Source organism: Phyllostomus hastatus, unplaced genomic scaffold, assembly GCF_019186645.2.
Source record: "Phyllostomus hastatus isolate PE091 unplaced genomic scaffold, TTU_PhHast_1.1 phas_contig_118, whole genome shotgun sequence".
Classification (NCBI taxonomy): domain Eukaryota; kingdom Metazoa; phylum Chordata; class Mammalia; order Chiroptera; family Phyllostomidae; genus Phyllostomus; species Phyllostomus hastatus.
In genome coordinates, this window is record NW_025333543.1 from 9,344,185 (window position 1) to 9,488,363 (window position 144,179).

At 35.8% G+C, this 144,179-nt stretch overlaps 1 protein-coding gene across 4 annotated transcripts; it reads right to left on the reverse strand.

Moving 5' to 3' along the window:
• Nucleotides 1–8,998: 8,998 nt before the first annotated feature.
• MDFIC (MyoD family inhibitor domain containing) lies at nucleotides 8,999–117,306 on the reverse strand. 4 transcript variants are annotated; one of them, XM_045848051.1, is made up of 5 exons: nucleotides 117,154–117,306; nucleotides 116,671–116,846; nucleotides 97,551–97,673; nucleotides 54,786–55,061; nucleotides 8,999–11,686 (listed from the first exon to the last, which is right to left on the reverse strand). In XM_045848051.1, the coding sequence occupies exons 2-5, from the start codon at nucleotides 116,753–116,755 to the stop codon at nucleotides 11,439–11,441; spliced, it is 732 nt and encodes a 243-aa protein (XP_045704007.1). In that variant the 5' UTR covers nucleotides 116,756–116,846; nucleotides 117,154–117,306; the 3' UTR covers nucleotides 8,999–11,438. The 4 variants fall into 4 exon arrangements, with proteins under 4 accessions (XP_045704007.1, XP_045704016.1, XP_045704025.1 ...); XM_045848060.1 differs by lacking the exon at nucleotides 117,154–117,306 and adding an exon at nucleotides 116,975–117,129; XM_045848069.1 differs by lacking the exon at nucleotides 117,154–117,306 and adding an exon at nucleotides 103,562–103,668 and having other exon boundaries at nucleotides 116,671–116,793.
• Between the last annotated feature and the right edge of the window lie 26,873 nt (nucleotides 117,307–144,179).

Here is a 144,179-nt window from a genome sequence, read left to right on the forward strand (position 1 = left end):
CTCACTCTCACCTCTCTGTTCTCATAACAATTATACCTTTTTTAAAAATTATTTATTTATTTTTAGAGAGGGGAAGGGAAGGAGAGAAGTAGAGAAGCATCAATGTGTGGTTGTTTCTCAAGCACCCCCTACTGGGGACCTGGCCTGCAACCCAGGCATGTGCCCTGACTGGGAACTGAACCAGCTACCCTTTGGTTCGCAGTCCAGTGCTAAATGTACTGAAACACACCAGCAAGGGCTATACCTGTCGTTATTATAACTCTCTAATTCTATAAAATCAATGCTCATATTCTCTTTCTCTCTCTCAACTGAGAACTTGTCTATGGACACCTTGTTATCACTAGTCCCAGCACATAGTCTGGCACAAAAAGGTGACTAGTCAATATTCCTCAATTAATGGATTGGATATTTGAGATGTCCATTAAAATACTGTCAGTTTACTAACCTAGGGTTGAACTGGATGTCTAAGGATGATATCAGACCTAAGCTTAGAACTATTTAATTCTGAAGGCCTAGAGATGTCACAATAAACTGTTCTAATACTATTGGTTACATTCATATAGGATCACCAAATGAACATCTCTGGAGGGATTAATTTCCAGGCTCAAATTTCTATTATGTTTTTGCTTATGTTGATAATCATGGTTAAATAATTTCATGTTGTCAGAACTAAGAAAAACATCATCATCTACTAGGGATCCTAAGGCTTTGTAAACTCAGTCATAAAATTTGAATACCCTCTTTCCTTACCTCTCCCATCCCCATCTTGTTAGTAGTGTTAAATTTTAGCATGGGAATATGTGAGCATTGAACGTGGAATGACTAAGCAAATTTCTGCAGTGTCTAGTGTAGTTCTTGTGATATTAGATTTGACTAACTGTCCATGTCATAGACACAAACATCTAAGAGACTACCAGGATTTATGTTATTTTGATAGATCTTAGAAGTACATAGTAACAAGATGGGATTCAGACATGTATATTTGTGTACACACAAGCTCACTTTTCCTTACCACCTCAGTAGACAGTACTGGCAGGGAACGGATGGTTCATTCAAAAGGCTTAATTAAAGAGCATTTGATGAAAGTGACTGTTTACAGAGAAACAATCAGTTGTAAGGTAACCAAAAAGGGAATTTCAAGTACCAGGAACAAGCAGCAGTGCAGGAAACATTACTTCTCTAAGTCTGAAGGGGCAACAGCAGGGAGCTGTAGCTGTGGTAGAGCAGTTATTGGACAAGAGCCATTTGTCTGGAGAATGGCTTGTGGAAAATCACTGCACAACAGTGAGTGAGGTGGAAATCAGTACTTTGTCCTCTCTATCCTCCTGCCTTCTAAATTCCTGTATGTCTCATCAAGCAGAGGCAACTGGGACTCAGAAAGCAAGGGAGCCTTGGGCAGAGTAGACAGAGGCACTGTACCCATCTGCAGGGACAAATGGAGAATGACTGACAAACAGTCATGGAAAGAATATCTAACTCCTGACTCCTCATTCATCTTGGAATAAAAAGATAATCATTGATAAGTAGTCACAGGGCAGTGAGAAATTTTAGGTCAATGCATGCAATAAGAGAGAAGTAGCACAGTAGCTATAAATTCAGTCTCCCTTACAGACACACCAAGATACCCAGTCAGGGTAGAAAAGATGACAGACAAGAGACAGAGCAGGCAAGACTTTAAATCTCCATGTCCCCACCTCAGCTTCAAGCTGGGCAGTGGTGATTAAATAATTTATTATATTGTTATATGTAAGATAACTTAAGAAATATACCATTTTAATGGAAATATCTGAGACTAAAAATCAGGTTTCATAGGTCCCTTAGGAATTGTGTTACTTAATAAAATAAACTTACAAAATCTGTCCTGATTTTTTCATCTGCAAAGTGAAAGTAAAAATATATATCCTAAATAAATCATAGGGTTCTGAAGATCAAATGAGAAAATGGATATGGTTTCCTCTTGAAAAGTTAAACAAGCTCAACAAATGTTAGGCACTATCACTTTGGGATATTATCTTACAAAGCTGGTCTCTGAGTATATATTTGCCAATCATAACATCCTCTCTTTTTGGCTATCTTTCCTCTACACATGGAACACTTTGCTCAACTCCAACTTAAACATCACATACAAAGAAGAGATAAGCAGTAAGAAAATCCTAATATGTCACAATACCATTGCATATTAAAAAGAAAGAACTATATTCTGCTGCACTCATTTTTGTGGTGCATACTCCCCTTTCCATAGGTCCTATTAACTTCAAAGAGAACTTTGCGCATGTAAATTATTATATTTATTGGATGCACCAACTCCTTTTTATCCTCTGGGCACAATTAGAAATATCATAGAAAAATGAATGCTAGAGACTTGGATCCATATTTGATATTCTATGGGAAATTTCCCATAGTTACAGATGTTAAAAATCCTGTCCAATAGTCCAGTTATGAATTTGTAGTATTTCTTCTATAACCCTTCAATTATTTTTTTCTTTGCTTTTAGAAAATTCCTTTTTACATTAAAGGAAAACATTATCTTTAGGTCCAGCTAAGCTAGTGATAAAGCATATACTTGTTATATGACTAGGTATAATAATAAAAATTTAGAATGCATAGCTCTCTTTTTAAAAAAATTGTTAGAGCTTCCCTGAGACTATATCATTAATACTATGGCGATCTTTTCCCCACCTTAAGTTAACCCTGGGAACTGGTGAAAGAGTGAGTTTCTGGGAACTAAATTTCTGATTGTCTAGTTTAACATTTTAAAAAAAAAATTTGTAACACTTTTTATTGGCACAATAATGAAACATACCACCCCTTCAAGTGGTAAGCTGTATGACAATGAAGATAGTCAAGATTAGATGACCACATCAGGGAAATGGAATAGAAGTGATTTCCAACCTTTTTTTTTAAATCAATATTGTATTTTTTCCACTACCATTTGGTTTCCTTATATCCCCCCACACCAGCAATCACCAGTCCCAGTTTAATATTATATGCACCAAACCACACTGTAATCTCAGTGTTCATTTCACATTCAGGACATTATCAATATTCTTGTTAGGGTGGCTATAAACTTAGGTTTTCTTTAGTTGAAATCACCACAATCAATGTAACAAATGGTAGATGTTTGGAGAGCTACAATTTTTACACTGATTTATTGTCTGTTCTTTTTACTTTTTAAAATGTATTTTTCAGTTACAGTTGACATATGATATTATATTTAGGTATACAACACAGTGATTAGACATTTATATATCCTATGAAGTGATTGCCCTGATAAGTCCAGATGTTTGTTCTTAAATTCAGTTGTCTTATGGCTCTTGGTATAAGTGCCTCTAGAACTAATTCTGGCAATAACCTTATCCCACTTTATCAGTGCATATAAAGACCTTGCAAGTACTATAGACATGGCTCCTCAACAATATTACTGTATATTTTTTATATGTCCAAAAGGCAGCTGTACCTTTTTTAAAGGGACAAAATTGGAGAAAAATGGGAGAAGTCTCTCAAATGCTATTTACAAGAAATGCATCCATGTGTGATGGGTGGTGTGAAATATAAAAAGCTTTCTTATAATATTTTGATAATATGACTTACAGAAAATTCATTCCAACTAGTCTTATAGATTAATAAATAAAACTATATCAAATTAATTTGGATCCACTTTGAATTATTTGAAAAAATAAACAGTCTAATTTTAGTAACTATTTAGAGAAAAAAAACAATCCAATGTATATATAACAACCAAATTTCTAGTGAAAATGTGTATGGGTAGGTTTATTTTGAAAGGAAAATTCTTACTCCCAGTGTCATAACCAATTAAATTCTCCAGGTAATGACCCCATTTGCATAGTGAGCGAAACCCACAAGTGGGAATTTTAATGGGCACACCACCTGAGTACAGTAATTGAGAGTGACACAATTTGAACTAGTTTTGTGCTTACCCCACTGAAAATTCTACTCATATTATTTTTAATGTCAACCTACAAGTCAAATTTCAAGATGATGGATTTGTTCTTTTTTAAGCACTGAGTTTGAATAAAAGAAATGCATATCTTTGCTTTAACTAATCTGTAGGTCTGATTCTCACCATCATTTCATTTTCTTTGGTGATTAGAATTTAATTTTATAAACTAATATGGGAATAATTAGGTAAAAAGTATCTTTGGCAGTCAAATTGCTTTGGATTGCAATTTACTTTTACTAGAATATGTATTATAGTTAATTTGGCACAATAGTTTACTGAAGTTTAATTGTGTAAATATGCCCAATTATTCTTTCTGTTTAACAAAATCTAATACAATATGTATTCATGTGTATTTTCCTCCTCCTTCACCTCAACGCCAATAAAACACAATTTCTGCAGAGATGATCACAGGTGCCTTGTCATGTGAAGGTGTTACTTTTGAAAGATATTCTCCTTATCTCACAGTCACTATTCATTCCTTGAAAGAACTATGCATTCTGATTGAGGCATCCACATTAAATTATATAATAAAGGTGATCTCAGGACTCTAAGAGTCAGACACACAGGATGAATTGCGCTTTCTAGGTTTTGAGATGACATTTTAAAACTTTTGTTTCACTGTAGATTGCTGGAAATCCTAAGTATTTGTAAGTGTTTGACACTACTCCACCGTATCTGTAATTGGCATAGCATCCAGCAGACAGGCTCTGTACCTCTTTACACAGCGACCTACCAAGTTAAGAAATGTATTGGTTCAATATAAAACAGCAGGCTGTTTTTAGACATAGTTACTAGTGCACAAGCTTTAATATGGCTTTGCTTCATCCTATAATGAGATCCTTTGGTTCCCTGTTCAACAGGCTTTTATTCTTTTGTGAAAGGCTATGAACTATGTCAAGTGAATCAACTGCTTTTGTACACTCTCTTTCTTGGCTTTGGAATGTAATTCCTTTGCTTCTATCCCTTTATGCATCACACAGAACTTAAGAACCTTTTCAATTTTTCAAGCTAAACTTAGAATTTGTTTGAATTTGCTTTTCACTATTTTCCTAAAAATTACATTCTCAACTGAAACTCACACAAAGAAAGATCTGCCTGGAAGTGAACACTTAATTGCAGAGCTATATTTTGTTTTTAACATATATATCTATATCCCATGTTGATAATGTGCTAAAGGATGGTTATCTAAAATTATTTCTTCATGGTCATTTCACAAAGAAATTCAGGAATCCTTTAGTGAGCACTGAGGTAAGGCATAGAAGGCATAAATAAAGGTCAAAAAGTAGAACTAGAACTACTAGCCAAGTCAGTTGGAAAACTACTCATGGAAACTACTCATGTTGACATCTGGCGGGTTGGAGGCATAGTTGTAGCCCCAGTGGGAAATGTTACACTATTGTTCAAATTCTATGAAGAATGGGGTGGTACAGATTTTTGCTTGCCTAGAGATCCTGCTTTCTAGGTGGGGCTTGGCTATCACTTTTCTTATAATTCTTTTTTACTTCCAGATTGAGTATTGACTTAATTAAAATTTGATTACTTATACAGCATTTTAATTTCCAGTCATTTAAAGTAGGGAAGTGGCCATTATTCATTGGGAATTTTGCAATGTGAATATAAATTTTGATTTATTTATTTGTCATCAAGTGTTAGTTTTTACAAAAACCACCCTCCACATTAGGGCTGTATAATAACGTCACCCCTTCTCCACAACCCCTTCCATTTTAACCAAAATTTCTACAAGCAATCTCAAATAAGCAAGTAAATATTAGTAGTGCCACTGTTGAAACTAAGATTTTTCTCATAGGAAGTGCTAACCTTCTTTCCTAGGTTGAAACTTCTTGAGTGTTATGTGACTCTCTTGAGTTACCTAGAGAAAAGTCACTAAAAAGTTACCAGTTATAGTGGGGCATGAAAATGGTTAAAAAGACTCTCTTTGTAGTACCTAGTCTTTGATTTAAAAATATTAAGTGTGGAATAAACCTATCAGTATCTTAACCACCTTTGAAAACAAACAAAAATGGTAAGCTTTATTATATTAGTGTAAAAGGGAAAAATGCTATTTTACTATTTGATGAAATTTCATCTTGCCTGTCAGATTAGATATAACAAAACTACAGGCCTGTAAGTCACAAGTAATTGGAAAGGGCATAAAGTCTTGAATAATTTGAAAAAATAACCTTATTAATAAATAAACTTATTCATTAGGTGGTTGGGTCAATCAAAGCATTTGAACTGGAATTCAAAAGGGTAAGCCACAAAGTCTCTGGACTTTAGTCTTATTTATGTTAGGAACTGACTTTGACATTTATAGCATTGGAATCTAGGGCACTGATAGTTTGTATAGATAAAGAATGGAATGTTACTACATAAGGTTACCTTGGTTACTCCTTAAACTGTTCAGAGAAACACTGACTAGGTGAGAAAATTGGATATACTGTAAGAAAACAAAAAATAAATTATATTTAAAAATCAAAAGACTTCTAAAGTGATAGAGTGGATTAAATACTAACTATAAAAATTTTCCTGCTACTTAAAAATTGTGCCAAATAAAAAGCCTAGATGAAAATACTAATGATGACTTGCTTTTGGGTGAAATTTATTAAATGTAATACCTAATTTTGTAGATCATTCATATTTAATGTATGATACATAAAAAATTACCTTGGACTTCTGGTTAAGATGAAGGCATAGGCAGACACAGTTTACCTCTTCATAAAACCACAGAGATTTAGAACTAAACATCAAAACAATGCCCAAAACTGTCAGAAAATTGAACTGTATAGAGGTCTGACAACCAAGTATTTAAAGAAGGATTCATCCAGGTGGGTAGGAGAAGTGGAAATGTGGAGGCAGGCAGAGAGGCAAGGGAATGTGGGGTGGCATGGTAAGGTGATGGCAGTAGCGAAGTGAGCAGTCCCACATTGACTGTAGTAGATAAAACCTGGGAGGGATGTCTTGGGAGCCATCGATCCTAGCCCCAGGCCAGACTGTACAGCCCAGGGTTCCAGGGCTGGGAAGATAAATGCCCATAACTTCTGGCTGTAAAAACCAGTGGGGATTGGGGTGGAAGAAGGAACTGCCAGATTTTCAGAAGACCCCTCTTAAAGGGCACTGAAAGGTCTTAGAACACACACAAACCCACCCACTCTTGGATTCAGCACCAGGGCAACCACTGGAAGGGCTCCAGTTGCATACATGCAATTGGTGAAGTGACTGGAAAGGGGGTGAGTGCTGAGCAAACCTCCAGAAGCCAGGCAGTGGCACTGTTCCCTATCTGAGCCCTATCTCCCACACAGAGCCACAAAGTGGTGAAGCGGGTTGCCCCATCCTGGTAATTACCTAATGCTCTACCCTACCCAATTTACAGGTGCTTTTTCTACAATAGGCCATGCTACTAAGACAGTCAAAGCAGCTCTACCTAAACCACAGAAACATACACAGGGAGGATGGCAAATTGAAAAGACAAAGATATATAGCCCAAACAAAAGAACAGAACACAACCCCAGAAAAAGACCTAAATTGAAATGGAGATAACCAACCTATCAGATGCAGAGTTCAAAACACTGATGATCAGGATGTTCAAGGAATATGGCAACAGATAAAAAAGACCCAGGAAGAAATGAAGGTTCCACTAAGTGAAATAAAGAAAAATCTACAGGGAACCAACAGTTGAAGGGTTGAAGCAAGGATTCAAATGAACAATTTGGAACATTGAAAAGACGAAATAAGCATTCAACCAGATAGCAAGAAGAAAAAAAAATTTTAAAAATGAGGATAGCATAAAGAGCCTCTGGGACATCTTCAAATATACAAACATCTGAATCATAGGGATGCCAGAAGGAGAAGAGGAATAGCAAGAAACTGAAAGTTTATTTGAAAAAAATAATGAAAGAAAACTTCCCTAGTTTGGTGAAAGAAATACACATACAAAAAAAGAAAAAGCACAGAGAGCACAGAGTCCCAAACAGGTTGGACCCAAAGAGGACCATACTAAGACACATCATAATTAAAATGCCAAAGGTTGAAGATAAAGAATCTTAAAAGCAGCAAGAGAAAAGAAAGTTACCTACAAAAGAGTTTCCATAAGACTGTGCCAGCTGATTTCTCAAAAGAAACTTTGCAAGGAAGAAGGGACTGGCAAAAATATTCAAAGTGATGAAAAGCAAGGACCCACAACCCAGATTACTCTATCCACCAAAGCTATCATTTAGAATGGGAGGGTAGATAAAGTGCTTCCAAGACAAGGTACAGCTAAAGGAGTTCATCACCACCAAGCTGTTATTACATAAAATGTAAAAGATGTATTTAAGAAAAAGATCAAAACTATGAACATTAAAATGGCAACCAATTCACAATTATCAACAACTGAATAAAAAAACAAAAAACAAACAAACAAACAAAAAACACAAAAAAACTGAGCAAACAACCAGAACTGGAACAGAATAATAGATATGGAAATCATTTGGAGGGTGAAAAGGGAGAATGGGAGAAAAGGTCCAGGCAATAAGAAGAATAATTAGTAGGTACAAAATAGACAGGGGTGGTGTTAAGAATAGTATAGGAAATAGAGAAGCTGAAGAACTTATATGCACAATCCATGGACATGAACTAAAGGAGGGTGGATTGATTGAGGGGAGGCTGATACTGGGTGGAGGGGGGCAAAATGGGAAACATTGGAACAACTGTAATAGCATAATCAAAAATGGTTTTTTTCTAAATTACCTTAATTTTTATAAGTTGGGAGATAATTCCAAAGCAAAGAAATGAAAACAAGTTACTAAAAAAGGTACAAACTTAAATTTTGACTTATTATAAACATTGAAAAAATATTTTGTTTTGAAATCATACGTCAACTGTAATTTGCAATATAAACTAGTCTGAATCCTTCAAGTTTATTATGGGTGTTGACTCATGTGATTTCTATAAGGAACCTACAAAAACTTTAAAAATGGAAGTAACAAGATAAAAGCCTCGGGTTTTAAAATTATAGTTGAATTTGTTTAAATATCAATGACATAGTACATGTCTAGAAAATATTCTGAAGCACAAGAGAGAGGTCATTTTTATTATTTCAAAATAATATATTCAGGATAATACAGGTTGAGTTTTAAAATATTTAAGATTAAGTTTCCATATTTAAAAAGAGACCAAATCTATAACTGTAAACTATAACACTTAGTCAAGATGGCCATATAATTGAACAAAACATTTTACATACAAAGTGCTAAAATATATTGTAACTATTTTCACATTTGCCTACTTTTAAAAAATAACACAAGGTTTTTTATGGAATAACTGCACAGTAGACAACAGAGGAAAAGTACTATGGGTACAAATATGAAAGTAAGAATTCTATTAGTGTTCTCTCTTACAGAGAAATATTATTTAAAAAGTGCTAATATTTTTTATTATGAATAGTAGCAGAATATATTTAAATATTAGACAAACCATTTAGTTGAAAATTTTTTCAGGATAAAAAGTGAAATAGTTTAACAAGTTCAGGTCCATTAAAAGGCTTTATATGTCAATACACAGATGACAGTTTTACTTCCTAATATATACGCCTAAGGTAATGCTGGGCATAGGTAAATACTCAGATTCTGGTTAGTAAGAAATAGTACAAAGATGTTCTTATATTTGATGTAACAACTGAAACACATTCTTTAGACACGGAAGAGAAAGACAGATGATGACTAGAATTCTATTTAAACCAGAACATTTAAAGTTGTGTGTATGTATGTGTGTAAACAGGGGATTCAAGAATTTGCTAACTTTGTTTTTAAGCCCTCTAAGTAAAGATATAAGTAGAAACTAGGTTTCCTCTTAAAGAAGAAAACATAGCTGGTATTGTCATGCTTTAGATTTAAAACCTCTCTTAAAAGGTTAGGTTTGCTGAAAGCTTCCTAAAAAAAATACATTTGTTTTTATAAGTAATTTGATTTTCAACCAGAAAAATTGAAAATAACTATTAATCTAAAGTATACTTTCAACATTTCCACAAGACATTACATTAAATCAAACCAAACTACAACTCTGGGAAGATCAAACTTAGGAGAGAGCATAGCGTGAAAATTTCCTCTTCCTTTTCTCTTTGCAACACAAAGTCTCTATCTCAATAACTGTATAGTTACTTGTATAACTGACTTATTTTTGTACATTTAAGATTTTATAACATATCATATCAGTTCAATTTATCATAAAATTGCAACACTAAAATTTGGTCACAGTAGTGGATGTCGAGAATCCCATTGTTTGCAATGACTTGTATTAAAGATTAACTGTGTTATGTACAGAACATAACATTGCTTCAGACACAAACCAAAACAAACATATAACTTCCCCCTTAAAAAACAATACACACAGCTCTCAAATAAAAAAGAAAACTTTTGAATAAAACAAAATCAAAATATTGGTATTGTAACATTAAAAATCTCCTAATTTAAATTTAATTTGTCAAAACTATTTCACATTCTTTATAAAATATAGCTTGTTTAATAAGGCCTTATGTTTTTATCCAAAACTTTATTATAACTTTTAAATTATGTGTAAAAATGCATATTCTAGTTAAATTTTATAGTTTTTTTAAAGCTATAGTCCTACAGCTATAAATACATAAAGAAAATACATACTTAAGGCACTTTTAACTTCATTTTCCCTTAAGGACACACATAGTTCAGGCTATTCACTTAAAACTTTGTTCTACATCTAAATAATCATTCAAGCAGCAGATGAATCAAGAGGCTTCCTCAAATGTCACATTCTGCTTGAAGCCTTCTGAATATTCCATAGATATTAGCTGTTCTTTTCTGTTTATTCCCATAGCTTTTTGAGTCTCTCTTTCATAATCCTCACTTTGGTATGCCTTGTGGTTCATTTTTTACAGGTCTCTCTCCTCTGCTAAAATGTATCCTCTTGTGGTTGAAAACTGAATGACATCCACCACTGCATCTCAGCAAGAGATGATATACCCTAGGCACTCAATGTCTGTTGAACAAATGGAGAAAGTGGAAAACAGAGCATGCAGATAAACACTGGGTGTCCAACTATTGTTTGGATTTGTTTCCCGAAGTTTAAAGTAAAAATGTTTACCGTTAACCATTAATAGATACACATAAAAAAAAAGTCTGGTTTAAGTACCCACTGAGAAATAATGCATTTGGAGAGAGAAATTTCTGCAAATGATTAAAAGAAACAGAAATGTGTATGAAAAGGGGCAGATATTTAGCTTTTTTTTTTTGGTCAAAATGTCTCTTAGTCATTGTTTTCTATTAAGAAGTTTACAAGTAGTTAAAATTTTACATATTAAACCATGTAGATTTGGTTAGAGGAAAAAAATGCTTTTAGAGATTACTTTAAATGCATTAACAGAGCAAATACTTGGTTGTTTGCTTCATAAGAATCTTACCATGTGCTTTTCTTCTTAACAATTTTTTTAAAACGCTCTCCAGTTTTAACACAAACAAAAGATAAATATTCATGAAGGAAAACAAATTCCACAGCATTCCATACAGATTTCCAAACAGTCTGACGATTCGCAACAGGCATCCATGATGCCACAATCCATGTCACAAGGGCAGTTACAATCATCTCCCATTTCATCTCCACAGCAACAGCAGCAGGCTTCTGAGGTGCAGATACCACATGAAGCTTGTCCCAGGACAATATTGCAGAGGGTCAGGAATTCACAGAACAAGCAGGCCAGGATACAGTGGACACAGCAATCTTCATTTTCCATCAGGAGACCACATAGTGAGAAAAAGAAACACAAAATATATACATCATCAATAAACTGAATAATGAGTTGATCAAAATAAAGTAATCCAGAACGCAATGACACACAGTCGTAGAAGTCTTTTGGAAGCTGGAAGCTCAAAAAAAAAAAACAAAACACACACACACAAAAAAAACAAAAACACCTTCAACTCCAGATGAGGGATATTTATAAGTAGATACTCCATCTGAAAAAAAAAGTGATTGCAATTGTGTATACATGTATATGAGCATGTGAGTTACATTATTACTCTCACACATTATTCCTTGGTCCTAGGTTCCACTTTCTCTAAATCCATCTTCCCTATATCCTATTGCTCTCTGTAACATAAGCTAAAATGATTCCATGACATTAAATCCCTTCAAAATAAAAATTTCCTTCAACTGCTCTAGTAACCTGCTCCAAAATTGGGAGAGAAAAAAATGACATATTTAGTGTGTTACTGAATAATTGAATCAATAATTAATTGGAATTTATTAACCTGAGATCAACATGTTCTACTTGTCAATAAAACTGACTCAATTACATGGTCTCAAATATTTTTAGTTTCATAAGAATTAAAGAAAAACCCAGACACTCTGGTTGGGTACAGCCATTGTTTCTGGAATCCATGATTTTCTGCCTATTTCTAACAAAAGGATTTGTACTGAAATAAATGTGAATGACACAGTAAGACTGCTTTTCCATTATCTGTGTGGCAAAGCACTTTATATTTTTATTATTTCCTGAGAAATTTCTAATAATCCCTTTCTAAATAATGTTTACCAAGCTTCATGAACTGATACAAAAAGGTGAGGAAACAAACAGATCACAATCTAACATTCTTTCCTTTAGAACACTGATTTTCAACCCTTTTCCTCTCATGGCATACGTAAACTAATTAATGAAATTCTGTGACACATCAAAAAATATATCTTTTTGCCCATCTGACAATAAAGTGTATAGTTTTGATTCATTCACACTGGATAGCTATTTTTGTGTTCGTTGTTGTTGTTTTTTTTTGTAATTTGACAATCTAAAGGAAAAGAGGTCAGTAGTACTACTGACTAAATAGTTAGGTATTGTATGTTTTAAAAATTCTTGTGGCATCCCTGGCTGGTGTAGCTCAGTGGATTGAGCAGAGGCTGCGAACCAAGGCATTGCAGGTTTGATTCCCAGTCAGGGCACATGCCTGGGTTGTGGGCCAGATCCCCAGTGGGTGCCACATGAGAGGCAACCACACATTGATGTTTCTCTCTCTCTTTCTCCTTCCCTTCTAGTCTCTAAAAATAAATAAAAAAACATTTTTAAAAATTCTTGTGGCATACCAGTTGAAAATTGCTGCCTTAGAATTTTGTGGCAAATAAGAGGATCAGATGAAGGAATCTATTTATAAAGGAATTTAACACGTGATATAAAATAATTTAAGAACAATGTTGTAAGGCATTTGTCCAATTTCAGAAATATTTGTGAATTTTTACCAGGGCAATTTCTGGGTTTGTTTTCTGTTTGTTTGTTTGTTTGTTTGTTTGTTTGTTTTGGTAGTTTATACATGCAAGCTTCAATGAGGGGATTCTGCTTACAACAACAGTAACGATACAGAACAATCACCATCCCCTTGTTGCAGTCATATACCCTGTGTTTCTGTAGTAGCTTTAAAACTGAGTGCCTATGATGAGTTTCAGTAGATTGTGTGATCATCCTATAATAAATTCCTCAACTGCTTGGATATGCCTGTTTCTTTGTAGTTTCTAACTTCATACAGAGTCTCTAACTGTGCAAAAGTGGGAAATATGGAAACACAAGGTGATATTCTAAATGCCACATTGCAAAAAGGAGGGAAGGTCAAAAAAGAACTCAAAAAGGGAACTCCGGAGCTGTTTGTAGAATTAAAGGCTAAAGAACACACCAATCTTATACTTCATTCTTCTCGGTGCCAAGCCTACTCTCATATGCAATAACCTATGGAACAATTGGAAAAATACCATAGAGTTGTAAGAGTCTGCAGGTTTCTTTACATATTCCCCTCATGTTTTAGTAGTTGCCAATCATATCAGGAGAATGCTGAAAGCAACCATATGAATCCACATTCAAAACCTTGGGAAGTCCAGGTTTCTAGAATGTGTCTGTGGTTTATCTCTTTCTACATTTTAAATAATTTTTTATCCTAATACCTGTTATACATATTTTTTGTATATTTGAGCTTTTTAAAGGATTATATTACCATTATTTCAAAAATATTCAACATGTTATAAACAGCTAGCTTTATCATCATCATCATTATTATTATTATTATTATTATTATGAAAATAGTGTTAAACTTGTAGCAAGCTAGTTCTAGTCAATATACTTTCAATCAAATACTCATATTAACTAATTCTAACAACACTGTTGACCTTACCCTTCTTTTCCTCTGTTGGATCATTGTATTTCAAGACCCCAGGTAGTGTTGCTCAATGGATTGAGTGCCTGCCTGTGAACCAAAGGGTCAGTGGTTCAATTCCCAGCCAGGACACATGCCTGGGGGAGGGGTCCCCAGCTGGGGGAGTACAAGAAGCAACAACACATTGATGTTTCTCTCCCTCTCTTTCTCCCTTCCTTCCCTTCTCTCTAAAAATACATAAATCTTTAAAAAAGACAAAAAAAAAAGACTGGATAGGGGGATCAAAAACTCACTTGAAAATGAATAATATTTAAATGAGTCATTTTAAAACCCTTAGAATAGCCCTGGCTGGTATGCCTCAGTGGGTTGAGTGCCAGCCTGAGAACCAAAGGGTCACCTGTTCGATTCCCAGTCAGGGCACATGCCTGGGTTGTGGGCCAGGTCTCCAGTAGGGGGACTGCCAGAGGCAAACACACATTGATGTTTCTCTCCCTTTCTCCTTCCCTTCTCTATAAAAATAAACAAATAAAATATTTTTTAAAAGATAAGAAAACCTAAGAATACTTATTGAGCATTATGGTATTTTGCCATATACAGTGTGCATTGTTTTGCCCAAAGTTTTGAGGGAAAAATAAGGATGTGCATTGTACATGGGTAGTACCAATTATGTATCTATATAAATGTTTTTAATTCTTTTATTTATGCTTTGCATTAAAAGTGTAACTCTAGAAAGCAATAATGATATCCATATGCAAAATAATACTCTGGAATATGATAATCCATTTTGTTTCTAAATATAAATAAATAATTGAGTTGAAAAATTAAAGCAAAATTTTTTTTCCTGCAAGCCTGAGCCAAAAATGTAGGTGTGCATTATACATGGCAAAATATAGTAAATTCTTTATGCACTTATCATAAAATATATCATACTTAGAACTATATGTATGGATGGATTAATTTCATTTTATTTTGTTTTTTTTTTTGTTAAAATCTAAATTTCATATTAATATTTTTCTTTTTGAATTTTTGAATTTATTCATTTTTTAATTTACCAGTTTTCCCCCCATAACATCTTCCACCTTCACCCATTCTCCTCACCTTCCATAATCACCTCACCATTGTCCATGCGTTGAGTTTTTTCTTTTTTGCTCGGTCCTTCTACCTCTCCCAAATCCACCCTCCCAGAGCTGTCAGCCTGCTCTCTATGAGCCTCTATTTTGCTTGTTAGTTTAGTTTGTTCAGTAGAGTCCACATCTTATGATATTTGTGTGAAATCTTATGATATGTGTCTTTCTCTAACTGGCTTATGTCACTTAGCATAATGTTCTCCAAATCCATCCACATTGTCACAAAGGGTAAAATTTTCTTCCTTTTTATGCCTAAGTAGTAGTCCATTGTGCAACTGTACCATAGCTATTTTATCCATTCATTTACCAATGGACACTAGGGCTGCTTCCAAATCTTGGCTACTGTAAATAACATTACAATGAACATAGGGTCACATGTATTATTTTGAAACACTTTTTGGGTTTCTTCGGATATATTCCCAGAAGTGGAATCTCTGGGTAAGGCAGTCCCATTTTTAATTTTTTGATATAACTCCATACAGCTTTCCACAGTGACTGCACCAATTTGCAGTCCTACCAACAATGCATGAGGAGTCCCCTTGCTCTACATCCTTGCCAATATTTGTTGTTTGTTGATTTATTGATGATAGCCATCCTGATAGATGTTATCTCATTGTGGTTTTAATTTGCATTTCTCTGATAAGTGACCTTGAGCAACTTTTCATATGTCTATTGACCATCTGTATGTCTCTTTGGAGAAATGTCTATTCAAGTCCTTTGCCTATTTTTAATTGATTTGGGGGGGGGGGGTTGGTGTTGAATTTTAAGTTATTTATAAATTTTGGATATTAACTCCTTATCCAATGTACTGGCAAATACGTTCTCCCATTAAGTGGACTGCTTTTTCATTTTGTTGATGGTTTCTTTTTCTGTGCAAATACTTTTTAGTTTGATGTAGTCCCATTTCTTATTTTGTTTTGTTTTTTTTTCTTTTTCTTGACTGAAGAGATATATCAGAAAAAGAGTTGCTACAAGGAATATTTGAGACTTTACTGCCTATGTTTTCTTCTAGGACTTTTATGGTTTTAACCTAACATTTAATCTTTAAATCATTTTGAGTTTATTCTTTTGTGTGGCATAAGATTTTCAATTACAGTTTCCACTCAATATTATTTTGTATTAGTTTTAGATGTACAGCATTGTGGTTAGAGAATCACATGCTTTACTAAGGATTCCATCCAATATCTATATTGTACCCACCTGGCAACATATATAGTTATTAAAATATTATTGACATATTCCCTATGCTGCACTTTACATCCTTGTGACTATTTGTATCAGTATTTCGTTTTTTTTTAAGATTTTAGTTATTTATTTTTAGAGAGGGAAGGGAGGGAGAAAGAGAGAGAGAAACATCAATGTACGGTTGCTGGGGGCCGTGGCCTGCAACCCAGGCATGTGCCCTGACTGGGAATCAAACCTGCGACACTTTGGTTCACAGCCCACGCTCAAACCACTGAACTATGCCAGCCAGGGCTTGTATCAGTATTTCTTAATGCCTTCACCTTTTTAAACAACCCCCAAACTCTGGCAACCAACAGTTTGTACTCTGTATTCATGAATGTGTTTCAGTCTTCTTTTTTTCTTTATATTGTTCCTTAGCTCCCACATATAAGTAAAATCATATGGTATTTGTCTTTGGTATAATTAACTTAGCATAATACCCTCAAGGTCACTAATTAACTTAGCATAATGCTCAAGGTCGCAAATGGTAAGATTCATTTTTATGGCTGTATAGTATTTTGTTGAATGAGTATTTTATTTATCTATCTATCTATATATACATAGATATATATATATATATATCACTTCTTTCTTATCCAGTCATCTACTAATGGGCACTTGGGTTCCTTCTCTATCTTGGCTGTTGTAAATAATGCTGCAATGGACATAAGGGTACACATATTCTTTCAAATTAGATTTTTGGGTTTACCCAGAAGTGGAATCACTGGGTCATTAAGGCATTCAATTTTTAATTATTTGAGGAACCTCCATACTGTTTTCCATAGTGGCTGCACCAATATTCATTCCTGGCAGTAGTGCATGAGGGTTTCCTTTTTTCTATAACCTTGCTAACACTTGTTTGTTGATTTATTGATGATAGATAGCCATTCTGACAAGTGGGAGGTAACATCTCATAGTGGTTTTGATTAGCATTGCTCTGTTATGTGGAACATCTTTTCATTTCTGTTGGCCATGTGTACAATACAAATTTCATTAAAATTTATATACATTTTTAAAAGTTGTGATCAAAACCAAACAGTTAAATGGTTAGATATAGATAGTTAGAAAAGGTGATTAATTGGGCATTGTTTACATTTAAAAAATATTTACAAAATGGATCCATTTTAAAGGGGAAAGAATGGTCATCTTATCCAGCCTTTGGGCTGAGGGCTATAATATCTTCAAAGCCTCCTTTGGTCCCTTCCTAAGTATATTTTCCTGTTCTGAGTTATAATCACTGTTATGAATGTTGAATAATTTTTCCTCTTGCTTTTCACTGTTTACCATGGTGAATATTGTAGAGAATCAGGAATTCACAGAACAAAGCAGGACAGAATACAGTAGACACAACAATCTTAATTTTCAATTGAAAAGAGAGCACATAATGGGAAAAAATGGAATACAAATCATACATAAACACCCATACATAATCAACCAGAAAGTAAAGTAAACCATATAAAGAGCATTTTTATTCAACATATGTTTCAAACTTATGCTTATTGACTCATATAAGTATAGTTCATCTATTTTGCAGGTGTATTATATTCCTTTCATTTAATGCACTATAATTTATTTATCCATCATACTACTTATAAATATTTTGTTCATTTCCAGTGTCATTTGGTATTCCAAATGTGACTGTTTGAAATAATTTTGTGTAAGTCTGGTAGAGCACATGTTAAATAATTATTAGAAGAATGGTTGGGTCACAGGATATGCATATGTGCATATCTTATCAGGTAATTCTAAATTTGTTTCCAAAATGATTGCTCCAAAATTTGCTCCACCAATCAAGTGTGAAAATTCTCATTATTTCACATACTTACCAATCTTTGAAACCGTCATACTTTTATATATGCCAATTAGTTGAGTGTGAAAAGGTGTCATTCCTACATGAAGATGGGTAGAAATGACATTCCAAACTAAACAACTCATTGCTACTCAGGATATATTTATTTGACAATTAAAATCTCTTCTAGATCATGGACAATAATGACACTTTTCATTTGGAAATCACAAGCCCTATGCCAAGAATAAACTTTCTCCACACTCGTACAGTTAGCCAAAAAGATCTACTAGATAATTTAAGTCTATTAAAATGTCATTGTATTTTTAGTAAACAAAGGAAGCGAAAACAAAAATTTCTTAGCTCTAAACAGATCAAACACTCTTTTCCTAGCCTGTCTTTAATAACACATGATTTCTATAATTAATGGGTATGAGTGGTGGTTTTACATAAAAGGGAAGCTTAGCATTAATGAAAAAGAAGTATTTATTTGCTGTTGTCAGAATTAGGACAGGTGTCATCTTAGGGCAGTGTTGTTTTTATCACTCTTTCATTTTTAGAAACACTATGTATTTAAGAAACTTGTTTTGTACTAAACTCTCTTTGCACTTTTTATAAATGTTAATTCATTCACTTCCTATAACATTCCTAAGGAGCAGTTCTGATATTATCTCCATTTTACCAATACAGAGACAGTCACAGAAAGTTTAGGAAATTGACACAAGTTATAGAAGCAATAAAGTAGCAGAGTCAGGGTCAGAGCCCACAGATAGACCATGCTCTAATACAGCATGCTGTGTGTTTTACCACTTCAGGGATGGGTCACTTCAAACAGTTGCTTCATCTTACTGGAGGGAAGATTAGCTATAAATACAAAAATTCCTGCTGATTTGTCTTGAGGATTTTTGGCCTAAAGTCAACTCCCTTTTCCTTTGTAAAGATAATTTAGAATTTCAGTATTAATGAATAGTTTACAGTAAATGTTAACCTTCAACAAGTAAGAACAAAGTTGATGAACTGCTGCTAGTCAATTGTTGAAATATAACAAAAAGATGGTGGCTCAGTCAAAAGAAAAAACTGTGAATTTAAAATACAAAAAACTAAAGTCTAAAGTTACATGAACAAGAACAATGTAGAGATTACGTAGGAACTCTAGTGGTAAAACTAGAATGGTAAAATGACAGAAGTCTCAAAAGAATAAGCTCTTTATGTAAATGTTAAAACTTATTTCAAGAATTTATATGGAACCATAAAGGACCCCAAATAGTTTCAGCTTTTTTGAGAAAGAAGAACAAAGTAGAATGGATCACAATACCTGATATCAAACTATACTACAAGGCCACTGTAATCAAAACAGCATGGTACTGATATAAGAACAGACACATAGGTCAATGGAAAAGAATAGAGAGTCCAGAAATAAACCCAAGGCTCTACAGTCAATTAATATTTGACAAAGAGAGCAGAAGCATAAAATGGAGTAAAAATAACCTCTTTAACAAATGGTGTTGGGAGATCTGGACAGCTCTTTGCAAAAAAAAAAAAAAAAAAGAAAGAAAGAAAGAAAGAAAGGAAGAAACGACCACCAACTTACACCATATACAAAAATAAACTCAAGATGGATAAAAGACATAAATATAAGTCATGGCACCATAAAAGTCCTAGAAGGGAACACAGGATGGAAAATCTCAGATATTCCACATAGCAATATTTTCACCTACATGTCCCTTAGAGCAAGGGCTATAAAGAAAAAATAAACAAGTGAGACTACATCAAATTAAAAAGTTTCTGGGTGGCTAAAAAAAGTATCAGCAAAATGAAAAGGGAACCAACTCTATGGGAAAACATTTTTGCCAAAGATATCTCAGACTAGGGTTTGATCTCTAAAATATATAAAGAACTCACATGACCCCACAGCAGGAAGACAAAAAAAAAAAAAACAATTAAAAAATGGGCAAAGGACCTGAATTGGCACTTCTCCAAAGAGGACCTACAGAAGGCCCATGGTCATATGAAAGGGTGCTCAGCATCATTAGCCATCAGAGAGATGCAAATTAAAGCCACAATGAGATACCACCTCACACCAGTCAGAATGACCATCATAAACAAATCAACAGACAAGTGTTGGAGAGGTTGTGGAGAAAAGGGAACCCTAGTACACTGTTGGTGGGAATGTAGACTAGTACAGCCACTATGGAAAACCATATGGGATTTCCTCAGAAAACTAAAAATGGAACTGCCTTTTGACCCAGCAATTCCACTGCTGGGATTATATACTAAGAACCCTGAAACACCAATTCAGGAAAACCTGGGCACCTCAATGATCATAACAGCACAATAAACAATAGCCAACTGATGGAAACAGCCTAAGTATCTATCAGTAAAAGAGTGGAGCAAAAAATTGTGGTACATTTACACAATGGGATACTACACAGCAGAAAGAAAGAAGGAATGCCTATCCTTTGATTCAGCATGGATGGAACTGGAGAGTATTATGCCACATGAAATGAGCCAGTGTGAAGGACAAATACCCTTTGACTTCACCTATAAATGGAACCTAATCAACAAAACAAACAAGCAAGTAAAATATAACCAGAGACATGGAAATAAAGAACAAATTGACAGTGACCTCTGGGGGTGGGAGAGGGGGAGGGTCAAGTCAAAGAACATGTATAAAAGACTCATGGACAAGGACAACAGTGGGGGAGTATTGAATGTGGGAGAGGGTGGTGGGCAGGGTAGAGGAGAGCAATGGGAAAACAATGGGGACAACTGTAATTGAACAATAATAAAAAGATTAAAAACAAATAAAAAATTAACAAAAATAAACATCTCTAAACATAGGTTCAATTTAATTTACTAGAAAAGCACTTTGGGCTATTCTGAAAAACCAAGTCTCTTAAGAAAAAGCCACAAACCAACATGCATTTTAGAGATTAAAGTGATATTAAGCAAGGTACATTTAAACAGACATCTACCAGAAAGTGGAGAAATACCTATATATATATAACAACCAAACACATAAACAAACAATAAAAGAATCCATAATACTATCAAATCAATTTAACAATCTGATTTTTATCCCTTGCCAGAAACATTTTTCTTTTTGGTTGTGTTCTAGAAATAGTAGTTTGTGACTTGGGGTAATAAAAAGGTTAAAATAAACTAAGAAAAAGTAATTGTTAATTGTTACCACTATCACTCCCATCATCCTCAGCAGAATCAAGAATCATAAAAGACCCTGGATGGTGTGGTTCAATGGATTAAGTGCCAGTCCACAAACCAAAGTGTTGCTGGTTCAATTCCCATCCAGGGCACATGCCTGGGTTGTGGGCTGGGTCCCCAGCAGGGGATGTGCAAGAGGTAACTAAACACTGATGTTTCTCTCACTCTTTCTCTCTCCCTCACCCTCTCTAAAAATAAATAAAATAAAATAAATCATAAAAAGCATTAAATATTGGTTTTATTTGAAGCACAGACAGGATTATAAGAATTATCAAAGTAAGAGTTAAAAGGAGAAACAAACAAACAAAAAAGATGAATCCTCCTCATCTATGTAGTTTACCATCAGGAACAAATCTTTTCATACCGTTCATGAGGTTTTTAGTTTTTATGGTTTTATTCAGTCATAGTTGCAGATTTTGTCCAAAGTATTAAGCTTTGACAAATCAACTAAGGTTTTGGGAAGGGTTTCCATCCCAAACTGGGCCCAGGAAGAACTGCACAATGCAGTGTATTACTGAAAAGAGAAAACAGCACAAGACTGACTACTATAAATTTAGGAAAACAAAGGAAACTACCAGCAGCCAAGTAGTTAAAAATCATGACAGGAAGTCTTCAGCAGAGCATTTGATTAAAAAAATAAAAGTTTATGAATTACTGCAGGCATAAACCGAATCAAAACTTTGTGTCTTATGAAAGATCATCAGTGTTAAACCCATGTAGCTGGTATCTCTGGAAATTGGCTAGCTTCCCAGTACCATGAAAACAACAACTGAAACTTACTAAAACATCAACTCAGAGGATGGTAAAAATATTTGTGACTGATCCAAGGGACTTTGTTGTGTTTAAAATGATTCATTTTTATAAGAACATGTTAGTTTAATAATAAAATAATCCCCAATTAATTTACTCAATCATATGTTGCCAAAAATACTAGCAAAATGTGAGGAAAACAGTTTTAATAGTAGAAGGATCCCTAAAGAGTCATCAGAAAACTATCTGCACAGTAAACTCAGCTCTATTCTAAGAAAGTTTTTTATTTCGTTAGTTTTCTTCTTTTAAGATGTGGTATGATTTGCTCTGAATTTCTTTGAAAAAAGACACCAAACAGTGGAGTACAGGGAAGTTAAAGAGCAGTGGTTTCTGAGAATAACCTACAGCCTCTTTTTGAGCAAATGCAGATTTCATGTGTCTTATCTTGACTAATTTCAAATAATGTTTCCTATGACTTAAAATGCTTGAAAATACTTTCTTAATCAGGTCCCTATCACATAAACTATATACTGAGAAACACAGGTACAAAAATATACCAAAAAACAACTGCAGATGAGAACATGAGCAGTCAGTTATGTGTAATTAGTAATTTAGGAAACTGCATTGAGAACAAACCTGACTTTGTAGTTCTACAACCAAAGCTACAGAGAACCCATAAGTTGTTTCCATGTCTTGCTGCTAAGGCTCACATCTCTCTGATAGGGGTACTCACTGTGCAGAGGAAGTCCAACTGGCTGGGGTCATTCCTACTCCCAGATATTGCTTTACTGTTATTTTTCAACACAAAAAAAAGCATGCTAGAGGTAGGTTTTCTCGGTTCTGAATCCCAGCCAGAATGCCTAAGTTAGTGTATGGCCTCTGTGAAAAGCCATCTGTGCAGGACAAGACACAGACATCTCCAGGCAATTCAGTTCCTCAAGTGTTCATGGGGGCAAGAAATATTTACTAATAAAGCACAGTAGCTCAGCTCTAAGTAGTTCTGTGTCTCTAAGTCAGAGGACTCACAGTATCTGGCCTACAGCATAGAATGACTGGCTGCCTGCATAAATTGAAAGTATGCCTCCTATACAGAAGAACCCTCTGGCACATTGCTGTCCTCATGAGGTCATGGGTCTTAGCCAGAACACAATTAACATTTTCCTGTTGAAGAAACTGAGTTAGGTCAGGAGTAAAATAAAGAGAATGATGTTTTACATTGCAAAACAAGGATGACCACACTTGGGAAGCAACAATAATCTTTATAATTTTTTATTCAACAAACTTAAAAGAACCTTGGGAAAAAATAGCACCATTTTCTAATACCTAATGAAAGAACTCCTCAGTAAATTTCCTATCACCTGTTCCAATTCTGGAATTCATCCTCCTCCTATGGAAGGTACATTTGCATTTTATTTTTTATTGTTATTTTTAAACATATTTGGATAGCTTTTATTTTTACTTTTTCATTTTTTTCCTTATTTTTGAATGCTTTTTTTAATTTCTACATCATTTAGTGAATTAATTAAGCCTGACTTAAAAAAAAATAATTTCCACTGTTGGTGGGACTGCAGACTGGTAGACTGGTATAACCACTATGGAAAAAAGTATCAAATTTTCTCAGAAAACTAAAAATGGATCTGCCTTTTGACCCAGCAATTCCACTGCTAGGATTACATCCTAAGAACCCTAAAACACCAATCCAAAAAAGAACCTATGCACCCCAATGTTCATAGCAGCACAATTTACAATAGCCAAGTGCTGAAAGCAACCTAAGTACCCATCAGTAAATGAATGGATCAAAAAACAATGGTACATTTACACAATGGAATTCTATGCAGCAGAAAGAAAGAAGGGGCTCCTACCCTTTGCAACAGCATGGATGGAGCTGGAAAGCATTATACTAAACAAAATAAGCCAGGTGGTGAAAGACATATACCATATGATCTCACCTTTAACAGTAACCTAGTCAACAAAACAAACAAACAAGCAAAATATAACCAAAGACACTGAAATAGAGAACAGGCTGACAGTGATCAAAGAGGAGAGGGGAGGGAATTTCAGAGGAAAAGGAGAAGGGTTTGCAGGAACAAGTATAAAAGGACACACGGACAAAAACTAGGTGTGGTGGGGGTGGAAATGGGAGGGAGGTCGGGAGCACTGCGGGGGGGTGGGCTGGGATGGGAGTAAAAGACAGAAAACTGTACTTGAACAACACAAAATAAAATTTTAAAAAAATAGCATGGTATGGGCATAAAAATAGATATACAGATGAACAGAAACAAATAGCCTAGTAATAAACCCATACCTATATGGTTAATTAATCTATGACAATGAAAGCAAGGACATTCACTTCAGTAAAAACAGTGTATTAAAAAATGGTATTGGAAATTTTGGATAGATAATCAAAAAATGAAACTAGATCACCTTCTTATATAATATATAAAAATAAATTCAAAATTAATGAAAGACTTAAATGTAAGAACTACAACTGTGAAACTCTAGAAGAAAACACAGGCAGTATTATCTCAGACATTTCTCTTAGCAATATTTTTTTCACTATCTTCTTGGGTAAGAGAAACACAAAATAATAATAAGCAAATGGGACTACATCAAACAAAGGTTTCTGCACAGCAAGGAAAAACATCAACAAAATGAAAAGACAACTTACTAAATGGGAGAAAATTATTCCCCAAAGATCTATCCTATAAGGAGTTAATATCCAGAATGCATAAAGAACTCTGACAACTAAATACCAGAAAACTAAATAACCCAATTAAAAAGTGAGCAGAAGTCCTAAATAAACACTTTTCCAAAGACATAAGATGGCCAATAGATATATGAAAAGTTGTTCAACATCATTAATCATCAAAGAAATACAAATCAAAACAACAATGAGATACTACCTCACATCTGTCAGGATGGCTATCATCAATAAATCAACAAACAAGCATTGGTAAAGATGTGCAGAAAAGGAAACCCTGGTGCAGTGTTGGTGGGACTGCAGATTTGTATAACCACTATGGAAAACAGTAAGCAGGTTCCTAAAAAAATTAAAAATGGAACTGCCTTATGACCCAGTGATATCATTTCCAAGAATATAACTGAAAAATATCAAACTACTAATTCAAAATTTATACGTACTCCTATACTCATTGCAGCTATTTGCAACAGCTAAGATATGGAAGCAACCCAAGTGCCTAACAATATACAAGTGGATAAAGAAGCTGTAGCACATATATACAATGGACTACTATTTGGACATTGAAAAAAACAAACCTTACCTTTCTGACAGCATGGATGAACCTAGATGGTATTGTGCTGAATGAAATAAATCAGAAAAATACTAATAGCTTATGGTTTCACTTTTATGTGGAATCCAAAGACCAAAATAAACAAACAAAATAGGAACAAACTCATGTGTACAGCAAACAGATGGGTAACTGACAGAGGAAGGGGTTTGTTGGGTTGGCCGAAAAAGTTTAAGGGATAAAAAGTACAAATGGGTAGTTAACAGCATGGGAAATATAGTCAATAATATCATAATAACTATGTATGTGGCTAGGTGGGTTCTTGAAATTTAGGGGCAGGAAAAGGCAGTTACAAAGCCTTCAATTCTCCGTTTCAGAAATGAAGAAATAAGGACAGCATTAGTGATAATATGGTGTCAGTTGGGTCGGGCATGATGACTTTGAGGAATAGAAGGAAGGTAGTGTTAGCAGGAGTTGACAAGACACTGGATGAAGCAGTGATGGGAAGAGTCAAGCGCAATGCCCTGGTTTCTGGAGACATTTACTACAACATTAATTGACTTTTCATTGTGCTTTGAATGTTGTATTAAGCCAAGTAATGGCTTTTTAAAGGTTAAACTCTACACAGACCCTATAATAGACCCTACATAGACTTCAAAATACATAGACTTACAGAAAACAGGTTATATCATCATAGAAACTTAGTGTTTGAAGTGAGCTTGGAGATCATTTTCTCCTTCATTATAAACATATGCACACTGAGGGAAATGACTTGTTCAAGGTTATTTAGCCAATTACTGACAGAGTCAAGACTAGAAGCAGTTTTTAATTTTCTATATTATAATAAATAGGATAAAACTTGGTGTCTGTTCGACTCATGAAGATGGCAAGGGTGATCATGAATTGAAACATCTTTGTTTTTGTGCCCCCAAGAAAGTTATTTCTCTGTTGCCAGAAACCTCACCAAAACCAAACATGCAAACAGCAAACACCACCACAGGCACTTAGGGGATTTCTTTTAGGGATTCTAGCATTTGCCTTCCTGGATTGTCTTAGAAGGTAATGAGCCTCAGTTGGGGATGGCCCGGATGAAGTACAGAGGACTGGGAAGCAGCTCAGTAGGAAGGTTTTTATTTTTACTTTCTTTTCCACAATTTAAAGTAATATAGTTAATCAATATAATTAGGCTAAAATTTTTTATTGTATGAGAAAACTCTGTTTATCCGCTTTTGTCAGTTTTAGAGTGCTTGCAAACAACATGTTCATAGATTTTCTTAGCTCTGGAATTTTTTGTACACTAAATTAAGGTGGAGGTATTCACATCTTATAATTTTAATGTCATGCTGTCCTGTTTATCAGAGGCTTATGACGGTGACCTACAAAACTCAAATGGTATTAATAGATAACATAGGTGGGGAGGAAGGGATGTGGAAATAGTTAAAAATTGCAACACTGATCCAAAAATTAATTACATAAATGACACTATTTGTCTTTTGTTCATTGCATTGAAATGTGCTTTAGTGTCTCATTTTGCTATAACATTTCACTTGGCTTGTTCTTCTTCACCTTGCCTGGCATATACATTGGACTGTTCTGGCTCTTTGGCCAGGCCAGGGAGTGCCTCTTGGGACTTCTTAAGGTGATGGTTCTGATGCCTTTATGAGGCATGTACCTCTTTCTGGGAATGCTACCCTGCCTCAGTGGGGGCCTGCAGAACAGTCATTGTTCAGCCTCACCCTTTTAGACTTTTGCTGAGGAATGTTCAAGTGCCTAGAGAGTTGTTATGCCTAATCCCAGGACTACAGATACTATCAGCTCCCTCTTAAAATGTTTACTTCCATGCTGCCATAAAAACCTTATGTTACAAGTGACCTGGCTGGCCCACCCTGTGGGTTTCTGTAATAGATTAATATCAGTAACTAAAAGATTTCTCTTTGAGGAGTTCAGGTTGAAGGCAGTGGCATAGGAAAATCCTGAACTCACCTTCTCCTATAGGCATATACAGATCTATAGCTACTTATGGAGCAATTTCCTCTGAAAAGTAATAACCTAATGCTGAATAAGAGATGACTTCAAGTTGGCTTAACCCCAGGAACTGATGATCAGATGGCATGTATTAGGAAAAAAGAAAACAAAGGAGGTTTCAAGCAGTGGGATGGCTATGAAAAAACCAGAGTTTTTGAGGTAAGAGTAGCTCAATGTTGCGGCAGGAAAAAACAGGTACAAAGTCTCAATTCTCCATTGCATAAATGAGGAGGCAGGGACAGCATTAGTGATAATATGGTGTCAGTGGGGTCAGGCAGGATGATTTTGAGGAGTATGAAGAAGATAGTGTTACCAGGAGTTGACAAGACACTGGATGAAGCAGTGATGGGAAGAGTCAAGTGCAATGCACTGGTTTTGGGAGCCATTTACCACAGAAGAAATGTAGAAAAAAATAGTTTGGTTTAAACATTTTGAACATTAAGGCATAATACTGAGGATACTCAAATGGAAATGTCCAAGCTGTGGCTGGATACAGAGGTCTGGAGCTTGAAAAATAAATTCTAGCAAGGAAGTTAGAGGTAGCTGAAACTCTTACATAGGATAAAATTTTTAAGTTGCCCTGAGAGAACATACCAAGTACAAAGAGAAGAGAGTGAAAGGTGACAACAGCATTTAAGGAAAGGGCTGAGGAAGAAGGCTAGGCATAGGAAACTCCAGGAAATGGAGGTACTACAGAAGTAATATAGACAAACAGTTCAGGAAAATTGTGTCAAACACTGTTTAGCCAGGTAAATTTTAGTGATGTGACAGCTAGGGAAATGGATAGCAGTGAGATGGGGAATGATTGAAAAATAAGGAAGTAGAGCATGCTAAGGCATATATATTGGGTTGGTTAAAAAAGTTCATCCCCCCCCCCATAAGATGGCTTTGGTAGCACTTAGTTGTATTCAACTTCATCCAAAACAATTTTGTTAGATTGCATTGTGACAGCTGTCATATTAGCATGCATCAAAAAAAAAAATCAAAATTGAGACTTCCGGCCAAGATGGAAGTGTACGTAGACATGCAATGCCTCCTCACACAACCAAAACAAGGTCAACAACAAATTTAAAAATAAAAGGCAACCATAACTGACAGAAAATCGAACTGTATGGAAGTCCGAGAATGAAGGAGTTAAAGAAGAAACATTCATCCAGACTAGTAGGAGGGGTGGAGACAGGCAGCTGGGTAGAGAGGACTCGAGGCAAGGTAGGAGCTATAGCTCCAAGGCGGGCAAGGCGGTGGCTGGCAGACTGGGTGAGGTGGTAGCTTGCAGACTGCAGGTCCCACATTCACATATAAACCCACAGATAAACTAAGAGGAACAACGAGGAGTGAGATAGACCACATAACCCAGGGTTCCAGTGCCAGGAAATAAAGCCTCAAAGCCTCTGACTGAAAACACCAGTGGGGGTTGAGGCAGCAGCAGGAGAAACTCCCAGCCTCATAGGAGAGTTTGTTGGAGAGACCCACGGGATCCTAGAATGTAAACAAACCCACCTACCAGGAATCAGCTCCAGAAATGATGAATTTGACTGTGGGTAGTGGAGGAAGTGACTGAAAACTGGCAGAGAGCAGAGCAAGTGGCATTGTTCCCTCTTGGACCCCTCCCCCACATACAGCATCAAAATGCAGCTACATAGGTTGCCCCTCCCTGGTGAATACCTAAGGTGCCGCCCCTTATATGTAACAGGCACACGGAGACAAAAAAATTGCCCAAATGAAAGAACAGTTCAAAGCTCCAAAAAAAATATAGCTAAGCAACAAAGAGATAGCCAAACTATCAGGTACACAGTTCAAAACCCTGGTTATCAGGATGCTCTAGGAACTCACTCGGTACTTCAACAGCATAAAAAGGACCCAGGCACAACGAAGGCCGCATTATGTGAAATAAAGAAAAATCTACAGGAACCAACAGTGAAACCTTGCAGGCAAGAAGGGCTGGAAAGAAGTATTCAAAGTCATGAAAGGCAAGGACCTACATCCAATATTACTCTATCCAGCAAAGCTTTCATTTATAATAGAAGGGCAGATAAAGTGTTTCCCAGAAAATGTCAAGTTAAAGGAGTTCATCATCACTCAGCCCTTATTATATGTAATGTTAAAGGGACTTATCTAAGAAACAGAAGATCAAAAATATGAACACCAAAATGACAACAAACTTACAGCTGTTAACAACCGAACCTAAATAAAAAAAAAAAAACTAAGCAAACAACTAAAACAGGAACAGAATCAGAGAAATAGAGATCACATGGAGGATTACCAGTGGGGGAATGGGAGGGGGAGAAGAGGGAAAAAGGTACAGAGAATAAGTAGCATAAATGGTAGGTAGAAAATAGACAGGGAGAGGTTAAGAACAGCACATGAAATGTAGAAGCCAAAGAACTTATAATTTAGTTCATGGGCATGAAGTAAAGGGGGGGAATGTGGGTGGGAGTGGGTATGCAGGGTGGAGGCAAATAAAGGGGGGGAATGAGACAACTGTAATAGCATAATCAATAAAATATATTTTAAAAATCAAAATTGATGAATTTTTGTGAGGCCACTTTAATATTGAAGGTGGAAGAAAATAAGGAACATTTCTGGCATACAAGGCATAATATGTTTATCGTTTCAACAAAACTACACAACTGAAACGCAAAACAAAAAGATTGTGCAATGTATAGAGAAGGTGCTGTGACTGCTGGAACGTGTCAAACATGGTTTATAGAAGGAGCTGACAGCTGAAAACTTGGGACAAATATTGGCAAAGTCTGGTCAGAATCTACATGAACTTCTAAACTGGAGGCTGCCAAATCTAATTAGAAAGGAACATGTGGCGATGCAGGCTCTGACACAAAAGGAGATCCTAGATGGTGGAGGAGTAAGTGGAAGCTATACTAACCTCCAAGAAAGAGTCTGGAATTACAACTGAAGTATAGAGAAATCATCTGGAATAACCAACTGAACAATACGTAGAGAGAAGCCTTACAACCATGGACAAGAAACCACTTCAACACAATGTGACTGATACTGAGTGTGGAGAAGATGCAAGAGGACTGGCTGGGCTCCCATGGGCAGCAGCTTAAGTTCCAGAGGGATATTTCAGTGACTGGAGTGTTCCACCTGAAAGTGGGGTGTCAAAATCCCAAGCTGGGCTCCCCAGCCTACAGCACCAGAACCAAAAAGAAACCCAAATAACATCCAGCTGAGAAAAACACCAGGGTTTCTGTTTACAGAGAGAAACAGCTAGACATACAAAGAGCCTTTTAAAGGGCCAACACACAAAATTTTGTTTGCAGTATCTTACCCTGGGATCCAGCAAAGGGTGGGCAGAGTGGACTAGTGAAACTTGAGGAGACTCTATGTTTGGTGGCTCTGGGGAGAAAACTGGTGGAACAGCCACCAGGATCCCTGTCTTGAGTCATTCCCCACACTGTAGGAACCATCACCCACAGGCAGAACAACTCTGAATGGCATCACCCTGAAGGGAAGCAATAGCTGAGCCCAAAGGAATTACTCTGTCCCATCCTGTGGTGCTTAAGCCTGACTGCTGATTAGTGGTTGATTAGATTAACAACTGAAGGAAACAGACACAGACTGTGGAACACTTGTAGTCATGAAAGGCTGCCAAGGGCCAGAATGAGACAGCATCTGACATCACCAGGGGCAGATCCAGAAAGAAAAGACAGTGGTAAACACTAGGTTCTACTAAAACAAATTCCACCACCATCTTCATCATGATTTGTGTTATTTTTTCTCCTGCATAGCTTTTTAACATTTATTTCTTGTCCTTCAAGTTTTTGCCTACTATGTCACTAGTTTTTATATCATACTTTATTTCAAATCTCATATCTTGCTCCTCCCTTCTCTTACTCCATTTTACCTTCTTCCCTCTTCTTAATTTCATTTTAAATTGTATTTTTTCTCTTGCTATGATTTGTTTCCATTCCATAACTTGCCATTTCTCTCTGCTCCAGTCTCTCAAAACCATTTTTCTTGTCATTAGTCATCTCACATTCATTTTCCTATTCTTAACACACCCTTTTTCTCTTTCCCCCTTTACCAATATATGCTCACTGGTTGTGGATATGGTGGTGGTTGTTGCATTTCATTAACTTTATTTCTAGATCTTCACTATTTTTGTATTTCAAATTTCAAATTTTACCATTTCCCTCCCCTGCTTCACTTTGCCTTCTTCCTGATCTCTTTTGTTTAATTTAAATTTTAATTTTTCCCTCTTAGACTGATTTTCATTCCTCACCCTTAGTGTGCCTTCTCCCTCTATCCTTTCAAAATCACTTCTTATTCTCTAGATATCTGTTAAGCTTCTCTTTCTTTCTTTTTCCCCTATTATTCTCACCCCACCTATATTAACCTTTGCTCATTTGTTGTAGATATTGTTATGGTGGATCTTTTTTTGCCAATTTGTTTCCTATTTTTTTCTCTCACTATATATTTTTTAATTTTCTGTTTAAACCTAATACTATACATGTCCCTTCTCTAACTCAACTCTGACTTCTTCCTTTTCTTTTTTATTTAAAATGTAAATTTCACTTTCTCTCTTTGCCTTGTATCTATTCCCTGCTCTTATTATTGCTTCTCCCTCTACCCTCTCAAAATCATTTTTCTTTCATACAGTCATCTCATAATTGCTTTTCCTTTTTTACAATAATATTAATCTTTTTACCACTTTTTAGTAATGGCTCATTTACTGTTGGTAGTAGGTGGGTATTATTTTTGTGGGATGGGTTTGTTCCCTAGCCTGTTCAATTTTGTTCTGGCAGCACCTGTACAGCAGCATATAAGATGTGATGGGCAGAGTGACTCAGTCAGCCAACCACAGGGAAAGACCCAACAAAAAATGATCCAACAACAATCAAAACCCAGTTACAACTCCAAAGAGCCCACATAAACAGCATTCAGGGTATCTCAAGAGCATCAGGTTCAGGAGATCAAGGACACTGCACCACTCACAGAGTCCCACAAGTCTCCTACCATGGGGGTTCACACCATGAAGACAGAGAGTCAAAGCAGATATATCTAGGGTGCAGAAACAAACAGTCACCTAAAATGGGGATATAAGAAACAACCCTCAATCGAAATGAAAAAAGGAATCTCCCGAAGAGTTTTAATTAAATAGAGGCAAGCAAACTATCAAACACTGAGTTCAAAATAATGGTTATAAGGCTACTCAAGGAGCTAGTGAGAATCACAAAGAACTCCAGGGAAGCTACAAGGAACTTACTGTGAACTATGCCAGCATGAAAAAGGACATAGAAAGGGTAAGTAAGAGTCAGGTGGAAATGAAGAACACAATATCTGGTGAAGAACATAGAAGAAGGAATTAGAAGCATGCTAGATGAGGCAGAGCGTTAAATCAATGACCTAGAGGACAGGGTAAAAAAAAAAAAATTCCCAGAGTACCGAAATGAAAAAGGACTCAAAAAGATTGAAGAGGGTTTAAGGGAACTGCAGAACAACATGAAACATAATAATATCCATCTCATAGGGATACCAGAAGGTGAAGAAGAGCCTGGGATAGAAAACCTATTTGAAAAAGTAATGACAGAAAATTTCCCTAACTTAATAAAAGGGAAAGTCACAAGTCTAGGAAGGTCCCAATCAAGAAGAACCCAAAGAAGCCCACCCCAAGATACATCATATTGAAAATGGCAAAATTAAAAAAAAAAGAAAGAATCTTAAAAGCAGAAAGGGAGAAACAGCTAGTAATACACAAGAGAGCTCTGATAAGGCTCTAAGTTGATAACTCAACAGAAATACTACAAGAAAGAAAAGAGAAATAGTCCAAGAAGTGAAAACCAAAGACCTGAAACTGAGACTACTCTACACAGCAAGGCTCTCATTTAAAAAGGAAGCCAAATAAGGAGCTTCCCAGACAAATAGGCAGTTAAAGAATACATCTCCAACAAACCAGCATTTCAAGAGATGCTAAAGGAACTACTTTAACATGATGAAGAAAAAGATAGAGAGAGGAACATAGGTGCAAAAGGAAAAATGACAATAAATATGTATCAATAATAGCATTAAATGTAAATGGATTATATGCTCCAATCAAAAGACACTGGGTAGCTGTATGGACAAGAAAACATGACCAACATATGTGGTATCTGCAAGAGACCCAGCTCAGAATAAAAGATCAACAGAGACAGAAAGTGAAGGGAAGAAAAAATATATTCCAAGCAAAAGGGACATGAAAAAAAAGCTGGGGTAGAAACAGTCATATCAGACAAAATAGATTTCAAAAAAAAAGGCCATGAAAAGACAAAGACACTACATAATACTTAAAGGAATAATCCATAAGGAAAATATAACCATTGTAAACATAAATGCACCCAACATAGTCCCAAATATATAAGGAAAATTCCATAGAACTTCAAGAAAGATATCGATAGTATCACACTCATAGTAGGGGATTTTAACACTCCATTGTAAAATGGATGGATCTTCCAAGCAAAGAATCAACAAGGATATTGTAGAACTGAACACACTTTAGATCAAATGGACTTAATTGATATATACAGAACCTTTCACTCCAAAGAAGCAAAATACATATTCTTTTCTAATGCACATGGAACATTTTCAAAGACAGATTACACAGTAGGACACATAACAAGCCTCAACAAAGACAACAAAACTGTAACCATAATAAGCATCTTCTCGTATCACAATGGCTTGAAACTAGAAACCAACCTCAAAGAAAAAAACTCAAAAACATTCAAATTCAGGGAGACTGAATAACATACTATTAAATAATGAATGGTTTAATAATGCTATCAAGGGAGAAATCAAACAGTTTATAGAAACAAATGAAAATGACCACACAACAACCCAAAACCTATGGAACACAGTGAAGGTGGTCCTGAGAGAGAAGTTCATAAGAACACATGCCTACCTAAAGAAAATAGAAAAATCTCAAACAACCTAACTTTATATCTACAAGAACTAGAGGAACAAAAACTAAGCCCAAAGAGAGTAGAAGAAAGGAAAAAATCAAGATCAGAGCACAATTAAATGACATAGAGACTAAAAGAACACTTCAAAGCATCAATATATCTAGGAGCTGTTTCTTTGAAAGAATATAATCAATAAGCCTTTAACTAGACTCATAAAGAAAAAAAAGAGAAATCAAACAAATAAAATAAAAAATGAAAGAGGAGAAATTAGAACCAATACCACAGAAATACAAAGGATTGTAATAAATTACTATGAACACAATAGGCCAAGAAATTTGGCAACCTAGGTGAAATGGACAAACTTTCAGAAACACATAATCTTCAAAAATTGTATCAAGAAGGAGAAAGCCTGATTAGATCAATAACAACTAGTGAAATCAAAGAATTCCTGGCACAAAAAAGCCCTGGGTTGGATGGCCTCACAGGTGAATTTTATCTAACTATTACGGAAGAGCTAACTCCTAACCTTTTCAATTATTCCAAAAAATTAAAGGAGAGGGATGACTCCCAAACTCGTTTTATGAGGCCACCATCATTCTAATTCCAAAACCAGGTAAATACACACTAGAGAAAGGAAACTATGGACCAATATCTCTGATCAACAGATTTGTTTGTTGAGGGTAAAATCCTCAACAAAATATTGGCAAACCAAATCCAGCAATACATTAAGAAGATCATACAGCATAATCAAATGGGATTCATCCCAGAGATGCAAGAATGTTATAATATTTGCAAATCAATAAATATAATATACCACATAAACAAAATGAAAGACAAAATCACATGATCCTACCGATAGAAAATGAAAAAGCATTTGATCAACTACAGCACTCATTTATGATAAAAAAAAACACACACAGCAAAGTGGAAATAGAGGGAGCACACCTTAACATAATAAAGGCCATATATGAGAAACCTACAGCCAACATAATACTCAAGGGGCAAAACTAAAAGCTTTCCCTAAGATCAGGAACCACAAAGGGATGACGGCTTTCACCACTTTAATTCACATAGTATTGGAAGTTCTAGCTGTAGCAATCAGATAAGATAAAGAAATAAAGGGCATCCAAATTGGAAAAGAAGAGTTAAAACTGTCATAATTTCCAGATGACATGACAGTGTGCATAGAAAACCCTATAGACTCTGCCGTGAAAAAAATACTTGACCTAGTAAGTCAATTTGACAACAACCAGGATACAAGTCAATATTCAGATATCAAAGGCATTTTTTGTACACTAACAATGAAATATCAGAAACAGAAACTAGTGAAAAAAAATACCATTTACTATAGCAACAAGAAAAATAAAGTACCTAGGAATAAACCTAGTAAAGGAGGTAAAACACCTGTACTCAGAAAACTAGGGAACACTGAAGAAAGAAATTAAGGAAGACAAAAATGAATGGAAACATACACCATGTTCATGGGTTGAAAGAATTAACATCATTAAAATGTACACACTACCAAAAGCAATCTATAGATTCAACATAATTCCTTTTGAAATACCTATGGCATATTTCACAGATCTAGAAAAAATATTTCAAAAAGTTATATGGAATGCAAAAAGACTCTGAATAGCCCCAGTCTTCTTGAGAAAGAAGAAGAAAGTAAGGGGGATCACAATACCTGAATATCAAACAATATTACAAGGCCACTGTAATCAAAACAGTCTGGTACTGGCATAAGAACAGAAACATAGATCAATGGTACAGAACAGAAAGCCCAGAAATAAACGCATGTCTCTACAGTCAATTAATATTTGACAAAGGAGGTAGGAGTATAAAAGGAAGTAAAAATAGCTCTTCAACAAATGATGTTGGTGATACAGGACTTGTACATAAAACAAAACAAAACAAAACAAAAAACTAGACCACAAACTTATACCATACACCAGAATAAACTCAAAATGGATAAAAGACTTAAACATAATCTGTGACACCGTAAAGTCCTAGAGAAAAACATAGACAGGAAAATTTCAGATATTCCATTCACCAATATTTTCACCAATATATCTCTCAGGCAAGGAAATAAAAAAAAAGAATAAGCAAATGAGACTACATCAAATTAACAACTTCTGCAGGGCTCCAGAAAACATCAGCAAAATGAAAAGGGAGCCAATCATATGGGAAAACATATTTGCCAATAACACTTCAGACAAGGGTTTGATATCTAAAATATGTGAACTACTCAAGTGACTCAACACCAAGAAGAAAAAAAATCCAATTAAAAAAATGGGCAAAGTACCTGAATAGACACTTCTCCAAGAGACACAGAGGGCCCATAAGTATATGAAAGAGAGATGCAAATTAAAACAACAATGAGATACTACCTCACACAGATCAGAATGGTCATCATTAACAATCAACAAACAAGTGCTGGAGAGGTTGTGGGGAAAAGGGAACCCTAGTACACTGTTGGTAGGAATGCAAACTGGTGTAGCCACTGTGGGAAACATTATGGAATTTCCACAAAAAAAAAAAAAAAAACTAAAAATGGAACTGCCTTTTGACCTGGCAATTCCACTGCTGGGATTACACTCTAAGAATCCTGAAACACCAATTCAAAACAATCTATGCACCCCAATATCCATAGCTGCATTGTTTACAATTGTCAAGTGCTGGAAACAGCCTTAAGTGCCCATCAGTAAATGAGTGGTTCAAAAACTGTGGTACATTTACACAATGGAATACTATGCAGCAGAAAGAAAGAAGTCCCACCTTTTGTGACAGCATGGATGGAACTGGAGTGTATCATGTTAAGTGAAATAAGCCAGAGCTGCCAAAGACAAATGCCATATTATCGCACCCATAAGAGTAACCTAATGAACAATGTAAACAAATGAGCAAAATAGAAGCAGATGCATGGAAACAAGGAACAGACTGAGAATGACTGGAGGGGAGGGTTGACAGGTTAAGGGGGTAAAGAAGGGGAAGAGTCTAGTCAAGGAACATTTACATATGATCCATGGATATAGACAACAGTGTGGAAATTGATTGTGGGAGCATGGGGGTGGGCAGGGCAGGGGAGCAACAGGGGGAAAAATGAGACAACTGTAATAGAACAAAAATAAAGTGAAAAGAAAAGTGGTTTGCGAATTTTGTACTGGTGATTTCTTGCTAGACGATGCGCCATGGTTAGATAGACCAGTGAAGTTGATAGCAATCAAATTGAGACATTAATCGAAAACAATCAACATTATACCACACAGGAGATAGCGACATACTCAAAATATCCAAATCAATAAAATTATCGGTCAAAACAAAAATGAATAAACTAAATGGACTATTTGGCCCATCAAACACTTCTAAGAAATACAAAAAGGGAAAGCGAACCCTGAGGAAAAACTCCAAGGAATGCACAATCAAGGAAGAGATATGTACAAACATACACTCTCAATATATACATCGTCAAATAGGAAAGACTTGCACATGTGTACTGTTCTCTGGAAGAGAGGTAAACAATATGAAAAGAGCTACTCAATAGAGTGAGTGGATGTAATATGATCTGCAATAACAGGATGCTGCTACAACAAGAAACGAGACATCTTTTTCTTTGAAATGGGGTGGGGGACAAGTTCAGATTTAGGTAAGTTTGTAAGTGGGGCCTGAGGTAGAGAGACCCTGAGGAATGGCTGGATGACCTCTTCTCCCCATGGAGAGTGAGAGACAGTTTTGGAGAGCTTTATTTTAAAGAGTAGCAGCAAAACAAAATAGCCATTATGGGAAATGGGATAGGATAGGTCTGCTATCTGCGTAGTTCAAAGCTATAGCCCAGTTCCCAAAAGAGTGCTTGCCACAGAGCCAGTTAAACAATGATTTGTTGAATGAATTAGGGACAGAGATGATTTCGTAAGGGAATCTGAGAATCCAGTTGAGACCCAAGACCACATGCAGGCAAGTAATAGTGATTTTCACAACATCAAGGTTTCTTCAGTGATACTCAGCTACTTGATATAGACAAAAGTTGAAAAGACAGAAAATCTAAATTTTGGTTCTGTAAGGCAGTATGCCAGGACAAGGTCTAAGGCAAGTCAGAAGTTTCATCAATAGATCCAAATCTGAATAAGGGAGAAAATGTATGGGAGGACAGATACATATATAAGCCATACATATTTGGTCAATTGGGGTTCAAGAGCCAGTATGTTCATACTTATTTCTAACTAAAAGTGTGTACGTATGTGTGTGTGTATGTCACAAAAAATAAAATGGAAGTGCTCTACAGAATCCAGTACACTGCTCTGGACACATGGCAAACTCTTAAGAAATATCTGTTGTGCTGATGTGATGAAAATCATTTGTATGGCCCGAAGCAAAGATTACTTTTGACTTTAACTTCTGCTATTACTCCACAGGACACATTTTTTTATGAGAAATCTACCACAGACATTGAAAAGTTCTTTCTAGAATAACTACTCTCCTGTCATTCCAAAATGTAATTTCTGCATCCCTCACTGAGCATAATTATAACAAATATAAATTTCAACTTCTAGCATCATCTTTAAATTATGTTATAGGCATATTATTACCCAGAGATCCAGTTCCTCCAGTTTGATTTACCAGGAAAAGTCAGGGCAGAAATTTAAGCAGATTTAATATGTCTTTGAAAAACATGTATTAACCTATTTTGCTATTTTCTTTCAATTATCTTTACATTTCTCACCAAAACCTGGATTTCTCATTCTTCTAGGAGACAACTGCTATTTATTTGTATCAATATGTTCCTCCAAAATTGGAAATATGATTACTTTTCCTGAGCAACTTATTTTATAATTATTCATTTTTATTCTTCTAATATCCTCCTACTGATATTCCTGAAGGAATGTCTACCACTTTCCTTTTTTGCTTCAGTCAAGAGTATGAGAAGTAGAAAAGCCAGTAAAAATTATCAGGGTCCTGTGCTGAGAAGGGGATTGGAGGCCATAGTATGTTGCACATCAATTTAAATCTCTTTGGAAGATTTGCCTGATAGTCCTGAAACAAATTTTTCACTAGGTTGACTTTTGATACATTTTCTCAGTTTTCTCCTTTACTTATTTATGAAGAGTTAAAAGATTACCCAAATTGTGGCAGATAAAACCATGAAATTAATTTTCTCCCTGCCTCTGTATCCATGCCTTGGTAAAAGTAAGTCATCAAAATATAAATATGGGAACAATAGTTAGAAACATTTATGATTTAATATACTCTTTAATGGAAATTTGGATATATTCTTTATTCTTATTTCAATTTCATATGAGGAAAAAATGCTATTAAAAAAGTAACTGTGTTCCCTGTGTTTTGAAAACCAATTAAGTTTATAAAACAAGTATATTACAAAAGATATTATTTATACTACAAAGGGGACTAGAACAGGTATTCTTGTTTTCTTTTGTGTGTGTGTACCATGCAAAGAGAATATTATTTTTAAATGCATAAAATAAAATAATTTCAAAGAAAACTGATTATGTTGAAATAGCTTTCATAATATTCAAAGCTGAGGTAGAATATATATGTGCTTTTTAAAAAACACATTAAAAACAAGATCTAGTGGTGATCAAAATTAACTATAATTTTAAGGCAGTAATTAGCATAAATGATATTTCATGATTTCTGCAATAACTGTAATATGATATGAAAGTATCAGTGACAAAGTCACAGGTGCTACTAATGCAACTGAAATTTATTGCTTACACTTATAATTTAGGGAAATGTCAAACTTCATTTAAAGTGTAGATGTTAACAAAATTAAGTTTGTTTGCTTTTTGTTTGTTTCATTTCTTTTTTCTCATCAAAGTCATCACCTCTCCCAAAATTAAGAATCACTGAGCTGGAGGATCGATCATATGTGAATCTTTCAAATAGATTCCCAGTGTCCTTGAACCTCCTATAAAAACATTCACTTTCCAAGAGTTTTTCAGAAATTGGCAACTTTATACTGTAAGCTCCCCTTATCCTATTTTATTCTATACTAATTGAGAGTTACACAAATTAACTATAAAAGATTCTCAAAAGTATAATTGTTTAACACTATATGTAAGGATTATATCTGGTAAAAATACATCTAACTGAAACTAGTATTTCTGTCACTTCCATCAGTTTTAAGAGTCAGGTTGGTTCATTTGAGAGTGTGATTTTTGAAAATCAAACATTGAAGAAACATGTGTTCTCCAAGAAATGAAATTGACTCAAATACCATGATGATCTAATTGAATCTAGGAGAAAAATAATTATTTTAAAAGTCTTGGGTCTTAGAGATTTGTGGAGCTATTTATTTTAAGCTGTGTACGCAAATTCACAGGCATGCAAGCTAAGACTAAAACTATCTGAAAAGAGTATTAAAACTATTACTGAAAATATCATGGATCACTGCCATTTAAGTTCTCCTAAACTGCAATAAATTGTTCATGAAATCAGGCAAAACTTCTAACTGAAATTAATCAAGAGAATGACAAAGTAAGAAAAAGAGAGAACTGAGTTGAGGGAGAACAAAGAGATGGGACAGTTGGGAGAGAGACATACAGATGGGACAGACATACCAAATATACACTTTTTGGAGTAACAACTAGGCTTGCAGGCCAGAGCTTCAAATGTGGAAGCTTTCTGATTAGTGCACAAAACAGATAGTCCTAGACATGAAGGGCAACTTTTTGTTCTTTCTCTTTTAGAATCTTCATTTTTTTTTTAAACTCCATGTTCAAAGTTACTTTCCCTAACATTATAATTCTCTATTCTTAAACATCATAGTGTCTGTGTAGCCAGATAGATCTTATGAGTATATAGAGATAATGGTGGGAGCACACACATACACACACGAAGGAATTGAAATAATGTACTAAGAAAACATTGGGGAAAAATAAAAAAAAAATATGAAAAGCTGCTGGGGTATCTCCATGCCATGCCTCTCTTCGAAAGTGAATTAAAACTTTATTCTTGACACTTTATTCTCTTTATGAACTCCTTCACAGGGGAAGGGAAAATGTACATATATTTTTTATATTATATGTACATATTTTATATAAAATATATGTTGTCTTTTGTTGGCACCAAAGATGACAATTAAAAAATATAAAACATAGTATTACTGAAGCAGTTTTAAGTACAAAGGAACATTACTATAACAAGTTAGGTGAATATTGAATTTTCTCTTTCCTCCACTGTCCATAAGCTGACCACATAGCATTTGGACATGAACTACAGTATAGATTACCCAACATATTTTCTCAGTTTATCAGCTGATGTAAACACTTCTACTCTCTTATCTTCAAAAATAGAACTATTTAAAAACTAAAAACACTTTACCTAAAGTTGTAAAAACTAGATAAAGGAAAACACAAACATAGAGAAAATGTTCTGATTTATTGTGAGCATCTGAGAAAAAGTTTTACTGTGCTTGTCATCTCAAATATTTAAACAAAAATTATATTCAGTCAATAATATTCTGATACTATTTTCCCTGTGTACACAGTTTATAAACTACAAGAAATTTATGAGTCATTAGCCAGTTTTCGTCAGAAGATTCGAACCATCCTGCACACTGTATATCTCTTCCCCGAAACTTCCTCCTTTGAGAATTATAGTATTAAGCAAAGTATAGTGCTATTATTGTAATTATAAAGTAACTTTTTAAAATTCTTCTAAAATGAATGGAAACTTGTAGTATATTTAACATCATTTCAAATGATAACATAGTTTTGTTTAGATAAAAGGTTTCCAAAACTGTAAGTCTACTATACCAAATTCTACTGGTCAATTGAAAAATCTACAGTTAACTAAATAGACAGTGCTTTATAGACAGTAAGTCACTTTACTAAAGCAGTTACTATAGAAGATAATCTCAAAGTAGGACTGCTTTCTCCTAATAATCTAAAACCTGAGAGAGATAAGATGTAGATATAGATATTTAGATACAGATATCAATTAAGAACTACAACATAGGGCACTTTGTAATGGATTTCCTCCCCTTCGTCTACTCAAGGATACCCTTCTGCATTATCAACATGTTCAATCCATGAGCTCATTACTAACAGCACTCAGCCTACAAAATCCCATTCCTAAAAGCATCCCCTTTTAGCTCACAGCACGTTTACTATTTGTCTTCAGGAAAACTTCATGAACAGAGTGGCCTAGATTTGCAATTTTTAATTGTTCTCTTTTCATTGTCTCTAGAACCCACTTCAATCAGACTTTTGTCCCCATCACAACACCAAAAGTATAAAAGGTCACCAGTGGTTTTCATAGGACAATGTCAGTAATCACTTCTCCTTCATCTTACTGGACTTCTCAGTTGCATTTGACACATGATCATTCCCTCCATCTTGAAACACTTCCTTCAGTTTCTTCTAAGCTGTCCCTTTTTGTTGGTTCCTTTTCCATTATGGGTTACTGATCCTCAGTTTTTTCACAGTTGTTCTTCACTTTCTGACTTCTACAGTTCTTGGAACTTAACTTTACCTACTGTGGATAGCTTCTAAAGAAGCTGATGCCTTGGCCCCATTCCATTGCATTCTGGGGACAAAGCCTAGAAGCTCTAATTACAAATATGCAGGATGCCAGGGTTGAGAACCCCAGTGCTAGGTGACCTCATCCACTGAACATTCTGAACTCTGATGACTCACACAACGTTCATACCTTTCTTCTGAACTTCACACTCCTCTATCCAACCAACTATCTCATATCATCACTTGGATAGATAACAATCATTTAAATACAACATGTTCAAAAATAAACTCCTGATCTTCCTCCCAGAACCAAACCGTGTTCTTCACTCAGTCTTCCTATCTCTGTTAATGGCAACTCCATGCTTTCAACTGCTAAGGCCAAATAAGTTGCAGTCATCTTTAACTACTGTCTTTATCTCACAGAGCAATCTTGTCCTTCAGTAGAATCTTGCTCTATATGTAACAACATTTCGACAATGCCATCTTGATCCAACCGTATTACCACCCATCTGAATTATGGCAAGAGTCACAGAGCAGGACTCCCTTCTTTGACCTTTGTGTACCTGTAGTCTACTCTCAGCACAAAAAGCAGGTAATGTTTAAAAATGGTAAGTCAGATCATGTAAGTTATCTGCTTAAATCCTGCCATGTGCTTGGTAGTTCACTCAGATCAAAATCAAAATCCTGGCCGATTATTCGATATCCTCTTCACTGTTCAAGTCTTAGAGACATTTGACTTTAAAATAAGATATCTGAAAGCACTCAATGTCTTTGGTTACTTCCCAGAACAAAAGAAGAGGAACAATATTCTGTTTCCATCTTTCTTAAAAACTTTTGTCAGATTCTCAAAGAAGCCCCAAAATGATCAGAATTATTATATAAGAGACTACAACAATTAATCAAAATTCCAATTTATTATAGGTTAAGTCTTAACCCTTTAAGCCTTTTAAGGTGGCCTACTCTTCATAAGCAAACATAAATTTACTTTAAATACATTTTTAAATTAAGCTACTGTTTTCTATTTACTTATCTTTCCTACACTTTTTTTCTAACTCTTTAACTGCTTGTTTACTTATTTATGTTTTATTTCCTTTGGGCCACTACTCTTTTGTGTAAAAGCTTTTATTAAATTCAATTAGGGGCCTTAACAATCTAAAGTATAAGAATCCATCTACTTCCATTAACTTGGAATGGAAGTTAACTTGGAATCTCTAACTTGGAAGTTAACTTGGAATCTCTAACTTAACAAAGTCAGAAATTTGGAACTCAGAATCATAAACGCCTGCCCTATCAATGCCTTACATCTATCCAAATGCAGTAACTACTTCTGGAATGAAGTGAGAGTAGGAGTTGAGATAGGCTTTTAAGTAGTTTTAAAGGTTACATTTCCTTATGCAAAGTGATTCCAAAGAATGACTCTCAGAATTACTCAAAGGCTTCTAAGATTAATCAACCACATAACCCATACAGGGTGGAGTTGTCTAGGTTAACCATTCAGTAAAGGTCCTTTGGTTGCTCAGTTCTCTTGCTTTAACAATAGATGTGAATTTGTAACAAGGTGCAGCCAAGGAGGGGGGGGCCCAAATGGGGATTTGTAATGGGGTCCAGAACTCAGGGTGTTCAGGGAATATTAAGAGAAAAATATATATACAATGTCCTCACCCCCACCAGTTTGAGCTGGGGGATGGGACATATGGAGCAGGGCCATTGAGAGCTGTTTTGCATAGCAACAGCTTTGCAGCTAACCTCTGGCATTGTCATTTAACTATCTATGGCCTTTAACTGGTTTCATAGATATGTTAAATAGTTATGGCCATGCTTTGAAATATGGGGAGGGGAGTGACTTCAACCTAGGATGCAACTGGAAAGCAACTCCCCTTGGTTACAGCACCTTTGTGGGAGCTTGGAGATGATTGGCTCCAAGCCATGGGGCCATGCCTACCCAGACTTATTATGGCAGCCCAGTAAAGCTGGAAGAATACAGGTATGCTGGCAGGTGTAACTGATTGTGAGAGGAGTCAGAAATGGGGCTGCAGAGGAAGATCTGCTCGGGAATTTAAACCCAGGCAAGGCAGCCATACCAAGACAGGACCACACAGCTTTGGAGGAGCTGGAATTCACCACGCAGCTTGGGCAGAGGTTGGGACCACTTGGCTTTGGGTTGCTCCCTTTTGCCATGTGGCTTAGGCAGCAGAAGAGACTTTGCCTGGAAGAAAAGGAGTGAAAGGACTCTTGCTGGTGGGCCATGAGAAGGTGCCACATGGCTTTGGATTAACTGGAAATCATGGTGACGACACAGCTGATGGTGCCAGGAGCATGAATCACAGACTTCTACTTCTTTTCCTGAGATACGGTACCCCGGTCTTGGCAAAGGGGAGAAAGAAGGACTGTGTGCATTTGTGGGTATTCTAAAGAACTTCAGTATTCTAATGAAGACATTAAGTCATTACTCTAAGTCTGTATAACTTTTAAATAAATAATTCCTTTCCTTTTCACCAATCTCTGGCATTGAGAGACGTCTTTCCTCTGGTGGCAGGCAAAGTGAACCTAGTACAGAGAGGGGTGAAACCCCCAGAGAAAAAAGGGGGGTCCTTTTGGTAATAATATATTGTTCACCCCCCCCCCCACCCTGGTCTGTTCTGTAACAAATTCACATGTTTCATTATACTCAACTCTAGATCTCAACTCTAAAGGAATAAGATGCTGGCTCCTCATGAAGGTATCATTATTATCTTCTTAAGATCTTCAAATGCTTTCTCTCTTTCCTGAATCCTTTCCATGCAAATGTAAACACACAAAACTTTCCCACATTAAAACAAAGTAACACAAAACAACCTCCCTAACCCACACTTTCAACCTGGACTCTGGCCTTTCTGGAGCTCCTGTGTTTCCACATAATTCATAACCCACATTTTTCTGGCTACTCCATGAAAAAGGCCCTTAATTAGGTAGCCAAATAATATCCACATTGTTAAATCCAACAAAATCATTTTAGTACTCATCCTGAAACTGTCAATAACATCTGGTGCAGTATCTGATACAGTGTTCTTACAACACTGTCTTCCAGGACATCACCCTCTCCAATCTGTTTCTTCTCTCACCTTTGTTTTCTCTCAGCCTTATATATCTTCTTCTCTCCCCCCTTTGATCTCTCCCCTAGGTGATCTTATCAGTGCCATGGCCTCATTCTGACTTATTTCTGACATCACCTCTGGAGAAAACTCTACTCAAGCTGAACACACATTTCCATCCCACCAAATTTGATGGCCTCCAGTGATCCCTGAGTCATTCAGTTTTCATCCATCCAACCTTTTCTCTTAAATCTCTATTCAGGAAAACTCATTGAGATTCCGTTTTAAATATCCCCTCTATGAGAACAAATATAAATTAGTATGTTTACTTCTAACTTCTTTGTTCAAGGCCCAGTGTGTATTTTCAAATGCTTTTGGATTGCATGTCACCATTTGAAATTGAACAGGTCTAAAATCCAACTCATGGTCAACTTCAAACAATATTCAACGATTCCTCATGACATGCTAATTTCTGTATTTTCCTAGCTAACTGAACTAAAATATTAATGACAGTCCTGCTTAGGATGCATGTCTGACTGCTGCTCCTTTTATTTGGCTTTAGCCCAGGCCTGGGCCTTTCACTCAATCCTGAAACCCCAAAGATTACCTTCAGGATTTCCACTACTGATACTTGGAACAGCTCTTGGTATTGAAAACAAACTCTTATCCTATAGAAGCTTGGCTACTTTATTTACCTATTACTGTTTTACCTAATAAAAGCATCATCTAAACTTTTCATCACTATACAAAACAAAAATTAAAACCTTGGTGTATATTAATAGGGCCTTAAGGTTTGTACAATTCTTTCAATTTCACCTATTATTCTGACACTGGGTTTCTAAACAGTCTCCATACTCTGATGCCCCACACCCGAAAGCTTCCTGGCCAATCTATCTGTATTTCCATTGTTTTATTTCCTCCCCACCCATCTCCTGAGTGAATGCTAAGCTAATATAAATTCTTTGAGCAGTGGCCTAAAACAGTTTGTTTACAAAACAAAGAAATCAAAGGTGGAGTCCATACATAGCTAATAGCATCTATGTCTTCTTCAACATGGCTTGCAAAGCTGTCAGTTATTATCAAAGAAGCACTCTCAGATTTGAGGCATATTAGGAGCTGGAGGTGTTTCTATATTACAAATGTTAAATTATATTTATTTTATAGCCTTGTAAAATCTTTTCTTTGCCCCTCATCAAATGGATGGGTATAAAAATAATTTACTATAAGTCATAAATTATTAGTTAACCTATTTTCCTAAACTCTAAAGGAAGTGTATTTAAATATCTATGTTCAGCCCTAAAGTAAACTTACCACTTATAATATTTTGGATAGATAATTGTTTATTTTTAAGAAAAAATAATTAAATATTTTAAGTAAATAATGGAAAAACTACAAAAAAGATTAAATCAAAGAAGCAATGATTTAAAATTAAAGAATGACTTATACTTTTACATCTACAACTTTGATCATGTCTGCTCTCTACACATATACACACACCCTTCTGTTTGTATTAGTGTTGTTCCATTCAATTTGTTGGCTAGGCAGTTAAATTTATTAAAATCCTCTTTTCCAATGAGCTGGCAAATATTGCATGAGAAAGAATAATTTTTTTTTATTTTTTAACATTTTTTATTGTTGTTCAAGTACAGTTTTCTGCCTTTTCTCCCTCTTTAACTGGAACCTAATCAAGAAAGCAGAATTTTAAACCTATTCTGACATGGATAAAAGGCACTGTGCCTCAGAAAACAGAACAAAACAAAGCATCATCCAAGCAAATTAAGTATTTTGAGGGATGTACCAACATATCTTGCCGAAGTCCCAGAATATTATTCTATCGTCATATCATAAAGTCCTATTATCCTTCCACTAAAATACTAGTGGAAGGATAAAAGTAGTTCCTACTTTTACCATTACAGGCAAAACTGAGAATTTTTAATGGGGAAAATGAATAAGATTTTTTTAAAGATTTTATTTATTTATTTTTTTTAGAGAGAGAAGGGAGGGAGATATATATATAGAGAGAGAAACATCAATGTGCGGCTGCTGGGGGTCATGGCCTGCAACCCAGGGATGTGCCCTGAGTGGGAATCAAACCTGCGACACTGGTTCGCAGCCCGCGCTCAGTCCACTGAGCTACGCCAGCCAGGGCTAAATAAGATTTTTAATACTATGAAAACTAAGAATGAACCATTCAATTTCAATTTCACATTTCTAAAATCATACAAAAATATAGCTGAAACCATATAGAATAATGAGAAAACTTAATGGGGTGATAGGCAGGAGTTCTGAGTTCCAATCCTGCCTCAGTTGAGTTTCATTTTCCCTTTCTTTTAGCTCAAATATTAGCACTGCCTAGTATTTCCCCTACTCTCTCCCTTGAGATAAATTTCAGCCATTTGGAGGCTTCAACTATAATATCTACAGAATGTTAAAGAGTAAGTATTGATGTTTCTATTCCTTATGTGCTTTAACATTTACTGAAAACTTATGATAAGCTAGGCACTAGGCTGTATGCTGAAAATCAAGAGATGAATAAGACAGAGTGTTTGTCTTCACTGAGATTACATTTTAGTGCAGAAAAACAGATGAATTTCAGTTTCATTTCATATGTGGCAGTTATAATAGGGGCAATTTGCCCAAAGTTAGAGCATCAGAATATGATGCCTGAGTTGAGTTCTGAAGAGCAAAGATCAAGAAGGCAAGAAAAATTATGAGAACAATCCAGTCTAAAAAGAAGCAAAGGTATTCAGCTGTTACTTAACCATGTGTGCCAGGAACTCTATGCATTGCAGTAAAGGCACAATTTCAAGATCAAGGAGTTAGGTCAGGGTTTACAGATGATGATAAGAAAAAGCTATAAGGTCAAGAAAATAGATTTTTACCATTTTATACCAGTGATTCTCAAGGAAGAAGGGGGCGAGACATATACTGATCACCTAGTGGGCTTTTCAAACTGTTCTGTACAATTATGGCACAGCCCTTCGAAGGCTGTGCACCCCACCCAGTCTGTCTCCCACAGACCTATGGCTGTCCTCCTCCCTGCTGAGGGTGTGATTGTTTCTATAGGATGTTGTAAAAAAAATGTCTACACTATGAATATAGGGTAAATACACTAAAAAGAAAGGTGAGAGAAGTCTAAAGGAGACAGATAAATATCATACAGGCTAGAAGCCAAGGGAATAGTTTAAAGAAAGGGAATGAGAGAGAACTGGTAAAATCGGAGGGTTGAGCTTAAGTCCCTCCATAGGTTCCGAGGCTTCCTAAAGAACTTGTTAGCATCCAAAGGTCAACAAATCTAAAACCAATTCATTGGTTTTATTTATGGTAACAGTTCTTACATAATTGATCTAAGAAATTTCTACATTATGGAGAGAAAAGAAAATACAATGTATCAAAGACATATAAAGGATACTAAACGATTTAGAGCCCCGGCTGTTGTGGCTCAGTTGGTTGGAGCATCATCCCATAACTGAGAGGTTGTGGGCTTGATTCCTAGTCAGGACACATGCCTAAGTTGTGGGTTCAATCTCTGGTCTGGGCACGGTTTCTTGTGACCCACTGGTCCAAATGTGTACATAGAGGACAGCACATAGAGGAGGCGACCAATCGATGCTTCTCTCTCACATCAATGTTTCTCATTTCCTTCCTCTCGCCCTTTCTCTCTTGAAAAGCAATGAATAATAATAATAATATATGTCCTCTAATGAGAAAAAAAAATGATGTCCTTCTGAAAAGTCATATATACCTGGCTACATAGCTTTGAAATACAGGACATTCCAAGCTGCCCTGGACTGTTTCTTTCTTGCCTTTCCAGTCTTATTTATCCTAATTCAGCTTTTCAGAAACAACAAATAGTTCATGGTTCTCTGAACAAAACACATTATTTCATAAGGTCACTTCAGTCTTGAATGCTTCCCTCAACTCCAACCTAATCTTATCTTTCAGGTCTCTACCCAGGCATTGCCTTCTCCAGAAAGCTAATATTCCTGACCCCTCCCTCTGTGTTCCTTAATGATAATGATGAAAACAGGAGTTAACATTTCAAATATTTCAAATAATGTACTGTCAACTCAAGTACTCTTCACAACAATGCTGTGAAGTAGGTACTAGACCCCATTTTATAGATAGGACACTGAAGCATAAGAAAGTTAAGAAAACTACCCAAAGACACATCACTGGTCAGTGAAACCAACTTTCACAAAGCACACTTGTTCCAGAGTCTACATTCTAATAACTAGCATAACTACTTCTGTGTAATTAAAAAAGTGCCCGATCCTAGATATTGCTATGCATGAAATGTTCCTGACCCTGTTGTTCAACACTTGAGTTCAATGACCTGCTGGGATTGGATATGCACTTCACTATAAATACTGAATCTATCAACATAGAGTGCAAATAATTGAATATTCCTTAAAAAGCACAAAATCTCTTCTAAAAATATATTTGTTGAAACTTAATTTTTACAAAATAATTGGCACACCTAAAATGTGTTAGGATTCGTCATTCCTATGATAAGAAAAGTATGTTAGAATCTAATGAAAACCCTTGGCAATTTCAATGTTGTTGAAGATAAATTATACTGCCCTGGCTGATGAGGCTCCGTGGACTGAATGCCAGCCTGTGAACAAAAAGGTTACGGGTTTGATTCCCAGTCAGGGCACATGCCTGGGTTGTATCCAGGTTCCCAGTTGGGAGCATGTGAGAGGCAACTGATTAATGTATCTCCTGCACATTGATATTTTTGTAACCTTTCTTTCTCCCTCTCTCCTTCTCTCTTTAAAAAGTAAATAAATAAAATATTTTTTATAAAAAGAAAATAAATTATACTATAATCATTTCAAAGGTCAAGAATCTTAAACATTTAGTCTCAAAACTCTTCACCTGGGTGATGCAATGAGAAAAATTATGTATGAAAATATTTAATTAAGAAAAACAAGTAGAAATCTACTAATTTAAAAACCTTTATATTTTCTCACATGGTATTTTTCTCCTCTACTATATAAAATGTACTTTTCAAAAGAACATTTTTTAAATGAATATAAGCACCCATTTACTTTTCAGTGCTAGTTAAAACACTATACTGCTTACTAGCTCCAGGGAAAGTCTATGAAGCTAATATACTGGGCATCACCATAAATTGAAAAATGGAAAAAAAAAATGACTCAGACTCAGTCCAGTCTTTCAATAATTTAGAGTCTAGTAGGAAGGAAAACAAACACTGGGTAGAGGTATAAGAAATGTTTTTAAAAATTTGGATAGAAGGGCTTCAAGAAGGCAAATTTATAGTAATAAGAATATCCCTGCCTCATCCTCAGCTGTAACACCAATATCCAATGTGATGCTGGAATGGCTAGTAAAGTATCCTTTTCTTGGAGGACTTTAAAAAGGCAAAATATCAGTGGTTAGTAGCATAGACTGTGGATTCAGAATTATCTGGGTTTAAATTTCAATTTTATCAATTACCAATTGACTTTGGTGGTTTTAATTAACTTTTTTGTGTCTCAGTTTCCTCATTTAGAATTAGATAATTACATATAGTTCATAGCATTACAGAGCTGCTGGGAGGATTAAATGAGTTCATATGAGCGAAACAGAACAATACCTCATACATAGTATAAATCTAAGTAACTACATGAATCAAGACAGCTTAAAAAAAGAATCTGATAGAGCACATGTCTATGTGTCTATGTGTACTCAAGCCACAGTTAAACATATTATAACATGTCACCAACTCACTGTCTCAATTATGTGGCTGGATCAATCTTTACCTTTGTATATGCAACAGGCCCTTATCTTAGCAGTGTTTTCCAAACATGATCAGCAAAGAAGTTCTTAAGGCTCTTACTGAGGTACTATGAAATGAAGTACTAAATATTAATTCTATCATCTGAACCACAAAATGCCCCTCTACTTGTTGATATTATTTATGTGCAATATGAAGAGCATAACCATGATAACCATTCATTCACAAAAAAACATACGTTGTCAAACTGGGCATGGTCAGCTGATTTTTCAGGTTTTCAGTGAATATTATTTTACTACTTGTTTGCTTATTTTGTTGTAAGAACAGATATAGATGATGAAGAATTAAGAAAAAATTAAAACAAACAAAAAGCATAGAATTGAGAAAATTCTAGCTATCAAATCTCCCCATTGTTATTGCTTTTTAAAAAATAATTTATATCCATTTTTATTAGTGTAACAAATCAAGCTTGTCCAAGACTTGCTGTTCTGAAATATAGTCCTCCTGAAATCCAGATGCTATGTCATCAAAATCATTTCTGCTGTTGCCCTATTCTATTCCACAGGTACTATATTTCTTATCAACCAAGCATCCCACACAGTCTATAAAATAAAAGACCTGTCTATAGAGCAAAGCAGCTTTGCTGTAAAGACAGCATCACAAAATCTTGGAACTGAAACTTACTTTGAAGATTTCTAATCCACACATTCACACCACTTTATAGAAAAAGAAGCCCCAGGGAAACCCAAGGCCCCCAGTTATCTGATGGCAGAGATGAGAATGTTTTTCTTTTCATTTCCCATCTACCAGTTCTATGCCTGTTTTTTTCCCCTGTGTGTTTGTTTGTTTGCTTGTTTAACTACAGTGTATTGCCAAGAAAATAAACTTAACTTTAAAACTGAAAATCAGAAGAAACAAAAAAATTTAGGTCACAACCTTAAAGAGCAGCAAAAATACGAACACATTGGAGAAAATGTGAACTAGGACAATGGAATTTTCATCTAGATTTAAGCACTCAAAATAAAATAAACTTACAACTGGCTAAATTCTATAGCCTAACAGCAAAGTTGGGGATAAGATGCTGTACCGTATTTTTAATCATCTGTGCTTCAAACTTCTCATACCCCCAAAACCCAATCTGCAACAAATTTTGTGATAATATCAGGATTACAAGGACTTCCCTCTTCCATGTCTTTGTGGTGGGCTATCAGTGTGAGTGTGTATGTAAAAAGAAGAAACAAAAAAATGAAGAGAGAGAGGGAGGAGAACAAGAATTACAGAACTTTATTTCATTTATGTACTATTGGTTTTCCTCTTCCTTCCTACATTGCTTAGGAAGCTGCATTCTTACATCAGAAATAAATCCATACATGACATTGAAAGATCGATACATGATATTGAAAGTAAGCAAATAATAACAAACTTTATAAAAATTTCATAAGTAATTTTAAGTTGGATTGATATGTGTTACTATTTTTTATAATAAGTAAATATCAAATGAAAAATAAGAGGATAGGGATATACTAAGTAAATTTAAATGTAAAAAACAAGTGGATTTCAATTGAATTCAATTATTTCACCCAATCACCTGAAAATGAAGATCCTCTAAAGAAAATTGCATTGCCTTCCCAACTCCCTGGAGAGCCAGTTTAGTTAACAGCCTACCTGTGCTTCAGAGATGACCACATATCTAACATGTCAAACTAATTTTAAAGTGTCAATCATGTCCCTTTCAATCTAATTAGTTTGGAAAGTAGTGTCACTGACCTGGAACTACACAGAACATTTATTATCATATCATTTGATCAACCTAACACTTTACCTTAGTTGAATTTGAGCACCTGTACCCAAAATGTAATATCCTTTCTCCTACTCATTACTGCTACCTCTCCATACAATTTTATATTTACAACTCAATTTATCTTTATGAATAAGCATGGCCAACTTCACAGAAGCATCCACAGAATTTCCTTTATTTAAAATTCCATGGCAATTAAAATAGAAAGCAAAGGGAATAAGAAATAAATATACAGCCCTGGCTGGTGTGGCTTAGTGGATTGAGTGCTGGACTGAGAACCAAAGAGTGACCAGTTCAATGACCAGTCAGGGCACATGCTTGTGTTACAGGCCAGGTCCACAGTTGGGGTGACATGAGAGGCAACCACACAGTGATATTTCTTTCCCTATTTTTCCCTACTTCCCATCTATAAATAAATAAATAAAATCTTTTAAAAGATATATATATCTTATCATATATAGATATATATATCTATATATGATGCAATATTTGAGTGTTTTGATGCTTAAGAACTGTTAAAGTGGAGAGAGGAAGAACAGAAGAACATGGATATGTTACGAGAAATTTGGAATCCTAAATATGAGGGAGATTATTCCTTTTTTAATGTAATACAGAAAGCCATTTGTATAAAAAATTAAAAAGTCTAAGTTATAAACACATGTCATGACATGGACTTGTGTTAAAATAAAAAAAAAAACTTTCTTGGATTCATAGTATTTAACCTGACTAATCTGGCCAAGGGCAGGATGAGACAGAGTTGAAGAGGTAATAATTAGTTCCTGAGAGGAGCTAAAGACCAGACCACAGTGAGCTTAGAATGGGGCAAGGTAGCTGAAAGATGCTGGTCAGTCAAGCAACACAGATTACTTGTCCCACTCCTTGGCAAGAAGATAAAAATTACCAAATCTTTTTCTGGTTTTGTTTTGCATATTTAAGAACTGATTTGCAAGCAAGTAATCTTATCTCTGAACCACATAATAACATATTAAACCAGAAACAGGAAAAATATTCCCATACATTCATGTGGCACCACAATGTTGCATTCATATTTTTAAATGTGGTTTTTAAAAAGAAGTAGGTATATATAAACTAATGACTACTCACTGAAGAAGACAATCTAAAAGCAGGATGTCAGCTGCCAATGCTTCTTTTCACAGCCTGTGCTCTCCTTTGGGGATTTAAGCTGCATTTTACCAAATTTCCCTTTTGTCTGACAGATAAGCAAGATTCTTCATTTAAGTTTACTTAATCAAATAATTATTAAATATTAGTGAATAGGATTTTACACATGGTCAAATAAAATATGTATGTATCTCAAACTTACCTTCAGGTGAAGAGCCTGGCTTTTGGGAAAAGACAGCATTTACTTTACTCTTCTTATTGATATCACTATTTACAGACAAGCTGGACTGAATTTTCCTATGCATTTTTTGAGAAACGGGAGCTGAAAATCTTCGACTATCTGCAGATATAGTTTTGGCCCCACGGTGAATTCCATTTCCATTGCTCAGACTTTTGTGGCAGTCCTTTATCTTGTCTATTTCCTCCTCACTTGGTTCCTGTGCTGAAGTTAGAAGCTGAGGCAAGCGCTGAGGTTGGGCTAAGTTAAAAAGCAGGAAAAGTTAATTAGATTAAAAAATAAATTAATATTTTAAAATAAAATACATTCAGTAATAGACTTTTTTGAATTTTACTCATGATGCTAAAAATGAAAGGGGAAAGAAAGTAAAACACTACTAAGTATGTATATAGTAATAATAAACAAAATACATAACATAAATAATAACAAATAAATATAGGGAAAGCATCCTTCCTAAAAGGGAAAATGAGAAAAGGGGTCATCAAAGGTGCCATTATACAGAAATATTTAAAAAAGAGAAAAAAATGTTTTGTTTTTTAATGAAATTGAAGTTAGAAATCCAAAGAAGTAATTTGACACTCATTAAACAGCAAAAGTAGATGATTTTCTATGTATCAGGTCCTCTTATGGATGCCAGAGACACAAAAGTATTATCTCACTATTCCCAATAATGGTAAACTACTGATTTATCTTTTGAAATAAAGGAAAAAGAACAATGGATTGAAGTATCAAAGCTAGGCAATATATAGAAATATTGTGGGGTCCAGTGTTTGATGTTCAATTCCTAGCAGACCCATGGGCCAAAAGCACATTAGTAAGGTTTACTTTAGAGAAGCTTGGTTGAATGTAGAGGCATGATCTTTAGCTGTGTAACTCTTGAGAGTCTCTGTGCTGCTAATAGATTTATTTTCTATTTAAATTAGCTAAAATGGTTTCTGGTTTTGCAGCTAAGAGCTCTAATCTCCCCAAAAAGGGTTACTTTTTTATACTGGTTAAATAATAAGATTATTAAAATCAACATTTATCTTGATTATATAGCTCCTAAGCAATGCTATCGATCAAAGCATTTCAGTTAAAAACAACAGTAATAACAAAAACCATTATTGCCAAAATTTACTTTTATAATCTCCTAGAATTTCCGAATCTAAAACTGCTATATAATTAGTTTTCTTTTCAATTTATAATTATGAACACTTACAAAATGTAAATTAAGTCAAAATACTAAGAACTCTTCAACTTAGAGTCTATTGTATGCAAAACCATATAATGTCTAAAAAGGGACTGATTTTACATGATCTGAGAACTAGCTAAGGCTCAGCATATATTTTTTTTTATAAAGAAGGCAGTTTTCATTTAAGAATGTTTTTAGCACATATTGTTTATGTCTGTTGTTTCATATCCTATGTCTTTTGAAGATAAACATCTTTATATATGAAAATATTCTACTCATGAATGTACAGATTTCAAGGAAAAGACAAACTGATTTTTATACTTAAACAAAAGCATGCTCTCATACCCTTAATACCCAATTTACAAAACCAATACATAAATGTCTCATAGTTTTTAAGTTATTCAATAATAAACAAAGAAAAATTGTCAAAAATTAAATATTTGTGAATAACACCAAGTAATGGTTGTAAAATGTATCAAAACATTTTACTTTTCTCACAACTGCTGATATAAAGATAAAAACGAGAGAAAGGATTACTTCTCTGTTTAAAACATATAGATGCCCTTCATATAACTAGAATTGGCAATCAAGGCATCTGCAACAGATCTATTTCTTATGGGTGAGTAATCTTTTGATCTAGAGATTATTATGCTCTCCTGTAACTTCTTGTATCAACGAGAATGACATCCTAATGACTGCTATTAAACATAAAGCTAGTTATATATATTTATTTAAAGGAATGCCAAAGAAGACAGTTAAACCTAATTTGGTGCTCTTTTCAGAGCACTTTCCAGTAATTTCACCAATAAATGGAACATACTGGGCCAGGTTTTTTTTTTTTCTGAAAAGAATAATTCAAGCAATCTGAGAGCTTGGTTAAGTTGAAATGTCATTGACCAATACCGGGGAGATTTCTTATCAAAAATGTCTTGTCATATTCCGTAATCTGAGATAAATTTAAAATCACTACCTAATAGTTAAACCCCCTCAATACATAAAAATAAAGGTGTTAAAAGACAACTATGTCTTTCCACCAAATTCTTAAAGTGGCAGATCTGACCTTTTTCTACTATAGGCAAATTACTGGGTATGGCTGGAGTGATATTTAAACATATCTGTCATGATTTATCTACATCTCAGTCTTCAAAATGATGTCTATTTATGTTGGCAGATAAACTATAGTACCTTAATTTTTTGTTTCATTGTCACCTAATTATTTTTACTGTAGTTTTATGGTCAGGTAACCAAGTATTATCTCTTCATTCTAGTTTTTTTTTCTTTTTTTTTTAACATTAAAACTTTCCTAGTGATATGATTCTGTCAGATGCATGCAGTACATATGTCAAAACAAAACTGGATAAACCCTAGATATATTGGTTATCTCAAGAGACACTTATTTTAATTTCATCAATAATTATTCATGCATAACACCTGATTCTTACAGTAAAATAACAATTGCCCTTGGCTGGGTGTCTCAGTTGGTTGGAGCACCAACTCATACATCAAAAGGTTGTGGGTCCCATCCCTGGTAAGGGCACATACCTAGGATTCGGATTTGATCCCCAGTAAGGGTGCATTCAGAAAGCAACTGTTTCTCTTCCACATCAGTGTTATTTTTTCTCTCTCTCTCCCTGCCTCTCTTTCTAAAATCAATAAGCACATCCTCAGGTGAGGATTTAAAATAATAACAACTAAAACCAAGTAGGAAGAACGATTTTATTATTTCATAAAGAACAAAAATTCTGACTGACTAAACCATAACTACTTGACTTTAAACAGATTTCTTTTTCTTATTGTGTAAAAGTTGTGTATGGCTTTAAAAAAACATGCTAATATGGGAATGACACAATACTTCTTAAAACACAAGTAATGCCTAGGGACCCTCACTCTCCCTTTAACGATCCACTGCTCTCATTCAGCTGTCTTTCTTTTTTCAAATCTTTACATATGTGACAGCTCTCAAAAGTAGACCATAGACCATCTGGCATTTTCAGAGGTGTAACTTGTGCAAATTCAGCTCTATTGGGAGCATACTGCTATCTTCTGCCTGCGTTATAAAGGGACAATAGAATGTAAAACTTATGGGTTGTTTTGAATTATTCATTTTTTTGCCTGTATATTCAAGAAATTTTACAAACTCTGCATTTTGTACTATATAATCACATGCGTTAGTGATACAAAGAAACTTTTTGACACCTATTTTCCACAGAAAGCTGGCACTTTGTTTGATATGTGAACATTCAGGCTTCTCTTATATCATTCTAAACAGGATGAGTGCTTCTACAAAAGACCCCATTTTGAACTTGCTCTTTATAAGCAAAATAACATATTCTTGATATTCAGTAACAAACGCAATACACATCAAAAATTTAAATACCAGTTATATGAACACTCAGCATCTTCAAACCTGGATAGCATCGGTCACCTGCTTACCATATGTGTAAAGAATTTTTTAAATCGTTGTTCATACAATGCAGCATGATTGTAATTCTAATATCCATAGTGAATAGTTACAAATGACTCAAGAAATACTGTGCTTTCTAGGCTCCATCTGGAAGGAAACCAATAGAATTAGATCTAGCGATTTTCAGTAATAACAATAAATATGGGAGTTATGAGTCAACAGCATAAACTTCTTTTGATAAATTTTTTATATGTGTGATATTGTAGCTTAGTATTAACCATACTTGAAACTACACCTGTTGGAGAAGCAACAAAAGCAACATTTTCATATAGCATATAATCTATTACCATGAGCAATGCATCCACAGTTGCTGGTCTCTTCACATAAATCAGATTTAATAAAATTATAAAAGAATTATTATGCCATTTGGTTCAAATGGTTATTGCACACATATATAAAAAATCAAAATTAAATGCTTAGGATTTAAAATTATCAGTAACAAAATGATCTAAATAGAATATGAGAGTGAGGGTGGGGGCAGGAAATGACTAGAAACTGAATTACACTTCCCAAGGAGAGTTACAGGCTTTGGGTGGGTTCCCAGTAACTCTGCTACTCTATAGTCACTATGAGATAAACATGAACACATATATACACACAATGGTAGTGATTTTATATACACACATATATATTTAAAAGTTTTGCTATATAAATATATATAGTATGCATGTATAAATAAAAGCTTTAAATTACTTCAATATGCACAAATATAATAAAATTATTTTATTTATTGTTGTAAGGTAAATTTAGGCTAATATCAGCTAAAATATATGTGCTAATGGACAGCTCTGTTTATCAGCTTGATGCAAACCTTTCTCAGTGGGCAGACCCTGAGGGGCCCCTGAATTCTAATGCTTACAGTCTGGAAGCTTCTGGCACTTTCTACCTCTGTGTCATTCATTCTACTCCAAAAGACTTCAGAAAAATTTTTATCTACCTCTTGAACATTTTTATTTACCTCTTGAGCTTCTGGACTCTTTTATCATATATTGGATTTTCCATCTTCACTTTATTTACTGTATATATTAATATATTGAAACATATTTTAGAATTGTGACTTTTTTGAACATTGACCAATTTGAGGATACCAATAAAATCTTGTGACTACATGACTGGGAATTTGCAGGATGGAGGGAATTTTCTTGTGATGATATCACACACCTAATAGTATTGCAATAGTAATGCAGTTTTCATCATTGCAAAAGAAATCCTTGGGTAGCAGGGTTTGGAGGCACTTCTTCTTAAAACAAGAGGATAAAACTTTAGAAATTGTTTGGAGAAGAGATTATTTTCTGTATTTAAAAAAAGCATTTAGAAAGTACTTAAACATAATTAATTCGGGCCTAGAGGGGGAGACTGCTAGCTGTTCCACACATCCACTCCCCAAAGTGTTCTGGGCACCAGGCTAACCCATTTCCCAGCCTTCCCTGCAGTTTGGTTCAGCCATGTATCCATGTTAGATCTGAAGTAATGAGAGCAGAAATTTATTTCTGCCACTTTTAATCCTAAACCTTTGGGCATGAGTGTGCCCTCCCCATGCTTTCTTTCTGGCCCTTGGAAACAACATAGCTTTGACCACAAATGAGGGAAATATCTTAAGAGATGCTACAGAAGACAAACAGAAGGAATCTGCATGTCAGTGGGAAGGGGAGCCTCTCACTGATGTAGAATGATCACCTCATACTATTACATAAAAAATAAACTTTTATCTAACCATGGGATTAACACTGGGATTCATTCAGGAAACATTAATAGCTTCTACCAGGGCCTTTTGACAAATATGTATGGTATATATACATGTAAATACTTAAACTACCCATAGCCCAAATGAACCAAAAGTCATTTGGGTACATACCACAAGTACTATGAAAAAAAACCCCAATATATTAATAGCAGGATAAAGACTACCACCAAATCCACAGCCTGTGTTAGAGCTCAGAAAGCAGCAGCTCAGTTTTACAATGCAGAAGCTGATTATCAATGAGGGAGGATGATGCATTATGTAGTTTGGAAGAAAAGTACTCAGCTGTACTCTGCCATTTGAAGAAAACTTTCTAACGCCCTCAACTTTCTCTCCTTACCATGGCTGGGAGGAAGTCAGGTAGGTGGCCAACTATCTCGCTTTGCGCTGGACAAAAGGAGGTGCTGGGGTGCAGAACTTTCAGTTGTGGTATTTTTTTTTAAAGATTTTATTTATTTATTTTTAGAGAGGGAAGGGAGGGAGAAAGAGAGAGAAAGAGAAACATCAATGTGCGGTTGCTGGGGGTCATGGCCTGCAACCCAGGCATTTACCCTGACCGGGAATTGAACCTGCAACACTTTGGTTCACAGCCTGAGCTCAATCCACTGAGCTATGCCAGCCAGGGCTAGAACTTTCAGTTTTAAAACCAGAATAGTCTCAAGCAAACTGGACAAGTTTGTCACTTTTATAAAAGGAGCAATTTGTGCATAATTGTTTTCCTCAAGACACTAGCAACAACAGGTGGTGGGATATACATAGGCTTTAAACAAGACTCACTAGGGTTTGAATTCTAGGGTCAGTATTTCCGAGTTCTGTGAAATTCAGAAACTTATCTCATCTCCCTAGGCATTATGATCATCACTGGCAAATGAGACGAAAAGCTAATACCTTATGGATAAAAGTTGGTTTAACTTACAAGTTCCATCCATGTTTTTCCTTTTCCTTACACTATCCTACCTTAATTTTTTCACATTCTTATCTGATTTACCATTTTCCTTTTATTTTTTATTGCGTTACCAAGGTTTCCCACAATATACCAACCCAAAACTTTTTTTGTAAGTGAGTAAGTTCCAAACAAATACACAAACTACCTTTCAGTTTTTTAAAAAAAATGATGACTTCAAAGAAAAATAAAACAAAAATTTAAAAAAGTGATTGGTATTTTTTCTTCTTTAAAAAGATTTATTTATTTTTAGAGATGGGAAGGGAGGGAGCAAGGGAGAAAAACATCCTTGTGTGTTGCCTCATGCACTCATTCTACTTGGGACCTGATCTGTCTGGCCCGTAACCCAGGCATGTACCCTGACTGGGGATTGAATCAGTGACCCTTTAGTTTGCAGGCCAGCACTCAGTCCACTGAGGTGCACCACCCAGGGCAAGCAGTTGATATTTACTAAAAAGTAATACATGCAAATCTTAAAAAAAAAATACCAGACAGTCAATCAATGAATAACAAAGTTTTTATCATCTCTTCTTCCAGTATAATTTTACTCTAATGTTTGTTTTTATCCTTAAGTGAATGACAAGTTTGGCCTTACTTAATGCCAGCTACTACACACAATAGTTTTCAATTAATTTATCTGGATTATATGAGCCTACTTGTCACATATTTGAGAACAGAATATTGTCAGTTTAAATTAACAGATTTCATTATGGATTGCTGTCTACAAGTTTTATTTATATTTTAAAAGATCATGCTGCCCTCCCATATAATCCACAGAGAATATGGGACTTGCATTTGCCATGATATCCTTTATTCTCTGACTCAACTGATAAAGTTGGCCTCTGCTTATAATTATTTATAACTCTATAAGTATATCTAAATGAATGTATATGTACCTGTATTTTACAGAAATAAATAGCCTAAACAGTGTTTTTGTATGACAGAAAATATATTAATTCGATTCAAAAAAAGCACAAAGCAACCATCTTCCAGAAACCTATTTTACATACTGAAATTCTTATGATATAACTTTACAAGGAATAATAATATCTTCATGGTCTTTTGAAGAATCACTCCTGAGTTTTTTCAGTGGTAATAATGGGCATATTCAGGATGAATACACATTTTTTTAGATATTAAAGGCATTTGTTTTGTTTTTTAAATAATTGGTTAGCATGCAAGCAAAAGTTTGGAAAGCCCTACTATTAGTGCATTAGTTTCAACAAACAAAAGCTGTCCTCAGAATTCTTAAAACAATATGTAGCAACGTAAGAAGTTTCAGTAGCTACTACTCATACATCCATCTTTAGACTTTCAGTTAAGCATTTCTTCAAACTTGCTAGTTTTTCATCATAAATTTTATAGGAAAAGATGAAAAATAATGATTAGTTTTTATTTTTTAAGGTGCTTAAAAAGCACCTGATTGTGTATCATGGTGTGATACAACACATTCAAGTGTTATCTACAAACATTGAGCAATGTATACTACAGTAAAAACAGGGTAGATAATAGCTATGAAAAGCATACACTGAAAATTCCAAATACTAGGAACTTGAGAATTCACCCAGAGAATTTTACACTGATTACAGCTTTCAAGGACCACAAAGCATGTAAGCAGGCCCTCCACTAAGAAGCATGTAGTGCTCTTAGATTTCAACATAATATATACATTAACACACTTGAATAGATGAAGAAATGCTTTCTGATATAGGTCCTAGAATCTACACCTGCCTTTGGTGCCATTAGCCCTCCTCCATGTGGTAAGAGCTCTCTGATAAAGCAAAGACACAAGTCAAAAACCTAGAAATCAAGAACTCCTATCTAATACAGTAACCAGCATCAGGAGGCTGAAATGTGATACTAAGAAAAGGCAAGAATGGGGACAGTGGGATTGCTTCCTCCTTGCCTAGAGAATCAGTGGATAATATGAAACACTAGTAAAGTACTTAATGAAAATAAGCTACCATAAGTCCTTGGAACACAGACAGTATGTATTTAAGACTGGCGCTTTCGGGTAACTCTGTAGGAAACTGCTCACATATCAGTGTATTGAACTTCTTATGGCTTTCAGTAGCTGTTACAATAAAACAACAAACACCATTCCAACTGGCCAAGGCAAAAAGAAAGGCCAGCTAAAAAAAGTAGGCAACTTTTATTACAGAAAGTTGTTTTTACCTGGAAGCAACATAGCCCTAACCGGCAATAGTCAAATAAGTTTGAAATTGTGTAAATCCAAGAAGGTACTCTCCTCTGTACTGACAAATTTCAAATAGCCATCCTTACCTGAGTGCAGGCCTTGGTGAGTAGAACAAGATCTGCACTGCCTTTCTGCAGTTCATAGATATATTTAGAACCATAAGCAACAGCCCTGGCCAGTGATATAGAACCATAAAGTTTAGATAGCTGTACATATTAGCTGAATTTCAGCAGCCAAATTATTTCTTATGGTCTAAATTTAGTGCTCCAGCCAAGACGAAGGCATAGGGAGACACACATCGCCTCCTCACACAAACATAAGAAGGATCACAACTAACCTCAAAACAAAAAACAACCGCAACTACCAGAAAATCAAACTGTAGGAAAGTCTGAAAACCAAGGATTTAAAGAAGAAATATTCACCTAGACAGGTAGGAAGGGTGGAGACCAGGAGCGGAGCAGAGAAGACACGGTGTTGTAGTGTCAAGGCGGCAGTGGGCAGTCCAACATTCACATGGAAGATAAAAAGCAGGAGGGACACCTAGGGAACACGTGATCCCAGCCCCAGGTCAGACCACTCAGCCCAAGGTTATAGTCCTGGGAAAATAAAGCCTCATAACTTCTGGCTGTAAAAATCAGTGGGGGTTGGAGTGGCAGAAAAAACAGCCAGTCTCTCAGGAGAGTCCATTTATAGGACCTTCATGGTCCTGGAAGGTATGGAAACCAACCCACTTGAAGATTTAGCACCAAGGCAGCAGCTAAAAGAGCACCAGGAGCATAACAGAAGTGGCAGAAGTGACTGGAAATAGGGTAAGCCCAGCAAGGGACATTGTTCCCTCTATGACCCCCTGCCCCACATACAGCACCACAAAGTGGCAAAGTGGGTTGCCCCACCCTGATAAACATCTAAGGATCTACCCTCTACAACATAACAAATGTACCAAGACAGGGAGTCAAAGCAGCTCTACCTAATACACAGAAAGAAACACAGGGAGGATGTCAAATTGAAGATACAAAGAAATATGACTGAAATAAAAGAACAGATCAAAATTGCAGAAAAAAAACTCAGCGAAGCAGAGATAGCCAACCTATCAGATGCGGAGTTTAAAACACTGGTGAGAAGGATGCTCAGAGAACTCATCGAGTTCAGCAAATGGATAAAAGGAGAAATGAAGTCTATACTAAGTGAAATAAAGAAAAATCTATAAGGAATCAACAGTGAAGGAAATAAAGCTGGGGTTCAAATCAACAATTTGGAAGATAAGGGAGAAACAGTCAACCAGTAAAGGATGAACAAACAAGAATTCAAAGAAACAAGAAAAGAATAAGACTCTGGGATATCTCTGAAAGTGCCAACATTCAAATCATAGGGATGACATAAAGAAAAGAGAAAGAACAAGACATTGAAAACTTATTTGAAAAAAAAATGAAAGAAATCTTCCCCAATTTGGTGAAGAAAATAGACATGCAAGTCCTGGTCACTCAGAGAGTACTAAACAAGTTGGACCCAAAGAAGGCCACACCAAAACACATCATAATTAAATTCCCTGAGATTAAAGATAAGGAAAGAATCTAAAAAGCAGCAAGAGAAAAGGGGATAGTTACCTACAAAGGAGTTCACAACTACCAGCTGATTTCTCAAAAGAAAATTTGCAGGCAAGAAGGGACTGGAAAGAAATATTCCAAGTCATGAAAAGCAAGGGCCTACAACTTAGATTACTCTATCCAGTAAAGGTATCACTTAGAATGGAAGGGTAGATAAAGTGCTTCCCAGATAAGGTAAAGTTAAAGGAACTCATTATCACCAAGCCCTTATCATCTGCAATGTTAAAGGAACTTGCCTGAGAAGAAGAAGATCAAAAACTATGAAAAATAAAATGACAACAAACTCACAACTATCAAAAACTGAACCTAAAAAACAAAAACAAACACTAAGCCAACGACTAGAACAGAAACAGAATCACAGAAATGGAGATCACGTGTAGAGTTACCAGAGGGGAGGGGGAAAGAGGAGAATGCAGGGGAAGGTACAGGGATTAAGAAGCATAATTGGCAGGTACAAAATAGACAGGGCAGATATTAAGAAGAGTATAGGAAATGGAGAAGCCAAAGAATTTATGTGCATGACCCATGGGCATGAACTGAGGGAGGTGGGAGGGTGTTAGCGGGAATGGGGGTACCAGGCAGAGGGAGTCAAAGGGGAAAAAATAATTGGGACAACTGCAATAGCATACTCAATAAAACATACTTAAAAATAAAAACATAAATTTAGTGTGTTGATTAGGTAAATGTGAAGTGCTGAAAAACGAAATAGGGGATATTATGGAGGAGCAAGGCCTGTGGAAGCCTAAAACTCCAAGCTCTCTCAAATGCTTCCCCCACTCACTGCCCATCAGTAGTTCATATAACTCATTCACAAGGGATACAGCTTCAGAAGGATCAGCCTCTGCTGGTCAAACCTGTTTACCCACAGAAGTAAAGCTAGTGACAGAAAGACATTAAGTTGAGACTAAACGAGGCACAGGGAGCTCAAAACTCAAGAACAGAAATGGTAAGGCAATGGACCAGAGTCAAAGATCATTATGTGATACAACTTTTGGTTCCAGTTACCAGAAAATAAACTTTTCCACCACCAAGTCCAAAAAATAGATATTGATGCTAACAACGGTGTTAAAGAAATTACATTGCCAGAAAAATCCCTACCCTAACAAATAAAGGCTCATGACTGTTCTACCCTAAGGCAATCCCTGATTCTAAATTCTTGTTACCAATAAGAAAAGAACCATGAAGTCCCCTGAAAGAGAATCTTCCTGAAGCCCTTCTCTGAGATGGCCATGAAGGACATACAAGAAGAGAAATCTTGGCAGATAATCCTGGAGTAAGACATCCACTGGTTACAGAACTCAGACCAAGGCTAAGGAAGAAACTCAATAAAGAAATGCTTATGATATTCTATGGTCATATCATCGTTTGTCCTATCCTTACCCAAGGAATATTACTTAGATAAGTACTGTATAAGATAATTACTTAGATAAGTACTATCCTATACTTCTTTCACAATTATACAATCAGATATGTTTTAAAGCATAAGTTGCAGGACCATAAAGAGCCAAATGCAAACTTGTTCAAGGTAGATTTCTGAATCATTTCAGGGGAAAAATAAATATCACCCAGAGTTTATGGAACAATGACTGCATGATACTCGTTCTAGATGCATCATCTGGATAGGACTTTGTCTCTCATTATGGAGAGGCAGAGGACATGTACATTTGTTCAAAGTATAACTGGATCTTGTTAAGTAGAAAGATTTTGAAATTATATGTATGGGGACAAAAAGTATCTGTGCAAACACACATATACACAAATGTATGCTGGTCAGCCAAGAATTGACCCATTGTAGACACCTGCTCTTGATCCATCCAACATCACCCCCTTTATTTTGGTAGCAGTATAAATAATAATGACAGTAGGACCTCAATTTACTGACAGCAACCCTTTAAAAAATAAAGTACTTTTGGTTACGTACATTTTGTACAGAGAGCTTGACAACACTGGGGATTTGCTGATTTGGCTTTGTTAAATAGAGAGTGCTCTAAGGACAAGATTCTGTCTTCTTAGAGTTCCATCAACCTTATCAGGTACATACCTGCTGACAATGGGCCTTGAGAAATGTTCAGCACCCAGTGGATACCCAGTGAAAATTAACTGATGATAATGAATTATACAAGCTTTTAAGCTGTCACTTGATCCCAGTATATAATTTTCCTGAATAAATCAAGCAATAGTTTGGTATTCAATACCATTATAAACTTAATCCATCACCTTCATGAGTCTAGCAAATTGCTGTAGAAGCATAATATGAGGATGGTGGAACTCTTGAAATGATTCAAAAAATTCTCTGTTATAACAAGATAATTAAAGATTAAGTTACAGATAGCGTAGTATGTATAGGGAAATTCACCAAAAATATTAGTTTAGTGACCTTTATAAAAATAGCAGAAAAAAAAGTCAGTAGCAAATTGTGTGTGTGTGTGTGTGTGTGTGTGTGTGTGTGTGTGTAACTTTTTCCTCCTCCCTATAAAGAAGTTCATCTAACTTAATGTTTAAGTAAAACTGGATCTCCCTGAGGTTAAAGCCCTGGAAATACAGATGAAAGCTCAGTTAGAAGATATGGAATTAGGCAGAGGAAACTATGAATTGCTACCTGAACATTTCAAAAGTAAATTTATTTCTGGTAGCTTAATTTATTCAAAGTGAATCAGAAGGTAAATTTTGTTGTTATGAATCCCCCAGAGCTTTCAGGTATAGCTCACAACCCTCAGGGTTCATTGGTGAGTATCTGTTAATAGATTTCACTCTTCAATAAATTCCTTTAATATGTGGGTGTCACAAGGAAACCTTTGTGCTTTAGTCCTAATAACAATTTTCATTACAGATAAAGTTTCTCTGACATAATTTGAAACTTTAGCACTCTAAGCAAAGTTCTAAGAATTGACTCTAAGACAGGGATATGCTTAATTATCATGTTTAACCTTGATAGGAGATCCCAAAGGGTTTACACCATGAGGAGGTTTTGAATAAGCTCCTTATCTGATATAAATAACAATATCCAGGAAAAATGGTGCAATTAAGTTTCCTACACCTATGGAGATAGACATATACATAAATTTTAAATTCTTTTTTATATGTGAACAAGAGATTACAGCCTAAAAATAATGGAAAGCCTTCAATATGCCAGTTATTAGGGAAAATTAAACTATTTGGTTATTATTCTTACTAAAGTTATTATAAAATGTTTGTTGAGAATATTCTATAAAGCCAGCCACTGTTCCAGGCATAAGGGATATGAATATAATCTACAAACACCCTGCCCTCACAGAGCTTCCAGATACTTATTATCTTATATAACTAGAAATCCAAAGATAGTGTAGCTCTATTATTAATAATTTTGCAGGTTCTATACCCTCACTGTCATCCTCAGTATGTAAACATTCTGATTATGCCCCTCATAGTTATAAGACAAAGCTCCAGATATCACACCTAAAGATGATGACAGCCTTGGACAAGAGGGCATTCTTTCCAACCATCTCTTTAAGAATTAAAATCCCTTTCCCAGAAACCTTCTAAGAGATACTGATTAGCACTGCTTGGTCACATGGTGACCCCAAAGCTCCTTTCATCTCTGCCCACAGAACAAACATTTTTTAAAGGTCTACTCTCTCTCCACAGGACTGGATGCTCCTCTGTAGCAAGAAATATGGGATTAATTTATTTGTATATTCAGTCAATCAGCATTTTTTTTTTATTTTGTTAAACTTATTGGGGTGACATTGCTTAATAAGATTATATAGGTTTTAAATGTATACTTCTTTGATACATGATCTGTATACTGTATTACATGCCACATCCCAAAGTCAAATTATCTTCTGTCACCATATATTTGGTCCCTTTTATCCTTTACTACCCCTTATCCCCCCTCCATATGGTAACCACCAAACTGTTGTCAGTGTCAATGAGTTTCAGTTTTTATCAGTGAAATCATATGGTTCAATGAGCTTTTAAGTGCTAGATCCAACTGCTCAGTACTTTTGAATAGCTGCTCCAGCACCTAGAAGAGTGGCCATTTAGAAAAATCAGTGAAGAAACAATAGAAGGAAACAATAATAACCATTCTGCAGCTCACAATTTCAATCATTTAAGTAAATCTTAATAGTACATATTGATAACCCAGAAAGTAAACAAGGGAAGGAAACAAACACAATTGCCTTTTCCCTTACCTCCCTGATAATGACTTCTATTTAACCTAGATGATTTTTAGGACCTCTAGCAGATATGTTCATCCTCCAAACTCCCACAACTATTTCACACATATTGTGTAATTAAAAGGCCAATTAATATTTGTAATACCAGCAGAGGCTGATCCTTCTGAAGCTGTATCCCTTGTGAATGAGTTATATGAACTACTGATGGGCAGTGAGTGGGGGAAGCATTTGAGAGAGCTTGGAGTTTTAGGCTTCCACAGGCCTTGCTCCTCCATAATATCCCCTATTTCGTTTTTCAGCACTTCACATTTACCTAATCAACACACTAAATTTACGTTTTTATTTTTAAGTATGTTTTATTGAGTATGCTATTGCAGTTGTCCCAATTATTTTTTTCCCCTTTGACTCCCTCTGCCTGGTACCCCCATTCCCGCTAACACCCTCCCACCTCCCTCAGTTCATGCCCATGGGTCATGCACATAAATTCTTTGGCTTCTCCATTTCCTATACTCTTCTTAATATCTGCCCTGTCTATTTTGTACCTGCCAATTATGCTTCTTAATCCCTGTACCTTCCCCTGCATTCTCCTCTTTCCCCCTCCCCTCTGGTAACTCTACACGTGATCTCCATTTCTGTGATTCTGTTTCTGTTCTAGTCGTTGGCTTAGTGTTTGTTTTTGTTTTTTAGGTTCAGTTTTTGATAGTTGTGAGTTTGTTGTCATTTTATTTTTCATAGTTTTTTGATCTTCTTCTTCTCAGGCAAGTTCCTTTAACATTGCAGATGATAAGGGCTTGGTGATAATGAGTTCCTTTAACTTTACCTTATCTGGGAAGCACTTTATCTACCCTTCCATTCTAAGTGATACCTTTACTGGATAGAGTAATCTAAGTTGTAGGTCCTGCTTTTCATGACTTGGAATATTTCTTTCCAGTCCCTTCTTGCCTGCAAATTTTCTTTTGAGAAATCAGCTGATAGTTGTGAACTCCTTTGTGGGTAACTATCCCCTTTTCTCTTGCTGCTTTTTAGATTCTTTCCTTATCTTTAATCTCAGGGAATTTAATTATGATGTGTTTTGGTGTGGCCTTCTTTGGGTCCAACTTGTTTAGTACTCTCTGAGTGACCAGGACTTGCATGTCTATTTTCTTCACCAAATTGGGGAAGATTTCTTTCATTTTTTTTTCAAATAAGTTGTCAACGTCTTGTTCTTCCTCTTCTCCTTCTGGCACCCCTGTGATTTGGACGTTGGAATGTTTATAGTTGTCCCAGAGGTTCCTCAGCTTCTCCTCATTTTTTTGAATTCTTGTTTCTTCATTCTATTCTGATTGAATGTTTATTTATTCCTCTGTTCCAAATCATTGATCTGAGTTGCCTTAGTTTCCTTCCCTTCACTGTTGGTTCCCTATATATTTTCCTTTATTTCACTTTGTATAGCCTTCATTTCTTCCTTCATTTTGCAACTGAATTCAATCATTTCTGTAAGCGCTGATTACCAGTGTTTTGAACTTTGCATCTCATAGGAGTCTATCTTCTTGTTGCTTAATTCTTTTTGTAGAGTTTTGTTTGTTCTTTCATTTGGGGTATATTTCTTTGTCTTGGCACACCGGTTATGTTGTAATGGTAGGGGCCTTACATATTCACCAAGGTGGGGCAACCCTCTATGCTGCATTGTGGCGCTGTGGGGGCAGAGGGGTCAGAGAGGGTACAATGATGCTTGCTCAGCTCTCTCCCCACTTTCCATCACTTTCCTGGCTTCCTACAGGCAGATTATTCCCTTTCAGATTCTGATTCCCGAGTGGGTGAGCAGGCTTGTGTACATTCTAGGATCCCTTGAGCCTCTCCAAAGGACTCTCCAGTGACACTGGGAGTTTATCCCACCAGTGTGATCTGCACAGGTTTTTACAGCCAGATGTTTTGAGGCCATAGTTTCCCACACTGGAACCCTAGGTTGCAGTTACTTCTCCGTTGTTGCTCCCAGCTTATCCTCACACAAATGTGGCCCTGCCTGGTCCGCCAACCAGCACCTGGCCTTTCCTAGTCTGCCAGCTGCCTTGGTTGTCAGACTTCCATACAGTCTGATTTTCTGGCAGTTCTGGTTGTTTTCTGTTTTTAAATTGGTTCATATCTTTCTTTTGGTTGTGTAAGGAAGTGAAGCATATCAACCCACGCCTCCATCTTGCCATTATCCCTAATATTTGTAATTCAACTGAATTGGTAAAATGATAATGTCAAATTTATTCATCACCATAGATCTCACACTAGTTTAATGAACATTTAGAAGATTATTACTGTTTCCAACAGTACAAAGAGCCATAAATAACAACCAAAACAACCACAAAAATCTTAAAAAACTATAAGAGATCTTAGCACTTGAAAAAGAGACAGTAGAAATGCTCATTATACATGTTTCATATGTGTTGCTCACTTAAATTTTTTTTATTTATTGACTTTTAGAAAGAAAAGAATGAGGGAGAGAAAAAGAAAGAGAAAGAGAGAGAGAGAGAGAGAGAGAGAGAGACTGATTTGTTTCTCCATTTATTTATGTATTCATTGATTGATTCTTATATGCACTTTTACCAGGGACTGAACCTGAAATTTTGGTGTATCAGAGCAATGCTCCAAACAACTGAGCTACTTGGCCGAGGCTGTTAGTGTCATTCTTTTACCAAATATTTATTGAACATCTACTGTGTATCAGATACAGTGCTAAGACTAAACAGAGATGAATAAAATGATATTAAACATGCAACTAAACAAGTAATAAAAAGCTATACAATATAAAATTATAATGATGCTATAAAAAAAAAGTATTACTATTAGAAAGAATAGCAAGGCAAACTACTTTGGTTTGAATAGCTAGGAACAGCATTTCAACAGAGACCTGAGGGGAAAGAACCTTCAAAGAGAATGAGTAATAGGGTTTTAGGTCAGACTAATAACACCAGCCAAGCCCTGAAGCAGAACAGGTCAACAAATTTATTGAACTGTTGGAAAGCCAGTGTGGCTAAAGAATATCTACATGACCATATATTTATTGCCCAATTAAAATTATAAACATTTACAAATATATTAGAAAAATCATAGAATGTGCTTCTGTAAAACTTTCCTCGCAATTTTCTTCCAGATATTGTACTTCTTTACTATATAAGTAATTACTATAATAAATTATTTACTTGCAAGACCACTCTCAGTATAACTGACCAGAAGTTGGCTTAAATATTTATAGTCAATCAAGATACTTCCATTAAAAGAGTTCTTAGGAAGTTACCTAAAGGTAACTTCTTATAAACATAAAATACAACCACAATTTGAACAGTCAAGAAACACTTATAATAGAAATCTTATCCTTTAATTACTTTCCAAGAAAAAAACACAACCATTTTTCCTCAATGTACACCAATCTCTTTATATTGAATTGGGTGAAAGTTGTTCTGAGACTAGAGAAAATAGAATGAATTATTTTATGTTCTTTAATAATAAAATAAATGGTTGTGAGGGAATCTGGCTACTATTCTTAAGAATCTGCTCAAATTTTAGAAATGAGATTATCATTCTGTATTTATCTTTGTTTTATTCCAATTTCCTAAATCAGATTCTTTTATTAATTCAAACCTCTCTAACAGTATCTTTCAACCTTTTTTCAACTCCATAGAGTTTATTTGAACAACAAATACCCTTTAATAATGCCTGTGTGGTTTCAAAAAATATACTCCTTCTCCAGGGATTCCCTTATATCTTGCCTTGCTCACTCCCTTGGAGAATCATAATTCTAATCCTAGAAGCATAGATGGGTAGAATGCTGATGAAGAGAACTTTTTATCATAAAAGCAAACAGTTAAGGGAAAACAAAATGTACAATTACTGAATTGAACAAGTCTATCTACCTGGGGCCTTAAAAATTCCTATTAACTCCTAGTAACTATTTTCTATTAATATAGCCTTTTATATACCACAGAAACCACATTGTAGTTCACAAATTTTAAGTGGTAACTATATATTTTCACTGATAATCAAAGACCATTTTAAAAAATTACAGCCCTGCTTCTGTCAGAAACTACCTGGATATCTTTGGACAAACAGTTTACCTTTTTCCTCTTCAATTTGTCAACTTAAGAAAACACAGACTGAATACATTGATCTCTGAGGCACCTTGTCTACTTTAATATTGCAAGCTTATAAGATCCATGATTCATTGTCAACATTAGAAAACATTCCAAAAAGAATTAGTGTAAGTATCCAATTCATTGGGGGCTTGCAATTTAGAATCTAAGCCACTTCAATAACATCTATTGACATAATTATTAAAAGTTTATTTTTCTAGAAAAAGAAGTATAAGATGGTTGAAGGTATGACCTGTTACTTATTTTTTTAAAGACTTTATTTATTTATTTTTTAGAGAGGGGAAGGGAGGGTGAAAGAGAGGGAAAGAAATATCAATGTGTGGTTGCTTCTTGAGTGCCCCCTACTGAAGACCTGGCCAGCAACCCAGCCACGTGTCCTGGACTGGGTATCGAACCAGTGACCCTTTGATTCACAGGCCGTCACTCAACATTGCCAAGGCTGAAGGTATGACACTTTAAATAAAAACATTTATTGGGAACAAGATTAAGCTGAGGGGTAACAGTAATGATTGAGTACTTTTCTGTACACCTACAGCCAGCAATTACTAATTTAAGAAGGTTCATAGCCCCTATGTTTTTAGCCAGGTGTCAGGAGCTCAGGGTAGCTTCCAGTGACAACAACAACCAGAAGGAAGTAAGATTAAACCCCTTTCATTATTTTTTTCAAAATTGGAATGTAGTGAACAAAATAGAATATTAAACTAAATATTTTCTCTGTTGGTTTATGATGTCTGCATCATGACCTTCAATGCTGAAAGGGAAAGGAAGATGGGACTGTGTCTTGTCATTCAGGCAGTCAACTTCACTGAGTACCCTGTGGTCTGTATGACATTCACTCCCATGTTCTGCAATGCCAGGTGCCCAGGGTCTGGAGCTTCCCTGGTTTAAATTCTCCAGAGCGTCACTCTTATGACTTGTGAGGGTAGAAGAGAGAGTAGCTGCTCAGATTTTGGGGCTGGAGATGAACCAGAGGCTTAATTTTCTGTACTCAGACTTTTGAACTACATTTTTCTCATCTTAAATTCATTTCAGTTTCCAAGTGCCCTCATGCCTCCAAATTTTGAGCCTTTTGGTATAGTACCATACTGTGTCAGATTAACATTTAGGTCCTGACTTCTCAGTGCTACAAAGTCAGTTATTATTTCTCCATATACTTTATATCTTCTAGGAAATATTCACTATCTATAATTCACTGTTTTTTCCTGCTCCAAAACAATGGAATACATATGAATCTCCCATGTTGAAGAACAACATGTTTTATTTTTTTCAAAACAAGAAAAAAAACTCAAGAAAATCTGGCAAAATGTTTACAATTGTTAAATATGAATGGTTGGTACACTGGTGTTTGCAATATATTTTGTATATTTTAATTAATATCTAAAATATTTCATTATATTAACCAACTGTATGGTAATATATATTTGTGAATGAAAAGGGTTGGACAAGGGTTTGATCTCCAAAATATATAAACAACTCATGTGGCTCAACACCAGGAAGACAAAAAAATTCAATTAAAAAATGGGCAAAAGACCTGAACAGACACTTCTCCAAGGACATACAGAGGGTCTATGGACATATGAAAGAATGCTCAGCATTACTAGCCTCCAGAGAGATGCAAATTAAAACCACAATGAGATACCACTTCACACCAGTCAGAATGGCCATCATAAACAAATCAACAAACAAGTACTAGAGAGGTTGGGGGGAAAAGGGAACCCTAGTACGTTATCGGTGGGAATGCAGACTGGTGCAGTCACCATGTAACTGTATGGAATTTCCACAAACACTAAAAATGGAACCGTCTTTTGACCTAGCAATTTCACTGCTGGGATTATACTCTAAGAATCCTGAAACACCCTGGGTCTTAAAATGGCAGCTTTGTTGGAGGGAGCATAATCCCCTTCCTCTATGCAGGGGAGAGAAATTCTTGAATCAGCGGAGGAACAGAGCAAGGGGCATAGGATATTGCAACATTTATGAAAACAGGACATCAAAAATTATAGCGGACATTGAAAAACCAGATGGTAAGGAGACTTCAGGACAGTAGAGACCCAGGGATCAGCGTGGGGACCAAGGACGTTGCAGCCCCCAGGCCCGGTGCTCCCGGCTCTGCTTCAGGGCACCCGGGAGAGTGGAGTCACCGCTCCCTCCCCAGACAACAGGGATTGGGCAACACCACTGGAGGCCTTGTTGCTTGAAGGCACAGAGAGGGGAGTTGGACTGGGAGACAGTCTCGCAGGGGCTGCAGGCACCCACGCATAGCCCTAGAAGGGTGAGTGCCCCCAGCCTGCTCAACCAGGGGCGGCCTGGACGTGCCCCCATGCCCCCAGCCAGTTGGGAGTGTGGTTCTGTGGAAGACCCAGACCTCGCAGCCCTGAACAAGGAAAGGGCACAGGTGTTTGAGGGTTTCTGGAGCCTGGGGTGGTAAACTAGGGGGAGCACGCGCCCCTTCCAGATTTCTGACTCTCACGCTGTGAACCCAGAAGGGTGGCGGCACTTCGGGGGTTCCTGGAGCCGGAAACAGGAAAATTGGTTGATGTTCACGCCCCTTCCCGATTCCCAGAGCTTGCACCATGAATCCAGAAAAGATGCCAGTGCGTCTTGAGAACACAGAGCCTGTCATGGTGAAATTTGGGGGAAGGGCGCTTCTCCATGCAATCCCCAGAACTTGCTCTGTGAATCCGGAAAAGACGCAGGAGCTCTGCCGGGCCCTGGAGCCCGGGAGACTGTGGCAGTGAGCTCCAGGGAGCGTGCTTGGGAGGGCTCATACCCACATCCAGGGACCTGCAGGGGGACCTTGGATCGTCTTTGTGGAGAGCATGCTGCAGGACCTGGGGACAGTGCCAGAGAGACTGATTGAGATCTGACTGGGAAGAGTGAAAAGCATTCCAAACACCCTTCAGCCTGCTGAAGTCAGCAAGACCAGAAAAACTGGTTTGGCCAGTTAGAAAACAAGAGGGTTTTTTTTTTGTTGTTGTTGTTGTTGTTTTGTGTGTGTGTTTTTGGGGGGCTGTTGTTGTTGTTTGATTGATATTATCTTGTTTTTTAAGTGGCTTTTACTTTTTAATTCTTATTAATTTTATATCTCTCAATTCCTTATGTTTCTCTTCCTTTCATCCAAGCATTATTCCTTCCACTCCAAATTTATTTCTCCTGCATTCATCTTTTGCTTTTTTCCCCTTTTCTTTTTTTTTTGAGCCTGAAAGTTACTGCTAATTTGTATTATCTTCTCTCACTTTTCTGACATTTTGTATTTTAATAGTACGTTGGTATTCTTTTTCTTTCTATATAATCTTTTTTGCTTGGCTGGTTATACTGTTGCTTGATAGGTTCCCCCTGTAATCTCAGTCACAGTGTGTTGATAATTTACTGTCCTTCATTTGTGTTCCATTAGTACACCTCTCAAAGTTCTATACTCTTTATTCTTGTTATCTAGATCTCATAGATTCTGCCACAAGATTGTTGCTTTAATATAACTGTAAATAAGACCTAGTTCATACAATTGTAAATACTACACAACACACCTCCCTGATCTCAGCCCACTTTGAAATTTTCAGAACTATATTATTGTGGGGGTTGTCTCTATCCTTTTACAAACTACTCCTATTTACTAATCTTTATTCCCACCCTACCTCACAATCTGACCTCCCACATCTCACAGCTTTCTAGATCCAACTAACAATCCTTTCGTCCCCAATAAGAGTCTTATCTTCTTTCAAACCTTTCTAAAACGTGGCTAGAGGGGTGGAAGATCACAGTTAACACTATACATAGCCAAAGGATATCCCATCTCTTCTCTACTGGCTGCTACTGTAAATATCATAGAATACTGTCTTGCTGTCTTAAACCATTTTGTCTTAGTCCTCCAACTGACCACAAAAAAGAAAAGGGGGAAGCTGTGAACACCAAGATACATGAAGGAGAGTGCACCACTGAATCTCACAGGTATTCTGCCACAGAAGTTCACACCACAAACCCAGGGAACAAGAACAGATCAATTTAAGACACAGAGGCTAACAAGAAGAGTCTCATGAACAATGAGAAGACAAAGAAACAATCGCCAAATGAAGGGAAAGGAGGAAGACTCAGAAAGAATGCTAAATGAAAGAGAGGCAACCCAGCTATCAAATATTGAGTTCAAAACAGTGATTATCAGGAAGCTCAATGAACTCACAATGAGCTACCAGAAATGACAGGGAAGCTACAATGAACTCACTGCAAACCATATCATCATGAAAAAGAAAATAGAAACTATCAACAAGGGCCAAGAGGAAATGAAGAATACAATTTCTGAACTGAAGAACACAGTAGAAGAAATTAAAAGTAGGATCAATGAAGCAGAAGACCAGATTAGCTAATTGGAGGACAAAGTAGAAAAACACACCCAGAAAGAGCAAGAAAAGGAAAAGAAGCTCAGAAAGAACAAAGAGGGATTAAGAGAAATGCAAAACAATATTAAATGTAATAATATCCTTAATAGGGATACCAGAAGGAAAAGAAGAAGAGCAAGGGACTGAAAACCTATTTGAAAAAGTAATGATGGAAAACTTCCCTAATTTGTTGAGAGAAAAAGTCAAACAAATCCAGGGAACACAGAGAGTCCCAATCAAGAGGAACCCAAAGAGGCCCACTGAAAGACACATCATCATTTAAATGGCAAAATTTCAAGAAAAGGAGAGAATATTAAAGGCAGCAAATGAAAAACAGGAAGTCACATACAAGAGAACCCCAATAAGGCTAACAGCTGACTTCTCAATGAACTACTCTAAGCCAGAAGAGAATGGCAAGAAATATTCCAAGTAATGACAACCAGAGGTCTGCAACCAAGGCTACTTTACCCATCAAGGTTCTCAGGCAAGATAGAAGGCCAAATAAGAAGCTTCCTAGACAAAAGATGTCTAAAAGAATACACCTCCATCAAACCAGCTCTGAAAGAGATGCTAAAGGGCATGCTTTAAGGAAAAAAAGGACGAGAGAGAGAGGAACACACGTACAAAAATGGCCATGAATAAGTACTCATCAATAATAACCTTAAACGTAAATGGATTAAATGCTCCAATCAAAAGACATAGAATAGCTGAATGGATAAGAAAACATGACCCACACATATGTTGCCCACAAGAGACCCACTTCAGGACAAAAGACCTGCACAGACTGAAAGTGAAAGGCTGGAAACAAATTTTCCAAGCAAATGGACAGGGAAAAAAAAGCCAGGGTAGCAATACTCATATCAGACAAAATAGACTTCCAAATAAGGGCCCTAAAAAGACACCCAGATAGTCACTTCATAATACTTAAGGGAAGAATCCACCAAGACGACATAAATATTGTACATATATATGCACACCCAACATAGGAGCACCCAAATACATAAAGAAAATCTTAGAGGAGTTCAAGAAAGATATTGAGAGCAACACAATTACAGTGGGTGATTTTAACACCCCACTGTAAAAACTGGACAGATGTTCCAAACAAAATGTCGACAAAGATATTGTGACATTGAACAATATTCTAGATGAAATGGATTTCACAGAGCCCTCCATCCAAAAGAAGCTAAATACACATTCTTTTCAAATCTACACAGAACATTTTCAAAGATAGACCACATGATAGGACACAAAACAAGCCTCAACAATTTCAAGAAAATTGAAATCATACCACACATTTTCTAAGATCACAAGGGCCTGAAGCTAGAAACCAACCCCAAGGAAAAAAAACTAAAACACTCAAAATCATGGAGATTAAATAGCATGCTATTAAACAATGAATGGGTCAACACTGAAATTAGGGAAGAAACAAAAGTTTTCTGGAAACAGATGAAAATGAACTCACAAAAGCCCACAACTAATGGGACACAGCTAAGGCAGTGCAAAGAGGGAAGTGCATAGAGATACAGGCCTACCTAAAAAAGATAGAAACATTTCAAACAAACATCCTATTACTAAGTCTACAAGAACTTGAGGAACAACAACAGAGATAACCCAGAGCAAGTAGAAGGAAGGAAATAACCAAGATCAGCACAGAATTAAATGACATAGAGACTAAAAGCACAATTCCAAGGATCAATGAATCCAAGAGCTGGTTCTTTGAAAAGATAAACAAAATTGACAAGCCTTTAAGCAGACTCATCAAGAAAAAAAGAGAAAAGACACAAATAAACACAATCAGAAATGAAAGAGGAGAGAATACGACAGATACCGCAGAGACACAAAGGACTATATGAAATTACTACAAAGAATTGTATGCTAAGAAATTTGAAAACCTAGGTGAAATGGACAAATTTCTAGAAAAATATAATCTTCCAAACCTCAATGAAAAAGAAGCACAAATCCTGAACAGACCAATAACAGCAAAAGAAATTGAAGCAGTAATCAAAAAACTCCCAAAACACAAAAGCCCTGGACCACATGGTTTCACAGGAGAATTCTACAAAGCATTTAAGAGATAACCCATATTCTTCACAGACTATTCCAAAAAATTCAAGAAGATGGAAGACTCCTAAACTCTTTTTATGAGGCCACATCATCCTAATCCCAAAAGCAGATAAAACACAACAAAGAAAGCAAACTTCAGGCCAATATCACTGATGAACATTGACGCTAAAATCCTCAACAAAACACTGGCAAAATGCATCCAACAATACATTACAAAGATCATACACAATGATTAAGTGGGATTCATTCCAGGGATGTAAGGATGGTACAGTATTCGCAAATCAGCAAATGTAATACATCCCATAAACAAAAGCAAAGACAAAAACCACGTGATCATATCAATAGATGCAGAAAAAGCATTTGATAAGGTACAGCACCCATTTATGATAAAAAACACTTGGCAAAGTGGGAATAAAGGGAGCATTCCTTAACATAATGAAGGCCCTATATGAGAGACCTACAGCCAACATCATGAAAAGTGGGAAAAAATTAAAATCTTTTCCACTAAGATCAGGAACAAGGCAAGGCTGTCCACTTTCACCACTTCTATTCAATATAGTACTGGAAGTTTTAGCCACATGGATCACAGAAGACAAAGAAATAAAACACGTCTAAATCAAAAAGGAGAAAACAAAACTGTCACTGTTTGCAGATGACATGATAGTGTACATAGAAAATCCTACCAAAAAACTGCTTGACCTAATAAATGAATTTGGAAAATCAGCAGGATACAAAGTCAATATCCAGAAATCGAAGGCATTTCTGTACATCAACAATAAAACAGCAGAAGCAGAAATCAAGAAAAAAAATCCCATTTGAAATAGAAAAAAGAAAAATAACATACCTGGGAATAAAGCTAACCAAAGAGGTAAAAGACCTGTATTCAGAAAACCACATAACACTGAGGAAAGAAATCAAGAAACACATAAACAAATGAAACTTATACCGTGTTCATGGATTGGAAGAATCAACATCATCAAAATGTACATACTACCCAAAGCAGTTTACACATTCAATGCAATACCCATTAAAGTACTAATGGTTTATTTTACAGACGTATAACAAACACTTCAAAAATTTATATGGAACCATAAATGACCTCGAATAGCTGCTGCAATTTTGAGAAAGAAGAGTAAAGTAGGAGAGATCACAATACCTGACATTAAACTATACTACAAGGCCACTGTAATCAAAACAGCCTGGTACTGGCATAAAAACAAGCACATGGACCAATGGAACAGAACACAGAGCCCAGAAATAAACCCAAGTCTGTATGGTCAACTAATATTTGACAAAGGGGGCAGCAACATAAAATGGAGTAACAATAGCCTCTTCAACAAATGGTGTTGGGAGAACTGGACAGCTACATGCAAAAAAAAAAATGAAATTAGAGCACCATCTTACACCTTACACAAAAATAAATTCAAGGTGGATAAAGGACTTAAATATAAGCCGTGACACCATTAAAGTCCTAGAGGAGTACGCAGGTAGGAAAATCTCAGATATTTCACGCAGAAACTTTTTTACTGACATGTCCCCTAAAGCAAGGAACGTAAAGGAAAGAATAAACAAATGGGACCTCATCAAAATAAAAAGCTTCTGCACGGCTAAAGAAAACAGTATCAAAATAAAAAGAGAACCAACTGTATGGGAAAACATATTTGCCAATGATACCTCAGACAAGGGTTTAATCTCCAAAATATGTAAAGAATTTACACGACTGCACTCTGAGAAGACAAGCAACCCGATTAAAAAATGGGCAAAGGGCTTGAACAGACACTTCTCCAAGGAGGACATACAGAGGATCCAAAGACACATGAAAAGATGTTCAATATCCCTAGCTATCAGAGAGATGCAGATTAAAACTGCAATGAGATACCATTTCACACCAGTGAGAATGGCCATCATAAACAAAGCAACAAACAACATGTGTTGGAGAGGCTATGGAGAAAAGCAGACCCCAGTGCACTGTTGGTGGGACTGCAGACTGGTACAACCACTATTGAAGGCAGTATGGAACTTCCTCAGAAAACTAAAAATGGATCTGCCTTTTGACCCAGCAATTGCACTGCTGGGACTATATCTTAAGAACATAAAACACCAATACAAAAGAGCCTTTGCACCCCGATGTTCATAGCTGCACAATTTACAATAGCTAAGTGCTGGAAGCAACCTAGATGCTCATCAGTAAACGAATGGATCAAAAAACTATGGTACATTTACACAATGGAATTTTACGCAGCAGAAAGAAAGAAGGAGCTCCTACACGTTGCAACAGCTTGGATGGAGCTGGAAAGCATTATGCTAAGCAAAATAAGCCAGGCAGTGAAAGACAAATACCATATGATCTCACCTTTAACAGGAAGCTAATCAACAAAACAAAGAAACAAGCAAAATATAACCAAAGACACTGAAACAGAGGACAGACTGACAGTGACCAGAGGGGAGAGAAGAGGGAATTTCAGGGGAGAATGGGAAGGGTTTATAGGAACAAACTTAAAGGACACATGGTCAAAAACTAAGGGGAGGGTGGTAATGAGAGGGAAGTGGGGAGGGTTGGGTGGGTGGGCTGGAATGGGAGTAAAAGGGAGAAAACTGTACTTGAACAATGATTAAAATAAAAAAAAGAATCATGAAACACCGATTCAAAACAACCTATGCACCCCAGTATTCATAGCAGTATTATTTATAATAGTCAACTTCTAGAAACAATCTAAGTGCCCATTAGTAAATGAGTGGATCAAAAAACTGTGGTACATTTACACAATGGAATAGTATGCAGCTGAAAGAAAGAACTCCTGCCCTTCATGACAGCATGGATGGAACTGGAGAGTATTATGCTAAGTGAAATAAGCCAGGGCTGCCAAAGACAAATGCCATATGAGCTCAACTATGTGGAACCTAATCAACAAAACAAACAAATGAGTAAAATAGAGCTAGAGACATGGAAATGAAGAACAAGCTGACAGTGACCAGAGGGGAGGGGCGAGCGGATGAATGGGCAAAAGAAAGGGAAGGGTCAAGTCAAGGAACATGTATAAAGGACCCATGGACAAGGACAAGGGGGCACAGAGATTGAAAGTGGGAGGTGGGTGGGTTGGGCTGGGGAGAATAATGGGGGGAAAATGGAGACAACTGTAATTGAACAACAGTAAAATGTTTTAATTGAAAATTAATTTTAAAATAGAGGGTTCTAGTGAGTGCAATGACTCTTATTTCTTAACATTTTGATGGGCAATTCTGTTGTTTTTTGACTTTTGTGTTTAGGATCATATAAAATAAGCTATAATGTGAATACAACACTCTTCCCTCTAACTCCTGGATAAGAAGGAGAATATCCAAAGGGTTATGCTCTACTCTTCTCTGCTAGGTTGTCTCTGTAGTATCCCTGGATCAATCTGAAAATGCAATTAGGAAATAAGTGCCATTCTTGCCAAAGTATAACTCAGGGTGATCCTTTACTTCTTCCTTTAACTTAGATGCTAGTTATTCTTATCACTGTGTACCAGTAATAACGACCTAAAAACTTAGACTTACCATTGTCAACTACACTTTCATGTTGGACCCTTCACCAACCTCATAAGGTAGTGAAAGAAGGGAATGCCTCCATTTTATTCTAAAGATGCAGAGGTTAAAGTTGAAAGATGAAAGTGACTTGCCACATATTCCATGGTTAGCAAATTTTAGGGAGGACTAGAATCCAAATTATAGCACTCCACATCTCACCTTCTCTTCATATACACAAGCTTTCTCTAAGCATTAGTATTATATGCTGCACCTTTATTATATCTGACCAGGAGACTCATTCCTGTCAAAAATGGAACTGGCTGAAAAGTAAGTCAAGCTTTTGGCCATTATTTCATTTTCAGTTCCCCCCTACCAAATGCTTTTTTTGGGGGGGCGGGGGGCGGATTATTTAGAATATATGAGTTGAGCTCATTGGCTTGGCACATGTATACCTTCCCTTATGTGAAAAACACCATGCTATGTTTACACTGAGGTTAGTGACACCTCTGGTTCTTCTAAAGTCTTCATACATAATCATTAACAGTATATGAGATTTCAGCATTTTTCAGTGCATGCTGGAACAGACTGCATCAGGCTCAACTGAATGGAAATATCTCTCTCAGTTAAAACAGCCCTGATGAAGATTTACAAAAATTATCTGAATAGTGATAATTTTCCAAGGAACTGAGTTTTAATATTTTTGCTAAAAAATATCATAGAGATTCTCTTGAACATAGGCCATCCACAATTATTTCCACATTTATATTAATATTCAGAGAAGTGAAAACAACACTGTACCAGCAATTAAAAGGGAAAAAGATTTTTAAAAATCCCAAAATGTTTAAGGTCATACTTATTCCCCAAGAAATGCTATTCTAGGACTACAAACTACACAAAAACTACCCATTTTTTTCAGTTCATTGTAATTTAGAGTTTCATACACTGAAATGGGCACTAAAATATGTCATTATTACTGACCAAGCTATAATTGCACCTACTCTCTCTCAGAGCTGTAGATTCTCACTCTATGAGCATAGTTATCCTATTTTGTTTTTTAAGTCCAAGAAGTGGTTTGGTTGTTTTTAGTGAAAAAAAATTCAAAAATGAGCACTCCCACACATTTGTACTTTTTGCACACTAAATATGCACTCTTGGAGTTGTTCCATTTATATGTTTTTACTTTAACACCATGAGTGTCATCAGAAAAATAAACTAAATTGAAGACTTCTTCCCAGTGAGTGTTATAACAAAGCCCTCATTTATTTTAGGCTTACTGAGACAAGGAACTGATCATGTACCCAATGCTTATCAAAATAAAGAAACCTGAGAAAGATGCTGAACAAGGAGTGATGATTTCTTGGCTAAATAATGCACTCCCTTTCTCAGGAAGAAAACTTGAACATATTTAAGATAATGATAAACTGCACCAAATTCAGAGGGCAAAAGATGAGAAGGTACAGTATTTTGCTTGTGTGTCTCAAAAACTCAGGGGTAGATAGTAAACTGTGCTTGCATTAGCCTTTATACTACATAAACTGTGTATATTATAGCCTATTTTCCACAATAAAACTGGTAGATACTCTGTGCAAGAAGAGTTTAGTTTGGAATGTTTATTTCTGGTAGCAAAGCAATTCCTTCTACAGAGGCAGTTTTATCACTTTCACTTAATAAAATGAATTTATTCCAAACTCTGTTGCCCCCTTCTTTGCTCAGAATATATTTATTCCACAATTCTAAATCTTCTTACTCTGTAAATGCTTATTTTTCTGCAGATCCATTATCCAATATTTTATAAAAGAAAAATTCTTAATAACTAAATGACCATCCTTTTAAGTGCTTAAATATAGTGATTCCAATTATTATTATTTTATTGGCTGCAAACAATGGTGTCTGCAGTTGTATAGTACCAATGTTTTCTCAGCAGGCCTATAAATCTGTGTTATTCTTCCTCTTTAAGTAACTAGTCCTAAGTGAACAAACTGTAAACTTTTATATAGTAAGAATGGTTTAAAGCTTCCCCTAATAAATCTTCTCAGTCTTAGGCTATACTTCCATACCACTGAAAGAAATAGCTGATTTTGCACAAAGTTTTGAAATACAGTGTTTTCCAAAGTATATGCTTCATCAGCAATTTATTTTAACATCCACATCTCCCTCTCAAAGGGAATTCAAACTAATTATGTATTGTCCCAAATGCCTAGATACCATTGATACCATATGAATTCATATATTATTCAAAAAGCTGGTTTTTTACTTATTAATATGATTCTTATTAGGTAAACTGTATCTCTATTATAACAGACTTTGTTTTACCCAAGAACAAACTCTAGCTATAACAGTTAGTGAAATATTATTTCCAACATAGCTACAAACGCTTCATTGGAAAGCTGCTTATTCCACAGATTTTTACCCAAAAGAGATAGGTTACTCCAATTCTAGAGAGAGTGTCAAAAGAAGATGAAAGAAGCAGACATGTATTTCTTCAGAGAAACAAGCAAAATGATTTCTATTCTTAAAAAATAATTTGACTCATGTAACATAAAACTTGATTTTGGTTTAATATATCAAAATCCTAACAAAATAATTCCTATAGCTACATCAAGTTTTAGATTTTAAATCCTTTCATTGTGCCCCCAATCTTATTGTGCTATTTAATGAGGCAACAAGAACAAATTATAATAGTTTCTTTCCAATATCATAAAACTTGAATTAAATGTATACATTTGTACCACAAAAAGAACAGCAGATACTAAGATTCTCTCTCTTGCAATGAAACCAATTTCTCATGGAAGCAATGAGTAAATGGTTCTGAAAACTTAAAAAAAAAATCTTTTTTTCTAAGATATCAAGTATACATTAAGACAAGGAATTGTCTTGAATTTATCACAACAAAGATGAAATTCTGAAGGAGTACAGTATATTACAATTTTCCCAAGTTTTTCTGACCTAACACAGAGACCAGGTATAGCCACATCACTAAGAGCATTATGCCAATAATCTTCAACTAAGGAAGTGTATATTTGGAAATTATTGTCATTCTACCACTCTTAATGATGTGGCTATACCTTGCCTTTGAATGTTTGTCTTTAAATTAGGTAATAATTTGGGAAAACAGCCACCTCCCCTTTGATTTTAATGCAATCTTTAGGGGACCATAAACACCACAATTCAATGTATTTCCCTCTACTCTGCCCCTGATTTGAGACTCACTTCTGGATAATCAGAGTATTAGTTAGCTATGTAGTGATAGACTTTTCTGAGTTCAGTATCATCTATCTATAGATAATTCATATCCCATTTGCCTGATAAAGTTGCTGATAACCAAAGTTAGATCATCAATTTGAAAATTTTCATTAATTGTAAAAAATTCTAAAAACATTGTTAGTATTACTAATAAAAAGCATCTTTTGATATGAACAAACTGTAGACTAAGAAAATTAGCTCTTTAAGAAATTCAAAGATAGTCAATCCACATTTTAAGGCAAATAATTACAGCTTAACCAATTCAAAGCTATCAGTCTCCTAAACAGGAGCTAAACATAGTCAAAAGACACAGATTTTCATTTATTCAACAATTAAAATGTAAGTATTAGGGACAAACTCTGAGCATGGCCCTGGGCTATGTACCGTGAGAGCCACAGAGATGAATGAAACGTCAGTCCTGCCGCTAAGGAGCCTTCAGTTCAGTGATGGGGAAGAGGCAATGTGCACTATAATTTTGAAATTAATGAGTTCTTTAGGAGAGATGAAGATAAACACTGTGAGTCCAGATGGGAAAATACTGTGATTTCCAGGGTGAAATCACAGAAGGCCTACTCATGGGGTTGGAGATATGGGGAGAGAAGTAACATGAGTTAAGCTTGGGAGAAGGAAAAAGCTGGACATGTAACGGGAAATGCAAAGAATACACGTTCACTGTGGCAAAAGCTAATAAAAGGAAGTAGTGGAGGAAAGAGTAAAATTTATTTTATCCCCACAGTCATCCAGAATTGTCTACTGAAAGTTTACTGTGGTACTGGAATGATGCTAATTGCTGGGGAGGCAACTTAAAGCCAGCAGATATTAAACATGTAGTAGAAAAAAATAAATTTCAAATTATGACAATGCCTAGAAAGAAAAGAGTGCCACGAGAAATAAAGAAATTTACTTTATATTGAGAGGTCTGAGAAAATCTCTTTTCAGAAATGACAGTTAAGCCTGGAGGGAGACCTGGTATGTAAAAGCCCAGAGTCAGAAAGCAACTTTAGGCATTGGAGGCACTGAAAGGAAACCTGTGCTGTTAGAGAAACAGAAAGAGGGAAGAGGAGAGTGGCAGAAGTGGGATGGAATTTCAAGTAAGAATCATATCCTGTCAAATGCTACAGAAAGAGTGAGGACTGAGAAGAGATCCCTGGACAAATTGGGAAAAGGGATATATCAAGTTCAAAAGACTATTTTAGTTCCATGCAGGGCAGATATAAAGATGCACTAAGGAATCAGCCACAAACCCCAGAATTGGTGTTAATATATACATGTACCCAGGAGCTGGTGTTAATATAACCTAAAATATCTCAGTGATAAAGGAATTAGAATATCATCTGAATCTTTATAATAAGATGTAATAAAATCAAAAGGCAAGAAGGGACCCAAAAAAGAAAATCAACTAGAAATTAAAATACAGGTGAGTAGTAGAGATGATTCAGTTGAGATGAGAGAACACACATTTATACTACAGCTAATCCCTCTGTTATATAACATTTTTTCTCTGTGATCCACAGTCCCTGGAACCTCAACCGAGAAGACAGATGGTGTGGTCTGTTACCTTCATTTTATCATAAACTTGGAAGATATGGCATAAGATCATAGAATTTAGAGGATAATGAAAGATCATTTCTAGGTCCTCCTAGATGGCCAGGGGAAAAAAAAAAAAGGCAGGTGAAGTTAAGAAGGAGATGAGTTAACAGGGGGAAAAGAACACAGAAGTTTAGGCCTAATTATTAAAGGAAAGAGCAGGAAAAATTACAGTAAATTTCTGATTTCAAAATCTTAAAAGAAAACAGATTTCTGTGATAACAAGATGCAAAATATGTCTATATTTGAAGGATGGCTAAAGTAAAATAGATGTAAGGTCTTTAGAGTTAAAAAAAGCTAGAATTTATGTGATTTCAATTCTTTTTTTTTTTAATTCTACATCAAACACTTGGAAGTTTGACCTAGAGGACAAGTAAGATAACAGTTAGGGATCAAACAGGTTATGATAGAAGATCAAGAAGGCATGAATAAAGAGTCACAGCAACATCACACATAACACTACCTGACACCACACACAATAACTGACTCACTAATTTAAGGTTGTTTAAAAAAAATTAATTAATGTTATTTTTACTTATTTATTTATTTTTAAATTATTTTATTGTAGTTCAAGTACAGTTGTCTGCATTTTTAGAAAGAGGGGAAGGGAGGGAGAAAGACAAGGAGAGAAATATCAATTGCTTGCCTCTCCCACATCCCAACCAAGGACCTGTCTGGCAATCCAGGCATGTGTCCTGACTGGGAGTCAAACTGGCAACCTTTCTATTTTCAGGTGGTGCTCAATCCACTGAGCCACACTCACCAGGGCACTAATTTAAGGTTGCGTCATTTCATTTTCAGTTTTCTTTGGGAATTAATGTACTACCAACAACGCTTCACATCAATTTTCTAGGTACTAGATTGGCAACATGGCTCAAATTTAATGTTGAAATAATCAGAAGATCTTGTAGCCTGAAACTATACAACCTTGAATTAGCCCAAGCAAATTTGGACTATACGAAAAAAGTCAGTAATATTTAAACCTCTATAAAATATTTTATATATATTATAAATATATATTTTAATTATAAAATATTGTATACATGACATATATTTTATTAGAAAATTTTTGAAATTTAATATAAAAACAACTCTGTTTTTAAAAATTAAAGGACAAGTTTATGTATATTTAAATAAAAAATATCGAACAGCTTTTGTTCTTTCAAAATGTAAAGTTATAGCAAAAATCAACCATGTTAAACTGGCTAAAGTAAAAAATATTAAAAACCTAAATGTTAGAATATAGGTTTAATTTTACATTTCTAATTGTAAATATTCATATTTAGAGCTAATTAATAAAATGTGAAAAATTACTGGATATAAGAGAAGTGTAATAAGAACCCAACTCAAAGGAATAGTAGGAAAAAGATAATTACACATGATTACACTGTTTGATGGGTGTGTTATTGTCAGTGCTGCTGCCTACATTATCATTCACCTTTGTGATTATGACAGCATCTTTGTAGGCTGAAGGAATATGGACAACACAACCTGCAAAGGTAGACCTCTACATAGATAATATATCAAATATATCTTTCATGAAGACAAGAATAATGGGCAGCATCCTTCAATGAAATGTATGGTCATTTAACAATCACATTGGCATGAATCAATTATATGTGACAATGTGAGATGGTGGAAATCTTTTTTCCCTTAAATTTCCAATCCAAGTTCTCAAGAACCATGGAAAATGTGTTTAATTAAATAATGTTCCATAGCAAGACAAATGTCTCTACCCACTATCTTCTCTGGTTCACTTAATGCAATTTTACCCTTTAATACCAGCATCGAGGGTTTTAAAAGATATTTCCCTGACTTTTATGTGTCTTGCTGCAGAACTCACAGACTTGGGAAGAATCCAGTTTCCAGTGGAGCATGGATTTACCATCAAGTCCTGAAGAACTCCTTAAAAGAAACACTGGACAAGTCATAGTATTGACTCTCAGCTGTGCTATGGCAAAGGGAGAATGGAGCTCCTGAAAGGAGTGAAGAAGGAATTCTACCAATGCTCCTCATTCTGATACATGCCCTCACCCCCACTACTGAACCTATGAAACTAACTCAGTCTCACCCCTTCTGTGGCTAGGTAAAACAAAAACCACTGCCTTAAAGAATTTCCCACACCACAGTTGTTCCATATAGTTATACAAACTAATCATGCTTGTGACTAACATATCAACTGATTTGCCAAATCCAGAAAAACTGCTTCATTCTTGAATTTCAGGAACTTAATGAAAAAAGATGCAAGGTAGTCTTTACTAGAACTGAATCCCCATACCCTCAAAACCTCCAGCCAATCCTCGCTTCATGGGTGTAAGCCTTGTGCTTGTGCTGAGAAGGGCCCTGCACTTCATTTAATTCTCTGCTCTTGCCATCTTAAAAGTCATAATAATTTCTTTAAAGGGCTGTGCATTCACAGTTTGCACTGCTGTATACCTACAAAATTATGTAGTTGGTCCTATCATCTGCAGAAACTGTAGGAAACAGAATCTTTTGGCTTACCTGCAACCTGAAGCATTTCCTACAGGTGACTGTCCTCTAATGAAGCTTTGAGAAGTTGGGCCTTCATTCTGATAATTTTTGTTATATGGGAGAATTTTCTTTTTAAAATATTATTGTTTTTAATGTAATAAAACAATTCAATTCATGAGGAAAAAATAGATGGTACAGAAGAAAGCATACAGAGTATTAAGTGAAAGTCCCCAATTTCACGTAAGTCCCTAAATGTAACTATTGTGAAGAGAAATCATCCATTATGAAAAAAGATAAATACACACTTATAATTTGATACACACACACACTGATATATATCTTTTCAAAAAGTCCCAATTGTATATGTCTGCTGAACTAAGCAGAAAAGACCCTTTAGAATCTTACAATAAAGAAAACCAAGAGCTTCAAACAACATGTATTATTTTTCACTCTTCTCATGCAAGGATATGTGTTTCTCAAATGGAAACATAGACAGCCTACACTTCCTATCATAGCACTCAAAATACTCATTACCATTTCAAGATGAATTGTCTCTTCCACCAGATTATAAACTAAATGCAGAGACCACACCTGTATTGTTCATCATTGTATCCTCACCACAACACTGTGTAAGCACAAATACTCCTTCTTAATGTAAATGATTTTTTGAATTTAGTTTTCAAAGTTATATTCTGATTCCTAATCCTGAAATTTCAATATAACAACAAGTTTTCTGAAAAAATAATGTATGTATAAAGTCATAGTGTGTTCATATCCAGGAAACTTTGAGGTTTGAGAACTAAAATTATCTAGATCACAGCGTTTATAGTCTTGATCATTGAGTGTTACTTATTTCTACAGTGGTTAGCATATTCAGCTATTCCCTGAAACTCAAAGAGCTACCAAATGGAAAAGGAATAAATCTGGTTCCTTCACTGCACTTTCATCCACCACTTGTAGTTCAATACCTTCTCATCTTCCACAATAAAGTTCAAAACATTTTAAGAGTATCAGGAAAACACTGAAAATCTTTAACAAAATGTAGTAAGATGTAGATTGGAAATTGAATGAGTCATGGTGCATATGAGTGAATGGTAAAGTAATAAATTAGAATAATAATATTAAAAGTAATGAGTACAATGGTAACAACATACATTGTACTTTATAGTATACAAAGCATTTACAATCCAATTTTTAGAAAGGCAGAGAAAGACATAACAAGAAACAAGGGAGAGAAGTAACAAGAGTGGTATGGTAGAGAGTAAAGCAAGAGAAAGGGAGATGAAGAAGAGACAGAAATAAAGTAGTCTCAAACTTTTTCTTACAGGTAGGAAAGAAAAATAATGAATAAGAGAGCAGAGAAGGCCCTAAATAAAGTGTCATTCCTACCCACTTTCGCAGACAATGACTGTTATTCAGAGCACTGCTATCAGTTCACTGAGAATTCTTCAGAATACACTATTAGTGAACAGCAATCAAACTGAGAGTTTGATCACTTTAATTTCATTAGGGTCATCTGTAGACACTGGAATTTGACATGAATGAATCACATGTGGCTTGGGAGTAAGGTGCAGGTTAGAAAGAATAAAAAGAAAAATGTAGTGACTTAGAATCTTTGTTGTAGTACCTTAACATCTGAAGTCATTGAAGGAACAGGTGCAAAACATCTCTTCCCTCCTTGCATTCATTCAATAGACTTAAGTCATCATTTATTAGGCATAAACTATGTAGTGTCCATTGTACTGACTATCTGTTGTGGATATAAACATCAAGGGTCTCAGAAAGACCTGGTCTATGTACCCAGCATGTCTAGACATATAAACCAAAGGAACAACAAAGAAAACAACAATGACATAGCCATAAAACTGGTATTTGAGTCCAAAAACAATAATAATGAACACAAGTAAATTCAGTGAATAAACTGACTCAGTTCTGTACTAATTAAGGACAAAATATAAATTTCCTTGTATAGTCCTCAAAAATCACAAACTATCAGTACCTCCATTTTTAAAATGAGGTATAAAGTATTAGTACCTCCATTCTAAAAATGAAAAAGTAGAGTTCAAAGACATTAGGTAACTTGCCCAGTACCACTATTCATGAGACATCCAGGGTCTGAATCCTGGCAATTGCCTTCCATTGGCCTCCAGGATCTGGGCAATGGAACCCAGATGGGCATGGAACAATGCACCCTAAGGAAGAATTATGTCAGAGAACTTGAACTCTATCCTAGAACACAGCCTAGTGGCTGTCTTTGACCAACAAGATAAATACAGGCAGCCATCAAAAATGGATTATGATTATCTACCCAACCCTGAAACCCAATCATGAGTTGGATTTTAAAACAATTGATGGTTAAAGATTCCTCTTTAATAGCAATAATCAAAGAATCTGAACTGCAGCCACGTAAGTATTTGGTCAGCATATTAAAAAACAAAAGTTTTCTGAAGGACAGATGAAGAAAAATACACTGAGCAAGATGAAAGTCACATGACTTACTCCCAAGATGGACTTCCAAAATGAATGAGCACAAAATAGTAGGGAAAGACTCGATTACCTAAGAAACATAACACAGAAGCTACCTCTCCCAGTCTTACTGGGTGGCACTTATCTGGAGGGGCTTCTTTATGGTCTCTTTCATATAAAATTAATTCTAAAGAAAATCAAATAATACTTAGTGCAATGTACATTCAAACATGAGATCCACTGAAAAATTTAAATTTAAACCTCTCAGTGTTCTTTCCTTACTTTTAAAGTAAGAAGTGTCCTAAGTATATAAATTGTACACATGAGTATCTGCCTTTCTTTCAGTAATTTACATAGAGAAGGCATTCTCTCAAGTGATGGTATTCATTAAGTAATTATGAGTGGCGAGTGGCAAAGGCTAGGAAAAGAAATAATAGTATTTCTAATAATGGAGCCTGTTGATGTTGAGAGGAAACTCAGAGGATGCCAAGACAAAGGCTTCAAGTAGTAGGATGAGTGAAAAAGCATGATGCATTGGCAAGTGTGAATTAGAGAGAGGGCCTACATTCTATTACCAATTAAGTGCTTACTATTATGAGAGCAAAAAACTCTTCAAGATGAATAAATGGGTTCAATAGAATAGGGATTACTGTTTAAGTAGAACATTCTAACTTTGCTTCAGATCATGGGAATTCTATAAAATCACAAAGGAGAGAATTAGGTGAACAAAATAGTTTAATTCAATGGAAAATTTATTTCAAAAGAGAGCTAAAAAATTTCTGTCGTTAAGTAATAGCATTTTGAATTAGAGACGTTTATATAAAAGCAATGTCCAAGGATAAAATTAAGTAGTAAAATTTTTCAGAAAGACATAGAAAAATCTGAACTACAGACCTGAGGCAGTTTAAGAAAAAGAACACAGAAAATGTAAGTCTCTCTTTATAGGAAATAATTAGAATAGTAGAATTTGACCTAAATTAAAGGAAAATATTATACAGTCTTATGAGCAGAAGCACAGGAAGACACACACACACACTCCTTCCTCCTTCAGAAATCCCCCCAAAGATTGAGATCACAAAGTTACTTCTGTTCCTTTTCTAGTCCAGTTAAAATATGAATTATTGCCTATTGCTGGTTATCAGTTTACACATATTATGGGTTAAATAGAAAAATTAATATTATTGAGGGTATCATTTCTCTGATACATTTATTTAACTAAGTCAGAGGTGCAGTGATTGCTTAAACAAGGCATTGCTCCAAATTATACAGTGTATCATATATGCTAATATGACAAGAAAAGCCAAAGTCTTAACTAGTATTCTCATTAAAAGATTGCCCTTATAAATGTTAAAATTTAATCTCCATTCCAGAAATTAAATTATACAGCAAAATATTTTCTCAAAATATGAAAGCCTTGTAAACTTGGCCTTGTAAAAAGCCTTGTAAAAAGAATAAAAATTCATAATGAAAAATAAAATATTTCCAATTATAAAATTCCCTCAAAACTCTTCCATTTAGTTCTTATATCTTTACTTACTTGATTTAGTTTTTCTGATTTTTTTAAGCAAAACTTAAGTAGTTAGGATTGTCTTTTTAATTTAAATTTCTTAATAAAGAGAATCACAGTGTACATTCCCGGACCACATTGTGTGTGTGGCCTACTTATTTGAAATGTTAGATTCCATATGGATTTCCTCTTGTTTACTTATACCATCCAGAAAGGACTCTCTCTAACAAATTAGCAACTCAAAGCCAACCAATTTGGAATCCAGGCACTGAGAGCATGTTACCTCAGGTCTGTTACCTGCAATGTTTTCTAGAAGGACCACAGAAGACGAACAAAGCTGAAACTTCTGTGTGGAGCAAGAACTAAGTGTGAGGCACAAGTGGGTGGTCCACTGAGGTCAAGGTTAAAGTTCACAGAATAAGTTGGAATTTATTCTCAGTTTGGATCTCCTTTATGAGGCCTGAGAATACACCCTTTAATTAGAATACAATTTCCAAAGCAGCCACTCCCTTGACTTTCCAGAGTTCAGTTATTCTCAGAAAAGTAAAAACAGCCCCATCATACTGACAGCTAACAGTTCTCTATAAATTATGCCTTAAAAGCCCAACAAAGAAGGCAGCAGGCATCCAGAACAAAGAAATTTTAGCCATCAGCCTTCACTGACCAGTCTCAAGAATAGATAGAGAAAGAGAAGTCATATTAAAACAAAGTCACTCTCCTTCATTTCTGGCTTATGCAGCTGAGCTGTCCCATGGAAGCTTGGAAAAAAAGAGTGGGTTGTACATTTGCAAATGTTCCCACACCCCAGTTGACCTAATTATTTTCTGCTGATCCCTCCATCCAGTCAACTTCACACTACAGTGGGGACACTAAAATCAATTCTGTGAGAGCCAGTTGTCAGCCTCTTCCATGGTGCTCGGGGAGCCACACAGGACTCTTGGAATGAGAGCCAGTCTGACACTGACTCACCACAGATGTTTGCCTCCTCCTCCATGTAGCTCTGATCCAGAGCCTTCTTTCCAGGGCCTATTGTTATTACAAAAGATTTACTGGGCCCCAGAAATGTGCTAGATGTTGAATCAAGAGGAAAACACACATTTCCCTAACTGGAGAATTAAGAGTGACAAACATTATAGTATATGGAGATGGTCAAAAACTACGAGAAAGGCCAAAGAAAGAAACCCAGGGAGTTGACATATAAGGAGCTGTCACAATATCAAACTTTCACATGCTATCCAGGCTTGAGTCAGGTTTAAAGATGACATAAAATTTTCCATTTCAGCAAATCCAGATATCAAATCTTGCTGTAAACACAATAAAATTGCCTTTGTCTGGAAATGTGTGACAAGGAAAATAAAAAAACAGAGTTTTTGAAATTAGTTAAGAGAATTCAGAGTCCGATGTCACCCACACATTTGGGAATTCTTGCCAGCTAATATTTCAAGCAGGAGCAACATTACTGTCATTGGCCATTATCTTTTGCATTTCCATTCATCTGTCAGTATTTGTAGCAGCCCTCTCCGGTGGGGTAATCAATCTCAATCTCTCAATCTCTGTCTCTCCCTCTCCTCCCAATTCCTTCAATGTATATTAGTAGGAAACTAGACAGTTGCTTCCAAATGCTCCAGTGTCTGATGGTACAACCTTCATCATTATCTCAATTAAAAAAAAAACACAGTTTCATACAATTTACAATATTTTTATCACTGTCCACTTAATCTAGATTGACCATAGAGTAGTTTAGAGTTGTATGAATTCTGAAACTAAAATGAGCTTAATCAAATAGCACAAAAAATTTAGCACATTAAAGACTCTCCAAATCCTTATGCAATAATGCTTATATTTTGATTTTTAGCTTAACAGAACATATTCATGTTTTCTTACTATAGGCCTTGGGGAGGGAGTAAATCAATTAAATGAAACACATACTTAAAATTTTATGACTATGAAAAAAAAACAGGAAAACAATCATGTTCCCCAAGGTGGAAATAAAATTACTTCTAAAATATTTTCTAGTTTTTATTAACTCTGTAGTTGTTAGGAAATCACAGATAAAATAAGTCAGTATCTCACAGAACTGTTTCATAACAGTAGAGTCAACATTTAGATAGATTACCAATATATATGTTTTGAGTAATAGATATATTACCTATATATATAATATTACATATACATGTATATGTGTTACTTGAAATAGCATTTTACTTGATTCTTTGGAGAAAGCTATATAAATTTTGTTCCTCACTAATTTCTGAGCCTGGTTTGCTTTCCATTCAATTTGCTAAGAGAAAAATGTAAAAAAAATACAAAATGGTTCAAAAATTAAACTAAAACACATTCACTTTGAGAGCTTTTATTTGAAATTCTGAAATGTCCTTCAATTGTGTTTTTCCAGGAGTGGCATAACAATGATCTGTATACTTAGACATGTATACAGAGAACAGCCCATTATATGATAAATTTATATGGAACCCACCTGGGGAAACTTGGTGACCAGTACCTAGGTTCCAGAGGAGAAACTGATGGGAAATCAACATTCTGAATAGCACCCAAAAGATACCAGTATTCCTGGACATTCCCAGAGTAAAATGAAAACATACCAAAACTTTTGTATATATTCTACACAGCAATATTAGGAAGAAAATAAAAAGAAAACCAAGTAGTAATTAGAAACCAAGTACGTATATATACTGTAAAAAAAAAAGTTTGAATCATTTGGCTTAAAAGAAAGAGAACCAGAATCACATTACCAAAATCTTACTAATTATCCTTTAGCTCTGTTTTTATCATTTTAGTTTCACAGTCCACTTACAAATTGTCTTTCACTTAGTCACTGCTCAAAAAGGAATTAAGTTTTGTGTAAATCTCTATGAGAACTGAGTCCACAATTTACATGTAAATTCTTCTCTCCTAAAGAAAGAATGAAACCTGACAGAGTATTATTTTATCCTAGTTTTGGCCTTATATTTTAAAATTCTCATAATACAGTTTCAGAGAAACTCTGAAAACTCTTTTGATTTATAGGTTTCCAGCAAAATTATATGGTACAATTAACTCAGAGCATATCATCACAATCATATCCCCCCAAACCACTGCAATTTTCTTTAAAAGTACTTACCTCTGATAAGTTCATCATCTGAACAATTTCCCCAAATGGACTGGTCTTGCATCTCTCCATGTGTGAGGCAGGTATCAGTGGCTTGAGTTATACCTCTCTCAGTATTTTCTTTATCACATTTTTCTGAATAAAAATATATTTATTACCATTAAATGTTACATATCTTTCTCTATTTTTTCATGTTATAGATTTTTTTTCCTAAATGCTTCCAAGTCTACCAAAATTTAAGACAATGGGCATGGCACCTTAATTGACTGTTGCACACACTGACTTATTAACATGTTTACTGGGCATTTATTACTTGCCTAGCATTGCAGAAACAGATGTTTACAATAAAAATAATCTGTCAAGATTATTGTAAACAAATCATTAGAACACAGCAAGTTACCTGCATGACAGAGAAATGCGGGAAGTTTATATCAAGGATGAAAGTGAGTTTAAGTCCATACAGGTAGAGAGGGTGGGAGCAGTAGAGAAAGCACAAAGGAGAAAAGACTCCAATATGGGGTAGAGATGAAAATCAAACTGCAGTGGAATGGGAATTGAGGAGATACAGAGTTTTCTTCATAGAAACTTTAGAAATAGTCAATTGTGCCATACATTCTCAGAGAGGAAGGGCTGTTTAGGATGAGAGATCTATACATGAGTTTATGAATTCTGAGGAGAAAAAGAGGAACAGCTTATTATAAACATAACTCAGGCAAAAAGCAAACTAGAACATAAGGTAAAATGCATGTTATGAGAGGCCCAAGAGCACTAATGGTGTGTAATGAATGGACTTCGAAAGACTGGTGAGAATTATAAAAATAAAGATGGAAGAAAAGCTATTCCAGGTGGAAAAACAGCATGAGCAAACTCCAATAACAGACAATTGGACAATGGTTCCAATCCTGGACTAAAGTACTTTAAGAGGAACATTAGGATATAAGACATTAAAGATTTGAATAGAGACATTAAACAGATATTTTAACATCAAGGTGAGAAATTTGGACCTAATATAACAGCAAGACAAATAAGTAAAAGTAGCTATTAAAGCTTTATGAATTGCCTAAGCAGAGCCATGCACTAGAAAAAATAATAAAATTGTACACACCAGTGGTTCTCAATCCTGATTGTGCTTTAACTCATTTGGTCAGCTTTTTAAAAAACAGATTTCTAGGTTCCATCAACAAAGATTCTATTTCAACTTAGGGGAGGGGTGCTTAGGTGATTCCACTGCACTTACATCCTAAAGAATCACTGAAGTATGGATGTAACAGGGAGAACAAGTAAGGGAAAAAACAGGAGACTTGCATAGTACAGGTGGAAGTTGATGAGAGTTTAATTAACTGCATAACAAAATGGAAAAGGGGGTAGATATGAGAAAATAACTGGAGGATTGCACAGATAATTGAGAAGATGGGATTGGAGATGACTGAGTTTTCTTAATGTGAATTTGACTGAGAAAACCTGGAGACCAAGAAAATAACTTACTAATTATTTGTGTATGTGTGTGCGTGCATATATGTTTAGGCAATTGCTAAGCAGTGGGGATACAATGAATTAGGAGACACAGCCCAGGTCTTCATGGAGTTTACAGTCTAGTGGATGAGTTTAGTGTTGGATATTTGAATTTGCAAATCACAAATAAAATTATAGCTAGAAATAGTCATGTTCCTAAACCTGATTACAGAAGCCAACCAAATGACTAAGGTTCACTGAAAAAGTGACTACATGAAAAGAAGTGTATCATGTGGAGTCTATACAATTAGAAAGGATTAAAGAAGAGAAGCTATATGATGTCAAGCCATGGAAGCAAGAAGAGATTCAAACAATAGCTGTTGGTCAATTGTGTTTATATTTCCAGTGGAAGGGAAACAATTTCTGTGCATGAAGAATTTTCTCATGTACCATGAGGATTTCACAACAATTAGAAAGTTCTGGTGTGAAATACATTTCAACACATGAAAATAGGTGGACACCCATTTAGGACCAAATACAGTAGCTAACAGCTCAAAAAAAGAGGGGGGCAGTTTCAATGCTAAGTATTTAAAAAAACAGCTCTGACTGGTGTGTGGCTCAGTAGGTTGGGCATCATCATAAACTGAAAGGTAGCCAGTTTGATTTCTGGTCAGGGCACATGCCTGGGTTAAAGGCCAGTTGTAGGGCAGGTGGCATGCAAAAGGCAACCAATCAGTGTTTCTCCCGCATGTAGATGTTTCTCTACCCCTTTTTCTTTCCCTTACTCTTTCTCTAAAAAAATAAATAAATAAATTTTTAAAAACAGCAAAACCATATTCAGATACCAGTAAAATATAAATAAGAAGCATGCTAAAACAACAGTTTTAGATTAATGTAGTAGGTTACTCAGCATTATGGTAAAAAAAAAATGTAATCTTCCTGAGATGTGCTGGCTTCAATTAAAATCTTTACTTTTTAAAACAACTCCAGATATGTTTTCACTGCCACAGTCAACTCTAGGCCCTTCTGAGATTATCAACAGAAAAGACATTTATACAAACTCACTGGTACACAACAAATCTCTCATCAGCAAAGCCCAACATTACTTGCTGTTAGTGTTATGTAGCTAACTGCCGCCAGGTGTCATGCTAGTAGGCTTAATTCAATTAACAACTTTAATTGAAGGAGAATCAAATTAATTATATAATTTTGAGCTGTTCAAGTTTAATTCCATTAAAATTCATGAACCAGGGTATTATGACGTATTGCTGACTAGAAGGAAATAGGTACAAATAAAGCCTCTAGACACACTTGACTTACACTTGAACCATGTCCAATATTCAAGTGCTAAACAGAGAACCTCTCAATACTCCATTGAATGAATGAAATTGTTATGTGGTCCATATACACACAGATTTAGTAGTGACCCTCTACTAAGGGGAAAATAAAGTTCTTCCTGCTCTAAATATTCATTAAGAAACAATTTATCACATGATTTTTTTTCAGTTTCCTTATCTGTGAAATTCTGTAATTAGGTGATCCCAGAATCCTTAAAAAAAAATACACCCTAGCATTTTCTATCTTATTATGTTCAAGAAATAATAAGTGATATGTAATTACTATTAAATCAATCACAGTCATCAGTCTACCCAACTTTGCCTCATTTAAAAACTAAATGCCTTGGTTCAAAATTAGGTGTCAGGCTTTTGCTATGATCTATAGTACTCACTCCAAAGAAAGGCTCAAAAAAGATTCCATGTATAAAATTTAAATTGGCTATTCCCAATTCTCCAATTCTCCAAATTAAACTTCTGTGACCACTTGACTGTTCTATGATTTCTAAGGTATGTGCATTATTTTATTAGTATCTCTTTAATATTTAAGAAACATGCCTTGGCTGGTGTAGCTCAGTGGATTGAGCGCTGGCTGCAAACCAAAGGATCACTGGTTCGACTCCCAGTCATGGCACCTGCCTGTATTGCAGACTGGGTCCCCAGTGGGGCCATGTAAGAGGCAACCACACATTGATGTTTCTCTCCCTCTTCTTCTCCCTCTCTTCCCCTCTCTCTAAAAATAAATAAATAAAATCTTAAAAAAAAACAATAGCTATATGGCAGGATCATAAATGTGCAGTTACATCTAACAATGAAGAAATGCATGGAGAGTGAGACTTAATTGACAATTATAAAATGAGCACCAAGATGTCCAGCCACAGAACCAACTTTATTACAACTTTCAGTAGTTTAGGTCAGCCACTACTCATTACAGTGACAAAAGTGCAGTTTCTAACAGGAAATTTCTGTGGTCACTGTAAGCTTGTTATGTCACCTCTGAATTGCAGAAGCAGAGGCCACAGTGGTCCTGGTTTAATCCCCTTCTGGATTTATGAAGGTTTATAATTTCAATTTGATTACCACATGAGCCTGAAAGACATATCTGTAGGCAAGCCGAAGAGTTCAATGATGTATAAAATCAGTCTATAACTTTCAGTAAGATTTCTACTGTATATATACACACGACAAACATTCTTTCCCAATTTAGTAATTTTCTCTTAAAGGGAAAAGTTTATCATCTCAACTATGCTGTTCTTCTAAACCAATGGTTCTCTGTTTTGGGTTTTTTTTTTTGGGAGAGGGGGTGTTTGTTTTTTGTAGCACTCTTCAAACATAAAAATGCACAGGTCTCAAACTCAGAGGTCTCAATTTGAGTGGTGTGCGGGTAAGGGAGATGTCATTAATACATATGGCCAGTTTATATTTAGGTCACTGTTCCAAATAAGCTCTTCTGTACTAAACACTTTAGAGAAAACTTAGAAAAGACTATCAAATATTGAGCTATAGGCCTTGCTTCTCCTGACCTTGTCACAGTATTCCAAGTAATCAGAAAATACAATTTTATCTAATCAGTAATTAATACAGATATTTAGTTCTGTCTCCACTATGGCTCAACTATGAGAAAACAAAACCTGAATTATGCATAATGCTAATCACTTGTACTAATAGGTGAATATATATTTTAGATATTGAAATGAAAAGTGAAGACACTTTTAAAATAGCACTAGACCAAAATATACCACAGGCATTTGCTTCTGAAAGTCTAGCTCCCAGGCATTCTAGTGTGCCCACTCTGAAAACAACTACAGAAGAATCTTTGGATAAAGAAAAAAGCTTTATCCCTGAAACAAATCCTCTAGCTGGGAAAATCAAACATACATCTGAAACAGTCAAGCAACTACACAACAAAAGGTAATATAAACTGCCCTGGGTCATAATGCTGGGTCAAAGACTGACCAGCTGTGTGGCTGGGGCTGGACCCCATTCTCTTTCATGGGAAATGAGGGGATTGAGCTGGATGCTTGCAGAGGGCCTTTCTGGCTCTAAAATTCTGTAAATCTGACTCTTCACAAGGTCCAAACAATAGAGCCAAAACTTCATATCCACACTAAAAGGGTATTTAGAATGAAGTAGAGAGAGTAATAGAAAAGCCTTTGTAAGGCATTGGATTTGAGTTAAAATTAACAAGCAAGAATTAAGCAAAAGAATCCAAGGGGAAAAAAAAGAGTTTTAAATGATGAATGTAAATACAATATGTCTTATTCGGCATTGATTATCTTACAGGATCCGTACTCTTTATTTTTTCTAAAGAAGGGCATTAATGGTGAGATGCAATCTCCTTCCAATCTCAATTATTCTTGCTGAAAGAGAATGAGATTCAGGTGAATAAAATTTCCATTTAATTAAAAATTCTATAATATTTTTCCTAGTTGGCCTTACCCACATTTAAAATTTTGAGAATATGTGTAAAATATTATATGTGTCATATAATAGCCACTTAGCTGGTATGTGGTTGTTAAATAAGTACTAATTTTAAAAAATGAAATACTTTCTTTTGTTAAAAAATATATTAATGAATTTTTGCAATTACAGTCTTAGCAATTTTCAAAGGCCTTTAATATATATTTGATCTTCAAAAGTATGAATGACATAAAGAAAAAACTGTTAGCTTAATTTTACCAATGAGAATACAAAGTGGGTCTCAGAGACAGATGTTCAGTTGGAGACAGGATGTTAAAATCCAGAGTTTGAAAGGATCTTTTAGTTCAGCTAATTTAATATCCCATGCAGGGTAGAAAGCCCCACTGCAATCCTCAGACCTTCCCCAAAAATCCAAGAAAAGGGAACACATTCTATTCTTGGTCAGCAAGTTATTCTTCATTTTGAACATAAATCTGTTGTCAGCTAATTTATAACTAGTCCCAGTTCTGCTCATTGTAGGTAGAAATAGTAAACTCAACTTTTCTGTAAGACAACCATTCAAACTATTAAAGATGGATATTCTTTCCATCAGTTTGTAATCAAGCAAATACATTACCTCAATGACTAAATGCTTTTAACAGATAAACTAACAGAAGAATCTGGGAATGTTATAGTATAAAATTCCATATACTCCAAAGTTTTTTAAAAAATAGGGACAATACTGTCATCTAAAAGTCCTGATATCTGATTCCTTCCTGACAGTAAAAAGACTCTCATTAGGTTCTCTGGAACAGAAATATTATCCTTAAATTGTACCTTGTACTAGAGAACTGATGAAGAACATGGGATCGGAAATGATGGTGCATGGGTCCACCACTAGCAATGAGGATCTTGGACAAATTAATCTTTGTCAGATTCTTCATCTGTAAAAGGGGAATGACAATATTACATCATAAAGTGGGTGTAGAAAGAAATGGAATTGTGCCTGGAAAGCAGAATGTCTGGTATATAATAAAAGCGTGTTCACATTTGCTATTATTAAGTGTTATTGCAATAAGTACCTTTTTAAAACCTGCTATAAACTTATCAGAGGCAGGCTGTTGAAGGTAGTGTCTATTCCATAATCCTTAATCTTGCATGAAACATGCAAGAAATCTGTTTACAGACTGAATATAAGGAAAACTATCGCTTCCTCCGAGAAAATGTATATTATTTTTTCCTTTATTGACCAATAAAATCACATTTTAAAAACACTTCATTTTTGACTCAAATTTACAATCATAATTGAATAAGTGGGTTTGACTCTGCATTCTAATGTGGTAAGTACATTTTGATTTCTCCCAGTTTGAATCTCCTAGGCTACCTATATTTTCAGTTTTCTGTTTTAATCGTTTTTTAAAAATGTACTCTTATAAACCACCTCAAATATTTTGCTAAATTAGGCAGAGGAATGTGTAAATGCACAAAGTAATCGTCAAGTACATTTCCTATTTGTTATCCATATTTTACTTGCTTACATTATGAAAGACTAATATAAATGACAGCAACTGGCAGATATCCTTATAAAATCTTACAAAACCTCATAAAATATAATTAGTGTAAAATACACTTATTTCTTATAAAAAGGTCTATAAGCAGCTTTCTTTGTGCTTAAATTTTGGGACTTTTGCACATTGGATTTCATCTACTTCAATTAAATATTTAATAAGTAAGGAAAGATCATTTGTAATCTACATAATATGTACATTCTTCTTTCTATGCAAGCTATATTCATACCTCTTTAATCTGTAAACAAAATTGCATTAATTTCATTTTTACTCTTCTATTCAAATACATCATCATTTCAGATGAACTGTATGTATTCAGTTTATGAAATCTCAAGAAATCTGAGACCAAAATCTCTGGAAAAGTAAAAACCTCTGGGTCTGTATTTCCCAGAGGCTCAGAACAATGTGGACATCTACAAATACTTCCTAAATGTAACCTTTAAAAAAAACGAAAGATAAGGCAGCTTTCAGGAAGACCTGAGGCTCTGGAATTTTACTTCTTCACTAATCAAAAAAAAAAAAAAAGGAAAAAAAGTCCCTCAAGACAAATGACCTTTAAGAAACCTACATGTTTTGTCCAATGTTCTAAAACAAATTAAAATCCCATTGTCCATAAAACATGTTGAGATAATCAGAGCATTTTAGCAGCTGAATAAACAAATGCATGAAATTACATAATTTTATAAATACAAGAAAGTTATTTAATCACAGATATTGTATAAATGTTTGTTGAATAAATTAAACACTTAAATAGGTTTGATATAATCAGTTAATTGTTACCAATATTTTGAAAAATTAGACTGAGCAAAATCTAAAATGCATTCCTTCAAGAAGGCTTCCTATGCTTTTAAAAGCTTATGGTGTGTTTTAATCCAAAAGAATATGAAAAAAAATGGCATGGACTCAACGAGTTTACAGGTTGGGAGTGAGTAAAGAGTGGGCTGTACACACAGCAAAGTGGAAAAGAATTACAAAATTACATGCACATGCAATTAAATATAAATATGAAAATGATAAGTACAAAATGCAGTGATAGTTCAAATAAATAATATTTCAATAAGTCAGGGCTCTAAATAAATCGGGGGAGAAGGAAGAATTAGGCACTTCCCACTTCAAAAAAATGTAATGGGAAAGTTAGATGACAACAGGCGAATACTGGGCACTAAGACATAAACATTATCCCAGTCATCTAAATCTCCTGCACCTTTTACATCTAAATATAAAGTTCTTATATTAAAATTATTTTTTCAGGATGACTGACCCTGAGACATATTAAACTCCTGCCTCCTCAATTACAGGTTCAATTGTGTTCTTTCTGCAGTCAAGTATACTCATGCTAAAACCAAACACTCAGGCTCATGGAATTTGGAGTTACATGGGCTCATAAAGGTCTCTTAGCCCAACCTGATAGCATGAGTTCAGATAAAAACATTCCACATACAAATCCCTAAGTAAGCCAAGGAGATTAGACATGAATACTTCCAGAAATAGGGAAATAGCCTCAGGAGACAGTTTCTTCCAGTTTTAGACTGCTTAATTATTCAAAGACTTTCCTTACAATCATCTAAAATCTACTTCCTTATACTTTTCACTGGTTCACCATATTTTGCTCTTTGCAATTCAAAGACTAATCTCTCTGTGTGACAGTCTTGTATCAGAAAATATCTCCTGTTTTTGTCTTTATCCTCTCTGTGTTAAATACCCTCAATTAGGTCAATGGTTCTTCAGAGCCTTCACATTCTATTCACTCTTGCAGGCATGACAATCTTCTTACTCTTGTCTAGATAGCCATCATGATAGTGTCCTTAATGATTACTGAAATCCATAGATGCCATATCTATGGCTGTTCCCTAACTTAGCAATTAACTCTACAACCAAAAGAAATTGAGAAATCTTCCATCTACCTCTATTTAAAATGACAACACAGATCCTCCTTTTGTCTTTTAGCATGATCACTATTATAAAATGTTACAATTTTAAAAACCATTGTTACCTCACAGCTATATCAAGTGATTTTATCAAGAACACTTTCTTTCTCTCTGGTTAACAAGAATGAGGGCCAATAGAAATCAAAACTGAACCAAAGGGGATTGTTTAATCTGTAAAGGCATTTCAAAGGCATGGCTTGAATCTGACAATTTATAAGAATTAGAAGCATACTGAAATTTACTTCTTAGACTTCAGAATGATGGCTATGGATACGACGTCAGGGAATGTATTCTCACTGGTAATTTTTCAAAGGGCCAAAACTGGAAGTTCCTCCTTTAACTCACTAAGTTCTCTTCTTGCCTTCTGGGACATCCTTCTGGAACACTGCCTTCTTTGGATTCTCTTAGGACCCATTCTCGTTCTGTAATCTTATTTAAATACCTCCAGGAAGATTATTTGTAGATCCATTACCCTAGCCCTGATTCGTGTCATAAACTATAGATTTCAAGTTTCAATTCTACATGAATATATCTTTAAGCAAATCAAAATCAACATTTCCTAAAATTCATCTCCACTTTTCTGCCCCTGCCTGTTTCTCCAACTATGCTCCATATCCTGGTCAAGCTATTCTCAGAATCATTTTTTTTAACTCTGTTTCTACCTTGTTTCCCCTGCCTTAACATAATCAAGTACCAGATCCTGCTAGCTACAACATTCCAATTTCTCTCAAATCTGTATTACCTTTTCCACACCCACTACTAATGCTCCAATCCTTTTCTCTTCCAACCACAAACACTTTCCTAATACAAAGATTGAGTATGTTTCCCTTTAGCTCATTTTATGTATTGATGAAAAAGTGATATAGTTTACTTTGATATTGTTTGATATTGTATATACTATATTAATGTGGTAACTCCTATACCTTTTTCATGCTCCATAAGTTCATCTTGTATTTCACTGAAAAATAAATAGTAAAAACCCTCAGAGAAGTTTACTAAAGATCTTGCATGTTTCTCAGGTGATAAAAGAAATAATGACAGTGTAGGTGTATGTTCACAGAGATCCAAAAAATAAGGGCTGAGTCATCATGAAAAAAGAAGTAGAGGGATTACATCGTGGAGAGGAAGCTGGTTCCTTTCTACTCTGCCCTCTGCCTTCTGAGCATTTGTCACCTGCTCAACCACAAGCTGCCTGCCTTATTTTTAGTGCTCAACTCTGCATAATTCAAACTAAAAACACCTACAAACTGTGTATTCTTCCTCTGGGGCCTCTAGCAGCCCAACCCAGACAAAACCAACTTCTTTTTGCCATCCTGAGATTCTCTTTCTACCTCTAAGTTGATATGCTCCATTTTGTACCAGGTAAGTGGTACAAAATGCTCCATTATGCTCCATTATGGCCAGGTAAGTGGTAACTGGCCATAAACTAATTGGTCACTAGGTTCTTGTGGTAAACTTGAACTGATACTTGAAGAAGGGATTACAATTTAATTTGGCACATATTTACATCTCATCCTCTCTCTCACCTAGTTTATAAATTCTTTGTGGGCAAACTAAGTATTAAACATTTTTAATGTTCACAAGACTTTTTACATTGAAAGCACACACACATGTGTTGACAGGGCTTCTTCAAGTAAATGTGTTTATAATAAATTATATGTGCTAACACAAAAAAATATTTCAGACTTCATGCTGAAATTACTATAAAAATAAGGCACAAAGGCACATGTATATGGCCCTCGCTGGTGTGGCTTAGTGGATCGAGTGCCAGCCTGGTTCAATTCCCAGACAGGGCACATGCCTGGATTGCAGACTAGTTCCCCACTTAGGGCCACACGAGAGGTAGCCACACATTGATGTTTCTCTCCCTTTCTTATTCCCTCTCTTCCCCTCTCTAAAAATAAATAAATAAAATCTTTTTTAAAAAGCACATGTATATGAATCATCTTACTTCAGATCATGTGGGTGTGAATCTGAAAACAGAAGTATACTGCAAGTAGAAACCACAAACGGAATTTATGTTAAAATAACTTTTCATAGTTCCTACTTGGTGAACTGTAAGTAATCAGAATTAGAATCTGGACAATATAATGCAATTTCAAAACTTAAGTTTAAAGGCTTACCTCCTTGTGGATATGTACGCTAAGGTGAAAAAAAGAAAGTAAGAAAACTTTAAGTAACTTCAGTGGTGTTAATGGCAGAAGGGGGAAATGGAAAGAGGGGAACAAAGAGAAAGACAAAGAGAGCAAAAGGAGGTGAGAGAGAAGAGGGAAGGAGAAGAGAGAGGAAAAATATCCAAACACTGGTACATAAGCACCAACTGATCAAAATACAGGAAGGACTGCAGCATCTTTAATGATTAAACAAGTCACCCAAGTTGAACTGTCCATATATCTAGAATCTAGCCAGTGCTGAATCACTGCTCCCTCAATAAAACTTGAATGTAGACTCTTTTGGAAATAACATAAAAATCACATCCCTTGCCTTTAAATAAGAGAATAATGACAGTTAACTCCGAAAGGCAATTGGATTAGTTTCTCTGTTTTGTTTGTGGTTCTATTTTTCCATTTGCAAATGGCATAACTTTAGACCGTGTCAATTTATGTTTCCATATTTTCCCCAAATCTTTTATTGTTATAAAAATATAACACTAGTAAAATAATTGCACACTGTTATTAGACCTTTCCATGAAATCACTTCAACAAAATCCAGAAAATAAGGTTAAAAGAAACAAGGTAGGCCCTTACACACCCCAAAATTCCACAGCTTCCCTAGGAGCCCTGTAAAAGTGACTCAATTATGTACATTAAATCCTTGAATGTGAACTAACCAAAGTCAACAGGTATGATTCTTGCTGGCCAGTTAACCTGCACTGTCTCATTTCCCTGACTCCCTAAAGAGCCTGTAATACAAGATCCATTAGCACATACCACACTTCCCACACATGCATGATCTTCCTACCTTGCCCTTCACTGCTTCCACCCTGCCAACCTCAAATCCTGTACTAATTTCAAAGATCTTTCTATCTTCCTCTGTTCCTAAGCTCTTGCATGTTCTTTGTTGAGAAAGGCAATCAACTGTACTGTTTTCACTAAAATTCATGCCACTCATTCTTAGGTAAACCCGCAGTGTTACTAAACAGACCTTTTGTTCATTGTATATTGACTCCCTGCTGAGTTCTTGATTCTTCCAAGTCTTTTCCACAATCTCAAATTTCTTGACTCATCCTAATTAACCCCCTCCCATGCTTTCAGCAAATATTGCCATCTACCTTGCTTAAAATATCTAGTTCTTAAATATTCTTTTTCATATCAAATTTTCTCTAGATTATCACTCATCCTTTTCTACCATCCCCATCTCAAAGGGGAACATTCACAACTTTCCTAAGACTGGTCTCTTCATGCCATTCTTTCCAGAATTTAACTCTTTCAATTATATACACCTACCATGCCACTACTCCACCCCATGCACTTTCACCTTTAATCTCTCTCTATGCCTGGCTTTCTTTACATTAATGTGTAGTGAGCATGCTCAAAATCCACACATCCAAAACAAGCCTTCCATACACTTTGTTTCTCCCTTAACAAACCATAACTCTCCTCATCTTCTAGGACCACTACAAATTCAATGCTTCTGAGACTAATCCTAATAGACTCTTTTTCTATATTTTTTTCCTTCTCTTCCCTAAAGTACACTCACTTCCCCAAATCTAGTCCTCGGTCCTCTTTCTCACTCTCATGCCAATCCATCAGCTACCCCTTTGCCTGTGATTCTGACTCTCTCCTAGCATTCTCCTAGTTACAAATTCTCTTTTTCAGGGCCTGCTAGTTATCATGGCTATCGTGAATTGGTGAATTCCATGGAAACAACATATTCAAAAGAACATTGGACAGCTCCTCCTACATTTCCACTCAGGCTGAAAAGCAAACCTATAGATTATCTTAAATTTCTACCTTTTCACTATTTCCCATATTAAATAGTTTCCCAACCATATCAATTCACATGCAGCAAAATCTGGATCCTGTGATTGGTTTTAGAAATTTCAAAGATGGATAAGAAAAAATCAATGCCCTCGAGGGGTCCTCACATCCTTACTTCCTTCCTCCCACCTTCCCCTCAATTATTTTTCCTCAGCTACATCCTCTTCTTACTCATGTGATTCTTTTTCTTAGAAAAAAGAAAATGAATATAAGTAGAGCTCTATCCTACTTGCACTGCTGTTCTGTAAATCCAGTTTCTGAATTCCACTTCCACTGGTGTTGCCCTAGGTCCTCTAATCTTTTGTCAGGCTATTGTAATATCCTTCTGAATAATCACTGCCTTCACACTTGCCCCTCCCTCTAAAAGCATCCTTTGAATTGCCACCAGATTTATTTCCTAAAAGCCCCAAGTTGGACCAGTTATTCCTCTTTTCAAGAACTTTTATAACGGCTTACTACCGCCTACAAACACAGTATGCAAACTCATCAGTAGGATCATCAGGGTCATCCTTAAAATGACTTATTTTTACAACTTTACCCCATTCTCTGATCCTGAGGACAGTCCATGCAGCTCCTTAGTGAAGTGTTCAGCATTTTGTAATAATCCCCTCCAAACTTTGCTTTCAATTACCCATCTCCACAGAGCTGAGTCCTATGACCATGCTTCTTGGTTAAACTCAAATAACATTTCCTTGAGGTTTTTTCTAAATAACCCAGTTAGAGATGTTCTCTCTCCCATGTTCTACCATTACACTTTCTTTGTGCCTCTGTTATAGCACCAATCAGTCTACCTTGTATTATAGCTATGTATGAACATAATGTATTTCTTCCATCATCCTGCAAGCCCCAGATATCATTTATCAGTCTGTTTCTCTAGGTACTGTACTTGTCATTTATTATCTCTCTCTCCCTTATCCCTCTCTCTGTATATATGTGTATATATACATATATATGTATATATACACACACATATATATACATTTGTATATATATATTCACTCAATATATATGTATACACACACACACACACACACAGAGAGTGTGTGTGTGTGTGTGTGTGTGTGTGATTAGCAGAGCATCTCAGTAGGGCAGAAATAAACAATGTAAAGAGAAGCAAAAATGACATGAGAGATAAAAAATCAGTACTAAAACTAACCCTCTATGTACATTCCCTGAATTACAAATACACATGTAAATCATATAAATAGTTTTTCTACTCTCATATCCCACCCTAACCCTAAAACTGTTCTTTTTCATTGTCTTTCGCTGCCCTGACTCACACTTGTTCTGAACAGCAATCAAGTCCTCCATTTACCCAATCATTTATTCCACAAATATGTATTAGGACCTATTTCAAGTTAGCAGTGCTACCTACTTAATAAAATATTTTACCCCATCATCTACTTTCTTAACATGCTAGGTGCCTGCACAGCTATACTGTGCTATCCCCCAGAACATTTTTTCATTGTTTTCAGCTCAAACAGTTCAACCTTCCAAACACTTTCTTAAATTTATAGACATCTTCTTTAATCACTTCCTTCCTTCCTTCCTCCCACCTTCCCCTCAATTATTTTTCCCCAGCCACATCCTCTTCTTACCCATGTGATTCTTTTTCTTAGAAAAAGGAAAATGCATATATCTAGCTGATAAACCTTGCACTTCTATAACTAAACTTCTAAAATGAACATTAGTCCCTTTAGACATAAAAAGGAGTTGGGAGTATAAATCCTAATGTGTTTGAAAATGCCCCTAAATCTTCTTCAAATTTAGACAAGTTTCTATAGTTTTCTAATTAAGCCAGACTTCACTCAAGCTCCTAAATTCAAGTGTTTCAAAACAGTTTCTATTCAACTTAATTTTGTTTTCGGTTATTCATACTTGGTTGCCAGTATTACATTCTCTATGATTTATCATTGTAAACATATGAAACATAATAAAATTTAATTATGACAATCTTTTAGGATTTACTATGGAACTAAATATAATTTATCACTCTATTTCTATGAGAAAGGATAATCCAGTTTTAAAAAATTCTAACTCACAGATGAAAACAACTCATGTGCAAATGAGGGACTCCTGTCATTATTCCATAATACTGGGATCACCAGTCAGAAGTGCAGGGTGACAGGGTACAAATATCTACTGAGGTGGTAGCTGAAAGTATTAACAAACCTATTTATGCACTTATTTTTAGCTCATCTTTTTAAATCCTGATGCAGTTTTTCTAATGTTCAAAATATATTCATATTCAGTACTTATAATTTTGAAAATAAACTTTTTTGAGGATGAACACTCAACAATTTTTTAAATTGGGGTATGTAATAAAAACACTGGAAGGCACTAATAGAAAATATATGTATGTGGAGCGATGTGATTGAAAGTTTGGAACTTGAAAAGGGGACTTTTAAAAAGCTTTCTTAAGCTTTTCTATTTTAAAAAATCTTCAAAATCTATCGAGATAGCATCTTTCTATAAATAAAAGCCTCTAAAAACAATGATTATCAATTAGAGATAAAGAGCACCTACAAAAATGCAGATTCTTGAATCTTACACCAGGAGGTTCTAAGCCAACTTGCCAGTAGCCTTGAGAGATTAGGATAGTTTCTCAACACTGTTGACATTCTGAGCCAGAGCCAGATCATTCCTCGTTGGGAGGGGCTGCCCTGTCCTATGCATTGTAAGGTGTTTAGCATTATCCCTGTCCTCTACTCCCCAGATGCCATGCGAAACCACCCCACTACCTATTATGACTACACCTGTCTCCAGACTTTGCCGAACGTCTCCTAGATCGCACAATAATCCCCAATTGAGAACCAGAGATAAAAGCTGTCCAAATATGACACATTTGGAGAAATGCCATCCTTAATCAAAAGGATAAAATAATATAACAGTAGAAGAAGATGGATATTATAAGCATACACTGGATAAAGTGAAATAAACAGGCTTCCCATATATGAATCTGATTAGCCACTATAAACTTCTGACAACTCAGCGAAGCTTCTAAGTCAAAACAATCCTCATGTAATTTCAACTTGAAGCTTCCACTTTAAATTATTTTTAATTAACTTCACTGGCATTTTGCATCCTACTATAAAAAAAAGTTTGCCTAATAGTCTCAGAGGACTCTCCCAGGAGAGAAGAGTGCATTAAATCACATTATCACATTAAACTACATTCCAGCACTCACAGTCCAACAGTTTAAATAAGTCTTGACAGATACAGTGAGGTGGGGGTGGGGTATAAAGGATGGGAACAGGCTCAAGAGATTCACAGTATCCAAACCCCGTTATCTTTAATTCATGCATCTGTAGGAAAAAGCTGTATTGATTCTCTGCTTCAACTACATTTATCACAATGACATAATATACTTTACAATTTGTGTTTCCTTCCTGATTTCTACTGACTTTGTGTGAGACCTTGGGCAAGTCACTTTAATTCTCTGGACATCCTTTCCAAAAAGTGAGCCAGTTAAACTAAATTATGTTTAAAGATCCTTGTAGTTATAGGTTGCAAATTTATGAATGAGCACTTAATTAAAAGGCTGTTCAAACTATAGGAGTCTAATAACTATTGCACAAAAAAATAAATACTTATATTTTCAGCGTTGATAGCATAATGAATTTTAACATGCTAAAAAAAGACAAGTAGATAAACCACATTTACAAGATAAACTCTCTCTTAAAACAAAAATAAATTTGGCCCAAATTGCCCTTTACTTACCAAGTTACTTGCACAGGTACTTTCCATAAATTTGCAAATCAAATCAACCTTTTAGAAATTAGTCACAAATAGGGAAATAGTTTTAAATTTCCTCTTTGCTTTCTATTTTCTATACCAGAGATAACCATTTCCAGCCTACAGGTATTGTTCTTTCATTTGGCTTAGACAATAATTGTTATTTAATTCATTGCCAACTCTTTAAAAAAGAGAGTTGATACATAAAAAAAACACATTTCCAGTATCTCATGAAATATTTGAAAATATTAACCCAAATGACAAAAATGAGCTGAAGCTGAAATGTATCTCCTCCTGGTCCATGAGCTCTCCAGTCGCTGACAACCCCCTCTGCTCCTCATATCCATCCTGGTTCCTTCTTGTGTACTAAAGCATATGAGCTTATGTCCTTGCTCTGTAATAACTTGCCAAATTCATAGAAAATACTTTTAATGTTTTCATAGTAATAGAATTTTGCCTCCAGAATCAAAGCAAATGGGTAGACAGTTAAAGAGACAGAGCTATCTCACAATAAAGAAAATCTTCATAACACTGAATGCTGCAGATGCACTATACTGTAGGTTTCTAACTAACAACCTAACAGAATGTAGAAAGAAATTCTAGACTTGGTGGGGAGTTCACATTAGAGACCCCCTAAAATTACCTTCAAATGTAACATTCTATGTCTAGGGTTAGCAGTATAGGGAGCCCATATGTATAGGTTAAAATATATGTCTTTATACATATAATTAACTTTGCAAAAGTTATTTTATTTCATAAGACATTCCATTTTTCTCACTGATTTTAATACATAAATGATTTAAATTAATTTCAATTAAGTAAGCATTCATACCAGAGAATTATTAAATTGTTTTGTAGAAAAGATGATAAAGAATCCAAGGACATAAGGAAGAGACTAAAATAATTCAAGAAAGTGCTCACTAGCAAACCTTTTTCACCAATGTATTTACCAATAAAACCAACCTAACTTAGGAAGCCTACATAATGTAGCTTTTTTCCTACCCACTCACTCCAACAATTTTTTTTTCAGTATACCTTATGAAATCTACCAGTTTGAGACACAGTTTTATAACAATCTTGATAATTTCCTTTAACAAAAAATCAACCTTACTTTCTATTTACAATTTAATTAATGTCTATTTAAAGGATATTTTGAGTTGACATTAAATTAATTTAGAAAGCAATAAGTAACTTTGTTGCTGAGGTTAAGCCAATTTACAGGTAAACTCTAACCCAAGAATTTCCACTGATACTATGTGTGTTTTATGAAGCCAACATTCTCCTTTAAACCATTTTAAATGTCTGCTTCTTAAAGTCAGATAATAATGGGATACCTCACAACATTATGTCTGCACAGGTACGTTAAGTATCACTGTAGGGTCTTTTAGGTCATTTTAAAAATGCATACAATTAAAGTTAGACATAGTAGACATCAACGTTTTGCAAATCAATAGTTTTTCTAGTGTGTTTGATACTGACTTTTAACATAAGCACTGTTTAACAATAGTGATTAACAATTGAACTGTGAACATAAAAAGCCCATCAATGAGTCCATGACTACAGGGGACATGCGTAAGGACAGGAAAATGGTGTTGATAATACAATGTGCAGAACAGGGGATGCTTCTGGAAAAACATGTTTATCATTCTAGTTCTCTGATTTTTCAGATTTCCTCTATTTTTTCTGGCTCACTGTTTCCAAGCAGAAAACAATGATAAACGTAATTCAATTAACAGCCCGAATGCCAGGCATTTTGATTCAGCCATATGTGTTTTCTGCTTTTACTTATTGTAGGTTCAACATTCATTTCTTCTTTTGCATTTTTTGCTGGCTTAAAAAATGCTAAAGATCCCACTATATTACTGTTAAGGGGGGAAGCTATCAGATATGCTTAAGTCAAAAGTACAAAGTACGTTTTTGAGTACTGGGAAATTATTGAGTTCATATTAGTATCAGAACTCTTTAAATCAAAGCCATCCTAAGAGGAAAATATATCATTAGAGTATGGCCCTTGTTCTTTCTTGGTCACCAATGAAAACCTGTTGTTACTTTCAGAAGAAAGAAAATCTGACTTGTTTATAAGCCTGTTATAGAAGTTTCTCAAACAAGAGTATTTCTCTTATAATCTGTATGTGTTTACACTTTAGAAGAACATAAAGGAGCTAATTCATTCTCAGAAAGCATTTCGTTAAAGGAATATTTATTTCAAAACAAAACAGTTATTGAAAATGCACGCATGGGCCATTCCAAGGTAATTGGTCACAGAAAACTGGATTATAAACCCAGTAGCAGAGAAACAGAAGAAACCACAAGAAACAGAAAGATAAAGGGAATGCATGCTTATTCAGAGTACAGAGGCAGGCCTGAATCTGATGAAGATGTAAAAACTGAAGAGACCTAGAACCCACACATTAGCGAGCCCTCGATGTATATGCTTAAGAAAGAAGTAGTCCTGTCATCCCGTTTCTCCACAGCCAAAAGGGGAGTGGAGGAACCAGTAGTTCCCGCCCTCTTAACCAGGTTGTTGATCTAGAGCAGGAATCCTGGAGAACTTGCTTTGAGCAAGTAACACTGTGCAAAAAGTTCACAACTATGAGGTAGGTATTGTGTCCTCACCGCACTCCCACTCCCAACCCACACACACATACACACTCCAATCCAATCGATAAATGTGTTAACAAATTTTAAAATGCAACAACGACAAAGAAGCCTGCAACTTGCAAGCGCGCACTCACCCTGGGCCACGGAGCCCAGGCGACCGTCACCCGCTTCGGCCCCGAGCAGGGGCCCGGGAGCTACGGCTTCGCCAGTGCTTGACATTGGGTGCTCCAGCGACCGCTGCCTAGCTGACCGCCCGGCTGGGCGGATGCTGAAGGGCTGTTAGGTGCTAGGTGCAGGGAACAGACTGCTTCTGGTGGGGGAAAAAAGGGGGGTTTTCACTCATCACCCCAGCAGGACATTCCCTCCCCCTCCGCTTCCCTTCAGCAAACCCCACCCCGGGGAAGTTTTGATTTGAAACCCGGGAGGAAAATGGTTTACCGAGCGAGCTGACAGCAGCGGATTCTCAGGAAGTCGCTGGGGGTGGGGGTGGGGTGGGGGCACACAGTAGAGGAAAGGGTATTGGATTTAGGAGAAGCTCCAGGGAAAGGACTAAAGCCTTCCTCCTCCAGGACCGCGAGACCACCACCTACCCTAGTCTCCCCCCACCCCTAACTCACTCAAAGCCCCATTCTCCTCCTCTTCCGCCTGGAAAAGTTAGTGAGGCTCCGCAAAGGTTTCATCTCGCCTTGGGGCCTGGTGGTGAAACCCGCCCCTGCCAGCTCCTCCATGCCCCTCCCCACCTCCCTCAGGCTCTGCGCAGAAGGCGGTCATAGGGGAAGTGGCTGCTCCTCTGACTCCCTGGGCTCCGCCCCTACCCTAGCCTGCCCTAGCCTGCCAGTTCTCCTCCCTGGGGGACTTTTCCCCCTCTGCCTCTCTTTACGGTTTCCATCACTCCTACACTCCTGACATACTTCCTCTTCTGTTGTTCCTTTTCATTATATCCAGATGGGGAGGGCGGCTGGAAGTCTTGGCCAACAGCCCAGACCTGGCAAGCTTTGGGCTCCCTTGTGCCCCACTATGTCTGGGTCAGGAGGCCAAAGCCACAGGAAAGAAAGAGTTTCCCCCTCCCCCCCCCCCCCCCCCCCCCCCCCCCCCCCCGGAAGCTGAGAAAAGGAGTAAATTAGCTGGTCCCTGACTGCCCAAGAGTCGTTCCACCTACCCTCTCATTCCCACCCCCAGTCATCCTATCTTTTGTCTCTCAACTACTTTTCTCAGTCCAGCCCCAGAATAAATGAAATTCGAGGAATGCAATGAGGAGAGTAGAAACCTTTAGGGTAGACAATGCCAAAGGCAAAAATACCAAACTCTTCTAGTGGAATAAAGTATGGTTTTATAACCTTGACCCCAACTGAGAGTTTAATCTCATGATCTCTAATTCTGAAATTCCCTTTATTCTACTTTTCAGTGCTTTATTTATTTTGGTCAAACAGGTTCTGAATCTGGTAAAACCAGTTCCAGTTGTATGAACACGCTATAGGCATCCAGGCAGGCAAGACTCACACCCTTGAAGATTCGTTGGCCCAAGGCCCCAAGCCGGGTCTATTGCAGGCTGAATGCTTTGGACTGACTGTTTCTATGTGGTAAGGTAAACTCATTATAAAGGAGACTTTAATTGTAGCTTAATCTGATGAGCCAAGAACAAAAATGCATTAATTTGCAGATATAAAGTACTTAAATACATTCAGATAGCTTTTGCCCTTTATTTAATTGAGTAAAATGCAGATCATTTGTAGAAAGCTAAAACACATATTTTGAATATCTAGGACAAGAGAATAGTTGCACTTATGTTATCAAAACTGAAGAAAATGTACATTCATTGGATACCTCTTCTTTCTAGATGTGCCATTAATAATAATACACCAGGGATATTATTTCTCTAAAAAAACTGCAGTTGATTCCAATTGATTGAGACAATCCACTTATTTTTTAACTTTATTTTTATTGTTGACACCATTACAGATGTCCCCATTTTCTCTTCCTTGCCCACCCCCACCCAGCCCTACCCCACCTTCCCTCAGGCCATCAGGCTTGTCTGTGTTGATGGGTTATACAAATACAGTCTTTGGCTAATCCCTTCAACTTCTTTCATCCAGTCCCATTCTCATTTTTTTTAACTTTTAAAGAGTCAGTGCAACCAAACTAACTTTCAGTTAAACCTGAAACCTGAAAAGCACTGCCTTTGAAGTTTCTGAGATAGTTATTCAGACTATACTCCTGACAATGACACTTTGCATAATGACCAATAACTAACAAACACTTTTTCTTTATTTTTTATTGTATTTTTTTCATTATAATTTACTGTATTTTTTGGACTACAAGACACACTTTTTTACCAGATTTTTTGCTTCAAAATTTTTTTTCCTATTTTTCTCATCTAAAGCCTAGGTACATCTATCTTATGGTCTGAAAAACAGGCACACATAGGTTTTAGAGGAGGAAAATAGGAAAAATTTTTTGAAGCAAAAAATGTGATAAAAAAATGCATCTTATAGTCCAAAAAACACGGTAGTCCCCTTATGCCCACCTCCCACCAGCAATCATCATACTGTGTCCATGTCCATGAATCCTTTTACCATTTTCCTCAATCCTTCTACTCTCTAACCTCCTTCTCCTTAGCTGTCTTTATCTACGAGTCTGCCTCTATTTTGCTTGTTAGTTCAGTTTGTTCATTAGATTTCACATTTGAATTAAATCATATTGTATTAGTCTTTCTCTGAGTGGCTTATGTCACTGAGCATAATGTTCTCCAAGTCCATCCATACTGTCACAAAGGGTGAAATTTTCTTTGTTTTTATGGCCAAGTAGTATTACATCCTGTAAATGTCTGATAGTTGTTTTACACACTCATTTACTGACGGACACTTGGGCTCCTTCCTTATCTTGGTGGTTGTAAATAATTTTGCAATGAACACAGGAGTTGTTTCAGTTCTTTTGAATTAGTGTTTTTTAAAATTTTTAATTTAGAAATTTCAAAAGTGGTATGTATAAAAGTCCCTTAAGTCTTCTAAAAACTTATCTAGGGGCCTAGACTATTTAGAATCTGCAGAATGGAAGCAGAACAATTATGAAGCATCACTGTCTACTGCAGCATAATCTGTAACCAAAGGAGTGGGATAGAATGTAGCTTCTCTAAAAGATTCTGTTTTATTCCTTTTTTATATATGTCCTTGTCTTTTTTTTTTCCTGCCATCTCACTAAGATGTAATTCCACTAACCAACTGTGGAAAAATTAGTTTTTTCATCTACATTTTTAATTTATTCTGGGTGGGCTAATAATGAAATTAACATGAGACAGACTGATAATATGAACAACTCTATTACATATGATGTATGGGAGTTCCATACAAATATGAGACCCAAGGGCATTGGGCAATTGAGGTCTAAATGACATTTTGGAGCTAAGGAGAAATTTGTGACTTCAAAGAGAAAGAAGGCAATTCACATGGAAATGGTGAAGCAAATGTTTGGAAAATAAATGTTTGACAAGCCATTTTAACTGTGGGACACAGAGAAGACTTCAAACAAATGGACCTTGGTAGGTTCCTCCTTACCACACATATTAAACTAGGTAGCTATGATAATAGTGCCATTCCTGGAACAGGTCCTCTAAAGGGTCTAAATTCTTTTAGGCAGTTAGGGGGAAGATCAAAGGTTCCTTCTGAACCTTTCATTCCTTAAAAAACAATCATCTTAAAACAATCAGTATCCCAAGCGAGTCATAGTCAGTGATAAATATTTTAGAGTGGCAAATTCTGGTTCTACCAATGTTGATGTCCATGAATATCAATAAAGTGCGGTACTTTATTCAGTAATCAGTAATAAATATGTGTTCATTTAAATTCACACAGTAATAACCCTGGCCAGGTAGCTCAGTTGGATGGAGTGTCATCCCCATACGCCAAAGTTGTGAGTTTGATACTGTTGGGAACAAGGAAATTAAGAACTAAGTTTAACCTTAATAGGCGAGAACTACATTGTAGCTAAAATAAGAAATGATAAAAGAGACAGAGTACAGTAAGCAGAGCTCCCTGTATCTAGCAGACGCTCTCCCCCAGGGAAGGCTAGATAAGCAGTGCTTTGTAGTTTTTTTTTAGTAAGAAGATAGAAGGCTAGCTGGCTGGAGCCAGATTACTAGGTTAATGAACAAACAGCTTCCCCGCCTTATGAAAGAATGCTTGGTTTGAAATTCCCGCGTGCGGTCTTTGTAAGCGAATTACTAACTGCCACGTCTGCTTCTGTATAACGCTTGCTTACCTGCCCATATATGAGGACGTAGTTGTAAGCGCTGGGCGCGGCTCTCAGTTGTGGCTCCTAATAGCCATGTGCCTCTGGCACGTTTGGAGAGTTCGCCCCTGCGCAGGTTAAACTTGGCCAATAAAGTAACATCTTTGGTACCCTGAAAGTCTCCAATATTCATTCTTGAGTTTGCTGGATGCAACAATACCCAGTCAGGACACAAGAATCAACCAATGAATTCATAAATAAGTGAAACAACATATTAATACCTCTCTCACTTTCTTCCCTCCCTCTACCTTCCTCTCTCTCTAAAATCAATAACAATAAATACATAAATACTCAAATACATAAATTCACATAGTACTTAATTTGGCACACATGGTAGGCAATTAAATACTCTTTCAATTAACTTGACATACCTTATTTAACTTGAAAAAACAAAATTCAAACAAAAATATTAAGAACAAATGAGAGGTAAAATCACCAAGATGGTCAAATGCTCTATTTTGCTCAGCTGTGTGAATTTGAGCAAGTTAACCTCTCTATGCCTTGGTTGCCTCAGTAACTGAAAATGATAAAAGCAACTCTTCATAGGTTCCCATGAGAACTAAATAAGATCATTCCTTTATGTCATCTGGAAGAATGTCAGATTTGAGGAAAGGTGATAAAAAATATTGACCATTATTATTATATGGCAGAAACATTTTTTTAAATCCTCACCTGAAGATATGTTTTTATTAGTTTTTACATAGAGAGGATAGGAGGAGAGGGAAAGAGAAAGAGAAAGAGAGAGAGAGAGACAGTCACCCATTGCCTCCTATACGTATCCCAAATGGGGACTGAACCCACAATCTAAGTATGTGCCCTGAGTAGGAATCAACATGTGACCTTTTTTGGTGTACAGGATGATTCTCCAACCAATTGAGCTACCTGGCCAGGGCATGGCAGAAGCATTTTGATGGGTAATGTTGAACATGGCATAATAACTATATCACAAGGACAACATCAAAATATCAGGTGACCACACCATGCAATTTGCACAAATAATCTCAATGAATTCTTATATCATCCCTATCAGTGACTTGACAGGATTATACCTCTCATATTTAGAGCTCAAGTGTGTCTGACTGCAAGCTATTCTGCTTCATTGGGTAAACTCAGGTCTCCTCTAAATCCATAACCCTGACATCTGATATACACTAGGAATCAAGTACGGGTAACTATGGCCAAACTGCCCATTTATCCCATCCCTTGCTGTATTTGTTTAGTCTTTCTGACTAATCACTTACCTTGGCTCCTGATGAGTATATCAGTGCCCTCATCCCCTCATTCTTTTATTCAGCAAGTATGTATGAAAGTTGAGGGCCCTGTCATGAGTGTTAGGAATATAGCAGTGAAGATCATAATGTACCCATTGCCCTCATGGAGCTCAGAGTCTAGAAGGAAATATGAATACATCACTTACTACAGTCACTGAATGGAGTAGCAAGGGAAGTTGTGGGATGCTACTACGATACTTAGCAGAGATACCTAGCAGGAATCAGGGAAATATCTCTGGAAAAAGTAATGTCTCCACTGAGACCATAAGAAGAAAGTTAAAGAGGAAAAAAGAGTGTTTCAGGTAGAGTAGCATCTTGGGTAGAGGTGCAGAGTTTTGAAGGTAGCCTAGCATCTTTGAAGAACTGAAAGAAGTTAGATGTATCCTTTGGTTCAAAGGATAACCAAATGCAAGAGGAAAAGAAATGGGGGCTGAAATTGAAGAGAAGAGCAGAGCAGAATATTATCTCCTTTGAACAAGGAAGATATAGTGTCCAAATTTCTATTTATAAAAGCCATTCTGGTATAATGTGTGAAATAATTTGGGAGCATGATATTGGAGCTAAGGAATTCAAGCAGGAGATAAGGGATAATGTTGGCAGAAAGAATAGAGCCAAAAGACAGAGGTAAAGAATGAGGGAGCTAAAGGACCAAGGACAACTTCCAGGTTTCTGCATCTTGGTGGATGGTGGCTATACCCTCTACAGAGAAGTAAACATTCAAGAGAAGTAGGTTTGTGGAAAAGCTGCTGAGTTAATCATGCAGGTAGTGTAATGTCTGACTAGAAGGTTATCAGTGCCCAAGGTGATTGTGTAGTTTTAAGAAGAAGGCCTAAGACACAGCCATTCCCTGAATTTCAATCCAAATGTGTCTCACTTCTTCCTTTCTCCAAACTCTTCCCAATGCTATAATACTATTATCAGCCTGGCTTTGAGAATCACTTTTATTTAGTTACTAATAATGCATGAGTCCCACACACCATTCCAGATGCCCCTGAGTATCACATGATGGTTTTTATTAAGCCAGATTTTGCCATAGCTCTTACTATAGCAATCTGGATGGGCGAAAACCTTGCATGGGAACCAGCCTTCACTGGATGCTCTGTTCCTGGCTCAAAGCCTTCTGCCATTGATATCCCAAAGTGCTTTACAACCATTCCTTCTTCATGATGTACACACTACTGATGCTATAATAATATGTGAATTCATTGTGAAAGAGGTCTGACATGAGCTAAGTAAATAAAATTAATTAATTAAATGTGTTTAGAAAACATCCTTATGGACTATTTAATCTTCATTGTTCATTTAACACTCATCAAACATTTATTGTGTATCTTTATATACTAGGCCATATGTTATGTTCTGGAGATTAAAAAAAATGATTCAATGTCTTAAAAATAAGCTAAATAAATTTTCACTTGGGCAGACACTTATCTACCTAACTAAAGTCAAAGTTACTGTAATTACATAGTTATGTAAACAAGAGATCTGAATGTGAAATGTGTAATTGTGCATGCATCCCAGGGGATGCACAAGACAGTTATCTAGAATTATTTGTTATTTATCTATATTTGTTTTGTTATTTGTAACTTCTATATTTAAGCATGTTTTATAATATATATAACATTAATTCAGAAGTACTGTGTATAATATATAAATAAACATTTATTAGGGGTTCATGCTCAAAAATATTTTATTGTTTGCTTTGTAAAGAAAATGGTGTAATTACTTTAAATCACCTTAGGTACTTTTATTCAATTATTCCCAGATTACCAAGGTTAATTTTTCTAAATATCATATACACTTGACCTCATTCATGTAGAAGCATAACTTTAAGAAATTTCAAACCCAAAGACACAGAAACCACAAAATAACCCTAGGCCTCTAAATACCCAAAATAACCTTAATGACCTTCACATAGTGCCAACATAATGGCCATCAACATTCTTGAATCCCACTATTTTTTGTGTGTAACCATACACACTGCTAAACAAAGTTTATTTTCTATTGTTTTAGCTCACAGAAAATTTAGAACTCATGGGCTTTGAGAAAAACGGGTTAGCTATGGGAGCTATTAGGTCAGAAAAAATGACAGCAGAAGAAATGACAGTTGGCAGACAAGGAAGATATGGGAAAATAAACATGTCATAACAACACTTTTGTGAATTCAACTCAGTGAAACAGTACAGTGACTGTTCCTAATGAGGGCCTGAGTCATTAAGGAAAGATTCAATTACCTTAGTGCTACATTCTGTTTTTTAGAGAAACAGGTCAGTTTTTCACATTTTAGGAAAATTTTCACAAAACAATGTTCATGTAAAAAATGTTGTTACTTGAAAAAATAATTTTCACAGAATTACATCTTTTATAGATGCAAGGACAATGTGCAATCATGATTCTAGGGCAATTTGTTTTACTGTAGTTTTCTACTTTCCATGCTCTGTTTTAAGAGAAATCAGATCGATAGTTTTCTAAACTTGCATTCTTCAAATAGAGCACTTTCTTCATTTTTTCCTTAATGTAGTGGTCCTGTCCATAAAATTTTAACTAAGAAAACTGGTTCTTCTACTTTTTAAACATTTGAAAACTATCAATCTTGCCCAATTGCATCATATACATAGGAATAAATATAAAGACACGAAGTTTATTCATTAGGTTCAACAAACATATATTGAGTGTTTATGCCAAACCATATGTTAAAGACTAAGGTTTTAAAAATAGAAGAAATGCTGAGAGGTCATAGTTTATGTAAGGTTAGGGGTAAGGGAAGGAGCAAAGTGGGAGAAGAGCAGTCACATAAATAATTACCATACTCTAGAAGCACAAAGGAAGCAGCACCTAACTGCTCAGGCGTGGGTGGGGAAAGTCAGGCGAAGCTTCAGAAAGATGACAGCAAGCTGAGTGTTGCAGATGAGTAAAAGTTTACTTGTCAAAGAGCTTAGGGAATTCCAGAGTGAAGAGAAGATGCCTGCAAAGGCACAGAGTATGAAAGCCCCAGAGAAGTTAGATGATTTGCAAAGGTCCTTTTGTGAGTTCATTACTGAGCCAGCACAGAAAGCCTACATTTCTTTATATCCAGTTTTCCTATTCCAGTTATCTGGACAAGTCATGCAAATGAATCCTTTAATTCTAAGGGTGGCAAACCTAGGGCATACCTGATCTTATACTTAGGAGTTTCAAAGATTTTCTGTTGTAAATGTGTAACCAAAGAACCGGACACAAAATCTCCAGTTGCTGAATTAGCTTTCTTTGTCCTTCTCTTCCAAACTCTTAGCTGGCTGACTTCTATGGCCTGGGGCACTGGCCTTCAGGGTATTTCCTTGCTGTCACTGTACTTTCCTGCTAGTGTTTTGAATGAAGGGAGGGAGATGCTAAAGGGTACAGTGGCACATGTCAGAAAAGAACATTATAAGTAAAGACAGAAATGAAAATGGACATATCATATGCAATAGACAATAAGGAGGCATTTTCTTGGTACACAGAAAGTGAATGTAGATATACCAGGTATTGTGTTCAACTACAAAATGTTAGGTACTTTGCTACACATTGTAATAAAATGTATAGCAAAGCAGATGCGTCCTGGACTTCATAAGTTTTAGTCTTGAGGCAGGTAGATCACATGTAAATATATATGTACAAATAGTGGTTAGTGAAGAAAAATGATGGAATATTGTAAGAGTGTATAAAAGGAACACAGAGATGAAGTCTCTGCTTTAAAGGACTTAACATCAGAGTAGGTAAAAAGACAAAATAAAGAGTTTAAAATAAAATGTGATTCATATTAAATAGGAACTGGGTCCTGCGAAAGGACATAAGAGACAGCACCAGACCTAATCTGGAGAGAGAATCTGAAGAATGAAATGTGTTTGAAGAAGGCCCTGGATGAGGACTTCACCATAAAAGGAGGGAAAGGAAAGAAAAAGGGAAAAGACAAAGGTACTAGAGAAGGTGAAGTCGGCACATCCTGAGAATTCCAAACCTTGTATCTGTTCTATTGTGTATTTCTTTCAACCTGTATGTCTGTATCAAAATATGACCTCATTTATACATTGCAGAAGCTTTTATTCATCTCAGAATTCTATTAGAAGGATTTCTAGGTTTTTTATTCTAATGGTGAGAGTTTTCATTCAATTTTCTCCAGGTGATCAAACAAAAACTCATTTCAACTATTCCCAAGATGCTATTGGCTATACAATGCTGACAAAAATCCACCTGATGATAGAAAAAAGAAAGAGAAAGAGGAGAGAGAGAGAACATGCTAGAAGGCTCACTTGTATTTATAACATAAACCATACCACTGATACCACCAATAGGAGAAAAATGTTGCCACATAGCACTGCTGCAGTCACTTGGTGTCATCTATCTCTTTTTATACTACAGTCATTACTTTTTAGACTGTGAGAGCAAAAAAATCTCTCCTGAACTTTTTATAACCAAGAAGCCCACTAATATGTAAAAGACAAAATTTGTAAACAAAAGAGAGGAATGATGCTTATAAAGTTCTGATTATAAAATTATTTTAAATAAAAGAAAATCCCTAAATTATATAAAACAATCATTCATGACTAAGATAATAAGAAAGATAAGGTTGAAATTAACTACTAAAAAATTAAACAAAAGAAAGAAAAGAGACTTCTGACAGAGATGGAGCCGGAGGTATATATACTGTGCCTCCTCCCACCACCAAAAGAAGAACAACAAATTTAAAAACAAATAACAACCAGATCTGCCAGAAAATTGAACTATATGGAAGTCCAACAACCAAGGACTTAAAAAATACATTCATCCAGACATGTAGGAGGGACAGAGACAGGTAGCTGGGGAGTAAGGATGTGTGGCAAGGTGGCGGCTGGCAGACTGAGCTGTTTCACATTCGCATGTGGATAAACCAGAATGGAAAACTGGGGAGCAAGACAGACCGCACAACCCAGGTTTCCAGCCTGGGAAAATAAAGCCTTAAACCTCTGAGCTGAAAAAATCTTTGAGGGTTGCAGCAGTGGGAGAAACTCCCAGCCTCACAGGAGAGTTCACTGGAGAGACCCACAGGGACCCAGAATGTATACAAATCCACCCACCTGGGAATCAGCACCCAAAGGGCTCCATTTGCTTGTGGGTAGCAGAGAAAGTGACTAAATGCTGGCCAAAAGCAGACCAAGCGACATTGTTCCCTCTCAGACCCCTACCCAACATAGAGCACCACAACACAGCAACATGGGTTGCACTGCCCTGACAAGTACCTAAGGCTCTGCCCTTTATTACATAACAGGTGTGTTGAGACAAAAAAAAAAAATGGCCCAAATGAAAGAACAGATCAAAGCTCCAAAAACAGAACTAAGCCACCCTATGCAGAGTTCACAACACTGGTAATCAGGATGCTAACAGAAATTGTTGAGTATAGTCTCAAAATAGAGGAAAACATGATGGCTATGTAAAATGAAATAAAGAAAAATGTACAAGGAACCAACAGTGACGGGAAGGAAACTGGGACTCAAATCAATGGTTTGGATGAGAAGGAAGAAATAAATATTCAACCAGAACAGAATGACAAAAGAAGAATTAAAAAAAATGAGGAGAGGCTTAGGAACTTCTGGGACAACTTTGAACATTCTAATATCCAAAGCACAGGGATGTCAGGAAGAGAAAAGGAAGAACAAGAAATTGAAAACTTATTTGAAAACACAATGAAGGAGAACTTCCCCAATTTGGCAAAGGAACAGACTTTCAGGAAGTCCAGGAAGCCCAGTAATTCCCAAAGAAGTTGGACACAAGGAAGAACATACCAAGGCACATCATAATTAGATTACCCAAGATTAAAAATAAGGAGAGAATCTTTTTATTTTAAGATTTTATTTATTTATTTTTAGAGAGGGAAGGGAGAGAGAAAGAGAGAGAAACATCAATGTGCAGTTGCTGGGGGCCGTGGCCTGCAACCTAGGCATGTGCCCTGACTGGGAATCGAACTTGCGATGCCTGGTTCACAGCCCGAGCTCAATCCACTGAGCTACACCAACCAGGGCTAAGATAAGGAGAGAATCTTAAAACCAATAAGAGAAAAAGAGACAGATACCTATAAGGAGTTCTCATAAGACTGTGAGCTGATTTCTCAAAATAAACTTTATAAGCAAGGAGGGAAACCTTACAGGCAAGAAGAGGCTGGAAAAAAGTATTCTAAGTCATGAAAGGCAGGGACCTACATCCAAGATTATGCTATCCAGCAAAGCTACCATTTACAATGGAAGTGCAGAAAAAATGTTTCCCAGATAAGATCAAGTTAAAGGAGTTTATCATCATCAAGCTCTTATTACATGAAATGTTAAAAGGACTTATCTAAGAAATAGAAAATCAAAAACTATGCATAGTAAAATGACAACAAACCCACAACTATCAACAACTGAACCTTAAAAACAAAAACAAAAATTAAGTAAACAACTAGAACAGGAACAAAATCACAGAACTGGAGATCACATGGAGGGTTATCAGCAGGGAGGGGGAGAGGTGATAATGGAGGGAAAGGTACAGGGAATAAGTACCATAAATGGTAGGTACAAAATAGGGGGAGGTTAAGAATAGTGTGGGAAAAGGAGAAGCTAAAGATCTTACTTGTACAAACTGTTGACATGAACTAGGGTGAGGGAATGTGGGTAGGATTGTGGGTACAGGGCAGAGGGGAATAAATAGAGGAAAATGGGACATCTGTAATAGCATAATTAATAAAACATATTAAAAATAAAAATTAAAAAAAATCCCTGAGTTTCAGTTCCTTCCTGGATACTCATGGAATAGTCAGCAAATAAAATGATATTTCACCACAAAAAAGAAAAGGAAGAAAGAAAGAGAAAGAAGTAAGGGAAAGGAAGAGAAAACAAAAGAAAGAAAAAAAACATATTTTAGCAAGATTAAATGAAAAAATCTACTTTCTGGTCTCTAACAAGGTTTTAACATTTTTTTTGGTTTGTTAAAATTCCTTTAAAGGTGATATCCTCTATTTATAAGATTCTTGCTTCCAGGATTATGTATGATACCAAAGCTTGATAAATATATATATTAATAAACATTGTTTACCTGTTTATGTACAATGCAAATAGCTTAGTAGATTCAGTAGAAGCCCAACGGTAATTTCAAAATTGCGTAAAAGAGACATAATTTCTACTTATATTATAAATATTTTCAAACTCATTTTGTTCTCTGGCCATCTTAAGAACATAAGAGAAATCATGTACTGAAGTTTATTTTTTAATCAATATTTTATAAACCCAACTTTAAATATTTGTTTTTGGTGTTTTGGAATGAGTTTTGTCCCTGGAAAAATCAAGGCAATAAGTAATCAATTATCTATACAATCAAGTTGTATCTACTATATTATAAAAGCTATTATACTATGTCATATGCAGATTTATATTTCTGAAAATGATCAGTTGTCTAAGAAAATTGAATTAAAATAATGATTTAAATCATATTTCTTTAGCACTTAACTTTACAAATTGTAATGTAAATTTAATAATTTATAACTGAAATATTGCTTTGTTCCATCTCAATTAGTGTTTACATTATGCACTTATATATTATGCACAATTATGCACTTATAATTAATGTTTACATTATATACTATTAAGGTATATCTAAAGATTGTTATATTTTCCATTTACCTTGTAAATTTCTTAATATTATTAAATAAAATATCTCATGCATACTGAACGCTAGAAAATATAACTTTCCATAAAAGAGTATCTTATACTTAGTATCTCCTATGCTAGAAATATTACTAAGTATCATGGCAGGAAGCATTTTATGATGACCTTTAATGATGCTCAGCTCCCATATAGTCCCTTTTCTTTTCTTTTTTTTTTTTTTTAGATTTTATTTACTTATTTTTAGAGAGAGGGGAAGGGAAGGAGAAAGAGAGCAAGAGAAACATCAGTTTGTGGTTGCCTCTCAGGTGCCCCCTACTGGGGACCTGGCCCACAACCAAGGCATGTGCCCTGCCTATGAATCAAACCAGCAACCCTTGGGTTTGCAGTCCGACACTCAATCCACTGAGCCACACCAGCCAGAACTAGCCCATTTTTTTTAGTGCAGGCTGAACCTAGTAACCTGTTTGTAATGAGTAGAATAAGGCAAAAGTGATAGTTTATGTCTTCCATAATAGGTTACAAAAGCCTCAGAATTGTATCTTATTAGTAGACTCTCTCTCTCTGCACTAAGACAAGGAACTGAGCATATCCTTCAGCAAATAGTTCTCAAAGAACTGAATGCTGCCAAAAACCTCATGAGTGAACATGGAACTGGATCCTCCCTAAGTTGAGCTTTCAGATGGCACCAAAGCCCTTGCAGTAAGCTTGATTTCCACCTGAGAGAGACTCAGCTAAGTTTTGCCTAAATTTTGACTCATTACCCACAGAAACCATATGATAATAAGTGGATGTTGTTTGAAGTCACTAAGTTTTGGGATAATTTGTAATTCAAGAATAGATAACTAATACAATCATTTAGCAAGTTTTTTTTTCTTTTTAAGTATGCAGAATACAATAAAACACTATTCAGAACCATAGAGTGCTTAAGCCTTGGCAATTGCCTTAATGCTGAGCAGTTAAGCTGATGTTCCTGGAACAGAGAATATCATTGCACCTTCATTTCTCAACCCAAACACTTGGACAAAACACTTGTCCTTCAAACAAAAGGTAAATGTGTGCCTACTCTGTTAGTTCTGATATTTTTCTTTATGCTTATGGGTAAATAAGTGAATTTTTCTACCTCATTAAGGAATCAAATATCCTGATTTTTTTTAAATTGAGGTATTATTGATAGGTAATAAATAGTAGAGATTGTAAATGTTTAATTTGATAAATTTTGACAGTATATATATCTATGTACCATTACCCTAAACAAGCTATCAGTTATATTCACCACTCAAGAAAGTTTCTTCCTGTCTTTTCTCTGACATTATTACTCCGGATTGATTGCCTCCCCTACTAATAACTATCTAATTTCTATCTACATGGGTTAGTTTTGCCTTAATCTGGATTTCACAATCCAAAAATCTGTGGGACACAAGGAAAGCTATCCTGACAGGGATATTCATAGCATTACAGGCCTTCTCAAAAAATAAGAAAAAGCTCAAATAAACAATCCAACTATACAATCTAGGAACTAGAAAAAACGAGCAAGACCAATGTGAGTAAAAGGAAGGAAATAACATCAGGGAAGAAATAAATGAATAGAGTAAAAAAAAAGATACAAAAGATCAATGAATCCAAGAGTTGGATCTTTGAGAGATAAACAAAATTGACAAACCTTAACCAGATTCATCAAGAAATAACAAGGACCCAAATAAATAAAATAAAAATGAAAGAGGAACAATAACAATAGACATGAAAGAAATGCAAAGGATTGTAAGTGAGTATTATGAACAATTATATGCCAACAAACTGAACAACCTGAATAAAATGGATATATTTCTAGAAACACACAATCTTCCTAAATAAATCAGGGAGAATCACATAATCTGAATAGACAGATCACACCTAATGAAATTGAAGAAGTAATCAAAAAACTCCCAACAAACAAAAGCCCTGAACCTGATGGCTTTCTAGGTGAATTTACCAAACATTCTGAGAATAATGAGAACACTTTTCCTTTTCAAAATATTTCATGAAATTCAAGAGGAGGGAAGGTTTCCAAACCCATTTAACAAAGTCAGCATTATCCTAATTCCCAAACCAGATAAAGACACTAAAAAGAAAAAAAATTATAGGCCAATATCAATGATGAACATAGATGCTAAAATCCTTAGTAAAATATTAACAAACCAAATACAACAATGCATTAAAAAGATAATACACCATGATCAAGTGGGATTTCTTCTGAGACTGAAAAGGTTGTACAACATTCGCAAATCAATCAATGTGATTCATCACATAAACAAAATGAAGGATAAAAACCACCTGATTATATCAATAGATGCAGAAAAAGCTTTTGATAAAATACAGCATCCATTTATGATAAAAACTCCAATCGTAGTGAAAATAGAGGGAATATACCTAACATAATAAAGGCCATGTATGACAAACCCACTGTAAGCATCAAACTCAATGGGCAAAGACTAAAAGCGTTCTACTTAAGATCAAGAATAAGACAGGGGTGTCTGCTTTCACCTCTCTTATTTAACATAGTACTGGAAGTCTGACCCATGGCAATCCAACAAGAAAAAGGAATAAAAGGCATCCAAATTGAAAAGGATAAAACAAAACTTTCTTTATTTATAGATGACAGGATGCTATACATAGGGAATCCCAAGGATTCCACCTAGAAACTACTAAAACTGATAAATGAATCCAGCAAAGAAGCAGTATACCAATTAATATTCAGAAATGAGTTGTATATTTTACATGACAATAATGAAATAACAGAAGGGGAAATTAAGAAACAATCCTAATCACAATTGCTTCAAAAAGAATAAAATATCTAGGAATAAACCTAACCAAAGATTTAAAATACCTGTACTCAGAAAATTATAAGACACTGAAGAAAGAAACTGAAGAAGATACATATAAGCTGAAGTACATACCATGTTCATGGATATGCAAGTTAACATCATTAAAATGTCCATACTATCCGAAGCAATCTACAGATTCAGCACAATTCCTATCAAATTTCCAAGGTTGCATTTCACTGAACTAGAATAAATATTTCAAAAATTTATATGGAACCATAAAGGGCCTTGCATAGCAATAATGATTCTGACAAAAACCCACAAAGTTGGAGGAACCATGCTACCTAATATCAAACTATACTACAAGGCCATAGTAATCAAAACAGCATGGTACTTCAATAAAAACAGACACATAAATGAATGGAAAAGAACAGACAGCACAGAAGTGAACCCACACCTTTATAGTCAATTAATATTTGACAGAAGAAGCAAGCAAATACAATGGGCTAAAATACTCTGCAGCAGAAAGAAAAAAGGTGCTCCTACCCTTTGCAACAGCATGGATGGATCTGGAGGGCTTTATGTAAGTGAAATAAGCCAGGTGGTGAAAGACGAATACCATATGATCTCACCTACAAGTAGAACCTAATCAACAAAACAGACAGCAAAATAGAACCAGAGATATTGAAATTAACAACAAACTGACAGTAACCAGAGGGGAGGGGAAGGGAGTATTGGGGGGGGAGGGGAAAGGGTTTTCAGGAACATGTATAAAGGACACATGAAAAAAAACAAAGGGGGTAGGAGGATCAAGGGTGGGAAGTTGGGATGGTTAGGGTTGTGGGGAGTACCTGGGGGGCAGGGGCAAATAGAGACAACTGTACTTGAACAACAATAAAAAATGTGAAAAACAGATAATTTATTCAGTAAATGATGTTGGGAAAATTGGAAAGATACATGACGAAAAATGAAATTAGACCACATTCTTACACTATACATGCATAAGTTCAAAATAGGTTAAACACTTAAATGTTATACCCCAAACCATGGAAATTGTACAAGAAAACATAGGCAGCAAAATCTCAGACATTGCTCATACCAATATTTTATCACATATATCTTTCCAGGCAAGAAAAGAAATGAAATAAATAAACCCACATTTCATAGTCAATTAATATTCCACAGAGGAAGCAAGCACATACAATGTGTTAAAGATAGTTTATTCAGTAAATGGTGTTTGGGAAATTGGACAGATACATGAAGAAAAATGAAACTAGATTATGTTCTTACATTACAAATTAATAAATTCAAAACAGTTTAAAGACTTAAATGTTACACCCAAAACCATGGAAATTGAAGAATAAAACATAGGCAGTAACAACATCTCAGATATTGCTCAGAGCAATATTTGATCTCTTATATCTTTCCAGGCAAGAAAAGAAATGAAATAAATAAACAAATAGTACTACATCAAACTAACAAGGTTTGCACAGCAAAGGAAAACATTAATGAAATAGAAGGACAACCCACAGAATGGGAGAACATATTCACCAATACATCTGATAAGGGGTTAATATACACAATTTATAAAGAACATATAAAACTCAACTCCACAAAAAAACAAACAACCCAATTAAAAGATCAGCAGAGGACCTGAATAGGCACTTCTTCAAAGAGGACATACAGATAACCTATAGACATATGAAAAGATGCTCAATGTCACTAATCATCAAAAAACACAAATTAAAACCACAGGAAGGAGCAGGGAGATGGTGGCATGGTAGGAGGGAGTGGATTCCCTTTCCACCTACCCACGGGAGAGAAACTGCCTGATCTGCGGGGGAACAGAGCAAGGGTCCAATAATATCGCAACATTTATGAAAATAGGACATCAAAAGTTATAGGGGACATTGAAAAACCAGACGGTAAGGAGACTGCTTCAGGATAATAAGGGCCCAGGGATCAGCGTGGGAACCAGGGAGGTTGCAATCCCCGAGGCCAGTGCTCCCGGATCTGCCTCAGGGCACCCGGGAGAAAGCAAAGTCAACCACAACTGCTCCTTCCCTGCCCAAACAAGGATTGAACAGCACCAGGGGAGGCCTTGTTGCTTGAAGGCACAGAGAGGGCAGTGAGGACTGAGAGACAATCACATATGGGCTGCGAGCACCCATAAAGAGCCCTTGGAAGAGTGAGTGCCTCAGCCTGTGTGACCAAGGGCAGCCTGGTTCCTGCGCCCCCAACTCGGTGAGAGTGTAGTTTTGTGGAAGACCCAGACTCCACAGTCCTGAACAAGGAAAGGGCACGGGCATTTGCAGGATTCTGGAGCCTGTGGCAGTGAACTCAGGGAAGCACGCTCCCCTTGGGGATTCCCAGATCTCACACTGTGAAACCGGAAAAGACGCAGGTGCTTCGCAAGAACAGAGAGCCCGAAACGAGGAAATTGGTGGAAGGGGGCAACCCCTTGTGATCCCTGGAGCTTACACCGTGAATCCAGAAAAGATATGGGTGCTCTTTGGGACCCCGGACCCTGGGAGACTGCTGCAGTGAGCTCTGGAGAGCATGGTTGGGAGCATCCAGACTCACACCCAGGGCCCTGGGCATCTCCCCAGACATCAGACTGGCTCTGGGGAGAGCGAGAGGCTAGCCCTGGACTCAAGAAACTCACTGAGTGCTGACTGGGAAGGCAGAAAAGCATTCTAATTGCCCCTCAGCTTACTGAAGCCAGCAAGACCAGAAAAACTGGTTTGGCCAGTTAGAAACCAAGGAGAGGTTTTTCTGTTGTTTGTTGTTGTTGTTGTTGTTTTTGGTGTTGTTGTTTGTTTGATTTTATCTTGTTTTTTAAGTAACTTTTTATTTTTTTAATTCTTACTATTTTTATATCTCTCAATTCCTTATGTTTCTCTTCCTTTCATCCTAGTGTTATTCTTTCCATTCCAAATTTATTTTTCTTGCATTCCATCTTTTGCTTTTTTTCCTTTTTTTGAACCTGCAAGTTACTGCAAATTTGTATTATCTTTCTCTCATTTTTCTGACATTTTTTTATTTTAATAATGTGTTGGTATTCTTTTTCTTTCTGTATAATCTTCTTTGCTTGGTTGCTTATACTGCATCGTTTGATAGGTTTCCCCTGTTACCTCATTCATAGTGTATCGCTAAATAACTGTCCTTCATTTGTGTTCCATTAGTACACCACTAAAGGCTCTATACTCTTTATTCTTGTTATCTGGATCTCAAAGGTTCTGCCACATGATTGTTGCGTTAATATTACTGTAACTAAGACCTAGTTCATACAATTGTAAATATTACAAAACACCACTACCAGATCTCAGCCCACTTTGTGATTTCCTGAATTCTATTATTGTAGTGGTTATCTCTATTCTTTTACACACTATTCCTATTTACTATTCTCTACTCTCACCTCACCTCAGAATATGACCTCCTAAAGCCTCACTGCTTTCTAGATCCAACTAATAATCCTTTCCTCCCCAATAAGAGTCTTATCTTCTTTCCATCCTTTCTAAAACGTGGCTAGTGGGGTGAAAGATCATGGTTAACACTATACGTAGCCAAAGGACCTCCTATCTCTTCTCTACTGACTGCTATTGTAAATAGCATAGAATACTGTCATGTTGTCTTAAAGAAATTTGACTTACTCCTCAAAATGATCACAAAAAAGAGTAGGGGGAAGCTGTGAACACCAGGACACCTGAAGAAGACTGAACCACTGAAACTCACAGGTATTCTACCACAGAAGTTCACACCATAAACACAGGGAACCAGAAAACATCAATTTAAGAAAGAGAGGCTAACAAGAAGAGTCTCACAAACAATGAGAAGACAAAGAAACAATCCCCAAATGAAGGGAAAGGAGGAAGCATCAGAAACAATGCTAAATGAAATAGAGACAACTCAACTAACAGACATTGAGTTCAAAGCCATGACTATCAGGAAGCTCAATGATCTCACAATGAGCTACCAGAACTCAATGAAAACTACATCCACATGAAAGAGGAAATAGAAATTATCAACAAGAACCAAGAGGAAATGAAGAATACAATTTCTGAACTGAAGAACACAGTAGAAGAAATTAAAAGTAGGATCAATGAAGCAGAAGACCAGATTAGCTAATTGGAGGACAAAGTAGAAAAAAACACCCAGAGAGAGGAAGAAAAGGAAAAGAGGGTCAGAAAGAATGAAGAGGGATTAAGAGAAATACAAGACAATATGAAATGTAATAAAATCCATAAAATAGGGATACCAGAAGGAGAAGAGGAACAGCAAAGGATAGAAAACATATTTGAAAAAGTAATGATGGAAAACTTTCCTAATTTCATGAGAGAAAAAGTCACACAAATCCAAGAAACACAGAGAGTCCCAATCAAGAGGAACCCAAAGAGGCCCACTGAAAGACACATCATAATTAAAACTGAAAAATTTCAAGACAAAGAGAATCTTAAAGGCAGCAAGGGAGAAACAGGAAGTAACATACAAGGGAGCCCCAATAAGGTTAGCAGCTGACTTCTCAATGCGAACACTCCAAGCCAGAAGAGAATGGCAAGAAATATTCCAAGTAATGACAACCAGAGGTCTGCAACCAAGGTACTTTACCCATCAAGGCTCTCAGGCAAGATAGAAGGCCAAATTAGAAGCTTCCCAGACAAAAGAAATCTAAAAGAATACACCTCCACCAAACAAGCTCTAGAAGAGATGCTAAGGGGACAGCTTTAAGAAAAGGAAGGAAAAGAGAGAGAGAGAGAGGAACACACATACATAAATGGCAATGAATAAGTACTTATCAATAATAACCTTAGACATAAATGGATTAAATGCTCCAATTAAAAGACATAGAATAGCTGAATGGATAAGAAAACATGACCCACACATATGCTGCCTACAAGAGACCCACCTCAGGATAAAAGACCTGTACAGGCTGAAAGTGAAGGACTGGAAACAAATTTTCCAAGCAAATGGACAGGAAAAAAAAAAAGCCGGGGTAGCAATACTCATATCAGACAAAATAGACTTCCAAAAAAGGTCCATAAAGAGAGACCCAGAAGGTAAATTCATAATATTCAAGGGGAGAATCCACCAAGAAGACTTAAACATTGTAAGTATCAAGAAAGATATTGACAGCAACACAACTATATTGGGGGGTTTAACACCCCGCTGTCAAAAATTGACAGATCTTCCAAATAAAATATCAACAAAGATAGTGAGGCATTGAACAATGTCATAGAGGAAATGGATTTAACAGATATATACAGACCCTCCATCCAAAAGACGCTAAATACACATTCTTTTCAAATGTACATGGAAAATTTTCAAAGACTGACCACATGATAGGACACAAAACAAGCCTCAACAATTTCAAGAAAATTGAAATCATACCACGCATTTTCTTGGATCACAAGGGACGGAAACTAGAAACTAACCACAAGGAAATAAACCCGAAATATTCAAAATCATAGATATGAAATAGCGTGCTATTAAACGATGAATGGGTCAAGAATGAAATTAGAGAAGAAATCAAAGAGTTTCTGGAAACAAGTGAAAATGAACTCACAACAACCCAAAACTTATGGGACATAGCTAAGGCAGTGCAAAGAGGGAAGTTTATAGAGATACAGGCCTACCTAAAAAAGATAGAAACATTTCAAACAAACAACCTAATCCTATGTCTACAAGGACTTGAGAAACAACAACAAAGAAAACCCAAAGCAAGCAGAAGGAAGGAAATAACCAAGATCAGAGCAGAATTAAATGACATACACAATAAAAGCACAGTTCTAAGGAGCAATGAATCCAGGAGGTGGTTCTTTGAAAACATAAAGAAAATTGATAATCTTTTAAGCAGACTCATCAAGAAAAAAAGAGAGAAGACACAAATAAACACAATCAGAAATGAAGAAGGAGAAATTACAACTGATACCACAGAAAAACAAAGGATTATAAGAAATTACTACTGAGAACAGTGTGCCAAGAAAGTTGAAAACCTAGGTGAAAAGAACACGTTTCTAGAAAAAGATAATCTTCCAAAATTCAATGAAAAAGAAGCAGAAATCCTGAATGGACCAATAACAGCAAAAGAAATTGAAGCAGTAAAAAAAAAAAAAAAACTCCCAATACACAAAATCCCTGGACCAGATGGTTTCATAGGAGAATTCTACAAAGCATTTAAGGAAGAGCTGACCTCTATTCTTCACAGACTATTCCAAAAAATCTGAAAAGATGGATGACTTCCAAACTCTTTGTATGAGGCCATCATCCTAATCCCAAAACCAGATAAAGACACAACAAAGAAAGAAAACTTCAGGCCAATATTGCTGATGAACATTGATGCTAAAATCCTCAACAAAATAATGGCAAAACGCACCCAACAATACATTACAAAGATCATACACAATGATTAAGTGGGATTCATTCCAGGGATGCAAGGATGGTACAATATTCACAAATCAGTAAATGTAACACATCACATAAACAAAAGCAAAGACAAAAATCACATGATCATATCAATATGCAGATAAAGCATTTGATAAGGTACAGCACCCATTTATGATAAAAACACTCAGCAAAGAGGGAATAGAGGAAGCATTCCTCAACCTAATGAAGGCCATATATGAGAGACCTACAGCCAACATCAAAATCAATGGGCAAAAATTAAAATCTTTTCCACTAAGATCAGGAACAAGACAAGACTGTCTACTTTCACTAATTTATTCAATATAGTATTGGATATTTTAGCTACAATGATAAGACAAGAAAAGGAAATACAAGGCATTCAAATCAGAAAGGAGGAAACAAAACTGTCACTGTTTGCAGATGACATGATAGTGTACATAGAAAATCCTATAGGCTCCACCCAAAAACTGCTTGACCTAATAAATGAATTTGGCAAGACAGCCAGATATAATGTCAATATCCAGAATTCAAAGACATTTCTGTACACCATCAATGAAACAGCAGAAGAAGAAATCAAGAAAAAAATCCTATTTGAAAAAGCAAAAAGAGAAATAAAATACCTAGGAATAAACCTAACCAAAGAGGTAAAAGACCTGTATTCAGAAAACTACATAACACTGAGGAAAGAAATCAAGGAAGACACAAACAAATGGAAATATATACCCTATTCATGGATTGAAAGAATTAAAATCATCAAAATGTCCATACTTCCCCAAACTATTTACACATTCAATGCAATATCTATTATAGTACCAATGGCATATTTCACAGATGTGGAACAAACACTTCAAAAATTTATATGGAACCATAAATGACCCTGAATAGCTGCTGCAATTTTGAGAAAGAAGAGTAAAGTAGGAGAGATCACAATACCTAATACTAAACTACATTACAAGGCCACTGTAATCAAAATAGCCTGGTACTGGCATAAAAACAGGCACATGGACCAATGGAACAGAACAGAGAGCCCAGAGATAAACCATAAGTCTCTATGGTTAATTAATATTTGACAAAGGGGGCAGCAACATAAAATGGAGTAAAAATAGCCTCTTCAACAAATGGTGTTGAGAGAACTGGACAGGTATGTGCAGCAAAAATAAAACTTGAGCACCAACTTACACCTTACACAAAAATAAATTCAAGGTGGATAAAAGACTTAAATATATACTGTGATACCATTAAAGTCCTCGAGGAGTATACAGGTAGGAAAATCTCAGATATTTCATGCAGAAACATTTTTACTGGCATGTCCCCTATTGCAAGGGACATAAAGAAAAGAATAAACAAGGGACATAAAGGAAAGAACAAACATCATCAAAATTAAAAGCTTCTGCACGGCAAAGAAAACAGTATTAAAATAAAAAGAGAACCAACTGTATGGGAAAACATATTTGCCAATGATACCTCAGACAAGGGTTTAATCTCCAAAATATGTAAAGAACTTATAGGACTCCATTCTAAGAAGACAAGCAACCCAATTAAAAAATGGGCAAAGGACTTGAACAGACAAGTCTCCAAGGAGGACATATAGAGGATCCAAAGACACATGAAAAAATGTTAAATATTGCTAGCCATCAGAGAGATGCAAATTAAAACTGCAATGAGATACAACCTCACACGAGTGAGAATGGCCATCATAACCAAATCAACAAACAAGTGTTGGAGATGTTGTGGAGAAAAGGGGACCCTATTGCACTGTTGGTGGGACTGCAGACTAGTACAACCACTATGGAAAACAGTATGGAACTTCCTCAGAAAACTAAAAGTAGATTTGCCTTTTGACCCAGCATTTCCACTGCTGGAACTCTATCTTACGAACCTTGAAACACCAACCCAACAGAACCTTTGCACCTCAATGTTCATAGCAGCACAATTTACAATAGCTAAGTGCTGGAAGCAACCTAGATACCCATCAGTAAATGAATGGATCAAAAATCTATGGTACATTTACACAATGGAATTCTATGCAGCAGAAAGAAAGGAGCTCCTACACTTTGCAACAGCATGGATGGAGCTCGAAAGCATTATGCTAAGTGAAATAAGCCAGGCAGTGAAAGACAAATACCATATGATCTCACCTTTAACAGAAACCTAAACAAGAAAACAAAGAAACAAGCAAAATATAACCAAAGACACTGAAATAGGGGACAGACTGACAGTGACCAGAGGGGAGAGAAGAGGGAATTTCAGGGGAGAATGGGAAGGGTTTACAGGAACAAATATAAATGACACATGGACAAAAAGTAGGGCGGGTCAAATGGGAGGAAGGTGGAGAAGGATGGGTGGGTCGGCTGGAATTGAAGTAAAAGGCAGAAAACTGTACTTGAACAATGATTAAAATAAAAAAAAATATATAATAATAAAGAAACCCAGAGGAACCTAATCAACAAAACAAACTGTAGGAGACTATTCTGCATGGAGTGGGCCCAGCTCCTACTCAGAGATGCACAGGATCCACGCCCACATATAGGTTCTCCCATGGGGAATCATGCCTGCATTGTGCCTAGGCTGCTTTGAGTCTTGCTCTTGATAAAAAACTCCACCCTGAATTGAGGACATACTGCAAAGTAACTTCCTAAAATCCATGCTAAACCTTCCAAGGAAGAGTGTAACCTGTTCAACCACTTTTGCCTTTTCATTTTCAAATACCCCTCTTGTGATGGGATTTGTGACATTGGCTCCTATGTTTTCTGTGAAAGGTAACCACCTAAAGTGAACCTGTGAATAGTAAATGGGGACCATCATGTAATGTGCAGAAAGAGAGAAATAAAGGCCTGTCATGGTGGAGGCTGTGGCTTTTGTTCCCCTTGAGAGAAAAGCAATGCTGTCCCTTTTCCTCCACCAGACTCGGTAGTCTGTGTCTCATTTCATCCATAATGACTTGGACACTGAGGGCTGGTGTCTGCATCAACAGACAAACTAACAAAATATAATCAAAGACACTGAAACTGAGAACAGGCTGACAGTGACCAGAGGGGAGAGGGGAGGGACCTTCAGGGGAAAAGGGGAAGGGTTTGCAGGAACAAGTATAAAGGACACATTGACAAAAATAAGGTAGGGTAGAAACGGGAGGGATGGGAATGGGAGGCAGAATACTGTATTTGAACAACAATTAAAATAAAATTAAATTAAAAAAAATGAAACAACTTTGAGAAAGAAAAATAAAAGTATGTTAAAAGTAAAAATATAACATTAAATAAGGTGGACAGAGATGGTATCTGCTAATTAAATAAATGTAAATAAAGTAAACTTTCCTTGTTAAATAAAATACCCTGATTGGATTTAAACAAAACAAAACAAATATTTACATAATTAAAAAATAAAATCACAATGAGATACCATCTCACAGCTGTCAGAATGGCTATCATCAATAAATCAACAAACAACAAGAGCTGTCAAGGATGTGGAGAAAGGGGAACACTTTGGTAGTGTTGGTGGGAATGTAGAGTGGTGCAGCCATTGTGGAAAGCAATATGGAGATACCTCAAATAATTAAAATGGATCTGCCTTTTGATCCAGCAATCTCATTTCTTGGAATATATCTGAAGAAACCCAAAACACTAATTGGAAAGTACATAAATTCCACTATGTTCATTGCAATGTTATTTACAATTGCCAAGGTATGAAAGTGGCCCAAATGTCCGTCAGTAAATGAATTGATAAAACAACTATGGGACATTTACACATGGGAATACTACTTGTCGGTAAAAATGAAGAAAATTTTACCCTTTGTGACATTATAGATGCACCTGGAGAACAATATTCTAAGTGACATAAGTCGGTCAGAAAAAGACATATACCATAAGATTTCACTTGTATGTGGGACTTAATGAGTGAACTGAACTAATGAGCAACATCGAGACAGATTCATTGATAGAGAGCAGGCTGACTGCTAAGGTGTGTGCGGGGGGTAGCAGATGGAGAGATCAAGAAAAAAAGAAAAGGGTCTCATGGACATGGACAATAGTGTGATGATTGTAGGTTGGAGTGGTGTATAAGAGGACTAAAATAGTAATGGAAAAAAAATACAATAAAATTTTGTTAAACTGAAAGAATCAAATAAAAATAAAATAAAATAAAATAATTTTATTTTTTAAAGTGACAAATACAGATACCAATAGCATATTTTATAGAACTAGAACAAACATTCCAAAAATTTTTATGGAACCAAAACAGATTCCAAGTAGCCTCAGCAATCTTGAGAAGGAAGAAAAAAGTTGGAGGGATCACAATACCTGATATAAAACTATACTACAAGGCCACTGTTATGAAAACAGTCTGGTACTGGCATGAAAACATACACATTTATCAGTGGAACAGAATAGAGAATCCAGAAATAAGCCCATGTCTTTATGGTCAATTACTGTATGACAAAGGAGGCAAGAGCATAGAATGGAATAAAGACAGTCTCTTCAATAAATGATGTTGGGAAAACTGGACTGGTACATAAGAAAAAATTAAACTAGACCACCACCTTACATCATACACCAGAATAAACTCAAAATTGTTAAAAGATTTAAATATCAGTTGTGATACCATAAAAATCCTTGAGGAAAACAGGCAGTAAAATTTCAGACATCCCGCATACAAATTTTTGCCAGCATATCTCCCAGTGCAAGGGAAATAAAGGAAAAAAAAATAAAAAACAAGACTCCATAACATTAAAAAGATGCTGCACAGCTGAAGAAACCATTATCAAAATGAAAAGAGAACTGACTGCATGGGAGAATATATTTGCCAATGATACATTTGACAATATTTTAATGTCCAAAATATATAAAGAGCTATATGACTCAACAACAGGAAGACAAGTATTCCAGTTAGAAAATGAGTAAAGGATCTGCATATACACTTCTCCAAGGAGGACATACAGATGGCCCATAGACATATAAAAAAATGCTCAATATCACTAGCCATCAGAGAGATGCAAGTTAAAACCACAATGAAACAATCACTGCACACTTGTCAAAATGGCTATAATTAATAAATATAAACAAGTGCTGGCAAGGATGTGGAGAAAAGGGAACCCTAGTACACTGTTGGGGGGAATGCAGATTGGTATAACCACTTTCAAAATACCTCAAAAACCTAAAAAATGGAACTGCCTTTTGACCCTGTGATTCCACTGCTGGGACTATATCTGAAGAATCCCAAAACACCAATTCAAAAGTATTTATGTGCACTCATGTTCATAGCAGTG

Coding starts and splice junctions, on each gene's coding strand:
- MDFIC (XM_045848051.1), bottom strand. CDS start 116,755: ATGTCAAGCACTGGCGAAGCCGTAGCTCCCGGGCCCCTGCTCGGGGCC. Junction 97,674..116,670: donor CCTGGGCTCCGTGGCCCAGG/GTGAGTGCGCGC, acceptor ATTTTTATTCAG/AAAAATGTGATAAAGAAAAT. Junction 11,687..54,785: donor GCCAGGCTCTTCACCTGAAG/GTAAGTTTGAGA, acceptor TGGAAAATGAAG/ATTGCTGTGTCCACTGTATC.